The 124,782-nt window shown below is 51.3% G+C and overlaps 2 protein-coding genes and 1 pseudogene across 4 annotated transcripts in view; all 3 read right to left on the reverse strand.

The window, feature by feature from the left end:
• Positions 1-1,484: 1,484 nt before the first annotated feature.
• LOC140918016 (zona pellucida sperm-binding protein 3-like) lies at positions 1,485-10,505 on the reverse strand (annotated as a pseudogene).
• Positions 10,506-36,812: 26,307 nt separating this feature from the next.
• SEMA7A (semaphorin 7A (JohnMiltonHagen blood group)) lies at positions 36,813-109,897 on the reverse strand. 2 transcript variants are annotated; one of them, XM_073363260.1, is made up of 15 exons: positions 109,703-109,897; positions 86,116-86,262; positions 56,416-56,549; positions 55,455-55,496; positions 54,743-54,838; positions 53,956-54,037; positions 52,573-52,683; positions 50,923-51,062; positions 50,172-50,353; positions 47,794-47,902; positions 46,007-46,205; positions 42,824-42,939; positions 40,955-41,106; positions 39,515-39,588; positions 36,813-37,987 (listed from the first exon to the last, which is right to left on the reverse strand). In XM_073363260.1, the coding sequence occupies exons 2-15, from the start codon at positions 86,225-86,227 to the stop codon at positions 37,626-37,628; spliced, it is 1,911 nt and encodes a 636-aa protein (XP_073219361.1). In that variant the 5' UTR covers positions 86,228-86,262; positions 109,703-109,897; the 3' UTR covers positions 36,813-37,625. The 2 variants fall into 2 exon arrangements, with proteins under 2 accessions (XP_073219361.1, XP_073219362.1); XM_073363261.1 differs by lacking the exon at positions 109,703-109,897 and adding an exon at positions 86,567-86,590.
• Positions 109,898-124,111: 14,214 nt separating this feature from the next.
• The window catches only part of UBL7 (ubiquitin like 7), an 8,822-nt gene continuing 8,151 nt past the window's right edge, over positions 124,112-124,782 (reverse strand). For both annotated transcript variants that reach the window (XM_073363262.1, XM_073363263.1), the window contains exon 11: positions 124,112-124,723. In XM_073363262.1, the coding sequence (XP_073219363.1) occupies positions 124,586-124,723 (138 nt within the window). In that variant the 3' untranslated portion in view covers positions 124,112-124,585. The remainder of the gene's footprint in view (positions 124,724-124,782) is intronic.

Raw genomic sequence — 124,782 nt, forward strand, 5'->3', positions numbered from 1 at the left:
AGCAGCGCAGGATCTACGGCTGCTGGAAGAGGAAAGCCAGGGTTAGAACTGGAACCGAGAACTTCCGCCACATCCCTGTCACTTGCACATCCCACAACTGGGAGCTCAGTCTGCTTCATGCATTAGCAGACACTGCAGCTGGAGCAGTGGGAGTTGTGTTTGTGCAGCATGGCTTTTGGAGGGCCCTGGGGTGGTGCTGCCTAGTATGATGGGCAGCAATTGCTTTATAATTCCGCCTACAGAACTGTTGATCATAGACCATCAGCCTAGCCACCAAGGCTCTTCACAGCCTAGTTGTGATAGACTGGGGCAGGTATTCAGTGGAGAACCCACCCCCCATTTCAGAGTGGTAGCCGTGTTAATCCATTTCAGCAAAAAGAATGAGGAGTACTTGTGGCACCTTAGAGACTAACAAATTTATTTGGGCATAAGTTTTCGTGGGCTAAAACCCACTTCATCAGATGCATGCAGTGGAAAATACAGTAGGAAGATTATATATACACAGAGAACATGGAAAAAATGGGTGTTGCCATACCAACTATAAAGAGACTAATCAATTAAGGTGGGCTATTATCAGCAGGAGAAAAAAAACTTTTGTAGTGATAATCAGGATGGCCCATTTCCAACAGTTGACAAGAAGGTGTGAGTAACAGTAGGGGAAAAATTAGCATGGGGAAATAGTTTTTACTTTGTGTAATGACCTATCCACTCCCAGTCTTTATTCAAGCCTAATTTAATGGTGTCCAGTTTGCAAATAAATTCCAATTCTGCAGTTTCTCATTGGAGTCTGTTTTTGAAGTTTTTTTGTTGGAGTATTGCGACTTTTAGGTCTGTAATTGAGTGCCCAGGGAGGTTGAAGTGTTCTCCGACTGGTTTTTGAATGTTATCATTCTTGACATCTGATTTGTGTCCATTTATTCTTTTGCGTAGAGACTGTCCAGTTTGGCCAATGTACATGGCAGAGGGGCACTGCTGGCACGTGATGGCATATATCACATTGGTAGATGTGCAGGTGAACGAGCCTCTGATGGTGTGGCTAATGTGATTACGTCCCTTGAATAGATATGTGGACAGAGTTGGCAACAGGCTTTGTTGCAAGGATAGGTTCCTGGGTTAGTGTTTTTGTTGTGTGGTTGCTGGTGAGTATTTGCTTCAGGCAGGGGGGTTTACAGTCCTTCTGTAAGCAAGGACTGGCCTGTCTCCCAAGATCTGTGAGAGTGAGGGATCATCCTTCAGGATAGGGTGTAGATTTTTGCTACTTCCCTCTTCAATCCTCACTGTTATGAATAATTCCCCCCACCCTGCCCCAGGATGAGACTTCAGGATTTTTCCCAGGTGGGTGGAAGCTCCCAGTCCTCCACCAACAGAGAAATAGATTCATAACACAATGCAGAAATCTCTCCAAGGTGCATGCAGGTCAGTCACTAGGTACCATGTGATGCTGCCTGCATTGCTTCATGTTGGTCTTCTAGGAGATCCTTGGACCCTTGCTAGGCATCTAGGATTAATAGGGGTCCTACCACACCATGAGCCTCTGCTACCCTCACTGAGGACTCACCTGTGTGGGGATACAAGAGTGTTACCAAGAGCACATTAATATTTCATTAGATACACCCTCCCCCACTCATGTTGGGATGAGGACCCCTTAAAATAGGGGGTCATTTTGATCAAGCCAACCTCTGTTCTTCAGGTCAAAGGTGTATACCCTGCCCCCCTACACAGGTTGGGTGGGGAATCACAGAACCTACCATGCCCAGGGGCCACATCTCTCTGGAAGCATCTCCCTGGTCCTTTGTCCAGAGGGCTGCCTCTCCTGGACTGTCCTCCAAGCCAGGGCTTCTCAACCTTTTCCTTTCTGAGTCCCATCCCCCGCATGCTATAAAAACTCCACGGCCCTACCTGTGCCACAACAACTGTTTTCTGCATATAAAAGCCAGGGCCAGCATTAGGGGGTAGCAAGCAGGGCAATGGCCTGGGACCCCACACCACAGGGGACCCCGTGAAGCTAAGTTACTCAGGCTTCAGCCACAGGTGGCAGGGCTCAGGGCCCCGGGCTTCAGCCCCATGTAACCAGGCTTTGGCTTTCTGCCCTGGGCCCCAGCATATCTAATGCCAGCCCTGCTTGGTGGACCCCTGAAACCTGCTTGCAGCCCCCCAGGGGGTCCCAATCCTCTGGCTGAGAACCACTGCTCCAAGCAACCCACAGTTCCCAGTCTCACCGCAGCCGTAGATGTCTCTGGTGCCTTCCACTGGAGACCAGCTAGACCAGGAGAAGTGGCAGAGTCACTTACAGTAAGACTTGTCCTCTCCGGGCTGGCCATCCCACCAACCCCACCTGCCCACAAACCATCACCTCCATAGGGTCCTACTCCAGCTACTCACGTCACCTGCTTTGTTGAAGGGATAAGCCTTGTTCAAGGAATCTGGGGCTTGCTCAGCTGCAGTGACTTTCAGGTGGCAGGTGATCTAGATCTGAGGGGAAGTGGGAAGAGGGGTTCGGACCATCCCAGGGGACACTAACACCTGCTTAGCCTGGAGATCTGACTGGAGCAGAAATCTGGGAGCTCACCATCTCCTGCAAACCTGAACACATCCACCATGAACTGCAGTGTGTCCTGCCTGGGGGATATGAAGGCTGAGGGGATGTCATCTGATCTCCCATCCACCAGGCACCTACACACAAGAACCAAGGGTCAGTAAGAGTCCCTGATCAGTCTTGTTTTAGACTAGAAAGGGCTCCCAGCTCTTACCCACTGAAGTCAATGACAGCATAGCGAGGAGAGGAGTCCCTGTCTGGGGTCAGGTTGGCCACACAGCTGTCCACAAAGAGCCAAAGAGCCACATGGTTCCCAGTGCTGACATCAGCTTGGATATGCATGACCTCCCCTAGCTGGAATCCATTGGAGGGTCTCTCAGCACTCCAGTCATCTGCAAGGCAAGTTCACAGTGAGCAGGACAGACAGGCAGGCAATGCTGGGCTCCCCTGAAGGCTCCTCCCACCTACCATTCATCAGGTGCAGGGAGAAATCCAGCCTCTCCTCAGCAGACAGGGTGGAGCTGAAGGGAACTCACATCAGCTTGATGGCTTTACTGCTCACATTGTCCTTCCTGGGAGAGGAGCAAACCTGACACTGAGCTAGATCCCACAACAGGGACTGAATGGGAGGGAGGGATCTGAGCATCTCAGACATTCAATGGGAATAGTGACACTCAATGGGAATCACAGCTGGATTGGTTCTCAGGATCACTGGGTTGCTGGCAGGGGTGGGGTTATACTTCAGGCTTGTTCTGTAAACCAGGGTGTCTGGGGTCATCTGGGAAGAACCAGACATGGAAGCGTTAACACTAGCATACAGGTCATTTGAAAAGCCATTGAGATAAGCCTGAGAATGAGCCTCAGCCAGATAGAAACAAGATCTAAAGAAGGGGTCTCAAACTCAATTTACCGTAGGGCCAGTGCCAGTCCTCAAATCCTCCCCGCGGGCCAATAATGTCACTGAAGATGGTGTTCAGAAAAGAAAATGTTTATATTGTATTTTTTATTTCGAATTTCTTAGAAATAATAAAACTGTCATACAACGTTCTGCAATTCTTCGCCTGCCAGAGGGTGTTTAGTGTTTGCCAGGCATCTGGCAACGTTTCAATTCTGTCAGTTTTTTGATTTTTGGCCTCAGAGACTGAGCAGTTGAAATCTTCACGATTGCAGCAAGGTGTGCGTCAGAGAGTTGTGTTCGGTCGTTATGTTTGACTTGTTTATATTCATTGTGGAAAAAAGGGATGCTGCCCCCATGGCTGACTCTGCCCGGCAACTAATGATGCTGCCTCCATGGCTGACTCTGCCCCGCAACTAATGATGGTATCTCTGTCCCTCTCCCCCAGCCAATTGGAGCTGCGGGGCACAGTGCCCGCAGCAGACATCGGGCAGCGTGTCTGCACATGTCTCTCCCTCGCAGGCCGCAGTGGGAAGGTTCTCGGGCCGCAGATGGCCAGCGGGCCGGGACTTTGAGACCCCTAATCTCAAGTTTTCCAACAAGTGCCCGGTCAACTGGGAACTGCCTTTGAAGGACTGGACACTAGAAGCAGGGGATTTCAGAGTTCAGTCTGCTAGAACATCCATAGGAAGACTAGCACCACAGTAGTGCCATTTTACACAACTCTACTCACCAGTTTCCTCTGTGCACATTGTGAAGGAATATCAGACAGTAACCCCCCCACCCTCCCACCCAGTATAACCTGTTGGCTGCTTGTAACATACTGGGGTGCTATCCACAGCAGTGGGAAGCTGTGTCACCCATTGCCCTGTAACCAGCCACTAGCATGCAGGTCACCACCGGATGTTTTTGTGTAACTGCAACCTGCCAGTCACACCTTGGCTCTCACCAGCCTGGTTCTACTGCAGGGGGACCCCAACACACTCCCAGTCCTAGACTTCCCCCAGAAATGTATGTACACACACCCTGCTGGAGGTTGGAAGAATTCCACTTTTCAGATGTGGTTTTCCATCCTCTCTGGTAAGTATTTTTTTAAAACTGTATCTGTGTCTTTATTTGGCCTTTTATTTTACTTCAGTTTAAAAAAAATCACCCATTTACGTTGCTTATGTCATATTCCACTGGTTCTTTATTCCATCGCTTCAATATTGGCTGAAGCCCACAGACAGGCTTCAGGCAAAGTTTGCTTCATTTTATACCGTAATACCTTGTTTATTTGAACTACATAAAAAAGGGGAGCGGGGAAGTGTTGAAAAAAACACTTATTTTTGCTTCACAGTGTTTCGTATGTTTTTTTGTTTCATTAATTGCACACGCATTCACTGCATCATTGAAAGGCACTTCAGTGCTGCCTCTGAAAAATATTTAATACAAATATAGTAATCAAATCAAATCTACACTATTGTTATATTATGTTTTTATGCTTAAAAGCTTTTTGATTTTTTTCCCCGTGTACAATGGCACCTGTACCACTGCAGCAGAGGAATACTTTTTAAAAAGAATGGCCCCTGACAATGAAAATTGTGACAGTGAAGAACCATCCTTGAAAATGAACTGTGTAAATGCTTCCCCAAGTAACATTGTCCCTGCAGTCAACACAACAAAACAGACTGGATAATGATCATGGGTGGCGCGTAATGGAGGCTTGGGGAGGCAGGGCTCAGAGCTCCTCCAGGTGGCCAAGGCTCGAGACAGGCCGGGGCTCTTCTGGCCACAGTGGGGGGCTCGGGACTCCTCCAGTCCCAGCAAGCAAGAGCTGGGGGACAGAGCCTCAGGCAGAAGAGGCGGGGTAGGGAGCTAGCCTACCTGAATGTGGGGTTCATGCACCACTCATGATAATGATCCTTGTGCCAGTACATCAGTGGCCACCAACTACACCTCTAAGAATGTCCTGTGTGCGCTGACCTCACCAGCAAGGGTAGAAGGTTGTGTTAAACAGAGTTTTACCTGTTCATGACAGGAAAAACAACATCTCCACAGCCATAGATATATCACTGCACAAAGAGGAACAACCAGTACAGCCCAAGATGGATTCATATCCCTCTGCAAATGGTCGGCGTTTCAAGTGTGGTTGAATTTCTTTATACCCCTTTGCTGAAAGCTCAGTTGTAGAGGATTCTGTTTTTAGCTTTCCACGCCATCACTTTGCTAGTCAAAGTACAATCGGAACAGAAGAACAATTCAACAACAGAACATTCACTGAGCAAGATGGCTGCTTGTGCATTTGATGGAGCTGCAAACTTCTTTGGAAGACATGGTGGAGTACAAGCTTTGCTCAGACAAAAGTGTAATCCTAATCTCTCCTATAAACACTGCAGAGGCCATCTACTCCAACTAGTGCTAGTACGAGCTGCAGACTCTTCATTTTAAAAAGCTATACATTTAATGTCTTCATTATATTCTTTTTTCAGCAAGAGTCCAAAAAGACTGAATATCTTGGAAAATAAAGAAGATACACTGGGACTGAAGTTAAATTAGTCCAACCTGGGAAAACCCTCTGGCTTTCTCATGAGTGATCTTTGGCTGTTGTCTTAATTCCAGCCGTTATTACTGGCTTTGAAAAATATCTACCAAGATGGAATAGATCTAAGTAGTGAGGCTGGTAGATTACTTTTGCTACTACATTCAGAGAAGACTATTGCCATTCTCTCTCTTGTAAGTCTACTGTTGAAACCACTTGGGTCATTAAACGATGCCATCCAGGCATCTGCTACAACAGTAGTAGATCTTTGTCCAGAAGCTACATTTGGATCAATCAGAGAGCTATCCATTGAAAAAGTACTGGAAGAAGCAAAGACTTCAGTCCAGAAGTTGACTAATGAAGGCATTTATATTGAACCCTTAAGTGAAGAGGACAAGAAGTGTTTGTTTAGACAACTGAAAAATTACACAGACTCGATTCTTAAAAATTTACAACAGCGACTTCTAGATTCTACTCAACCTCTACGTAACTTTCACAGATCCCTGTTGTATAAAACACCGACAGTTGAGTGGAGTGAGGCACTACCAGCAATGGGGCTGCCATGTGCTCAGGACAGAATAGAAAATTTGAACACAGAGTGGAATATCATACGACAAATGAATGAAGATTTAACTTCAATTTCTTTTTTATCATCACTAGTGGCTCGACCTGATCTTTATGCTAGGTTTCCTGGGCTAAAAGAAGTAGGAATTCATCTCTTGCTACTCCCAGTCACAACAGCTACAGTTGAGCGTTCTCTTTCATCACTGAATAGAATTTTGTGTTTGAAAGAAGTCGCCTTCTGCCTGATCATGTGAATGAACTAATGAGCATATCAGTTGAAGGAATGGAAGTACTGGACACATGAGAAGCCACCAAAGATGAACGCATTGCATTCAAGAAGTTCATTAACAGAGTTGTGCAAAATTATAACAAGAAACAAAGAAGGATGTAGACGTAGTGCTTCATAGAAGGCTTGAGTAGCCAACTTTAATTTGTGTGATGTTTTTAAAACATGAGTTAAATCTAATAAAATGGTCATGAAAATTTTTTTCAGTTTTTACTATGGTGACATACTGCCCATCTTCACCCTCAAGGTCTTACCCTTCATCGGCCCTGACCTCCACCCCCTGTAAATTCGAACATCCCCCCTAATTTCAGTTCCTGGGGAAAACACTGTAAGGGTGGGCTCCACCACAAAAGGACCCAGGCCCCCCAATCCCAGATTTAGGCCTGTAAATCCTGGGTTTGGCTCCACTGTGATCCACAAACTATACAGCAAACTCTGTAGGTGCCTAAATTCACTTAGTACCTACGTTTTTACAGTATAAAGCTCCCTAAGTGCCCGTGTTTCAGCCTCTGGGCATGTGCCCAGACACCTGGAGGAAGGCACTATCTCCCCGCTAAGCCCCAGAGCGAATCGTGAACTGGGGAAAATTAGGTGTTCCACTGCCTAAGTTGCATGTGGGGCCCCATCCAATAGGTGTGCTTAGAGGCTGCTTACTGGATCAGGCCCCATTCACAATTCCAGTGTGACCCTGGCAGACCAGGGGCCAACTCATACCAAGGCGCAAGCCTCACTGCACACTGACAAATGCAGAGCTGGAAACCAGTCTGGCTCCCCTGTGGGTTACAATAGTTAAAACAGACACTAGAGTTTTAAAAGTGTGTTTAGATTTTTATGAAATGCTTGTAGGATGCTGCCTGTATTAATCTTACCTACAATATCTGTACCCCATGTTATAAGGTAGTGTTCAATGCTTACATTGTAACTATAAAAATGTTTGTTAAGATTGTAAATCCCCCACAGCCAGGGAAGAAGCACAACCACGTGTGAAATACTTGTTCACCATAAGAGGCGTTACCTCCTCCCCAGCAAAATAAAGACTTGCTCCCCCCGAGCCCTGAAGAGGGTGCAGTGCACAAGCCTTCGTCCCATCACAACTTGAATGTTGGGTGAAAGAAATAAAAATGCCTGTTAAGGAGAACTTATTGTTCCTTTGCTGATTGATCTCTGAGGGGCGAGGATTCCTAAGCATAAGCAAGGAGTCCCCAGGTGTTTTGCCTGGGTTACCCTAAAGGCCATACAGAGTCTGCTTATTATAGAAGTTGCCACTACCTTGTGTGACTTGACTGTAACTCATTTGTGTATGTGTGTGTTTACCTGCTTTAAACTTGTAAATAACACATAACAAATGACCCAAAGGGTTGGGGGTTAGTTAGCCCCTTCCCTGTCCCTAGTTACAGGCAACACATAACAGGACACAAATCCAGGGCCAGGCAACGGAGGAGCAGGGCAGGAAAGATCCATCTCCATTTTGAGCTGCCCCCTTGCCCAGTGAAGTTGGGGGAGCAGTAGGAGCTTAGCCTCTCTGGGCGTCAGGCCCCAAGCAGCTGAAGTGGGGCCCCTTGGAAAGTTTTGCCCCTCCCCTTGGTGACACCACTCCAACAGCCTCCCTTCCCCCACTGGGGCAGGATTCCTTCTCATTTGGGGAGAGGTGGATGGGGGGAGACTGCCCAGCGTTCACTAGCAGTTGGGTCAGATTCTGCCCCCACTGTCAATTAGGAGAGACCCCACTGAAGTCAGTGAGTGACCCTAGGCGAGTGGAGCGCAGAACCAGCCCGAATAGACTGACCACGGGGAGATACTGGGGTGACTGGGATGAGGCCCCTTGGTTGTATGAAGCAGCAGGCTGTGGAATCTGCAAACCCCCAACCCCAAATTCCTTTCATTTGTGTTTTCCCGGGGTCAGAGCCAACCCACCCCCACCACCGCACTTGGCCAGTGTGACCCCCTCCTCCTCAATGCTATGGGACCTCCACCATTCCTGCCCCCAGCCGCTGGAAAAGCAGAGCACGATACCTGAGGCGTGAGTGGCTCCTACCTCTGCTACTGGCCTGAGAGCTGGGGGTTTGGCCGCTCCCCTGGAGCTTCTGCAGGGAACAAGACATAAGGGGTGCCTGGGCTAGGCCAAGCCAAGCCATTGTGGTGCAAAACTCCCCTCCCCCAGACAGCCTGGGCAGTGGGGTGGGATTGCAGGTGAAGGGGCGCCTTGGTTCCAAGGAGAGGGAAGATGCTCCCCCATCTACAGCCTTTTGGGGGGCATCAGATCCAGCCTGCTCATGCTGAACTGAAGCACCAGGCGCCTCCCTCTGGGCAGGGGAGAGAGGAGGCCCCAAAGGGGTGGGGGAAAGAAGGGACACACCGCATCCCCCATCCCCTGAGGACCAGGTGGAATATTTGTCCCTCCCCTCGGAACCTGCCCAAACTTTCCCCAGGGTTCAACCCTAAACCAGAATATTTTCTGGGCTTCCAAGACAGTGGATGGGAAACACCCCCCTTCCAAGTCTACACCTGCTGAGTCAACTCCCCCCACAAACCATCCATTGCCCACACAGCCCCAGAGACACAGCGGCGGTCAAGCCAAGCTCCTACCTGAGACTTTCAGGCCCCGGAAACAGCTTCCATCCTTGGCTGAAGAGTTCTCAGACCTGGCCCCTGGCTGGAGAGAACAGACCCAGACCTGACACCTGGGGGATGGGCCCCCAGACCGATCTCTGCTGAGAGGTCCCTATGGCGCATGCTAATGGGGCCTGGGTACAGGCACTAGGAGGGAAAACCCAGAGCTCAGTTCTGGCATGTCCCAGCCAGGGCCCCCCATGCCCACTGAGACACACATCATGGGGCCCCCACTCCCTGCTGATGGGTTCACCAGCCCCCACCCAGCCCCCACCCCTGCTACAGAGACTGCCCCATTCTCACCCCACCCCACCCCGCCATGCCCAGCCCCCGAAGTTCCAGCCCAAACGTCGTAATCAAGGGCTAAAGCCAGAAGCAGCTCCTATATTGGCCCCTGAGGCACCAAATCACCGGATCCCTCTGCTCCTTCTGGTGGGCAAGGCGGGCACTTCCAGCTGGGGACAACACCAGGGATGGGCCAAGCCACACGGCTAGAAGAGGGCAGACCCTGCACTCACTCCCCCCATCACAGATCCCACACACCCCCCATCCTGATTGTGTGGGGCTCCAGTGGGGCTATAGGGATGCACAGGCATGAAGGTGGTCGAGTTCATGACATGTAAAGTGCCAGACACCTGGCCACCCTTACAGCGTAGTCATGCTAAGGCCCTCCTCAGCGATTCTTGCTTAGCCCAGCACAGTTCTTCAGTAGCAACAGGGCCGTCCCTCCATGTAGGTTCTTGGTCAATATGGTGCATTAATGGACAAATCCTCAGCCCAGGGCCCAGCCTGAGTAGCTGGCCCACGCAGTGGGAAGCTGGGAAGGGGGACAAATCCCCTCTCCATCCCCCACAGGGGATGGGGGGGTGCGGGAGGGGAAGAAAAGAGGGTGCCACGCAGCAAGAAATGGGTCCTCCAACTCACCCCATCTCGTCTCCTACCCCGTCCTCACCCACTTTGTGCCCCGGCACGCCCGGAGCTGATCCACAACTGAGCTCTGCGCAGTGCCAGGACGCTCAGGCCTCCTGCAGAACTCGGCCTTCCCTCCCTTCATGCAGCAGAACCCCACCGCTTCCCCGATGGCCCTGCCCATTGCTGGGGCGGTGAGGGCACCATTCTGCCCTAGATGCCTGCAGTACTGTGCTTCCCTCCCCCACACGGCCTGTTGTGGAGAGAGCTCCCTTTGCAACGCTTCATTGCTGCCGTGACCCTTTCGAGAGCTGCTCCTGTGACTGAAGCAGCCCCGAGCGGCTTTGAGATACTTCACCTCTCTTCCCCCATCCACCTGTCTGGCCAGGAACAATGGGCGGAAGGGAGAGCAACAGCTGCAGACTGGAAACTTGCACCAGAACAACAACATCCCAAAGGGAAGCGAGAACGCCACCATCCAGGCAGAAAAGAGAAACGCCTCCCCGTGCCTGCCAGCGAGCTAAAGCCAGACTCCTCTCTGGGTCAGTGAGGGCTCAGCTTCGGGAGACAATGTGATCCGCAAAAAGAACAGGAGGACTTGGGGCACCTTAGAGACTAACCAATTTATTTGAGCATAGCTTTCGTGAGCTACAGCTCACTTCATCTGAATGCATCCGATGAAGTGAGCTGTAGCTCACAAAAGCTTATGCTCAAATAAATTGGTTAGTCTCTAAGGTGCCCCAAGTCCTCCTGTTCTTTTTGCGGATACAGACTAACACGGCTGCTACTCTGAAACCTGATCCAGTTGCTCCCTCCTATGCTGGACAGATTATCGGATGTACTCAGTGGTGAGCTGGAGCCGGTTTGCACCGGTTCGCTAGAACCGGTTGTTAAATTTAGAAGCCATTTTAGAACCGGTTGTTCCGCGAGGGACAACCGGTTCTAAAAGGGCTTCTAAATTTAACCCTCCAAAAGTGGCGCCTTTGGCCCTGGAGCACCCAAGGGGAAAATTTGGTGGGTGCAGAGCACCCACCGGCAGCTCCCTGCCGCCCCCACCCCCGGCCCCAGCTCACCTCACCTCCGCTCCGCCTCCTCCCTGAATGCGCTGCCCCGCTCTGCTTCTCCGCCCCCCACCCCGCGAATCAGCTGTTTGCACGGGAAGCCGGGGCAGGCTGAGAAGCAAGTGGCGGCTTCCCGCTCAGGCCCAGGGAGGCGGAGGTGAGCTTGGGCGGGGGCGCAACGAGGGCTGCCTGCGCCGCAGCAGATAACCCCAGGGGGGGAGGGGGGGCGCAGGGGAACCACTTTCTGCCCCAGCCCACCTCCGCCATCCTTGGCCTGAGTGGGAAGCCGCGGCCTGCTTCTCAGTCCTCCCCGGCTTCCCGCCAAACAGCTGATTTGCGGGAAGCTGGGGGGGCGGGGGGGGGCGGAGAAGCAGAGCGGGGCGGTGCATTCAGGGAAGGAGGCAGAGGCGGAGTGAAGGTGAGCTGGGGCCGGGCGCGGGGTGGGGAGCTGCCGGTGGATGCTCTGCACCCACCAATTTTCCCCATGGGTGCTCCAGCCCCGGGGAACTTTTGATGTGATCAGTGGGGGAGCGGCCGCTCCCCATGCTCCCGCCCAGCTATGCTCCCGCGCCCCTAGGAGCCAGAGGGACCTGCCGGACGCTTCCTGGGAGCTGCCCCAGGTAAGCACCTCCGGGACTCCCCACCTCGCCCCCTGGCAGGTGTCTCTGGCTCTTATGGGTGGGGTGGGCACCCACTACAGTGGCCCATGAGACCCTCCTGCCTGGTTCTGGGGGCAGTTAGGGGACAGGGGTGGATGGGGCAGGGGTCCTGGGGGGGGCGTCAAGGAACGCGGGGGGGTTGGATGGGACAGGAGTCCTGGGGGGAAGGGGTGGGCAACGACCCCCTCGTGGGGTGAGGAGGGAACCCGTTGTTAAGATTTTGGCAGCTCATCACTGGATGTAGCCCTTGCCCGGGTGAGCACAGACCCTGCCCTGGGGCCCCAGGAACTATCAACAGTCCCCGCTGTGCTGAGGGCTTTGATGCTACACGGTGCCCAGATTCCAGGAGGAAAAACCCAGAGCTCCCCGCCTGCATCCCACCCTACTCCTAAGCCAGGTCAAGACCGAGGTGCCTGGGCAGGGCTGGGATCATGGGATGGGGTTGGAGGAGGCTGCGGGTCAGGACTGATGGGCATCAGGCCTGCATTCCTTCTGGCTTAAGTACCAGGAAGCACTCCAGCTCAGTGTTAAAGTGCATTAGCCCCAGGCAAGTTCACCCAGCCCCTGCCCATGCCATGCCTAGCCCTCCATTATCCCCTCTCCTTGGGGAGAAGAAAACCCAGGTAGCAACACATGGGGGAGAAGGGGGAGGGGGAGTGCACAGCTGCAGGGCCCCCTCGTCCCCCTCCACCAGCTGCTGATTCACTGCCTGGCACCTCTGCCCAGCTTCCGGTTCTGAGCTGGGGGAGGATGCGCCATGAAAAACAGTCCAAAGAGAGCAGAAGAGGAAGCTCCTCTTTGCAACTTGCACTCCTCCTGGCAAAAACACCTGGCAGATGGACGTCCTAGAGGAGGAGTGCACGGGAGGGAGGCCGGGGGGGGGGGGCATGCCGTGGGAAGGAAGGCCGCAGACTGGAAAAACCCCTCCCTTGTTCCTCTCTCACCCTGGGAACACTGTCATTCCCAGCTTCCCACCGCAAGGAATGGGGCTGATCACTGAGGACACGTCCCACCCCTAGAGACAACGTTAGCATCATCATCCTTTCAACGCGCCTCCATAGCGATTCAGGGCCAGTGGAAGCATTTTGCTCAGAGAGGAGAAAGGCTCATGATCCACGTTATTGCTTTCTGTTTTGTTTCATCATGAAGCTGGAAGAGTTTCGTTTGCAAGACCAGCAGACAGAGCGATTGCTGAGAAAGGCAAGGCCCGTGGGGAAGAGACACAATCTGTGGGTAACGTTCCTTTCTGTAGCATCCATCTAATGATCATTCTCTTGCGGGGCCTTGTCAGAAAACGTCCTACTCACAGTCAGCCTCGACATGCACGTCAGCAGAGTCCAGACCTGCCACCCTGGGCTGTAGTCATGGACGAATCAGGGGAAGGGCTTGTTAGTTCCTGCCTGGGAGATGGCCACAGAACCCCTGCGTGACACAGTGGAGCGTGCTTTTCCCTCGGAGCCAATGCCCCGCAGCTGAGTTAGCAGGCGCTGTGCTGCTGGAGTCGCTGTATTTCAGATTAAATGAAAAAACGAGGTCCTGTCTGCTCGTGCCCGTCAGCAATCCCCCCAATCTGAAAGCACCAGGGGGTCAGTCTCATGTTATTGCTTGTATTGCTGGAGGGCCTGGGAGTCCTAGCTCTGAAAGGGCCCCATTGTGCTAGGCGCTGTACAAACACAGACCAAAGATGCTCCCGCCTCTAAAGAGCTAACCACCTCCAACTTGGGTAGCTAGGTTCCGCCTCCCTAATTTCCCTCTGCAGTGGCACCTGGAGACAATTGTTTTCTCCCCTTCCTGTCCTAAACTGCCACGCAACATTGCTGTGTTTTAGTACAGACTTGAGTGGAATCCTCCGATAGGCATGGCCAGCTCTGTATCACTCCCTCCCAGGCCGCCGCAGAGGGGGCACAGGAAAGGAGGTTGTAGCCACTGTATCCTTGCGCTTCAGCCATCTGGCTCCTAAAGTGGTCTCATAGGGGCTATTTCAGCCAGGCCTGAGAATCAGCCATCCTAGGGCCCTTCCACCCCCTTTGCAAGCTGCACCACTAAGAGGGGGGTCAGTTCGGAGGATCTGGCCCAAGCTGCAAATCAACAGAGACTCAGGTCCACCGTCTCCATATTTGTTGCCTCTTTGGCTTCCTCCCACTGCTCCACCAACAGTCCCTTGACCATCACAATATCTTTGCACACTGACAGTGTACGCACTGCTCCTCACTGGGGAGTCCCTAAATCTCTCTGGTTCTAGGGCCCCATACAACCCTAATCAAATGCTGGCTCCAATCCAGACTGAGGGGGGTGAAATACAAAAAGGAAATTGAGCTGCCCCTGCTTTCTGTTCTGCAAATATCGCCCCTGCAAGGAGCTCGGAGGGGAAGCTGGTGGTTACACCGACTGTGCACTATGCTCGGATGCACAGCTCGCAGGAACTTGTGTCGGGGTCCCTTGCTGAAGTGAGTTTAGTGGCGTGGGGTGAGGTTTTGTCTCCTTGCAGAGTCACCCGTCCACACCTGCCTGTTGGACTTGCCTGTATTAGATCTGTTTGCTCCATCTGACTAGCTGTGGTAGTAACTCTGACGGAAACACTAGTGTAGACACGGCTCTGGCATCTTTGCCAGCCTCGCTCAGCTCAGAGCAGGTCTGCCCAATGCAGTGCCTAGTGCCGCACTCTGCACCAGAGATCATGCAATTGCTGTCACTGGTGGAGGTGAACCTTGGGCGGTACTGGGAGAAAGGGCCTTCAGAGGCCAAATCCCGCTCAGTTACCCTGGTGTAATAATAGTACTCCTCTACACAGATAGCACTTAATGGGCCAGATCCTGCGCTGGCGTACAGTGGCATAGTTCCAATACCTTAAATGGAGCAATGCTGATTTACAGCAGCCAAGGGTTTGGCCCTATGCCTCAAAGCACTTATTCCCAGACAGTTCCTCCTAATACCCCCGTGAGGTAGGTGCCAATCACATCAACAGAGTCGCTCCAGATCTGCACAGACGTAGCTCAGAGTAGCAGCTGGCTCGGCCGCTGCAAAGCTCAGAAGCTTTGCCCAGCTGTACAAAACAAAACCCTTCTGCTTTTCTAACCACTTCATCTTCCATGCTGCTGTTTTAGCTCTGTCTGGTTCATGGTCTCGCCACCCTGTGCTCTGGGGCTTGGTTGGTTTTCTGGTGCTGGCTCTGAGCCAGCCACTTGGTTTGAGAAGTGAGTGGGCCTGACCCAAATACCATCAAACTTTGCAGTGGCTTGAAATTCAGATCTCAAATTACTGCCACAGGCCCATCCCTTCTCAATCATAGAAGCGGATGACTGGAAGGGTCCTTGAGAGGCCAGCTAGTCCAGTTCCCTGCAGTCAAGGTGGTCCTCACGATTTGCTATCCATCTGTCTGTCCAGATGCCCCAACCTACATTCAGTAACCACCTGAGGCCCCTGCTCCCCAGATCAGAACAGCTGCATTTCAGCACCCCACAGGTATAAATAACAGCCCAAGAAGGCGTGAAGAATCAAGCGTCTTCCACAGACACAAGCTAGCGCTTAGCCCAGGTTTGCCCCGTTTCTCAGCTGCGCTAACAACATATATTAACCTGCAGCCAATGAGCCAAATTCAGCTCCTGCTTCTTCGGCCTGCTAGTGATGATAATGTAGCAGTCAGGCCTGTAGATTGGCCTGAGATAGAATTTTGGGTTTTGTTTGCCCATTTGACTTTACATATTTGTATATTCTTACTCGTACATGTGAATAACGACACTGTGTATTACATGTGCCCACAAGCAGATGGGATAAAAAGAGAGAGAGCTTGTGTGTTACGTGGTATAGTGGGAGTGTAATATATAAGTGTACACTTGAAGACTACCTCGACTCCTATCTCAAGACAAGGTCAAGCAACCAGTCAAGAGGGGGCAAGGAGGGGGCAGGGGAGAAGGCATAAGAAACAACAACAAGCCAGAGAAAAGGTATCCCTGCCCGGTACATACCCTCACTCCCTACCCCTCCCATGGGATACAAAAGAGATGGTACCGAAGGCCCCAGACTCAAGACCCTCCAGAACAGAATATGACCATGAATAGTAAGGGGCATGCACTGCAGGTATATTTGGGCCTGCTAAGGAGGAGGAAAGGGAAAAAGGCTCTGCAGCATACAGAGCTGTGGATATGCTCGCTGGGATTAATCCCAATAAACATCACATTGCCTACACTTCGGACATCTGGTCTTCTGCTTTCTGGCTGCATGACAAGAAGCAAGGGAAGGGCGAAGGGAAAGCCCTTGACACCGCTTACACCTGTGTCACCCGGCTGACATCTGTAGGAGCTGCACTTGTGTTTCTGCCAGCATGCGTGAAAACATCCAGTCCCATTTTTAGGCAAAGCCTTGATGCTCTTTCCACATTGATACTTGGTGACAAGCTCCAGGCAAGATGGGAAATTGCTTCTCGCAGGCTTGTAGCGAGACACTGGGGCAGGCAACCCCTCGTCCAAGTCTTAACCCACGTGCGTGACCTACGGCAGCTGAAGCTGGAATCGGGGCTCTGCAGGGTGAACCAAAACGAGGCCTCCTCCTGCTTGAGCCAAACTCATCTCAGCTGGAAGCGACTCTAAGCTGCATGGAGCATGGGAGAATAAGCACAGGAGTGCTTGTAAAGCCAGTGTGGGTGACTGCGGTTGGTAGCCAACTGGTGGAGCAGCATTGAAAAACCAAACAACATGGGGAATGAATTCCCCTCTGCTAAGCAGGGAAGAGGGATCTGTCCAGGCTAGACGATAGATACGTTGGCAGAATCCCAGCTCATTGCAGAGGAGTGTCTTGAAATTCATACCAGGAATTTAACAAGCAGCTTGTGTTTAGCTGCAAGCTCTGGGGCTTGACCTCATTACCACCCATACCAAGAGCAGCCCTGGGATCCCCATGTGATAGGAACTCAGGCTAAATGAAACCAGGCCCCTCGTGCCCTGGCAGCTCAATCCCAGCACAGAGCACGTTGCACAAGGAGTTGTGTGGTTAGCAATCAATTGCATCTGCAAGCTCCCACAAATCTGCAGCTGTATCAGCATCGCTCTGCAACGAGCCAGGCAGGGGAGAATGAAGGTCACGGCTTCCTCAAATAGAACAGTCTGATCAGATCAAACCAAGGAGCTACTGGGCCAGATTCACCAGCATGCTCCAGCTGTTTGCACCACTCCAGTAACAGCAGGTCTTAAATTCTCCCCGAGTATTTCCTGGAGCCCCAAGGCTTCAGCCCTGAGTGGGGAGGGGAGAGCACCAGGGCTCCCACAGGTTTGAAAATATTTACTGGAGCTCTGCTCCAGACTGCTCCAGCAGAATTTAAGCCTTGAGTGACAGAAAGCAGCTGGAAATCCATCTTACCCAGCCAGTTAAATGGATTTTGCAGCTGTTTTGCATCAGAGGAGTCAATGCAAGGGAGCCATGCTGTGAACCTGGCCTATTTATTTTCAGGCACAGCAGAGACAACTATAGAAGTCATTTCATATTGCTATCTTGGGCCTGAATGCAAGGGCTCAGGTTCTGACCTATGCTATGCTATGGCCTCTTAGTGCCACTCGCTCACCTCAGCAAGGTCATAATCCTGCCCTAATCAACCCACTGGCAATTCCCTCAGCATAGCGGGCAATCTGCAGCTGGCAGAGGGCCAGCTCTGCAGTACCCTACCCTGCCACTCTAAAGCCAGCAGACCTTAGAGCAGCCCTCAGGCTGCTCTAAGTTATGCCCAGGGTAGAATCAGCCTCTAGCTGCCCTGAAAATTGGGAGAGCATAAAAATAGTTTAAATCCACCTATGCCTCCTCTGGTGGGTCAAGCAGAGCTCTGGTACTGTGGACAAGCTATTCCATGCTATTATACCCAGCCCCTATGCAGGGGCATAGCGGGTAGAGGACAAATCCTTGTGCCTGCTTCTCTACCTTGCATCCACTGCAAGGCAAAGCGCAGCCTGACCCCAAAGGTGTAAGGCACTGAAAGGATTAATGAGCCACACTCAGCTACTATGGGACAACCAGCACAAGGGTTTTAAGGGAAAGATTATCTGCTGGAGACAGCCCTGCCAGGCGCTGGCTGTGAAACAGGGGGAGCGATGCTCAAAAACAGTCATGGTTCTGGGGCTGCAGTTCAGACCCCCTTTCCCGCTTTGAATCATGTGTATTCCAGTGGTGCAGAAACACCCACCAACTTCTCCATTCAAGCTGAACAGGTCCAGCTCCCAGTCCTAGCTCCAAGCCAAGTGGGCACCTCAGAAGGGGGCTGGGGGTATTTCCTGAGCTATTCTGGTCTCCGAGGGTGGATATGGTGATTTCACTTCCTCCCCAAATGCACTCAGCTCCCCTCCTTAGTCAGCCTGGGGATTCACACCTTCACATGTCACCTCCCAAGCAAAATGATTCTGCTGTTTCGACAGCTAATAACCCATAGGGAGGAGAGATCATGCAGGGTTCACACTGAGATCAGGGCGGCAGCTGTTGATTACAAACTATTCAGGAAATGAATCTTTCAGGAGAAATCCTGTTCTAATGGGAGCAGGAATAAAAAGAAAATTATCCTGAAAGAGAACCTGGTAATAATAAATATAAAGCACATTCCCCCAGCCAGCCACCTCTTGCCTTATGTTTTCCCTCCCCATAAAGTTACTAGTTGGATTGTTACAATACTACAGTCCTTTATTATTTATTAGTGAGGTAATCAAGAGGGCTCAATTATGCTAGGTGCCGTATAAACACCAAGTAGCATAGTCCATGCCCCAAAGAGCTTACAGTGTAAACTGACAAGCTGGGGAAAGGGCTGGGGAAAGTGATAGAGAACTGGTTGATTCCCTCCCCCGCCGTCACTGCCCCCATCAAAAAACAGCATATATTCAAATCTGAAAACTTTGACTATTCGGTTCCAACACGATGATTTGGTTGCATGATAAGTTTAGTTGAATTTGGGGGCTTTGGGGTGGCTTTATTTTTTTTTCTAAAACTTTTTGGGGTTTTCTAAATTCTTCTCATTTTTGGTTTGCCATGTCATTGCATGGGGTTTTCCACACTCCATGTTTGCATGGGCACACACACAAAATACTTGAGAGGCTTACTGCTGCTAGGTCTCATGCCTGGGGGCAGTGGGGAGGGGTCTCTTTGCAGTTTGGAAAGTTTTCAGAAGTCACAAAACAAAACAAAAAAATTGGTAAAAAACAAAAGATATTTCCATTTCCAAAACGTTGAAATGGAAACACTACATTTTGAAAAAAATAAAATAAAATAAATCAAAAATAAAGAGTAGGGGGAAACTCAACCAGCTCTAGATTTTGCAAAAATAACCAATAACATTACCATAGTGTCACGAGCCCTAGTCATGGTCCCCGACCCTATTGAGCTAGGGGCTGTACAAACTAAACAACAAAAATGACAGAGTAATGGCTTGCCAACGTCCTGTTCTTACTTATGCAAGCAGCCCCATTGGCTCCAGGGGGACTACTCACATGATTAAGAGCTGCAGGATTGTTGTATGCGGCATGTACATACACACATCTGCCTGGGTATCCTTCCTCAATGCAGTGGAATCATATTATAAAAAATTCTTCAGACCATCTCCATTTGGATCTGCCTAAGCAATCGCTGGATCCTGTACACCACAGCAGGCGCCAACCTGGCCTGGGAGGGGAACAAGAACAAAACTGCAATCTTGCAAGTGCCAGCAGACATTTTAATTAGGAACCAACCCTTCCTGCCCTCCCCACCCCCCGGGCAACTCTTAGCACCCCTCAACTCTGGGGAAATGGGAAGAAAATTGAACTTTGGGGGTCTGGCCCGTAGGTTGTGTTTATGCCAAGGCAGGTCAGACAGGCAGTAATCGGTTCTAACCCATCTTCCCTCAAGAAGCTGCATCGTGGGGGTAGTGTACAGCCAGGGGGTAGTGGACCCTTTAAGAAGGTGGGCAGCATGTAATTTCCTCTATGGCTGCCCAGTGCTACTGGCTGGCAGAGACTTGGCAGCGGGATCATGGATCTGCCCTTCTCCACTTTTCCAACCCCTTTGGGATGGCTAATGATGACAGAAGCATTGGTCCTGCAGAGTCCTCACACTGCCTGAACACAGGGACCCCCACTGCCCCAGTCCTATTCCTGGCAGGACAGACCCTCTCTCTCTTTGGAGCAGGTGCACAAAAGCCTGGCCCCACCTGTATTGACACCTCAGCAGAAATCAGGATTTCCTACATCGGCAAGACTCCAAGAAGTTATGTCCATCTGATCCTTCCAAATTCTCCCTGCTCATCACAAGCAGGAGCTATCGGAGGCACCAAGGAGGAGCGGCTGTGAGTATGGACTATGCGATCAACAGAGTCAAACGCACATTACCAGTGATGAGCCCTAAAGCAGAATATGCACCTGTGCACATCACCCATCTTCCTGACAGGGCAGGTCTCTTAGGCCTTGTCTACACCAAAAACGTAGGTCAACCTAGTACATCACTCAAGGGAGTGAAAAATTCACACCCCCGAGAGAGGTAGTCCAGCCAACCTAAGCCCCAGCATGCACACCAGCAGGCTAACGGAAGAATTCTTCTGTCACCCTACTACCATCCCTCAAGGAGAGGGGTTACTGCAGCATTGGAAAAACCTCTGGCATCACAGTAGTGAATGTCTACATGACGGGGGTGCAGCGGCGCAGCTGTGTCCCTGTAGCACTTACCGCAGACGTACCCTTTGTGGGACAGGGCGGAGTGCTTTGAGAACAGCCAACAAGGTTTGACTACGGAAGGGGACTGAGAAGCCAGCCAGTTTTGTTCTCTGACTCACTGGCAGGTGAGCCTCCTGTTACACACCAGCTCGGGAACCTGAGCTTCACGGTCACTGAGAGAACAAAATGCAATTTGCTCGGACGTCATGAGCAGATGTGAAATAGGGCTCACACGCTGGCCAGCTGTGCATGCCTGCCAAAGCTCACACACTCCTGAGGAGACTCCCTCCTGTAACTGAAGGATAATTAAGTCTCTCCCCATTGCAGGGAAGGATTTTTGCAACGATGCTTCAGTGAGACATTTAGGGTACGTCTACACTGCAACAAAAGACCCACGGCCCGGCTGGGGCTGGCCTGGCTCAGCTGACTCAGGCTGCAGGGCGTTCAGCCTGGTCTCTGAAACCCCATGACAGGGGTTGGTCTCAGAGCTCCTGCTCTAGCCGGAGCATCTACAATGCAATTTGTAGCCCCTCAGCCCAAACCCTGTGAGCTCAAGTCACCTGAGCCGGGCTCTGAGACTGGCTGCCGTGGGTTTATCATCTCAGTGTACACGTACCTTTAAAATCTCTGTCAGGATTTTAGGAAACCTCCTTCATCCTGACAGTCACCATTTTACCACCTTGGATCACGTAGGCAGGAAACCCTTGCGTGGCGAGCCAACAAGAGGCCTTGACATCCCATTAAATCCCACTTAAACCAGAGTTTAAATGACGCATGGGCCACATCCAATCCCTCTGCACAGGGGTGAATTTCACCCCCTGTGCTTGATTATGGAAGACATGATCATAATCAACGTGCAGTATGCTAAGGGTCTAGGAACATCCATGGGCCCCAGGCAACTTCCTGCACGGAGATAATTATGGCTATGAGAATGAAAAGAGATCAGGGACAGTGTCTGACTGATGGGCAGAGTGAGTTCACTTAGTCCATACAGGGTGTGAATGCCTTCTGCATTAGCTAATCCCTTTCCGCATCTTTTCCAAAACCCCACACCACCTCGGCTGTATTGTAAACAGAGATAGGCCATGTCTATCTCCCCTGCAGAGATCTTAAGTAGAGGTTCAGAACTGGTGTTGCAGCCTGAGCCATTCCCATACTGTGAATAAGGAAGGATGATTCACAGGGTAACTTGAGCTCCTACACTCAGTGGGAAGTTGCTCTGTAGAGGAAGGTTTTAACCATGGAATTAGCGAAACACACAGCAGAAGGTGGGATCCTAGGGACAACTCCAAACCACATCTGCCCTAGAGGAATCACTTCCCATCACATCAGTGTCCCTCCCCCCATCAGTTTTGCTATGATTTCTATCAGACACGTGCAATTTTGTCTAATTCATCCATGTAATTATCATGGCTGCACATGCAACCCGGGTACCTGCATGCACGATTGCACGGACATGGCCCAGGCCAGCTGGGAGAATGACAGCCGTCGTGGGGATAGGAGATTTGCCACGCAAACTATTAACTGCACTGGTGCAGCATCAGGCCCTACACATCAGTGTATGGTTAGACTTGTAAACATTTTCACACATCCAACTGCACACAAGCACACTCTTCTGAAATCCCACTGTCGGTTACTGGACTACCTGCTCCTCTGGTCTCAGAGCACCCAGCTCAGGTGCTCAGCCTCTGGCCCTTACCTGTCCGGCAATTCTTCCCCTCTTAGACCAGAGTGGGCTCCCCCCCATACCAGTCTCTTTTCACTCTGCAGGCTTGACGGGGTTTCAGGCAGGAGCGTTTCCTCCCGGTGACCAGTGATCTAGCCCATGATCCTCAAAGATATTCAGTCTCCCAACTTACGTTGATTTCAGGGGACATTAAGAACCTAAATACCTCTGAGAAGTTGAGCCATAGTGGACGGCCTTCTTGGGGGGAAAAGAAAGTCTCTTATTTAGCAGTTGGAACAAAGCAACAGAGGAAAGGGATTTTAAAAATAAACAGCCTGCTTGTACATTTACCCTCATCTAATCTTATGCTTCACAGCTAGTGAGACAGGCTTTGCCCTTACGTTACAGGACCAGAACCAGCTCACAAATCTCATGTCCTAGCAAGCCTGAGCCGTCCGTGACCCCTCCCCCCGTCACCACTCCCAGCGTTCCCTGCTACTCTTCCCCCATTGCTTGTCTGAGAGTCTCACTCTGGTTCTCCTAGACCCACCCTATTCAACCCCCCCCAATATATCCCACCCATATTCAGCGGGAGCAGCCATGAGGGCCTACCCAGGAGAATGCCCCTCTGAGACACCCATTCAGTTGCAGTGGGTTATAACCACCAGCTTGACAGCTGTGTCTCCCCCCAGCTTGTTGATAGTGTCTGATCCTATTAGGAGCCAAGCACACACATCACATTTTGGGATGCAGATCAACAGATGCAATTAATAAAAAGAGCTAGGACCACATTTCATCACACCTGCCTTCAAGGCTTATATAGTTAAAATATGAATGGAGTAAAAGGGGAAAGTAAGTTATGCCACTTCGAACAGCCTCACTAACCTGGATAGTAAAAAGGGAGAACTAGAAGGGAAAAGAGGGGACACGCAAACAGGGACGAGAGAACAATAGTAAAGGAAAAGAAGGAAGTTGATTTCTTAAAAGAAAATATTTATATACGCTATGTAGGAAGAGACTTCCAGCCAACTCAGAGCTCATCTCATTTATAGCAAGTGATTCCCATTCCCAGGAACAAGCATCTGTCTCCTCTCTGACCCAGCAGGCCTCTGACTCCTACACTCAGAAGGGGACATGGGAACAAGCACTTTGTACTGGGTGGGGAATTCTGGCCACCATGAGCTAAGGGTAGAGGTGTATCAAAGGGAATCTAAGCTATTGTCATTTCCACCTCCTTCATGCCCCCCTGCAAGCCATTAGGAGGTAGGCTTTTTTGGTGGGGGGTGGCACCATCTTTCTGCTGGTGTTTGTACACCAAAAAGCACAATAATAATAATTAGTAGTAGCCCACAAACCTCTTCTTGAAAATCACCCCTATAGCTGATTATCAGGTTTCAGAGTAGCAGCCATGTGGGACTGTATCCGCAAAAAGAAAAGGAGGACTTGGGGCACCTTAGAGACTAACCAATTTATTTTATGTCACTCCCCAAAGCAGCATAGGCTATATCACTGTAATCCAGCAGGCCCAGTCTCCAGCCACAACCCCAGCACAGCACAGAGAAAGAAACATGGAACAACCAACAAACACTAGTTCTGGTCCCAGACTGGGCTGCTACCCTTAGTTAGCCTTTCAGGCAGCCACTGCTTCAGCCCCAGACAAATCCAATCTCATTCCTCTCCTAGTCTACTACCAGGGCCCTCATTCATATTCCCTAGCTGGGACTCATCACATCAGACCCACTCATTGATGCAGGCCAGCTGGGTCACACAATTCCCAACACCTGTCTGCTGGGCCCTTCACCAGACCAGGGCCGGCTGCTCCCCAGCCCCAATGGCTCCTAAAGGGGTGGACAGCCCTTTTACAACTGCCAATAGCACTTCCATGCTGGTATAACTGCATCCGCCCTAGGAGGGCTTGGATTGTACAGCAATCCCAGCAAAACTTCCCTAGTGTGAAACTATCTCCAAAGCAACTTACTCAGATCCCCTCCCAGTCAAAGACAATGATCCTAATGCTGAGAGTTTGTCTACATGGGGAAATTGATCAGAATAGCTGCTGCAGAATAAGTGCATACACCCAAGGAGCTATTCCACAATAGCTATTGTGCTTTAAATCCTCACCCCACCTCATTGCAGAATAACTTCCCCAATTGGACAAGCCTAATGATGCACTTCTCATGTTCAAAGCCCTTTTCAGACAATACCTAACCGAAGTTTACAATGGCTCTTTGTCATAAGGAAGCATGGGTTTTTCTCATTTACAAATGGGGAAACTGAGGCACAAAGCAGTGCATTGAATTGCCCAAAGGCCACAGAAGAAGTTCGTGTCAGAGCTGCAGTTAGACATCGGGACTCAGCGACCACACCTGCTCTGTGACATAGGAATCAAACCGGATGTGCGAAGTCTGTTTGCTGTTCCACACCCTCTAGCCCTCACTCACCCTGCGACATGCAGGAAGCAGTGAAACCTTCGCTCTCCCGCCTTGCCTTGATTCCCAGAGAGAGGCTTTGACTCGGACTGCGTCATCCAGCATTCCTGGCTGTGCCACTGACAGTATCCGCCACAGAGACCATATTAGAGTAGCCTACATACTCGATATCTGCAGTCACAAGGAAATAGTCAGTCACTAGTCATAGATGCGGTAATCCAGGGAGCCTTACTAAGAGCAGGATGGGGATGAAGTCATGCTGGCTCACAGCTCTGGTCAGCCCCATATTTAGCTGTATCCCAGGATCACCTGTGTTGTCAGCCTCCCTCCTGCCCATCACTGATGTCTGCAATGCTGAACCTGGAAAGGGAGGTCACAGGAAACATTGTGCAAGTTATAAGCGAGACCTCGTGCATTTCCCAGCTCCTACCTCCGATGCCATGTGCTGCTCTGTCCCCAGGGGCTGGAGCTTACCCCTTCTTACATGGTTTGTAGTATCCATAGCAACAGCTGAGTTCAAAGCTGGGCTCTTTGTCAGGGCTCTGCGGAGCTTCTTATCTGGTCCCCATCACCTGAGGACAGAGGCACCGACTCCCTGGGGGCTCTGGGTCTGGAGCACCCATGGGAAAAAATAGTACGTGCTCAGAACCCACCAGCCACAGCAGTTTGGCAGCGCCCCCCATTAGATGATGGGCTGCACCGCCAAACAGCTGTTTGGTGGCTGGGGGAAGAGCTTGAGGGAGGGTGGAGAGAGCAATGAGCCGGCGCGAACCTTGGGAGGGGGCGGAGCAGGGTGGGAGGAACCGGAGCTAGGGTGGGGCCTGGGGAGGAGGGCAGAGTGAGGGCATGGCCTTGGGGAAGGGGGTGGAGCGAGGGTGGGATGAGGCTGAGCAAGGGCTGGACCTCAGGGGAGGGGTGGAGTGGGGGCAGGGCCTCGGGGCAGAGCAGGTGTGGAGCACCCCCAGGGAAAAGCAAAACTCAGCACCTATGCCTGAGCACCTCATCTTCATTAATGAATATATCTTTACAACAGCCTGGGAGGTAGGGAAGGATAAGCCCCATTTACAGATGGGGAAACTGAGGCACGATGAGGCAACGTGACTTGTCCCCGGCCACACAGGGAGTTTTTAGGAGAACTGAACCCAGGTCTCTGGAGTCTTAGGCCCAGAGCCTTAAGGGTAGTGAGGATCCCAACTTCTACTGATTTCAGTGGACATTAGGAGCTTCCCTGCCTATGAGGAACTGGGCACCACAAGAACTTTCAGCCCCTTGCACCAGCCAGGAGCTGGTGTAACTTCCACTCTCATCTGGAGTGAGGCACACAGGGCTGAGGTGTTTCCCTGGGTGCTGTGAGGGCTGATTGCAACCTTGGCAGGAGGTGGAGGGAGCGACACAGGACCCTTGGACTGGCTGTGGCCCTGCAGGAGGGGAAAGGAAAGGCAAGACCCTGCTGCAGGGCAGGGGCAGGGGCAGGAGGACTTTGCCGGCAGGCTAAGCCCGAGGTCTCGGTGCTGTGCTCAGCCCTACAAGTAGCCAGGTCATTAGCCCTCACAAAACCTCTGTGGCTGTAGTTACACCACACATTTCCTGTGCCCTCCAGGCAAGGAACTCCAAGCACTTGGCAAATATTGCCGAACAGCTCTTGCCACACCCAGGCTGAGCTTGAACAGCATGTTCGCGCCCATTTGACCAGCAGGGATCTGGGGCACAGAGAGGGGAAGTGACATGACCGAGGTCACAGAGCAGTTCAGTGGCAGAGCAGCGAATAGACCCTAAAACTCCTGATTCCAACCATAGGCTAAACCACAAGCCCACCTGCCTTATGACACGAGGGTTAATTAGTGGGTTCCTCTGCTCTCTCACAGTTTCCAATGTAACAAGGTGACAAAGAAAGCCCCGGGGAGGAAGGGGGTGGGTGGGTTGGCCCTGCACAAATCGCCTCTTTCCTGACCTGACCAAGACCCCACTGTCTCCCCGCAAGGAAGAGGAAGCCAGAGACCACAGGGTGGGAGTGTTGACTTTCACACAGGAACTGTTGTACCTGGCCTTGCACTGTGAACAAATTTGTCATGTAAAAATAGCCTCAAAATAGCTGCCATGGAACAATTGAGTCATTGTCTGCATGAAGGGTTGATGTACAGGTTTTTCCTCTTCCATGATCTGCCTTTTTCTTCGCTTCCAGAGACAAAAATAACCCTGGCATGCCCCAGAGAATGGGCTTTGTTCTTCTTTTAACAATGCCACTGCTCTTTGGGGTATTGTCTGCATAGGAAATACATGTGGTGCCATGGAAGATACTGCTAGGAACCAAGCAGTAGCTTGAGTCATAGACCCCCTATTTCATGCCATGAAGGGCAGCGGTTCTCAAACAAATTCACAGTGCCTACAGTTAAAACCACGTACTAACAACACTTACACATACTTATTTGGAAGTAAATAAAATAAGCTTTTCCAGGTCAAGAATAATATGTACTATTAATAATACCACAAATGTTACACAGTTATGACTAATTATATCAATTTTTTTAAAAGGTTTATTGTAACAAAATTTCTCACATGAGGACCCTGATGACCATACTTGTGAACCCCCGAGCTAGGGTTTCTTTCTCTTATTAAATGGAGAGGACAGCACTGCTTCCTATTCTGGCAGCAGATGGGGCCTTAAATGCGACACAAGGAGCCGGGAGGCAGCCCCACGCTGAGCCCCTAGCTGAGGGGATGTGCCAGGGCAGGTGGGTGGAGCATGTTGGGGGCAAAAGGGGAATAGCTGTAATGCTCGCTAGTGAAGTGGATTCTGGCCTGCTGCACGGCCCTTAGGTAACCCTAGGGAAGCTTCCTGGAGTGGTCCCAAGGCTGCTGTAACTTCCATCAAGGGCTGTTTTGGCCCACGCAGAAACTGGCTCTCTATTTTCTGTCCATCTCCATTGCAAAGATAGCGCTCAGCCTGTGAATCAGTGGGTTGCTGTCCCATTAGCCCAGCCTTGCTGAAAATTATCTCTAGCTAAAAGAGAAAGGGGAGCATAGGAGCCAGCCAGTCTGGCGCCTGGGACAGTATGTGGGCCCCCACACATAATTGGCAGCAGAACCCCACCCCATACTGTAGAAATGGACTGGGCTTCTTACCCTGAACAGATGAACCGAGTGTAAACAGGGGCAACATTATCTTCTGCAGGCAGCCTGAAAAACCAGCTGCGAGCGGCGTCCCTGTCAGCTCATAGCAATGCATTGTTAACTCTGAGACCTCTCAACCGCCCTTTCAGCTAAACTATAAGATAATAATTGTAGTGATTTCATGGCTAATGATTTTTACCAGGGTGTGCTCACATTTAGCTAATGTACTCACCCCCACAACCCTAAACTGCTTCCCATACCTCCCCAGGTGACCAAACCCCCAAATAGCGCCCAACCAGATGCCCAGACCTCCTGCTTCCCCTTGACAGCTTCTAAGATGCCGTGAGTCATTGGCATAGTCGAAAACATATGTGGACACAGTGTAAAATACATTGCCTTTAATAGCAACGGTGATAACGCTGGGGTTGCTGCATCGATTGAATTATTTACATTCCCTTTTACTTTATTAAAACCCCACCCGTTTGTAACGTAAATGACAATGATGACGATGCAGAATGTCCATGCTGCTGCAGCAGCGTGTTCCCTGGGGTTAAGCTCACCACATGGCACCTCGGTTTGATCCGGAGAGCGGCAGCACGTCATCGCACGTTGAGGGCTGTCAGCACCTCTCCGGTTTGCACTGCCTGGTAGCCGCCAACACCTGCTGCTACGAATGCAGAATCTAGTGTGTATAGAGACGTGCAGAGCTGCATCCCCAGCCATGGGGGCTTCCTCCCTGCTTCAGCAAAGGTGTGTGACAGCATCGACCTAGCCGTGTCTACACTGGGGTTTAGACTGACCTACCTAAGGTGACGTGGCACGACATTTTTCACTCCCCTGAATGATGTAGCTAGGTGGGTCTAATTTTTAAGTGTAGACCAGGCCTTAGAGCCAATTATTTGGTGTTCACCAGCTCCAGCCAGTAAGACGTGGACACTAACAGACTTCTGGGCCTGACTACACAGGGGTTCCTGGATCTCAGCACACAGCCCAAGTACATGGGGATCTCTATGGGGGGAGGGGTTTAGACATGGCTAGGTCGATGAGCAAATTCTCCTGTCAACCTAGCTACTGCCTTGCGGAGAGATGGATTAACTACGGTGCCGGAAAAGACCCATCCCAATTCCTGCAATGTAGGAAGCGTCTGCATTACAGCAATGGCTGTGACGCTGTAGCGACTGGAGTGTAGCCGTGGCTTAATACGCCTGTTCCTAAGAACTGTTCGAAGGCATTGGGCTGGCTCCTCTGCCCGGGTAAAATGGCACAGCTCTGCGGGGAGCTGAGAGCACAGCTGGGTGTCTGGTCTGAAATGTTCATAACAATGAGCTTCCAGTTACAGTTCCATGGTGCCTTTCAGCTGGATGGGATCTAAACAGGCTCCTGGAATGGGCTAAAACTTTGTGCTTGCCAGTGTTTTAACAGTCACAAGAACACCGTTCGGTCCCACCTATACCCTGGCTTTCCACTGGGTAACAAGGAAGTGCCCTTATTTGGCTAGAGCCCAGGGGGCCTTCAGACTGTCCATTCTTAGAAATGTTTCCATGTGGCTAGTTGTAACTAAGCTCTGCGGTTCACACCTCCTGGAGCTGCACTGCATCGTGTGGGGAAGGATTCACACCTTGGCGGTAGGCTCAGTGGAGGCTGGAAATTGCACCTTGTGGAGGGCTGAATGCTGTGAGAAGAAGGGGAGCTCACACCTTTGCTGAAGCAGGGAGGAAGCCCTTGCGGCTGGGGGTGCAGCTCTGCACATGTCTCTATGCACACTAGATTCTGCATGGGGCTAGAGGAGAGCAGCCCGGAGGTGACTCGCACTGGTATGCTGGCAGGAGGCCCACAGGAAGGACATGCCAGCTGGGCACACCTGGTACGTCGTGAGTGACTCTCTGCAGCACCCTCAGTGCAGGTTCCTGCAGGGTGACATTTTCCTGCACACACAGTATCCATCCGGCTCAAAAGTCAGCCCAGGGGTTTCAGCGTGAGTACCCCTCTGAGACACCAGGTGCATCCGTGGGTAGCTAGCCCCACCCACTGCGTGCAGCGCCAAAGCAATGCTGCTATTTATAGCGTGCTCAGCACTCGCTCAATCAAAGCTAGCACAGGCATGGCTCCTTGAATGGGGATTCAGGCCCCCAGCTGCAAGGGCCACAGCCACACAGGGCAGGGTCCGTCCCCTCCACCAGCTCTGGCCCCCACCCCCTGCACCCAAAGTTGCTGTGGGTGCCGTGCTTTATTGCTGCCCTGGGACCCAGCCTGGCACACAGGGGCCGTGTGGTAACAATGTTGTGGGCCCCCCCACCACCCCATCTCCTAGTCCCACCTCAGAACCCCGGGCCGTGGCTGTTTCAGCCTCTTGCCAGAGGGAAGAAGGCTCAGGGCTAAATCCTGGCATCGATCTCCTGCACAAGTCACAGATCAAACACTCACACAGGCTTTTCCCAGGACGTGCCCTCACACACATTCGCAGGGTGAAAGGATGCTGGCACTTAGCACAGAGCGAGTGCTTTTCTGCCTTGCACTCCCAGTGCTTTGGAAAGACGGGCACTTTTCATTGTTGGGGAAACCGAGGCACCTAGAGGTGAAGTGAATTGCCCAGAACTGAAGCCTATGGGAGAGATCATATAACCTACCTAGAAGAGGAAGAACCATATCCCAGGCTGTGGGAGGTCTCTTGGGAGAGGCAGAGGGCTTTAGTGGATAGTGCACTGGACCGGCTCTTGGGTGAGTCATGTTGCCGCTCTGTGCCTCGGTTTCTCCTCTAACCCTTTTTCTGTCTTGTCTGTCCAGATTGTAAACTCTTCAGGGCTTACACGATGTCTCTCACTGTCTGTTTGTTCAGCACCTAGCGCAGTGGAGCCCTGATTTCAGTTGGGGGCCTCTCCGTGCTACCATAATAACTAAGCCTTGTGTTGCGTTTGGTTTCAGAAGCCCCTCCTGCACATCAAGGAACCCGGGGAACACATCTCTGACAATGCTAGATGGAAAACCACCTGTAAATGCACTGACAGGCCAGATTGTAGCCTCAGCCATGTGGACCCATTGAGAGCGGCGGAGGGCTCAGTGCGAGTTGATCACTAAGGTCATGCCCAGGAGCAGAATGTTGACCACCAGCAAACTTGTTTTGCCAGCTGTGCCCCCTCCAATTCCTGCCTTTGTTTAAAGAGACGGGGCCAAGATTTCAGGCTGCGATTTGGCTGTTTTTGGTCCATTGTCTGACTCCTGCGGAAGCTTGACTCACATTCCACTCCCCGCCTGCCCCATTGCCCTGCTCGTTTTCATTTGACTAACAACTTCTTTTCCCCATTTTTCATTTAGCACACATTTTTTGTTTCATTTAAAGAGATGTTGTCCCAATTACTGCAGGTCAGCCAGGATATAGGAGTTTAGTTTTGCTTAAAAACTACAGCTCTTTACTGAAATGAATACACATGGAGTATCAGAGTGATTACTGCTACAGCCAATACACAGCAGCCCCCAGCCCGCAATCGAATCCATGTAAGGCCTCATAGGTGGCTGGCGAACCCTGCCTTCAAGGAGGTTAGCCCCCAGCTCCACGCCTTCCACCTGAGGTCCTCCCCCTTGCCCGCCAGAGCCCCGAAGGCCTGCCTCCTGCCACCGCAGGAGCCCCGGCTAGCCTGCCCCAGCCTGAGCACAGGCACTAGCCACCCCTGGCCCCCTAAGACTCTGACCGCCAACCTGAGCCCCAAGCTCCGGGGCTGGAGCTGAGCCCCCACTGGCTTCAGGGGAGAGGGTGAGCATGGGCGGGGCCTTGGGGCGGAGCATGGGCGGGGCCCTGACCTCAGTTACAGGTGACTTAGCCTCCCCTGGCCTTCGATACCCGCTGCCCATGCAAGGCCCCACACCCCATACTCCCACGCTGAGCTCCTTGAGCTTCACATAGGTTTTCATAGATTCTAAGGCCAGAAGAACCATTGTGATAATCTAGTCCAGTGGTTCTCAAACTTTTGTACTGGTGACCCCTTTCACATAGCAAGCTTCTGAGTGCGACCCCCCTTATACATTAAAAATACTTTTTAATACATTTAACACCATTATAAACGCTGGAGGCAAAGCAGGGTTTGGGGTGGAGGTTGACAGCTCACAACCCCCCATGTAATAACCTTGTGACCCCCTGAGGGGTCCTGACCCTCAGTTTGAGAACTAGTCTGATCTCCTGCACAACACAGGCCAGAGAACTTCCCTACGACAATCCCTGCCTAGAGTGTATCTTTCAGGAAAATATCCAATTTTGATTTTAAAAATTGAAGTGATGGAGAATCCAGCAGGACTCCTATTAAGCTGTCCCAATGGGTATTGACTCTCACTGTTAAAAACGTACACCTTATATCTAGCCTGCATTTGTCTAGCTTCAACTGCCAGCCATTAGATCACATTAGACCTTTCTCGGCTAGATAGGGTGACCAGACATCCCATTTTTAAAGGGACAGTCCCGTATTTAAACCCTCCTGCAGGTGTCCCGACTTCTTAAAAATAGGCAAATTGTCCCATATTTTCTGTCTCCCCCCCACTATCAGTACTGGCAGGTCCTGCTGCTGGCTGGGTCCCTGCTCACCAGCCACCCGCCCACCAGTGGTGAGTGGGGGGCGGTCCAGTGGCCGACGATGGGGGTGGGGGTGCAAGAGTAGTGGCGGGGTGAAGCTGCAGCAGGGGGGGCTGGCCGCTCCCGCTGCTGGTCTGTCAGCACAGCCCCCGCTGCTTGCCAGCTCTCGGCCAGCAGGGCCCGCCCCCCATCCCGTTCCCAGGAGAGAGCCCCTCCCAACATACCCCGTACCTATAGCCGACGTTCTTTGTTCCTAGATGCGCTGGCTGCACGCTGCGCTGGCTGGCGAGCGCGGGCAGGCGCTAGGCGACAGCCAGTTAGGTGTCACCTCTGCTGGCCACCCATCGGCCCTTTACATGCGTCCCCCTCGCTGTCCTCTCCCTGCTTTGCCCTGTCACCCCCTGCATATCTTCATATCTCCTCCATGTCCCCCCCCAGCGGGGTGTGTCCTGCTCCCAGCTCTGTGCGGAGAACCAGCCCCTGGTCAGAGCGCTCAGCTCACTGGCAGCCTGGCCGGCAGGCTCCTTCCTTCCCTCACGGCCTCTGGCTGGGCCGGTGCCCCGGGAAAGCCCAAAATCCTCCAGCCCGGGGTGCTGGCTAGGAGGAGCCAAGCCCTGCATGTGCCAAAGCCCCGCACAGCGTTGGCACGGGGAAGCCTCCCCACCCCTCAGCTAAGCTCTGAAGTGGTGTGTGTGTGGGGGGGAAGCGATTTCCAGCCTATTTGCGCCTCGAACCTGCAGGCTCCACAGCAGCCCCCAGACAGGGGCTTAGCACCCTCTTCACCCACCCCCTAGGGCACAGAGCCGCTCCATCCTCTAAGCCAGTGCGACTCAAAGTGGTGGTCTGTGGACTGGTGCCGGTCCGTGAGCCATCAGCTGCCGGTCTGCAAAAGCCTTTCCCCCACATCAGATATCTTGAGAAGCACTGGTCTAGGCAACCTCCCCTGCTGAGCCACCTCTCTGGCCTGGTTTGCTGAAGCCCCTGGTGCACAGTGCATCCTTAAAGCTTCACCCCTTCTTGCCCATGCTGGAGCTGGAGGACAGGTGGCAGCTGGGTTATATTGGTGGCTAGCAGCAGCCTGGAGGTGGGCAGGAAGGGACAAGCTGCTTCCAGTCACGGGGGGAGAGAGATGAGCTCTAGCAAACCCCCGGGCCAGGTCATCCCTTCCCCCATGCAGCTGGAAGTAGCTCCCGTCCCTTCCCTCCCCTCCCCTCCTCTCCCCTCCCACCCAGTGCAAAAAGGCGGCTGCTGGCCACATTCTGGGTATGAACCCTGGCAGAAATCTGGAGAGGGAGCCTGTGACCCTGCATTCCCCCCCCCCCCCCGCCCCACACACACACGTGTTGCCTCGGGAAGACACGGCACCAGGTACCAGGAGAGGTGGGTCCATCCCAGGCATGGAGGATTGAGAGTGCCAGGCAGGGACAGTTGGTCACAGTCCCCCCCACATCTGAGACGTGCTGTATGGATAAGCAGAACACTTCTCTCTGCGGGGCCAGCACCTTGCTCCAGCTCGGAATTCACTTTTGAACAGACGCTTCCCCTTTTCCATCACTGCCCCTGAATTCCAGCAGTGGATCTGCAGTGAGATTAAAATCTCCCCCAGCTCCCAACCCCACTTTGTCCCTAGCTGCCCCCCTTGCAACGTGGTGCGATGCAGCAACTTCCTTAGTGTTCCTGTGACTTTGCGGCTGTGCTTCGACTCAGGCAGGGCAGTTTTGAACGACAAGAGAGGCTGGCATTCCATTTCCTTGGCTTCCCAGCAAAGTCATCTTAGCCACACTAACCAACAGACAGGAAGAAATGGTGTATTGCTGAGAATTAGGACTTACCCAGCATATCCATCATCTCCACCCCGTTCCCCAATGCCCCTCCCCATCTGTTTCTGCTCAGTCTGAGTGTTGATTAAGACTTCCCACAAGTGGAATTACAATCCAAGGACACCTGAATACACACAGTCAGCAAATCATCTAGGCATGCGGCTAACTGCTTTGCTGAATCGGGGCCTGTTTCCCGCAGAGCAGCTCTCTTTCCACATGGCAGGACCCCTGCAGCTAAGAGATGGGGCCCTAATCACGACCACACTCATGCTTTAGTTAATGAAAAGTCACAGCTTTATTGAGAGGTTTTTTGGGGGGGAGGGGAACTTTAAAAAATCCCCCTCTACAACAGTGCGATGCAAAATTAACATGGAAACAGATAATAAATAAGCCTTTTAATAGTCACATCATTATGATACTAAAGTGCTTTGAGAAAGGCTGTAACAGAACCAGTGTATAACACACAAGAAAGGGTTTGCGAATATCAGAAAACGTAGTGCAGCAAAATATGCTCCATGGCTGGGTGGCCAATGCCCAGGAAACTGACAAAACACGTGATGCCCACAGCCTAAGGAGAATTCTGCTTATTTCACAGTTTATCCTAATCTCACTAGTTGAGCTGAAATGGTCAGAAACAATCAACTCCTTCTAGTATCACTGAGAAGGCAAGACTCTTTTGAACAATTTTGATGAGACTCAGACTTGGGTATCAAAGTCTACATTTTGTCCTCCGATACATGCCAGCAGCTCCCAGAAACTTTAGAGGGACATGTGTGCAGGTCAACAAAGCCAGAATTTGACACCAGAACAGGATTATTTCCAGGAAAGTCTCCTCATCCATCCATCACCACACTCATCCCCATGGTATCTGAGTACCTCTTGCACATCTTTCTCCTTTGCACACAGCCCTGCTTACAGCCAGCTCAGGCTCATGAATGCTACGTGTGGGTATTGCTTTCTAATCTGTCTACAGGCAGGGCCACTAGTGCCGGTTCTGGATTCCTTTTCTCTAGTGTATAAACTCAATATAAAAAGGTTAAGCAAGTAGAAGTCAATTTAAGGTATAAAAAAATTAAGTATTATTTTTGGACCCAAATCTCTGAATAGAGATGGGTACAAAACAACCCCCGAATCTGAGGCTATTTCCTACTCTGGGGCTGTTCAGAGACAGCTTGCTACTTTGTGGCTAGCTCCTGTCACTGTGCTGGCTCAACGAGACGCCAGAGCGACCTGCCCCCTGACCTTGAGAGACGTGCAGATCCAGAACTTCACAGGACTCAGGCCTAGCTCCAGTTCTATTGCAGGCACACCCATTCACGCACGGATCGATCACAAATGATTGTAATATCCAGGTGACTAGCTCCTTATATACCCTGATGATCCACTAACAAACCCACACAGAGGTGCTCAGCTATTGGATTTACACACACACACACAATGATCTGCTCTCACTCTCAAAGGTATTTACACACACACAAAACTGAAATGCATTTCTACCAGGCCTCTCTGACCCCTCCCAAGAGCATCTCCTTTTCTGGTGAGCAATACTCCAGGGCCCTGGAGTTGCACAGTGCTTTAGGGTAATGGTGGTGTAGATATTTGGGCTCGGGCTGGAGCCTGGGCTCTAGGATCCTGTGAAGGGGAACAGCCCAAGATCTCAAGGTCTACACAATTAAACAGCCCCTTAGCCCGAGCCCTGCAAGCCGGAGTCAGCTGGCACGGGTCAACGGCAGGTATCTACTGTCAGGTGTCTGTAGCCATATGCTTAGAGAGGAATCTCTCGGAGGCAAGCCGGGAGACTTGCCTGGACTCTGACTGGGCAGGCTGGGAGTGGAATAGATAATGGTTTCCAAAAACGTAGCAACAAGAACATTAGACAAGACCAACAAGCCGTCAAGATGGGCAGTTCCAGCGGATCCCCCCCAGCCTTGATCCTCAACACATGCCCAGAGTCTGCAGGAACCCAGGACAACTGCATGAATTAATGCAGCTCATCCTCTGTATCCATGTGCCTCTCCTGACTCATCTCCTCCGGCTCAGCCGGACTGACTCTTGTCCCTGCTTAGCTGGGCTCTCCCTGCCCCACAGGCTGCTGCTGTCTACAGCAATTGCTCTGCCTTTCCCTTTCAGCGGAGAAACACCAAGGCAGGATCCTTCCCCGACCCCCTGCTTACCAATCTGCAGCCCCCTCCTCTTCTAGTGCAGAACACTTATTAAAATGATCTTTCCATCTCTTCCACTCCTGTTGCCTGACAGCCCCCTCCATTCCCTGCCAACGTCACCTCCTACACATCTTCTGTCCCAAACCACGACTCCACTTTCCTTTGTTTTGCCCCCTTCCTCTCCCCTGAGCCTAGGTTCCCTTGTGTGCACATCCCTCCCTCGCTAGACCATAGGCACCAGCTTCCTCTCTTCCCTGTGGGTGCTCGACCCCAACTCTGCCCCTGGCCTCACCCCCACTCCACCCCTTCCATAAGTCCCCACCCCTGCCCACCCCTTCCCCAAAGTCCCCACCCCAACTCCACCCCCTCCCTGCCAATATTCCAACTCCTTCCCCAAATCCCCGCCCCGGCCCTGCCTCTCCCCTGGAGGAGGAGGAGGGGCGGAGGGTGGGGGGAGCTTGGCTGTGGGTGCATGCAGTTCCAGCGGATCCCCCCCAGCCTTGATCCTCACCACATGCCCAGAGTCTGCAGGAACCCAGGACAACTGCATGAATTAATGCAGCTCATCCTCTGTATCCATGTGCCTCTCCTGACTCATCTCCTCCGGCGCAGCCGGACTGACTCTTGTCCCTGCTTAGCTGGGCTCTCCCTGCCCCACAGGCTGCTGCTGTCTACAGCAATTGCTCTGCCTTTCCCTTTCAGCGGAGAAACACCAAGGCAGAATCCTTCCCCGGAGCACTGGAGCACCCACAGAGTCGGCGCCTATGCCCTAGACACAGTCAGATCAGCCCCCTGCGTTACTCTCTTTGGTGGCATTAGCTTCAGTCCAATCCTGCCCCCTCTCTTTGGTAGCCTCAGCTCCTGTGCTGCATGGAATCAGGAGAGGGATCTGGGCTGGTTTCATCCCCTCCATTCAGTGTCCCTAAAACACCTTCCGGCACGAAGCTGCCATGATGGAATCGATGGGTATGGACATGTGGGGGATGGAATCCATCTGCTTGGTGTGGAAGGGATGCCACTTACGAAGCTAAGAGGGGGCCGAGATGCACAAAGATGAATGTCCAGAGAGCAGCCATTGGGATGGGGCTATCCCTTCCTTTCTAAGGTGCTGGTAAGAAGGTGAAGAGTATCAACAGTAGCCCAGATGGTGAGTCCTGGCCCATGGGCGTGGACACCACCCCACCCCTTCACTGGAACAGCAGGGCAAGAGCCATCATCTGCAGGAAGCCCAGCCAGAAGGAAGGGGAGGTGGCCGCAGCCTGGCTCCTCCACCTCAAAGTCTGGGAGGGCTTAGGTTGCTTCAGCAGCCATTCCCTCACGAGGGTTTGGGAGAAACCGTTCTCCTCTGAGATGCAGGTGTAGCGCCCGTAGCGGTCGTGGGTCACGTTCTCGATGAAGTGGAAGCAGGGCCAGTGGGTGGAGCAGTTCTGGATGCAGCTGCCATTGTGATGCCACTTGTAGGTGGCGGCATGGGATTCGGTGGGGCAGTACAGGAAATAGCGGGAGAAGAGCGCCACAGTGACATTCCGGTAGCTCTCCAGGCTATCCGCTGGCAAGAGAGAGGAAACGAGATGGTTGTCCCCAAAACATGGTAAAGCATGAAATGGACCTGCTTCCCCCTTACTCACCGGAGGCGGGGAGGAGAAGGCCTCAACCCACCTATTCTGCATGTCCACCCAACGTGAATACACAAGCCTGATCGAAGGGGAACATTTCCATTGACTTCAATGGGCTTTACAAGGCCAGTGTTTGGAGGTTCCCTCCTGCCTCTTTAAAAGGCCTCAGACCACACCCGGGCAGATTTTAAAGGAGAAAATCTTTGTTCAACCCCAGCAGCTCCCTGAAATAAGTCAGGGCCAGCTGGGTGCCTGCAGAGTTCCCATTGCTATCAGCGGAGCAAGAGGCATGCATACAGGAAAGGAATGCGGAACCTGGGTTTACAGCAGTTGTGAGGAACCGTTGCTGAGAACGGCAGGGTGAAGGGTTACTACAGATCGTGGGGGCTGCACACAGGGTAGTCTGACTCCTGCTTCCTTTGACTTCAGGTATTTTACAGAGGTTAGTTTGGCTGTGTCCCATTGTCCTGGGCTGGAGTGGATCAGAACTGCGCCACTGCGTGTCATAGACTCTATACTGCTAATAGCAATTCTCTAGTTCAAGTGGCAGGGGCCCATGCTTTCAGAACAGGAGGAGCTGAGCTCTAGTCCTGAGGAAGTTGAGTGACCTCAGTTGGCACTGTGCTACGTGCCATGAAATGCTAGGGGCTTTGAATCCATCACCTTATTTAACTACAAACAGGTATTAACACAAGCCTGCACATAACAGGGGTGAGAGATTCAGTCCTTCTCACCTGACTGCAGGTACTAGCTGCTTAGTAGCTTCAGTCCCCCTTCCCACAGAGGGGAGAGCTGTTTATGCAGAACAGTGCTTACTCTTGGCCACTAAGGGTCTGTCTTCTCTCCAGTGTTAGCCGGGAAATCAGTACTCCTGGGTTAAGCTAATGCCAGGAGCGAGCAGCCACTGCAAAGCCTTGTTAATGTGTCCTCACTGGTGCTGTGCTCCCCCATGGGTTGCTAGGACTTCTGGGGGCCCATTCCATGATTCCTAGCATTGCCGTGAGCTAAGCCACTCTATGATTCTTCCCAGGGAGTTGTGGGAGTCTGTCCTGCTGGGCACAAGGTGGATTTGGGGAAAGCAATGAAGGACCACCAAATCGCAGGTGCATCCTTGCTGCAAAGTGGGCAGGTTACCAGTGCCAGCGAAAGCAGCACCCAAGCGCTAGCCTGCACCCCCTGCTGAGCCGGCTAGCCTGGCTGCAAAGCACTGCTAAATCCGGAGAGAGGGTTTTGCATGTGGATGGAAGGGGGGTTGGGGCAACACCCAGGAAACAGCCCGAGTCAACTCTGCAGTGAAGGCAGATCCTACAAGGTACAATCTTCCCAAGGAAGGTAAAAGGGTGTATTAGAAAACCTCTTCCTAAGACATTAATTACCTACCTTACCCATGCCCTACCCGCCCAACTTTTCCCAAGAACAAGTGGCTCTAGAAATCAAAGAGCAGTGCTGATTATAAATACCTTCCTGCTGTTTGAAGCTGGAATGGGGACATATTTCCGGTGAGGACTCCAAGGTCAAGTTCTGTAGCATTGTCCTGAATAGAAGGGAAGTGGGAACAACTATTAACAGAGAAACAAAAGTCACCTAGTTGTTTATATTGGATTTCTTTCCTGGCCTTTGAAGATTTATCTCCTAGGGATCAGAGTTGGCCCTCCTCCTTTCTGTGACTGGGTGAAGGGAGAGAGAGACGTTGTACCATGCCCAATGATCTCCTCCACACACATTCACTCTACACTAGTCTTTTAGGGCCTGTCTACATTACAAAAACAACACTAATCCCTGGCTCTTATCTAGCACATTTGATCAGTAGAACTCAAAATGCTTTATCAGCAGAGATCAGGACCATTATCCTCATTTTGCAGATGGGGAAACTGAGGTAGAGGGGGGAAGGGACTTGCTCTAGGTCACCCCGCAGGCCAGAGGCATAGCCAGGACTAGAACCCTTGTTTCCAGAGTCCCAGTCCAGTGCTGTGGCTGCTAGGCCACGCTGACCCCTCTGTGTACCCAGGACTGTGATCAAATCACCTTCTTGTCTGGGAGGACAGGTAAAGCAAGTTATAACCATGTTGGAGAGCCAGGTGCCTGCCTGGGTAAAGCCATTAGTAATACTTAGTGCTGTTTGCATGGGTAGATCTCAACAGCTCAGGCTATGATACTTCTCCCCTCCCCTCGCACTCTTCCATGGGAGAAACTATACCCAGTAACATCTAGGCAGGTAAGTGTTCTCCATGTACACAAGGACCTCAACTGCTTGTGGAGCAATGGGCCAGAGCATGAGCTGGGGTCAATTGGTGCAGCTCCATTAACTCGGATATCGCTATATTGTTTCATGCCCGCGGACAATCTGGCCACATGTGAATAAGGGTCTCACAGGCTATGCAGGTATCATCCCCTTCTCATTGCTGGGCACTGCCACGTTCCACCCCAGAAGTGGGTGCATTTAAAGCAGGGCGTGAAAGCTCCATCTAGGCTCAGGATGAGCCAGGATAGTGGCCAATGGATACAGAGCTTTCCAGAGGAAAGCTAGCATAGTTAGGTCAGCTTCCATGCTGCAGTCACATGGTAACCCGAGCTAGCGTTAATCCTGGAGCAGTGAAGCTGCAGCAGGGTGAGCTTCCCCTGTCCAAACCCACCCAGTACCCTGGGGAGCTCCTCGTGGGGCAAGCCAGTGCTCAAGCTTGCACTGCTGCAGCTTTGCTGTTCTGGGACCCAAGCTAGCTAGATTGTAACTCGAGGTCGGCAGCTTGAGCGGCAGTCCCACCAGGCGACTGCCATTTGGATAGGCTTTACGCCTGTGACGGGGAAAGCAAGTGGGTGTTAAGGGTTGGGGGGTGTTTATTGTCGCCCGCACTGACACCAGGAACAAGCAATAAAACAGGGAGCATCAAAGGGAGACGTACAGGTTAGCTTTAACGGAGACGCATTTCCCATCTGCCCAGCCGCAGTAGGGATCCTTTGCCATGACGCAGCTCTCGCAGCTCCTGTGATATACCTCGCACATGTCCATGGGCAACTGGACCACCTCGCTCGGCGAGCTCACATAGAGCTTTGCCTGCACGGAGAAAACAAAGCAGAGCTATCACTCCGGCAGCAGTTCCTCACACCAGGCGCCTTCCCGAACCCCCTCTATTTACAGAGTGCTCTTCATTCCAAGGGCTCCCAACGCTCTCGGTGGGCTAATACGTACATAACCAAGGATCGCTACCATTGCAATGCAGCCATCTCTGGGGTGGAACGCCGCAGCTGTGTAACAGCAGACAGTACGGCGATGCTACACAACAACCAGGAAAGTGAAGAAGAATGTAGCATCCCACCAGAACTGCAAGAGGAAGCTGAAATTGAAGTTACCCAGGTTGGGATTTGGAAACTGGGCCCTGGGATTAACATCCCTGTTCTTCCAGAAAGTGGCTTGGGATCCCCAGTGCTCAGGGGCTTGATCTGGTGTCTGGGTGTGACGAAGCAGGACTGTTCTTAATGTTTCCTCTGAATATTGTGGGGGTGCCTCAGTTTCCCCTATATAGTTCTTAAGTATCTAGGTGGTGGGATAAGGGTGTATGATCATTGCAGAGCCCTAGAGGGCAGGTGTGTGCAGGGGTCTGGACACAGAGAATGGCCGACACCCTGTTCCTGGCAACTGATGGCCTGGCCCTTCCCCCCTGAAAGGTGAGAGCTAAAGGGTTGGAGAACAAAGGAATCAGGTGACCTCCTGGCCCGGGAAAGGGACAAAGCCCAGAGGAGGAGGGGCTGGAGAGAGTTTCAGTTTGGGGCTGGCTGGGGACATGGAGTGAAGTGCAGACGTGGTTGTCTGGCTCACTGTCCCCCCAAAAATGGACACAGCTGAGGGGTCCTGTTCTCTGCACCTACAAGCTCTGTTTTAGACCATGTTCCTGTCGTCTAATAAATCTTCTGTTTTACTGGCTGGCTGAGAGTCACATCTGACTGCGAAGTTGGGGTGCATGCAGGACCCTCTAGCTTCCCCAAGACCCCGCCTGGGCAGATTGGCTGTGAGAAGCACACGGAGGGGCACAGGATGCTGAATGCTCAGAGGTCAGGAAGGGGGAAGCCGTGTGAGCTTTTTGCCCTGCAGACAGTCTGCTCACAGAAAGGAGACTTCCCCAGAGTCCTGACGGACTTCGTAGGGAGCAGTTCCAGAGCATCACCCAGGGACTCCGTGACACTGGGAGGCAGTCTTTGCCCAACGAGGAGCAATTCCAGGGAACGTTACATCTGGAGATCAGGTATTTTAAAGAGTCTCTCTCCCTTCCTTTACGGCTAGCACCTGACCCTTGGTAGTGTGAGTGATTTGCCCACAATTAGCAGGTGGCATCAGGACTCTAGGTAGGACTTGGGGCAGTGTTTCTCAAATGGGGGTCTCGACCCAAAAGGGGGTCACAGTAGTGCCACTCTTACTTCTGCACTGCCTTTGGAGCTGGGCGGCCAGAGAGCGGTGGCTGCTGGCCAAGCACCCAGCTCTGAAGGCAGAGCCCCCACCAGCAGCAGCATAGAAGGAATGGTGGCATGGTATGGGAGTGCCTTGTCACTTTTTTTTGGAGGGGGGAGGGGGTGTCCCAGCAAAAAAAAGTTTGAGAACCCCTGACTTAGAGAAATGTCCTTCAATCCTATGGGAAGCTGGAGGCAGCTCCAACATACAGACATCCTGAGCCCTGATAGGAAAAGCAGACTGTTTCTAAGTCTGGTGCCCAGATTCTGCTGCTTGTGTCACTGCAGGTGGGATGAGGCCACGCAGAGCGACGGAGGAAGGAACTCACCCTTCTATGATCCAGGGTCATGGCCAGGATGGGAGCTGGCTGTTGAAAGGGCTGGATCTCCAGGATGTTCAGGACGCCGTGTGGCATCTCCACTATTTTGTGGATATACCCTTTGTCTGCAAGAGACAGGAGAGCAAAGGTCAGCCCACAAAGCAGGGAGACTTGGAAGCACAGGAGGATGGTGCCAGGGCTATGCAGAGAACAGGGGAGAGAAAAAGCAGGGTCAAGATCAATGGCCCTGGGTCTAAAAGCAGAACCTGCCTTTTCTGCAGTGTCTCAAGCTGCATGGGAAGACAATGCCCTCTTTGCGAACCTTGGCATGAATTAGTCACAGGAACCAGCAGCCCATTGAAGCTTCCAGCAAGGGGCTGATTCCAGGGCCCTGACCGCTGCTGCTACGGATGGCAAAACAATGGGGGCCTTTTTGGAAACGGCTCGGCAGAGCAATAAGCACCATGGGAAACAGCCAACAAAGGCTCGGCCTGTCACCGAGTGCTCTCAGCTCCATACCCTGCAGCCCCCAAGAGCTGGTTCCCTATTGCCACCTCTCACAGACTGGGAGAGGAGGCCCTGCTGCGAAGAGCAGGAAGGTGTGACTGTCCCTTTAACACCACAGAAGGGAAAATAAACTCAACCCAGATCTTTCCCCATCTTGGGGCATTTGACTAGACCACAAGTCTGGCCTCTCTTCCTCCTGCTCATGAATCACATCAGGTTGGGGGAAAAGGAGGAGTACATATTCTCCTGTCCTGTTCTGTTTGGATGCAGACCTCCTTGTCCTATGTCACAGGTGGCCAGAGGGTTGCACGCCCTCTGATCCTGCCCCTACAGCACCTGGTTGACCCTGGAGAGTACAGCCCACTGAAACTGACAGTGGTGCACTGGGCCATCCCAGGGCACAGTGGGGCCGGGCAGCGCTCCCAAACGTTGCCAGCAACCAGCCCGCCTGGGAAGGCTCTGTTGCTAGAGGGAGGAATCCCAGGATCTATGGGGTCGCTGTGCCACTGGGGGGGGGGGCAGGGGGGGTTCTGGGAAGGGAGCACCACCTCCAAAGCTAATGATCTTCCGGCCCTGGTTCTGTCTCTTGTCCTCATCCCCAAGCCCATGGATGCGCCTAGGCAGGGACAGAGGGGTTGGGGGTGGGAAGGAGAGCACAAGACCATTGCCAACACCGCCATTTAAAAAAATAAAATAAAATAAAATTAGGCATCAGGGGAGCCCTGAAAATAAACAGACAAAACTGTGGGTTCTTCAATGGGCCTCCTACTGCTGGGTCCCACTTTCGAGCTCTTCTCTGCAACCAGGAGGGCTAGAAACTTTACATGCAAATTTCAGCTTTTCTTTTTAAAACAACGATCACCTGACTCCAGGAGCTGGGGCTTTAAAGAAAACCTTGAGCATTGAGACTAGAAAGAGCGTGTGTTGCTGCAGAGGGCTCAGGAGAGGCCATGATGCTAGAAGCATGGGGAGGGGACAGCTCAGTCCTGAGCGCGCGATGAGGCGGAATCACACGGCCATTCTATCTATTCACCTAGCTTAGGTACTGTGATATTGGGGGCTGCACAAGTATCTGAACGCCTCACAATCCTTTAGGTATTTATCCTCACTGCACCCCACGAGGAAGGGCTCTGCTATTATCCCCATTGTACAGTTGTGGAACCAAGGCACAGAGAGACTAAGGCCCAGATTTCCAAAGTAGCTAGGCACCATCCTTCCTCCCATGCTGGGCGCTGATCTATCAAGTACAACAGTTTGCAGCAAACCCCTCTAATAGGGAATTGGGAGTCTGACATTGTTCTCTGCATTCAGCTCAGGGCGTCGGCCAGGTCAGAAAGTCAGGTCTGTGGCGGGCAAAGATCCAGCCATGTCTGACAACGTGGATCTGATCAGGGCACCTTCCCTGCTCCATGCTGGGAACCTCTGCTGGCTTCTGAGAAGGGCCCACCTCTCCCCTCTGCCATGCCCTGCCCAGGGAGGAAGCAGACCAGATTGTGACACACACACACACACACACACACACACACACACAAAATGGGTATTCTGAGCTGCTGCACCTCAGCAGAAAGTTTGCATTGTTGGCTGAACCTGGTGGATTTGCAGCAGACCTCTTGAGAGGTCTCCAGTCCTTCCTGCACAGGAGTACGAGCCTCCAACAAAGGATTTTGGCCCCGCTGCTTCCAAACCCATTGAAAAGGCTCAGGGCATGTGCTGAGTTTGGTTTTGCACAGCCCCAGTGTGCAAAGCGGGGGGGATGGGAGGGTGTTTGGATCTGGGCCTTTGCTTGGGGAAAAGGTTCTTATGTCACCCTCAGCCTGTCTGCCTAACCCTAGCTCTGTATTGAAAGCCCCAGACAAGCAGGAAGGTTATATGCCTGCTAGCCAATACCAGCTTCCCCAGAACCGAACATGGGGATTTGCAGTGCTTCATTTGTAATGAAAGAGGTGCCGGGGCTATGAACTGCCAAGTCGAGGGGCACCGGGGCTCAGCCCTGGCTGCCCTTTGACAAATCAGCACCTACCACAAAGCAATGTCACAGCTACCAGAGCCGCAGAGCAGTGGGTATTAAATATATGGCACAGCTCTCAAAGGTCACTCACTCTCACGCACACCCCACTTTTCCAGCCTGCACTAAGCGAGCCTCCACTGGGGCCAGAGCTTCAGGTCATATAAAGTGAGTCTAGTTCCACTGAAGCCAAATGGTGCTACATCCATTTACACACGCTGAACATGTGGCACGTGATTGCTATTTAGTAAAGGGCCCCATTTCAACAAGTAAAACCCAAGGCACTGCACTTAGTCACGACAGACTAAAAAATACAGATGCTTCCAGCACAGGGCCTTCTATCTCAGGGTGTGCAGTAATGAACTGGCTAGAGGTAGGGATATGTGTGTGTGTACTCCCATACCACTTCCATCTACAGGATGGAATTGGAACTGTTTACCTGTGTGTCATAAGCCCTACACTGCTAACAGCTCATAGAGATTCTCCTTTAACGCTTTAGGAGCAGACTGCTATGCGTTCTATCCCTGCAGTCATTGGAAATTTCCCAGTGGCCATGGGGTGTAGTATAGGGACAAACACAGAGTCCCTAGGTGGCCATGGATTAGTTCCAGTCCAGTGCTCCGGAAGGGGCTGCCCTGCCTGGGTTCTGAGGGTAAAAGGTGGAGAAAAACAGTCCGTACCTGTCACCAAATAGAGGACGTTGTAGGTGTGTCCGTCCCTCGCCTGGATGCGATGCACCCCGATTTTCTGGTAGCGATTCTTGTTGTGGAATAGGGGACTATTCCTTGGGGCAACAGGCTGCACCTTTTCCTCCACTGCCGGGTGGAGGTCAGCTATTTTGAAAGTCTCAGGAGGGGTATGATTTCTGCCCCAAGGGCACTGAGCCAAGAGAAAAAACCACCACCACATTATCAGGGCCATCCAGATCCACAGGGAGACAAAGACATGGGTGAGCCATCTCCCCTGCTAATTCCCCAAGGGAACCCTGGGACAAGGAAGCTAGCTACCAGGGGTGTGCTCAGGCACCTTTGCTCTGCTGTGTCAGCAGAAAAGCCCCAGGGAGAATTCCCCCAGCACAGCTGTGGTGTAAAGCAGCCACAGGCCACCCTCGATGCCTGGTCCTGGGGGCATGCCTGGGAGGCAGGCTCTGGAGGAAGTGGGGCCATAGCACAAAGCGCTAAGGCAATTCTAGGCAGCACCGCAGCCCGCTCAGGGTGGGCTACCTAACTTGTGCCATTTTGGCCCCTGGCACAGCCCAGACACAGGAGGGTGCAGAAGGGGCTTAAACCACCATGCCACCCCCTGGGCTGGAAGCTTGGTCTCCAAGAGGCACAAGCAGCCCATATTTCAGAGGCCGTCCCTGGTTCCTACCAGGGAGGCATTAGCTAGTTGGGGAGAGGGAATGTGGTTTCTGCAGCAGCTGCAATCCCAAATGCTCCAGAGATGTGTCACACACACCCAATGTCCCCCCTGACCCACATGGGGACGCGCTCACAGCCTGAGGCACAAGAGAGCCCATCACCCCTGTCTTATCCAGCCCTGTTATAGATCTGGCCCCAATGCACAAGGAACCTCTGCAGCCGTGACAGGTGCAGCTTCCCTGTGCGCTGGGCAGCAGACTGGTGCTTCTCAGCCAACGGCCCAGTTATCACCCAGCCTGTGCCCTTGGCCCCACATGGGTAATTCATCTGAGTCACTAAGGCAGAGTGACGCTTTGCCCTCAGAAAATAGGTTTAAAGCCCAGATCCTCAACGGTAAATGGGAGTTGGGTCCTTAAGTGCCTCTGAGGATCTGGGCCACAGAAACCCTTCTCCCTCTCATCAATCACTTGCCTTGTGTCTTCAAGGTCCCCACTGTCTAACAGCATTGACATCAAGGGATCAGCCCCCAATAAGTTCCCCCTTCTCTAGCTCATCCCATCTGAGGAGCTCAGAGCCCCATTATATACATTAAGGACTGAAATGTGCCACTGTCACCTGGCCAGGAACTTAGATTGTAAACTCATTGGGGCAGGGACCATCTTGGTGGAAGCGCCCTAAAAGTGTGTGAGGGGCCCCACAGGTACCCAAGTGCCCCCCTGAGGCCCTGCCCCTTCACTGTCCATCCCCCCCACGAGGTCCCAACTCCCGCTCACTCCTCTCTGCCCCCTCCTCCTGTTGCTCGCCCTTACGTCAGAAGTGGGAGTGCATAGCCCTCCTACTTTTAAAAGTGGGGGGGCATGGCCCCCTGGCCCTCCCTGTTCCCAGCACCCCTGGTACAGCACCTAGCATCATGGACTCCTGGTCCCTAGAACTAATCAGTATCCCCCATTTTACAGGGGGAGAAGCAGAAGCAGTACAGAGAGATGAGGGGACTTGCCCAAGGTCACTCAGGAGGTTAGAGGAAGAGCTGGGAATAAAATCAGATCTTCCGCCTCCCGGTGCTTTAAGCATCAGACCACCCACTCAGAAGGCCAGCTGTCACTCACCTGTCCAGGACGGATGTGGGGCATGTCCTTAGTGTAGCCTTTGAGTTTCGATGTCCGGAACACAGTGTCAATGTCACCGATGGTGTAGACACAAACGGCAGAGTACCCCCTACAAGCAACAAAACAAACAGAGGATCAGGCCTGGCCGCCATTCTGCTACTGCTCAAATTCTTAGCCATTGTTTCTCCCAAGCTGGTGGGGGCGGGGGGAGGGAAGGTTTATTACATAACCATGGATAGGGACAATTCTAACTATATCCCAGACACGTCTCAGCCAATGAGAATGGAGGGATGAAGCAGCAGGTCCAAGCCATGTGACAGTGGAATAGTAGCCATATGGGTGAGGCCATATTAGCCAGGACACCAGAGTCATTTTGAAATAGATGCCAGCATCCTAAACCTGAAACCGTGACCCACTGAAATTAACAGCAAGGGCACCAGGGCTGTGCTTAGTAGAGAGATGCTGAAGGCTCTCTATTCCCCAAGGAAAGATTGTCTATCTTAGGTACTTCTATGGCACTATTCCTGGAGCCTCACAGTGTTTTATGGATTTATCCTCAACCACCCTGGGAGGCAAGGCAGTGCTGTTATCCCCATTGTACAGATGGGAAACTGAGGCATAGAGAAACTAAGCAACTTGCCCAAGATCACATGGGAAGTCAGCAGCAAAGCAAGTGAGTTTGCATCGAGGAGGAGGAGGAAGGTCGGGGCTCCTATAGGGGGAGAGCTGCAGAGTGAAGCTGCAGGGAAAGGTGGTCTCCTGCAATGGTCCCCCCAGGACAGGACATGTCCTCAGGAAGGAGGGGCTGAGCCCAGCTTAAGCCTGGGTGGACGATTGTGTTTGAGAACTCTGTTAATTTAATAAAAACCCAGACCCTTGGAAGGGCTGTGACTGAAAGACACTGTGGAGTTTGTTGAAGGAGCCCTGGTGAAGGGGGAAAAAAGGGCAGGGCCCTTAGCCCGAAGGGGCACTTGGGTGGCAGCTGGCCCTGTTACACAATAGGATCACATTGTGATGTGGCAGCAAATGCCACACCACTGGCATCTTCTCAGCATGCCGCTATCTCAGCGTCCAATGACACTGCTGTCAATACAACAGCATCTCCTGACAGACCAGCGGGCGGGGAAAATAAAGGCTTTAATTGCCTTGCGTGCTCATAAAAACTGGGAGAGTGGCGCCAATTTCAGAAGATGCAAACGTGAGCATCGCCAGGGAGAGACCTCACAGAGAAACTAGCTTTTTAAGAAGTGTTTGCTCAGCACCTAGCCCAGTGGGACCCTGATCTCTGAGAAGAGCCTGTGGCCACCCCCATAATACTTCAATCAATCACTCTCTCTCTCTCTCTCTCTCTCTCTCAGTTCAGTGTCCTGGGCATTTCTCAGTGGTGTCTCAAATCAGCAGCATTAAGCACCATAATGAGAAACAGCAAGGGGAGAGTGCAAAGCAAGTTTCCCTGAGCAGGGATGGCTGCAGGAAGCGCCATATGGGAGCATGTTGTCCCTGGAGCTAATAGTTTGTCACAGAGCTGACACTTGGCCTCCCCATCTCTGCAACCCTGGGAAGATGGGCCCCTGAAAGTCTTGACTCACACTGGGAGAAAGCAAGAGAAACAGACAGCGAAGACTGGTGGGAAACAGACAGGATGGAAGGGAGCAGCAGACACCCAAGGGCTAGACATCCCACGGAGAGGGCTCACCCCAGGATTACAGAAAACAAAATAGCCTGTAACATAAATACTACAGGGAGCGAAGGGGAAGACCTGGAGTCGGCCAAGTTATTTGGGTTAGGTTAAGACATGGAGACCGTCCTGGCTTCCCCCAGAACTGGCCCTAGTAGGGGAAAGCCAGCCCGCCCTTTTTATCTGGCTTGCTGGGCCCTGATTGGCCTTTGCCTGCTCCCACCCCTTCTAGGCACCAGTGGACCAGCTCTCACTGGTTCTGCCTGCAGCTGATCACGGGAGGCCTCTCTAGGCAGCCCCTAGCTGTCCGAACTTGCTGCTCTTCCCTCCCAGCAGGGCACCTGCTGAAGGTGGAGTGCACCAAGGTGTTGGGGTCACCAACAGGGGGCAGTGAATGCCTGGTATACCCCATCACAGGGCCCCAGTCCTGCAAGGGACTGGGGCCTTGATGGGGATGAAGGTGCTCAGCACCTCCCAGGGTTGGGCCCACAAGCGGTCTTCTCTGATGGCATGAGCAACAAAGCCACGGGTGGCAAACAGTAGCAGAGGAGCACTTGCTTTCAGTTTCATGCCTTTCCCTCTCAGCTATGAGGGAGCTGGGGTGAGTGGACCAGCTATCTAGCGGCCAGCTCCTGAGGTGCCTTTGAACACCCCTACCCTCGGCTCTGAGGCTGTGGCCTGCGTGGGCCAAGATACTCACCAGGAGTTGGAGAAGAGTCCATACACTCTGGTTTCCCTCCAGTTCTTGTCTGACGGGACAATGAAGACATCCTGCAGCAAGTCGAAGTTGCCCTTGGTGGCCGGGTTGACACAGACCAGTGTGGCCTTCAGGAAGGTTGTCCACTTGGAAGCAGAGAGGGAGCTGGTGCCCCCTTTGTCACCCTGGGGGACACAGCAGAGCCTCAGAGCCCATCCCAGAGGAGGGGGATGCAGGAGGGAATCTCTGGCACACTCCCAGCCCCTTGAATGGCTCTCCATTATCTATCTATCGTACTTACATGGCCTCCCATCACCGCAGCATGTGAGCATTTCACTATCTTTAACGTGTTTATCCTCACAATACCCCCATGGGGTAGGGCAGAGCTGGTATCCCCATTGTGCAGAGGGGGAAAACGAAGGCACTGAGAGACTGAGGGACCTGCCCAAGGTCACGCAGGAAGTCTGTGGCAGAGCCACATCCTGATCCCTGGTTTGCACCTTGGACCACTAAACCATCCTTTCAGCTTGCTCCCTTCCAGCACTTCACTTCTAGGCAGGTCAGAAATCAGGGGGTGCAAAAAATGACCTACAGCAGCTGGGTTCTCTCTCCACCTCCAGCACTGCTTTGTAATGCCCAGAGCAACCTCCTCACCATGCGGCCGCACCAGCTCCCAGAAGCAGGGGAAACTCATGGAGGCAATGCCATTGGCTTTCTAACCCGCCCTGCCTGTCCCACTCTGCCTGCTCTGTACCTTGCACAGCTGGGCCACTCTGGAGACATTTAACGGGGCCTCGGGACTCTTGTCCGGATTGTCTTCTTGAAAGAAATAGTAGATCTTGTCATCATGGCGCTCATCTTGCTTGATGACAGTGGCTTTCACAAACTTCGGGTCTGGAATGGAGGAGGAAGAGCCATGAGAATGGGACAGACAAGCAGACATGTCCTAAAAATCTCTCCTAATAGAAGGGCACCTGTGACAACAATCGCCAGGGATTGAACCAGGAACCTCTAGGACTTAAACAAGTGAACTTCTGCATCTGAAGAGCCATGCTACAAAGCCAGGAACTGAAACCGACTCAGATCCTCTATAGATCAGACACAAAGAGAGACCACCCCGACACACTCATCCGTGGCTTACCCCTGTTCCTACACCCTGGTTTAAGGCTCTGGATCTTGCCTTTTGCAGCTTCTTTGAAATGTCAAGGCTTTGGAGTCCAGCTCAGTCGAGTTCCCAGGCTGGTGTGCATGGAAGGAAACCCGTTTCATGGAGACAACTGAGTGCGTAGGGGAAATGCCATGGCATGGAAAGGAGGCCCTGCGGGCTTTGCAGTTGTTTGTGTTTAACCAGGGAAGTCCGGTAACGATGCAAGAGCCCTATTAATACACCTCCCTGGCTCCATGAAGTCAGTTGGAGGGGAGCGTGGAGGCTCATTACTTCGTGTCCCCCGGCACGGAACAGCCTGATTACGTGATGCCCTGGGAGCATCTGCTTTGTTTGCTTCTGCAGGCTCCGTGTTTGCGCTTGACCTGCTGCCATTTTTGGCCCTCATCTGTGAGGGGGATAAAATCCCCTCGCCAGGTGGAAACCCCTGACTCTTCCCTCTGCCAATCCACCAGGGGGCGGGCGGAGGGAGGAACGATGCTTTCCAGATTTGGATTCATTACCAGGCCCCGGCGATAAGAGGAGCAGCCTTTGGGCTCCACCAGGTGTCCATTTGTGGCCAGATGGGCAACTGAAGCGCTCTGCTCGGTTGCCACCAACAGGCAGTGATTGCAGCTGGCGGGCCAATTAAACAGCTGCATTTCCTTCTGGCTTCAAACACGGGACGCTACGTCCGTTTTTCCAGTTCTTTTTACACAGCTACTTCGGTTTCCCCCAACCTCACGCTGGAGGAACGGTTCCTCTGCAGCCACTACCCAGAGCATTTTGCACAGCACTGGCATTTAGTCCCCATCATTACCGGGACAACTTCCCCAGTGCAGCTAAAGCAGAGGTCCTGGGAGTTGCTAGCAATGGCTGGGGCCAAATAACAGGTGGAAGTTGTTTATCACTCCAGGGACGCCTTATTGTTCAGTGCTGCAGAGAGCAGGCCAGTAAATGCTTTGATTTCCTCTGCTCCAGTGTACGGCAGCCTCCCCACGGCTACCTAAGGAGACTGCCTTGCCTGCCATACTCCCACCCCCGGCATGCTGCTGCTGCGCTGGAGGACTTGTCCCCAAGCCACGTACTGACTCTGTGCAATCCCAGAGCAGCAGATAGGACTACAGCAGGGGGCTGAGGATGCAGGACAGCTTGTGGAAAGAGAACAAGGTGGAAACACCCTTACGTCCCAAGATCATCCTCCTGCTGGGATTAGCCTGGCAGGCAGCCCCAGCCCCAGGGGCGCTCTGCCATACTCACTCTGCATCACTGTGTCGCTGGTGTAGAGCTCCCCAGTCCCTCGGACCTGGCGGAAGCGGGGTATTTTCCCATTGTGCTGGTGCAAGCCGATGGTGGAATAGATGTCTTTGCCTGCAAGATGGGAAGGATCGTTTGCAGCCGACTGGTTTTTACTTCTGCCAGGACTTGCCTAGGGAGTATTTTTCCCCTCAAGGGATCTAGCACAGGTGAAAGGAGCTGGGCTGATGACCCTGGAGGGCGGAGCCCCCTCAGACCCGCTGAGCGGGCCTGGCCTGGGTCATGGTGATGCCAGCTCAGCCTGTGTCAGCCCTGGTCTAGCAAAGAGCTCATTCTCCAAGGCCCACTCACGCCGTGGCTTCTAGGCTGGGCCAAGCCCTGCCAGTTGGGGTGGGAGTGGGGGGCTGGCTTTGGATACAGGCACTCGTCCCCTGGGGGCCAGAATCAGCAGCATCACCCCTTAGCTATTCAACAGAGCCATGGAAGCAGCTCTGGTTTCCCAGGGGCAGAAGAAGAGCGGAGGGTTTCAGGGGAGAACGGCATTCACAGTAGCCTTGGACGGGGCATGGGGATGAACTCCCCACTCCACTGCCTTCTCCCCTGGGCATAGGGCTCGGTGGTAAGGGGTAGTGTTGGGGATGGGAGAAAACCAAGGGCCCCCAAGATAGGCAGAACGAAATGTGGCGCCTGGAAGCCCATCACAAGGGCTGAGCCTCTGTGTGCCTGCCTGGGTGAGGAGGATGGGGCCAGGTCCCCTGCGAGAGGGCAAGAGAACCCACCAGCCTCCCTTCTTTGGGCAAGTGGATGAGGTGTTGGCAATGCCAGACTGCCCAGCAGCTTGGGCACTGGGCAAGAGTGATAGGGGAGGGTTTGCAGGGTTACTACCCATCACCATGAACTCTGGCCAGCTTTGGCAGGACAGTCCCAGGCTCCTTCCTCACACTGCTCCAGAGATAGGCTCTAGCCCAGCCCGGAGGTGGCTCACCCTCTCCTGAGGCTTCCTCAGCAGCTCTGATGCTAGAATTAATGGGACTGACCCTGCACTGGGGGCCCACGACATCACCCTGTTCCTGGCTGGAGAGCAGTGCCCACTTCATGCTCATTCCACCTTGAGCTTCTCCCCAGCACGGAGATCTAAGGCCTGTCCTCTGACCAGCACCAGGCCGATTTACAGACCAGCGATGGCATGGCATGGAGACGGCACCATTCCCCCAAAGCCCCTCCCCAACGAGCACGAGCACATAAACAAGGCAAAGCTAAAGACTCTGGGCCAGCCGCCCAACTGGTGGAAATCAGCGTGGCTCTACTGACTTCAGTGTTACACCGGCTGGGGCCTGGCCCTGCGGTGCTACGGGCCGAAGAACAGACACAAGCATTCGGACTTACCATCAACAAGGACCAGGGAGTTCTGGTTAGGCACAAAAGGGGCCAAGCCCTGGGCGGCCTCTCCAACTTTATTCCGATCGGCCTGGGGAGGGCAGAGGGAACAATTAAGAGTCACTGTTGGTAGGAGGGGTTCTGGCACCTTGTTGTATTCTCCCAGCAGGGTAATGCAATCAACATTGGCTCCAAGTCCCTTCTGGAGCAAGAGGAGATTACCTGCCCCCCAGTATTTGGGCCTGGCATGTGCTCTGGCTGCAGGGGGTCCCATGCAGAGCTAGATTGGGTTGGTGCACCAGGAAGCTCAGGAAAGGTGTTTCCTCTGAGTTAAGGCTGTGGGAGGAGGGGTCAGGTCAAGTGTTCCAAGAAGAACTCTGGCATCAAAGCTAACCTGGAGGAACATTTACAGACAAGTGCATTGGCTTGGCTGGTGTTTTCCTGCATTCCCCTTTGCTGTTACTCACTAGAGATAAGTGATCCTTCCTGTCCTCTGCCACGGATCAGATTTCCCAGGCGGGAGCAGAGAGTGGGTTCGGTCATGGACTATTAAACACATAGGCTTTCCCCACATAGGCTTCAAAGCACTTTGCAAAGGAAGGGGAGTGTGATCATCATCATCTGCATTTGACAGATGGGGAAACTGAGGTACAGACAGGCAGAGCAATTTACTCTGGTCATAGTGCAGGTAAGTGGGGACAGAACCACAGGTCCGATGGAGAAGACACTGGACTAAGCATCAGGTGATCCAGGTTCTAGACCTGCTCACCTGCAGGTGACAAACTCCCTGGCTTACCAAGTTCCAGCAGGTGGGCTTGCAGGCATTTGTCCCACATAACAACAGCATGTCGTTGTACTTGCCAATGAAAGTCAGGTAGTTCTTCTTCTCCTCCTGGAAAAGAAAAAGGGGTGCATGAGCCACGGTAGACAGTTTAGTGAATCCCAGTTGCTCCAGGCCCAACCTTAGGAGCCCTGGTAGTACCACTAAGCTGGAGGAGACACCAGGATTTTTCTGGGTATTAAAGCCAGGAGGGACCGTTCCCCATTGTGATCATCTAGGCTGTCCTCCTGGCACAACACAGGCCAGAGAATTTTACTTGGGGAGGGGACTGCAGGATCGGAACACCCTCCAGAGCTCCAGTGTGGGACTCTCAGCCACCCCCACCCCGTAGCATAGAACTGACTCAATCTCCTAATTATACATTCCCCATATTAATGGAATTTGGTGACTCCATATCTCCTGTTCGCCCCCGTCCCGCCAGAACTTCCCACCCCACCCCTGACCCTCAATTCTTCTGACTCATGTTCCCCCTGACTTAAGCCTACATCCTCCACCCCTCTAAGTGCTCATCAAGGTTCCTTTTATGCTGGGTGGCTTAGGAGTCCTACCGCTGAATGGAAAAGGTGCGCTAACAAAGCAGAGGGCTCCTCTGGACTATCTGGAAAACTCCTGATATTTCTCAGAGAGCTAAATCCACCTGGTGAGATCTCCAGACTTATAGACTTACTGGTTTTTGGCAGGCTTCTGTATCATGTGCAGGGAAATCCTCCTAGAGAAAAGGAATAAGCGTGGGTTAGTTCCTGCCCTTGCTGAACAACTGTCTGGAAGTGAATGACGAATGCCGGCAAAGTTCGGTGAACCCATGCGCCACCCACGGGCTGAACTGGCCAGGAAGATGTGGTGGCTGCATGGCTGGGTCAACACAGATAGTCGGCACTTTCCAGATGGTTCCCATGTGGAAGCTACGGGTTGGGAGCACTTGGGAGGCTGGGCCGGTTCAGGGCCATGTCTGGGAGTTTGGGATAAATGGAGGTGGAAGAGGGGCCGCAGGTGGGCAGAGGGCACAGCTGGGGGAACTAGTAGTGGGTTCAGGTCAGGATGCTGTCAGAGGGCTGTCAGGAAGGGCTCAGGTCTCTTGCTGGGGGAAGTGAGTAGGCATCAGTGGCTGGGTGGAGGAGGGAGTGTTAAGAGGGACTGGGGTTTTCAGAGGGTTAACCAGACTGTCCATTTGTATGACAGCAAGAGGGGTGGTGTCTGTGCCTTATCCCTAAGGGGTTAACTTGCCTGGGGGGAGTGGAAGGGCACGGAGACATCATCACCCATGCTTCCACTGCCCAGTCCATGGTATAATTCAGAGCCCAAACCACACTGGCCTCCATCATCAGTGATGTCACTGGCTAGTCTATGTGACATCAGAATCACTAATGCTGAGGTCCAACTCTGGCTGGTCAGCTCCCTGGATAGATTGTGCAGGGTCGTTATCCAGAGGGATTAAAACACAGGGCTGGTTGTTGAGACACTGGCCTTCTCTTCCCAGCTTTGCCCCTGACTTGCTTGAGGAGGCTGGGCAAGTCACTAAGCTGCCCTGTGCCTCTGTTTCCCTAACTGTTCAATGGGGAGAATGCGGCTGAATGACTTCACAGTGAGCTTGGGAGGCTAAGCCATGCACATCTATAAAGCCTCCTTACCGTGTGGTTACTGGAGCTCTCAAAGTCGAAGTAGTAGAGCTTTCCCTCTGCTCCCACCAAGAGAGAGGAATTCCCCTCCTCATGGTAGAGAGTTGTGAGAGTCTCATGCTTGTCCAGCAGAAAGTGTCTCTCCCCTAGAAAACACAGCAAAGAAGAGACTCAGCAGGAGTGTCCATGAATCCAGCAGGGTCGTTGTCTGATTACCAGCCACCCTGCCCCACTGAGGAACAGGAAGTACACACACTGATCTACGCCTCTCAGCTATCAGAGTAACAGCCGTGTTAGTCTGTATTCGCAAAAAGAAAAGGAGTACTTGTGGCACCTTAGAGACTAACCAATTTATTAGAGCATAAGCTTTCGTGAGCTACAGCTCACTTCCTCAGATGCATATCGTGGAAACTGCAGCAGGCTTTATATATACACAGAGAATTGGCACCCTGACAGCAGGATTGTCTGGCTATGTAGACTCCCTCCTCAGGCCCTACGCTACCAGCACTCCCAGCTACCTTCGAGACACCACTGACTTCCTGAGGAAACTTCAATCCATTGGTGATCTTCCTGATAACACCATCCTGGCCACTATGGATGTAGAAGCCCTCTACACCAACATTCCACACAAAGATGGACTACAAGCCGTCAAGAACACTATCCCCGATAATGTCACGGCTAACCTGGTAGCTGAACTTTGTGACTTTGTCCTTACCCATAACTACTTCACATTTGGGGACAATGTATACCTTCAGATCAGCGGCACTGCTATGGGTACCCGCATGGCCCCACAGTATGCCAACATTTTTATGGCTGATTTAGAACAACGCTTCCTCAGCTCTCGTCCCCTAAAGCCCCTACTCTACTTGCGTTATATTGATGACATCTTCATCATCTGGACCCATGGAAAAGAAGCCCTTGAGGAATTCCACCATGATTTCAACAATTTCCATCCCACCACCAACCTCAGCCTGGTCCAGTCCACACAAGAGATCCACTTCCTGGACACTACAGTGCTAATAAACAATGGTCACATAAACACCACCCTATACCGGAAACCTACTGACCGCTATTCCTACCTGCATGCCTCCAGCTTTCACCCTGACCACACCACACGATCCATCGTCTACAGCCAAGCTCTGCGATACAACCGCATTTGCTCCAACCCCTCAGACAGAGACAAACACCTACAAGATCTCTGTCAAGCTTTCTTACAACTACAATACCCACCTGCAGAAGTAAAGAAACAGATTGATAGAGCCAGAAGAGTTCCCAGAAGTTACCTACTACAGGACAGGCCTAACAAAGAAAATAACAGAACGCCACTAGCCGTCACCTTCAGCCCCCAACTAAAACCCCTCCAACGCATTATTAAGGATCTACAACCTATCCTAAAGGATGACCCAACACTCTCACAAATCTTGGGAGACAGGCCAGTCCTTGCCTACAGACAGCCCCGCAACCTGAAGCAAATACTCACCAACAACCACATACCACACAACAGAACCACTAACCCAGGAACTTATCCTTGCAACAAAGCCCGTTGCCAATTGTGCCCACATATCTATTCAGGGGACACCATCACAGGGCCTAATAACATCAGCCACACTATCAGAGGCTCGTTCACCTGCACATCCACCAATGTGATATATGCCATCATGTGCCAGCAATGCCCCTCTGCCATGTACATTGGTCAAACTGGACAGTCTCTACGTAAAAGAATAAATGGACACAAATCAGATGTCAAGAATTATAACATTCATAAACCAGTCGGAGAACACTTCAATCTCTCTGGTCACGCAATCACAGACATGAAGGTCGCTATCTTAAAACAAAACAACTTCAAATCCAGACTCCAGCGAGAAACTGCTGAATTGGAATTCATTTGCAAATTGGATACTATTAATTTAGGCTTAAATAGAGACTGGGAGTGGCTAAGTCATTATGCAAGGTAGCCTGTTTCCTCTTGTTTTTTCCTACCCCCCCCCCAGATGTTCTGGTTTAACTTGGATTTAAACTTGAAGAATGGTCAGTTTGGATGAGCTATTACCAGCAGGAGAGTGAGTTTGTGTGTGTATGGGGGTGGGGGGGATGTGAGAAAACCTGGATTTGTGCAGGAAATAGCCCAACTTGATTGTCATGCACATTGTGTAAAGAGTTGTCACTTTGGATGGGCTATCACCAGCAGGAGAGTGAATTTGTGTGGGGGGGTGGAGGGTGAGAAAACCTGGATTTGTGCTGGAAATGGCCCACCTGATGATCACTTTAGATAAGCTATTACCAGCAGGACAGTGGGGTGGGAGGAGGTATTGGTTCATATTCTCTGTGTATATATAAAGCCTGCTGCAGTTTCCACGATAGGCATCTGAGGAAGTGAGCTGTAGCTCACGAAAGCTTATGCTCTAATAAATTGGTTAGTCTCTAAGGTGCCACAAGTACTCCTTTTCTTTTTGCCTCTCAGCTAGTTACTTTTGCCACACGGTAAACCCAACTGCGGAGACACCCCCCAGATCAAAGAGACCGTCACCATGTGCAGTAATCAGTAACACCACACGTGACGGATGGACCATCAAGTCTGGTACTCAGTGCCTTTCAGAAGGAGGCCCAAATGCCCGATGCACATCCACTTGTGCCATGCTGCACTGGGGGGGTGGACCCACTTCTTACCCTCACTCATCCACCAGCACAAGGCTGGAAAGCTCTCGTCAGCTTCCTCGTAGCAAGTGAAACTGCAGACACTGTGCACATTGGAGCAGCTTCTCACAACTGTCCTGAGCATTTACCAGCCCCTACTCATGTGACATGATAAGACAAGTATCTGGCCCACAAGAAGAAAAATAAATGGCTTTCCCCAAGTCAAGGAGAGCCTGGCCAGGTGGGGGCAGAGCAGGGGTCCGGAAATTGGGGCCCCTGGCTTCTAGTCCTGCCTTTCTGTGCCCCTGCTGCATTGTACCAGAGCCCCAAAGGACATTGAAACAGAGTCTCTGCTACAGAGGGGAGCTAATACAGCCATGAGCAGGGGCCCTGTGTGGGGTGTGCAGCATGTAAAGACACTGTACCATGGAGCAATTCATGTTAGGGGTGGGGCAGGGGTTAATTCGGGTCAGATAAAAGCATTTGAGCTGCTGGGGGCTTAACTCAGCTGTGTCCGCTGGGAGCTAGAGGCCTGAGGAGAACCAGCCACGTCTCCACTTCTGCGTAGCGCGGGTGGGCCGTGCCCGTCTCCTGGCACTGATCATGCTGGCGTGGCTCAGCCTCCAGCACAGAGGGGCCTGAGCCAGACCCCTGCAGTTGGCTGCCCTGGGCGTTGAGGGCTCTCAGAATCCAGCCCCCCTCCAGATCCACAACATTTTGCAGGCAGCTGGTGTCTAGCACAGGCCAAACCCCCAGATGGGGGTGGGGGGAATCCAGATCCAAATGCAGGGGCTCAAATCTCTCTCTACCTACCACACCAATAGCCACTCTCACTACCACCCACACACTGGTGTCTGCCAGCTGATGCCTCCCACTCCTGGCTCAGCCATAAACAAGAAGAGAGCTAGAGAAACAAGGCAGAGAGACACAGGAAGGGCAGGGAGGATCCTGATGCCCTTACAGGACGTGGTAGAAGGGAGGGGTTGGGAATATTTGATGCAGGAGGGCAGCAGATGAGAGTGGTTTGTCACTGACTGCAAAGCAGCCAGGTTATTGCTCTTCTTCCCAGACACCGCTAATTGCTAATTGCGCTGTGCATCTGACCCTTCTGTGTGCAGAACAGGGAAGAGGATTACACAGCTGCCGAGAAACTGGGGGAGGAACAGATGAGATTACAAGGCTGCAGCCCTCCCAGGCAGACAGGAACAACATGCCCGACAGCCAGCATCCAGCCTTGAAGCTGCCTGCCAGTGTTGCAGAATCATACACTGCTCCCCCTACAGCAGCTCACAGCTGAGGACCTCAGAGTGCCAGGTAAACAAATTAACCAAGACTCACAAACCTGGGAACTAGGTCGCCCCGTTTTGCAGATAGACTCAGGCAGATCAAGCAGCAACAGGACCTTCCGCGCAGCAAGTCAGTGGAAGAGGGAGGAACAGCCCCTGCTGTCCTTACAGGCTGCATGCACGAGCCCACACGGTTCCATTTTGCTGCGCTCCCACGGCTCTTCCCCACCCAAGATCTAGCAGGTCAGAGGCAGCATGAGCTAGGTCAGGCCTTACACTGCTGAGTTCTACTGCTGACACCACCAGTGGCCAGGCACGTGCTCTCCAGCATTGGGGAACGAACACCACCTCTGAAAAATCAGACAGCTGTTCCACGGCCTGAGGGGAGCCCCTCCTACTCCCTGTGCCTCATGAGGCTAATAAAACTCACTAGAGGGGAGGTGGTCTGGGGAATGGTGTCTACAAAGTGCAGTGAACTGATCAAGCCCCGTCCCAGTGGTGAGGAGGATTGCTATTTATTCTTCGCTTACGCAGCAGTGCACCGAGGGTCATTAGTGCAACAGCTGAGCTGCGGCGAAGATCCCTTCCCTGGGGAGGCTGTAGTGCGACTGCGTTGGTTCCAGGACGGGGAATCCTCATTGCCAAGTCGACCTGTGAGAATCACCCACCCTGGGATTCGTTAGGTTCTGCTCCAGCTGGGCTGGGCTTTGAGGGAAGCTCTGGGCTTCTTCCTCTCCCCGGGGCAAGGGCCCTCTCCGTTGATTCTCATGTCACAGCTGAGTTCTCTAGCAGAGTTCTCCTCCCACATCTCCCTTTGGTGCCTGACTCTGCAGGCCTGGAGCCACAACCGGAGCAGAGAGACCTGCGAACTCAGCCTCCAAGTGGGGGTGATGTCCCTGGGCAGTGCAGCTGCATCTGTGCCCCCTAGGGGGTATCTATAATATAGTGTAAAACAGGGGCATGCGCTAGTCGGATCCCTCCACCGTAGCCACATCACTCGGATCGCGAACTGCAGGCTGGCCACAAGACTTAGCGGGGAGCTAAACGGCAGCCTTGATGAAGAACGTAAAGCCCTGGGCTGCCATCAGAAGCGGTATTCCCCGCTGGCACACCAACGAGTGCAATGCATGACTTGTGCCCGCCCCCCGATTTGCAGCTGGTTGCTACAGGCCAGAGCCTTCCTTGGCTGGGCTGGTACACTCTCCTGCTTGCTAGTGAGACATCTCCCTGCTCTCCGCTCTTCTCCTTCCTCTATTGCAGTGTAGCTGCTCCTTTCTGCTGTAAGCTTCCTCCCAAGGGTGCCCTGCCACTAGTAGCGAACGTGAGGATCCTAGTTTTTCCCTAGACTGGGGGCAGGGGCTGTATCACCATCTTCTCTATTAAGAGCCAGGCACACTTAAGTTGCTGTGTCCAGACTATTCAGAGATCTGTCATTGTTCTGACTGTCTCTTACCCTGGCCATCTCGCTGCCCTGGTTTACACTTGGGCCTGCATCTCTTTACCTAGGTTGCGGGCTAGAATCCCAGCCTAGAAAAAGCCCGACGTGTGCAGCCGTGTGGGAAGTCTGCACTGGGGCTGCCTGTGCTTTTCCCGACAGAGGGTCTGCTGACACCACAAGAGCAAGCCCGCCTCGCTCAGTGAAGGCAGCTGAGAGAGGGTGACACCAGTCTGGCGGAGACCCTGGGTACATACTCCGATCGCTAGCCCAGACTGCGCTGTCTTCACCGCTAGCATTACCCAGGTTAGCTGGACTCAAGCTGGCTCGGGAGGCTAGCCCGGAACCAGACGTTGCTGCAGAGACAGACTAGCTGTTGGGTCTTTTACGCCAGCAGGAGGTTCACTTTCAGCCCCAGCGAGCCCATTCTTTCCTGCTGAGAAGGATCAATCAGCGGTGCGCATTGAGCCTCAAGTACAGGAGGAGGGAGCGGGGGAGAGTCTGCAGCCCACATGAGCCAAGGGGAAAAAAGCCCCTGAGCAAGGAAATAAATCTCCGTCACGTGCCTCTTGATTGACAGAGTCAATGCGCAGGGTGGGCAAAGAGCAGGCTGCACACGACCGAGCTTCCTGCCAGGCGCCTTCAGCCACGGCGCAGGCTGCCTGCCTGTCTGGCACAGCTGCTGTACTCAGCAAGTCAGAGGGTGCCTTGATTGTTCTGGTGGCTGCATTGTCTTCTCTGTGCCTCCTCCTTACAAGCAGCAGCACCTGGGATTCCAGCATGGGAGCTTCCTCCCAACAGTGTCCAGCTGGGACGCTGCATTGTGAACTTCCTCCCAGCAGTGCCCGGTCAATGCAGAGTGAGCACCTCCCTGGTCTGACCATGTTAGCGTGGACCAAGACTCCACCAGTGGCTTGTCAGTGCCAGACCCCAGCAGTGTGAGCTTCACCACATCACTGCCCATTTGACTGTAGGCCCGGCCCTATTGTAAAGCCCGTACTGGATCCCACGCATCACCTACTGAGGCAGCGTTGTACCTTCAGGTCACTACGCGCTGTGCCATGATGCTGCGACGCGACATGGCCAGGTTACCCCTCCTCCCTGCAAACAGAGGGCTCACCTCACCTCACCCTGCAGGCTAAGCTTGCAGGAGGCAGGACAGAACCATGAGAATGGGTGCACGATCCTTGTATATCCACAGCGGCCTGTATCGTCGTACCCCAGCCCCCTCACTCTACATCTTCACCAGAGGGGTTAAATTCCTTCCACTCAGCGCAACTCTCTGTGGCTGCGCTTATCACCGCTTACTGTCAGCCGGTTTGGTCAACTGCAAGTCACTTCCAGGAAGCTCACTGCCCACCACATCCAGATGGAAAATACAGCAAACCTCAAGCATGTAGTGTTGTGCAAGTCAGTTACAATCACAAAAGGCTTTTGGGGAAGAGATCAGGGCAGCCCTGATATAGTGCTAGAAAGTACCATCCCTTTACGGCTTGGGAGAGAACGGTACATGGGGTTGCCTGCACACAATGCTCTTACAAATGTAGCCTGCTTGCTGACATGACCTGATTGGGTCTCCTCCAGGATCTGTCCTCTGCAATCCCACAGTGCTCTTTGCCAGAGCACTGTCTGTCTCGTGTCCTGGGTGGCTTGCAGGCCAAGCTGTTACTTGGTTGATCCCTTTCTTGCAGATCCAACAACTTGGGCATGTTCAAAGTGTTGGGCCCATGTTCACTGCTGAATCTTCACCAGATTGAAGACAGATAGAGACACTGAAGCACAGGGAGGTGAAGTGACTTGCCCAAGGTCAACCAGTGACTCAGTGGCAGAGCCTGGATTAGAACCAGAAGTCCTGACTCCTGGCCAGTGCTGGGCAAATACTGCACAAAAGTGTGTCCATGTCTTTCTTAAAGTGTGGTGCCCATAACAGCAACCTCAACTGGCTATATCAAGGCAATAACCTTGGCTCCCCTAGGGTTTTACATCACAGTAGTTATGGCCATGTAAAATCCACATGCCTTTTTGCAGGGAAGACATAGCCTAGTGCCTGGATAACTAAAGAGCAACCCACTGATCTTATGCTACCAGCATACTCTAGCTCTTACTTGGGGGTCCAGTGACCTTTTTCCCTCTTGTGTAACATTGGTCTTCGTCCTACGTTCAACAGCTGACCTAGGGAAACACATGCTGCCTTCAGACTTCCATTTCCCTTATGCAGCACCAGGCTGCTCACTTTATTCCTGCGGATTTCAGTTTGGCTTTTTGCAGTGTGGGCGTTTCGGGAGACTGGGTTTAGTTGAGCTCAGCCATGCTCCAGAGCTCTGCTCAGACCCAAGCTTACACAGAAGCTAATGACTTGTTTCTCTTTGAGCGGCTACAACAAAAACAATCATTTTGCTGGTGCCAGAGCAGTAGTTGTTTTTCTTTCTGTCAGATGCTTCAAAAGGGAGGGATGAATGGTGGAACTCAAAATACACAGGCTTGCCAAATGCCATAAGTGCTTGACTTGCTGCTTTGTTTGGACTCATCTGCTAACCAGGGTTGAACCTGTCTGGTGCTTGGATGGGAGAACTCCAAGAAGAGCCCAGGTCCCGGTACTCTTCTCTCTGAATTGGCACGACCCCCAGTGCTCCCAGAAGTGCGGTGCTGGAAGTGCTGCCCTTTGACGGATTCCCCGTGTGACCTTGGGCATTGATTTCAATGCCTCAATACATTTAAGGATTTGGGTGTGCCTCAGTTTCCCCCTCTGCACAATGGGGCTAGTAGTTCTGCCCTGCCACACAGAGGTATTGTGAGGATAAATATATTAAAGACTGTGAGGTGATCACATGCCACAGTAACTGAGGCCATATAAATAGACTAGATTTAAAGCCCAAGGCTTGCCCACTGGTGGGGATTTAAAGATCTCATGGCACTTTGGTGCAAAAAGGGGTGCTACCCACAATATCCTGGCCAAATTCTAACTTGATAAGCTGCATTCTGTATTCCTGTTGGGGTTCCATTTTAACTCTAGCTGTGAGAATTTACTAGGATGCTATGGCAACCATGATCCACTCCCAGAGGTGGGTTTCAGAGTAGCAGCCCTGTTAGTCTGCATCCGCAAAAAGAAAAGGAGGATTTTTGGCACCTTAGAGACTAACAAATTTATTTGAGCATAAGCTTTCGTGAGCTACAGCTCACTTCATCGGATGCATGCCAGAGGGGCTGCATGTCAGAGGTAGGCGAGTTGATCCCCACTCATGCAGTCTGTAAACGCGCTGGGATCCTTCTGGGTGAAAGGTGTCAGGTTGTTCTTCGATTAAGAAACCCAAACCCTCTCCAAGCCATGCTCTGCTTTTCCATGCACAGCCCCAGACTGGCATTTTCAGTGTCTGGTAGGAGAATCACCCCATGTGCATTCTTGATCTCCATTTCAGTGGAGGGGGAAAAAAAAAGTCGCAGTTCCCAGAAGAAGACTGACCCCTCCAATGAGACAATGCCATGAGGAAGGAGGCTTCCCACCCACCCTCCAAATTCCCATCAACTCGCTCTGAGCTTTTCCATGACATTTTATCTGGGTCACACAAAAGCCCCAGCCAGCTGAAGAATCAATGGAGCAATTGTCATTTCAGATGCTAAACTGAGTGGGAGAATGCATACAAGAAAGGAGAGCTTTGTGCTTTGCAGGGAAAGCAGCCGGATCAATTACTGGCAGATACCAGGACCTGGGCACAGCAGAAGAATACGGGGCAGAGAGAGAGATAACAATATGTCCCACAGGAAAGTCGGGCAGGTGGGGGTAACGGAGAAGCAGATAAGGAGAAAGAAGGTGCTCTCATAGGAAAATGCCTCCCGTAATTAACTAACAAGAAGCGACCCATCCAAAGAGCAAATGCTACTTCTCCCAACTACTAAGGGAGCTTGCAAACATGGTCAGTTGCACAGCAAGGGAACCAAGAAACAGACTAGCTTCCATCACCTGGGGCTGTTCATGTTATTCAGCTAAGCTGAAGGGCACCACAACTGATCTTCAGTCTCAGTCAGCTGTCCTTGCACACCACATAGTAGGAATAAGCACATTTGTTCTTTTACTTATGGGGAAGTGAGGAGGTGAATGGCCTCCTGGTACAAATGGCCCAAGTTCAGTGGGGAGTTGCCTTGATCTGCCCCTTCCAGGCACTGCAGTGTCTGGCACGCAGGAATGTAGGACTGGTCCATCCAGTCTGGTATCCTGCCTCCAGCACTGACCAGAACCTGCTCCTTCACAGGAAGATAAGCCCCTCTTTCACCATGCCCCCACACTGCACCTGGCCAATTGTTCAATGCTCCAGCCAGATTTGGGGATGGGGAGGGAGATTTCTTTCCGGACTCCCCACCCCCCGCCTCCCCCCTCCCCAAATGTAACCAGTTTATGCTTCGAAGCCAGAGCCAGTGTGGTCTAGTGCAGTGGTTCTCGAAGCCGGTCCGCTGATTCTTCAGGGAAAGCCCCTGACAGGGCGGGCCGGCTTGTTTACCTGCAGTGTCCGCAGGGTCGGCCGATCGTGGCTCCCACTAGCCGTGGTTCGCCGCTCCAGGCCAATGGGGGCTGCAGGACGGACGGCCAGCACATCCCTCGGCCCGCGTCGCTTCCTGCAGCCCGTATTGTCCCGGAGCGGCGAACCGCAGCCAGTGGGAGCCGTGATCGGCCGAACCTGTGGACGTGGCAGGTAAACAAACCGGTCCGGCTGGCCAGGGGCTTTCCCTGAACAGGCAGCGGACAGAGAACCACTGGTCTAGTGGATTCGGTCTGCTGGTCTCATGAGCTTAGGAGTTCAGAGTAATCAAGTTCTACTGCTGGCTCACCGGTGGTTTGAGCAAATCACTCCTCACTTCTGTACATCAGGGGCTGTAAAAGAGGGATATTAGCTACCTGCCCCCTGGATTTCAGGAGAATATAGTGGCTAATGTGTGTAGAGGCTGTCAATGCTCCTATATGCGAAGGCTTTAGTATTAGTGCCCGACTACAAATATCACCAGGCATTAGTACAAGTATTAGTGAGTCGTTAATTCATTAGTGCTTAAGAGCCTCGGTTGGAAGTTCCTATTATGGCTCAGATACGGTCGGTTAGCAGGACTCCCCAGTCCTCTATTTCTGTTCTTCTCTTTTTAAAAATAAAAAAGAATCATTAACATCCTGGAAACCCCTTCAAAGGGGAAAAGTACAGAGGGGCCAATTCAGGGAAATAGACCTCAGTAGGGGGAATCCCTTCTCATTTCCATGTAAAAAGCACACAACCCCCTGAAAACTAAAAGAGGTCAGCTGCTCTATTTATGGTACTTATCCAGCTACCATTGCAGTAGTATCGGATACGTCACAACACAGGCTGTGCTATTATCCCCATTGCCTCAATTCTCCATCAATGCAGAGTGAGACTCAAGGATGGGCCCAGGGTCACACAGCAAGGGTGTTGCACTAACCATAGATGCATCCTTCCTCCCCAGCATGCCCATGGGTCTATGGCAACGACAGCAGGGTATTTGCTCTGGCACGAGGCCGTGTTCTGCTTGCATTACACTGCAGACAAGTTACCAAGGGAGAGGTCAACTCACTGCTGTCATCAGCGGTGTAGCTACTGGCAGGCAGGGTGAGCGAGGGCGGCAAGTGAGGAGTAGCCGCCCGTGATCAAAGGAGAAGGGAAACACATGATGTTTTCATGTGCTCAGTCACAGGCTTCCTGGCAGTTTCCTGATGAGTGGGAGCCTGTCCCAAGGACTGATCAGACGTGGCTCGCTGTTCAAAGCAGCTCACTTAGTCACTGGCCAGGGGGACTAGAGATCTCTGCTCAGCTGGACCTGGTCCTGCTGCTGTATCCACCCAATTGTGTGCTAAGTTCCAGTCAGACCCAACTGACAGCACAAGCCGCACTGAGGACATGATCCAAAGGCAATGGGCCTGCACAGGTGGCACGGATGGCAGGTATAATCCGGCCTGCAGACCCCATATTGTCCAACTTGGCTCTCAGATTCCAGGAGTCTGTAGAGCGGGCAGGTTAAAAAAAAAAAAAAAAGTCTCCTCTTTACTTGTGATCTGGTTTGATGTGATCGGGGTCACAGAGAGGCAACAGGGACAAGCCCCCTCCCGCCCCACTTCCTCTACAATGCTGTTCTTACAGAGTCACTGGTTGGCATAAACCCGACCTTCCTGTGGAGCCGGCCTGGTGACAACAGAATGGATTCACCCCTCCCCAGAGACAAGAACAGGCCAGGATCTGGTTGTTGGGGGGCAGGGAGGGAAGTCTCCCAACACAGGTACTGGGTCTCAAGGCCCAAGAAGAGGGGATGTGGCAGGGGGAAACTGGGAATGGGAGGGGGCAGGCTGGTGTCACAGCCCAGCGGCAGCTGGGGATCGGCTGCTGTAATTTTGGCCCTTGGAACAGACCAGGAAAGGGAGGGGTCAGGATGGTTTAAAGTCACCATGGTCCCACCCTGCTGGGCTGGGTCTGTGTGCACAGTGATGCAGCGCACCATCAGCCCTCCCACATTTCCTTGTAGCCCAGGGTAGCAGGAAGGGTTAATGTCAGTCTCCCCCATAGACTTTAAGGGACCATCATGATCATCTAGTCTGAGCTCCTGAATATCACAGCCACAGACTTTCACACCCCCACTCCTGTAATAGACCCCTAACCTCTGACTGAAGGCCTCAAATCATGATTTAAAGACTTCAAGTTAGAGAATCCACCACTGACAAGTTTAAACGTGCAAGTGGCCCGTGGCCCATGCTGCAGAGGAAAGTGAAAAACCCCCATGGTCTCTGGGGAGAAATTCCTTCCTGACCCCAAATATTGCGATCAGTTAGACTCTCATGAGACTAGACTCTCACAATGACCTAGCCCCCAGGCCGGATTGAGCAAACTGGTTTTTTTGGTTGCTGGCTTCTTCACTTCAGAAAGCACCCAAGGCTGGTCTGTCTCATGGCTCCTCCCCAGTCCCATCACTTCTATGGGGGAAGGCCACTGGGACCTGTCTTCCTCTTGATTCTCTTCTCAGCATCTTGGGCCTTCCCACGCTCCCCCAACCCCTAGTAGAAATGGGTCATGGAGCTGGTTTGAAGTCCAAAGGGTCCCAGAGGGATTTCAGTTGGCTTCCATCTCTCTGGTCAGGGATTGACCTGGGGTCCTCTTGAGCTAAAGAGCCAAACTCTCAGTGGGCTGGACACAGGAGACCTGTCACACTCTGGCCTGTGGCTGCACCTCCCTGCCAACACCAGTTCATATGCCTGGTGAGAGCCAGTAACCCTTCACCCTGGGGTGCTACACAGCCACACAGCCAAGCAGAGGCAGGGAGAAGGCACCGGGACCACTGGAGCTATGGGTTTGTTTGCCCTGGAGTCTGGGAGTTCCTTGCCTTCAACCTTGTGATAAAGTGCTGTGAATGGAGTGAGGCTGAGGAGAGTTTGTGGAGTTCTTGGTCCTCTGGTCCCCGAGTGGACATTGCAGGGGGAACCTAAGCATGGAAGGGACCTCGGGGTAGGAGCATCCTCTAGTTCTCTGCGAAAGGGCATCAAAATTATCCCCATTTTACATATGGGGAAGCTGAGGAACAGAGGGCTCTATTCCTTGGGCAAGTCGCTTCTCTCCTCTGTTCCTCAGCGTCCCCGCCCATCACATCCTAGTGCTCCATCCAATAGACTGCACTGTCTCTGCCCTTCCATACGGTGAGCCTGGTGTCTTTGCTCACAGTGTCACGTCTCTGCCCAGGCTACAAAAGAGGTGGGATTTGTCAACACCCCATGTGCAGAGGCTGTAGGCACTGAACTAAGGGGTTCATTTGCTCTCCCTTCCCACTGAACAAGGAGGGATTGTGGTCTCCCACATCACCCGCTGCTGCCCGGGTGGTGACGCTGGTATGTCAAGGCCATTGTGTATCAGGACCCCTTTGTCCTGCACTGTGTGTCATTACTCCAGCTAAGGGCAGCACCATGATGGCGCTTGTATCATTTCAAGGCTATGCTCCCTGCTGAATGATAAACTGTAACGCCCAGAAAGACGGTGTGTGCCAGGTAGGATGTGCAGAGAAGATAGACTCTAATGGCCAACATTTCACACAGCAAGATCCTGCTCTGCCTAAGACTGGAAAGAGGGGAGAAAGAACTCAGCTAGAGAGGAGAAATAGCTGCTCTCTGACACTTCCATAGGGGGCTGTACAAAAATCCCAATTATTGTTACTCAGCAGTGCCCAGAGGTGGTAGGTGCTGCCGGCCTTGATCCGGCTATTGAGGGCAGACCCCAGGGTCTGTGGGAAACCCCACTGAAATCAAAAAGTTCTGCGTGGATGCGCCTGTATGGATGCTATTGCAGGATCAGGGCCCTAGAACAGGGGTGGGCAAACTTTTTGGCCCGAGGGCCACATTCTGGGTGGGGAAATTGCTTGCAGGGCCGGGGGTTGGGCTGTTGGGGCGGAGTGCAGGGTATGGGAGGGGGTACGGTATGCAGGAAGGAGCTCAGGGCAAGGGGCTCAGGGCAGGGAGTTGGGGTGCAGGAGGGGTTCAGGCTCCAGCCTGGCGCTGCTTACCTAGAATGGCTCCAGGATGGTAGAAGCGCACACCGAGGCCAGGGTAGGCTCCCTGCCTGCCTGCCCTGGCCCCTCGCCACTCTGGGAAGTGGCCACACTACATCCCTGCGGCCCCTGGGGGAGGTGGGGGGCAAGAGGGCTCCCACATTTCCCTCCCCTGTACCTCGTTCCTGGCCAATGGGAGCTTTGGGGGAGGTACCCTCAGGCAAGAGCAGCGTGCGGAGCTCTCTGCCCCGCCACCCTGGGGGCTGCAGGGACGTGGTGTGTCTGCTTCCCGGAGCGGAGCCCACAGCAGTGGCAATCCCGCAGGCTGGATCCAAAGCCCCGAGGGGCCGGAGTTTGCCCACCCCGCCCTAGAGGGAGACACGGTACCTGCCCTCCAAAGCTTATCTCAGACAAACAGGATACGTACGGAGAAGACAGTACTCAAGTACTGACATCTGGGGATGGGGTTGTCTTATGACGACATAAATCCTGACTTTCCATAAGTGTTCTTTATCTGCCTGACCCAATTGCCCTTCAGGCTAGCCATGCAGAAGGGCTGATTTCTTGTGTGTGCTGCTAATGATCAGATGAGCTCTTACACATCTAGCCCTACATCAGCGAGGCTGTGCGGCCACAAAACCCATTGGTTCTGAACAATTTGCTTCATGGGCTGTATCTTTATCGCCCCAGGACATAAGGGAGGCAAATGTCTGAATCCTGCCAAGCTACGGCCTAGGCACAGAGAACAATGAGGAAAAAAGAAAAAAAAAAATCACATGCAATTAGACAAGCTAGGATAACATAAGAACGGCCATACTGGGTCAGATCAATGGTCCAGCTAGCCCAGTATCCGGTCTTCAGACAGTGGCCAATACCAGGTGCTTCAGAAGGAATGAACAGAACAGGTAACATCAAGTGATCCATCCCCCGTCATCCACTTCCAGCTTCTGGCAGTCAGAGGGTTAGGGACACTCAGAGCATGGGGTTGCATCCCTGTCCTTCCTGGCTAATAGCCATTGATGGACCTGTTCTCCATGAACTTCTTTTTGGAACCCTGTTATAGTTTTGGCCTTCACAACATCCGCTAGCAATGAGTTCCACAGGCTGACTGCGTGTTGTGTGAAGAAATACTTCCTTTTGTTTGTTTTAAACTTGCTGCCTATTAAATTCATTCAGTGACCCCTAGTTCTTGTGTTATGCAAAGGAATAAATGAATAAAGGAAATGTTACTTTCTGCACACCAGTCAACATCTATCATATCCCCATTTAATAGTCTCTTTTCCAAGTTGAAAAGTCCCAGTCTTTCTAATCTCTCCCTGTATGGAAGCGGTTCCATACCCCTCATCATTCAGGTATAAAAAGCAATCAGCCTTCATAATTCTGCTTCAGGATGCTAGCTAAGGAGTGACTGCCTGGGGCTGGGAGGACTCTTCCATCAAAGGCATGTTGTTGCAAAATTCTCCCTAGTGGGGACTGATATACACCATCCTCTGAAACTGGCTAGTGGGCTAGATGGACCATCAGTCATGGCAAATCTCATGCCCCTCCTGTGTAACCACAAAGCTGAGCAGAGAGGCAATTTCATTTTGGGGAGGATTTCAGTATTTTGAAATCTGGTTTATTCTGACTCTACATTACAACCAAACATTTCGAAACCCTCTGCAAAAGGGAAGGAGCTGCGCAACCTGCAAGTCCTCGACCCCATGGCAAGCTGCTGGATGGGCTGCCCCCAAGCCACGGGCCCTGGAAGACTGGGGAGCCTGGGAACTTCTGGAAACCTGCCTGGCAGGTGGCGAGCATGCTGGGGTTCTGTCAGAACTGTATCAAAATCAGACCATCGCTGTGGAATTTGCCAAATCAGAACAAAATAAGTTTCAGTGGGATTTTTGTGACCAGCTCTGTAGAATTGTTCTGATTGGAGAGAATTAGGTTTAGAATTAAGCCATATACAGAGCAGCATCATTTATAAGAACACAGGAAATGACTCACCAGGACAAGCCAATGGGCCCTGAGCTCTGGTATCCTGTCAGATAGGGGCTAATACTGGATATTTCAGAATATACAACAATGACCCAGTGCCCTAATGATGCCCCTAATTGTGACAGACTATACTATCCTTCTTGACTCCAGCTGGGAAATCAGCTTAGAAGCATGAGCATCAATAACCCTGGTAATACTCGATCTTCCATGCTCAAGGGATGCACAGCAACATGTCTCTATAGTGTGCAGTGAGTATATTGCAAAGGCAGCAGCCATTACTGGCCTGATATTCAAAGCTGCCGAGCAAACCTGAGTGGGGGTTGCGAGCATCTGTCCCCTTTGATAATCAAGCCACGTGCACTCTGCTTGTTTTTAATTAGTCCATATTTCTATTCCAGTAGTTCCCAGAGGCCCCCCAATCAAGATCAGGGTCCTGTTATGCTAGAGGCTGGATAGCAGAATTCACATACAGCCCTGGATCTGCACGAATCAGTTTCAATGGAAGAGGAGACCAGTGGCGTGGGATGCCAGTTTAAGTAATATAGCCCCAGCTCTGATAGAAAAGGCACCAGGACCTTTAGCTTCCATCTAGACAGCCATTGCCAGAGGCAGGGAGATGAAACCTCCTGGCAGTTTTACCATGGTGTGACCCACCTAGCATCATGAGTGGGTGGGTGCAGTGGGTGCCACTTTAAGTCCTATTGCGGGACATCAGGCCCTGCAGGGAGAGCGCTCCCACCTGAGTCTCAATCCCTTTCTGCTCTGCTCCCTCACAAGCACATTTACTGTGTCCTGTAGCTCCTGGTTTTATTCTTTCCTGGACTCAATGCAAGGGAAGGAAGGAAGGAAGGAAACACTTCAGGAAAAATCAGAGGCATCTTGGCTTCACGCTTCTGGATAAGAATCCTGTGGAAAGGGCTGTGCTGGGGCTTGAAAGCCCACAGAAACCAGAGGGTGAATCTATGGCGGGCTTCTGAGCTCTGACAACTCATCTAGTGCTGGGGAATTTTTAAAAATAAAAAAAAACAAACAACCTAGGAACTATTTTTACAATAATAATAAAAATAATCCCAAGGAAAAAAAGAGATCACGACAGAGCAGGGATTTGGGAATTCTGTGGGTGTCCCCACTGTGGCAGGAACCCTCATAAGTTTCCCACAACACAGACGGATCAGAGTCTTACATCCCTTCTGTGGTGCCAGGTTACATACAGCTAAGCCCCTGCACCGGGAATGAGGTCAGAGGTACCAAGTACATCCTGTATTCCATGGTTTGAGCCAACATTTTAGTAAGACTATTGCTGATCTATAAACAGAGTGGAGCCGTGAAGAGGGCAGACTCAACCCACTTCAACTGGAAATGGCTCAGTACAGCCGAGATATGGGCTGGGGGAAAGCAGCCTCGGGATTCTGGCCAGCACCAACACAGTGCTTTGCCAGCACAGTCCATCTGCGGACCTATCCCTTGAACTTTAACAGGAAACTAAGTACGAAGCCATTTTAGACATCCTCAAACCTCAAATAAGGAAACACAGCGGTTCAGCTGGTGCCCGTCGATGACATGCAGAGCAGGTTCTTTCCTGCTGCTGTTTCCCTATTTTCCCCCCTACAAAGTAAATCTGAGAGATCGTTACAATTTACAGATGCACACCCTCTCATTGGAAATTTACAAGGGTTCCTGCCACAGTGGGGACCCCCACAGAATTCCCAAATCCCTGCTCAGTCATAATCTGTCTCATTTTAAAAATAATTTTGAGGAAATAATTCCTAGGGTTATTTTTAAAAATTCCCCAACTCTGGAGTGGTCAGAGCTCAGAAGCCCACCCTAGGTTGGTCCTCCATCCCCTTCAGTTTATGAGGGCTTTAGAGCCGCAGGACAGTACTTTCCCAAGGATTCTTATTCAGAAGCATGAAGACAAGGTGTGAAGTCCTGGGACGCCCCAATCTTGCCAGTGAAGGTGGGTGGGGGTCTTCCCCTCCACAGCCATCTCATCTGGAAATTCAGTTCATCATTGCTTTTGCTCTTTACTTCCATAGTTACCCGAGTACTTCCTAATCTGTAATGTATTGTCACAAACACCCCTGGGACCGGGAGGCTGGGCTCGGCTATTATCCCCACTGTATAGATGGGGAAACAGTCACGGATCAGCTCAGTGACTCGCTGAAGGTCACACAGGGTGGCTGTGGCAGAGCAGGGAGTTGAACACAAGCAAGTGCTCCCTCTCCTTGGCACCTCTCTGCTGTTCTTATTTCTCTCTAACTGAATCGGAGCAAATTAAGGCTGGGGTTTGCAAAGGAGCAGGGAGCAGCCCAGCCCCCCCAGCAAATGGCAATGGGACTGGAACGTTGAACTCCCAGCAGTATAGCCACGAGAAGATCTCAAAGCACCTTCCAGCAATGAGTAGGGATTCTTAACCCTTCTTTTCCAGATGGGGAAACAGAGGCACAAGGTGGTGAAGGCGACTTGTCCAAGGTCCATCACTGATTCAGTGCCACAGCTGAGACCTGACCCCAGCTGGCCTGAACCCCAGCTACATGCTCCGAGCACCAGGGCGAACTTACTCTCTGCTGAGGCCAAGCATGTGGGGACTATAGATCAGTAAAGCCCCAAACACAAAATGACCAATTATCAAATGCTGGGCATGGCTGTCACCTTGTCTCTCGTTTATTGCTGAAGGGGGTTAGTAGATAGTCGAGCAGGAGTTCTGCACCTCCGAGACTCAGCATGTGTCCAGTAGTTGCTCGTTGAATAAGAAAAAAGGCCGGGGTCAATAAGGTAGGAGGGAGGGGACATCTCTCCCTGTCTCTCAGACACACAAACTCTCCCTGTCCCAGAGCTGCAGCTCAAGCAGTTTCCTGCTCCCAGCCATGGCACGGTCCCGACAGGGCCAGAGACACTCTAGGGCACTCGGATTTATCCTTCCTGCTCTCCACTGCTCAGATTCTTTGCCGCTGCCAGTTGGTTATCATGAGGCCCTTCCCAGAAATCATAACAGTGGCATCTGTGTTTATCCTCCCTGTCTGGGAGTCTAAATATAAAGAGCTGGTGACTGGATGTAGGGATGTTTATTTCTGTCAACTTCTGTCTGCAGTTTTTAAAAGCTGTGCGTCAGCCCCCCCACGTCCTCCCAGGAAGGGAGAGAGGATGAAACCCGACGGCTGCGCCTTTGCCCGAGGGAGTCAGGGAAGCTTGTGACACATGAAGAGCATTGGCTAATCAGTGTCTGAGACATAACAATGTGCTGCCAATATTGTAACTGGAGGCTCCCAAAGGAGCATTTCTCAGAAGCGTCCCAGGGCGGGTGTGCGGCAGGGATGAGGGTACAGCTCTGAGCCCTGAGGAGAAGCCCTCCTTAGCGGGGCTGGTTAGTGATACCTAGAGAGGGTGGGACCCCAGCAGAGGTGGAGGGGATCCAGCTCAGCCCCTTCTTCAGCCTGGTAATGGCAAATTTAACTCAGGGCCTCTCCATGGAATCAGGGACCTTGCCATGGCAAATCAGTCATTTAAATTTAGAAAAGAGGTGGACACATTGGAGAGAGTGCAGAGGAGAGCCACAGAAAGGATCAAGGGTTTAGAAAACCTGACCTAGGAGGGAAAAGTTTAAAAAGCAGAGCATGTTTAATCTTGGGAAAGAGACTGGGGGGAGACCTGATAATCTTCAGAAACGTTACAGGCTGCTATAAAGAGGACAGCGCTCGATTGTTCTCCATGTCCACTGAAGGTAGGACAAGGAGTAATGGGTTGAATCTGTAGCAAGGTTTAGGTTAGATATTAGGAAACATTTTCTAACTCTAAGGGTTGTTAAGCTCTGGAACAGGTTTCCAAGGGAGGTTGTGAAATCCCCCTCATTGGAGGTTTTTAAGAACATGTCGGACAATCACCTATCAGGGCTGGTCTAGGTTTACTTGGCCCTGCCTCAGTGCAGGGAGCTAGACTTGGTGACCTCTCTCAGCCCTACCTTTCAATCATGCTAGGATTTACATAGTGCTTTTCATCCCCAAAGCGCTTCATGGACTATGGCTGAAAGGTTCAAAGGTGCCCAAATCTCATGGGGTTTCAGGGAGATTTGGGGGTGTGGCAAGCCCAGCCTCCATACGCAACTGCTCTGAAACACAGACACTTCTAGGACAAAGGGCAGCAGCCAGAGACAGACCGTGAGAAAACCACTGCTCTAAACAGACACGCCAGGCACAAGGGAGATAAAAGGGGCTTCTCATAAGTATGCAGCATTTTACTGTCTGATCTACCCAATGATCCTTGCTCCTCCAAAAAGGGCTGGGGGAATTGTACCCATGCAGACCAGACAGGACCTCAGCTTTGAAGGTCTCATGCCAGACTCCAGTAAACTACCTGGAATGGAAGAGCCGAGAGGACCTTGGCCTCACCCAGATTTGAAGAGTTGGTGCTAAGGAGACTTATTTTTATCCTAGACCATCAATTTTTGAACCTCTCTGCAGTATGGACAGGGGAGCCAAAGGTCAGCCAGAGGTTGCGAGCAGGCTGCTGTGCACATTGCGGAGTAATAGCTCCCTGCGCCGGGGCAGGGCCAAGTAAACCTAGACCAGCCCTGGCAGGAGATTGTCCGACCTGTTCTTAAAAACCTCCAATGAGGGGGATTTCACAACCTCCCCTTGGAAGCCTGTTCCAGAGCTTAACCATCCTTTGAGTTAGAAAGGAGGAATGTGGGGTCACATGCCCCCCCCCCAGATTGATTGGTCATGTGGTGAGGCCGGGCCTCCTCCCTGCCAAGCGAGCTCTGTGGGGGCAGGGAGAGGCAGGAGGGGAGGAACAGCTGGGAGCTGCTCGGAGGTGCTGCTGCTTTGCCGGAATGGGGGGCCGGGAGTGACTCAAGCTGTTCTGGGATAGTGGCCCCCCCACTGTCAGCAGGCACTGGTCATCTATGGTTTAATCACTAGGACACTGGGTTACAAGCTAAACAGACAAGCCAGACACCAGGGAGGTGACAGAGGTAAAAGGTGTTCCTCGTTAGGGTGCAGCATTTTACAGTCTCATCTACCCGCCCACACACCACCAACATCCCCTGAAAGCTCCCAAAGCGAGCCTCTCTTTGCCTAACAGCTGCTCTCTTACACTTGGAACAAATGCCAGAGGGGATGCAGCTGGTCTCATTCAATGTCACTGCCTCTTTGCTGGAGGTAGAGGGTGAGGAGACAAGAGCAGAACATTGTTATTCCCACCTGTATCCCCACGGCACTGGCAGCACCTGGCATGGGCTGGGTGCAGTGATGAGCTGCCAAAATCTTAACAACCGGTTCCCTATAAAAAGTTCTGATATAAGGGATGTGCCCCAGTATGTATTTTTTGTATCAACTGAGTTACCATACGTCCGTATTTTCCCGGGAGGAATTTTTAAAATTTAAAAATTCCTCCCAGACGGCGATTTAAGAACTAAAAAGCCTAACCTGTCCAGTTTAAAAAGATGGGCCTGAACTAGAAATGAGCTCTGTTTCACATGTGTGGGTCCCTGCCATTCCCTGGGGGTGTGCTAGGGTGACCAGATGTCCCTATTTTATAGGGACAGTCCCGATTTTGGGGTCTTTTTCTTATATAGGCTCCTATTACCCCCCACCCCCTGTCCTGATTTTTCACACTTGCTGTCTGGTCACCCTAGGGTGTGCACATGTGTGGGTCCCAGCTGCTCCCTGCCCCCCTCATTGAAGCAGGTGTGCAGGGTTACTGACCTGGGAACTGCAGGGTACTAGTGGACGTGGGGCCAGCTGCAGACAGGGGTGTGGGGCAGGGCTAGCTGGAGGCAAGGGGGTGCGGGGCTGGCTGTGGGCAGGGCAGGGGGTGCGGCAGGGGCTGGCTGGAGGCAGGGTGGTGGGTGCTCACGGGAAGAGTGGCTTGGAGCAGCCCGAGCAGCAGGACGCAGCCCAGGCCCAGCAGAGCAGCTGGGGACCCACCAGGCAGCAGCGGGAGCCCCACCGCCAGGGGAGCAGCAACACGGCTCATGTCCAGGGCCAGGTGGCAGCCCACATGGCTCCCGCAGCACAGTGCCCCCAGCAGCCAGAGGAGGAATTACATCACTTCCTGGCCAGAGCCCATCAAAGCCTCAGCGCCCCCTGCAGGGAAGAGGGTTAACAACTGGTTCTAAAACTGCTTCAAAATTTAACAACCAGCTCATGCAAACCAGTGCGAACCGGCTCCAGCTCACCACTGGCCGGGTGCTCTGTGCTATTGGAGACCATAGCATCATCCCAGCCTGAATTCCAGTGTCAGCCCCAGAGACCTAGTGGCAGCAGGGTAAGCCTCGATCCCTATCGGTGTAGATTTTTAAGGGAGTTGTACGGTGGGGAGGATGGAATCTGTCTTGACAAGCAGAGGACAAATGAGCTCTAAACAGCCCAGACTCCTGGGGTGCAATTCTGCAATGCACCTCCAGGGGGTGCAGCACAGATACCCTAACCCAGCAGATGGGGCAGAGGAAAGGTTGCTTAAAGCAGGCTGCATTAATTTAGAGCCTGCCCCAGCCGCTTCATGTGTCCAGGTGTGGTCACAGGAAGGAGAACGCTTCCCCTAGGTCCATTTCCAGCTCAGACACGGACTCACAGTGTGACCTTGGACAAGTCACTTCGCCTCAGTTTCCCATCCGCATCATGGTAAAGATGAAAGGCCTAGAGTCCTCTGAAGGGCTGAGCACAAATAAATGCCTATCAAGCACTTGGACAGCCTCAGACAAGACAGACCATCAAGGGTACCAGCTGCATGAAGAATTACACTAAGGCGGAATATGTACATTTCAAGAGCTCAGCCCTTCTTTTCTGAAGGACTCAAAGGCCATGGAGCCTTCCATCTCCAAGGTGAATGCTCCTCTCCCAACCAGGTCTGTAGGGTCTGAAGGACGCTGCCAACTGACTGCACTTAGATCAGTGAGCGTCTCAGTCTCCACCGCTGGTGGGACACAGGTCAACATCACAGAACCATCCCTCCCCCACCACTTGTCCCCATTGTGGACCTGGGTCTGAAGGGGCTCTGAGATCCTGTGCTCCCTTCTCACTCCTGGTCAGCACCCAGGCACATGGGTGGTGCAGAGGGAGATAAATATGAGCTACTTTCTCCCCTGCACCTGATCTGGGGATAAAGAGAGCTCTTTGCACCCTCCACCCCCACTGCTTTCCACCCAGCCTCTTGCACTTTACAAGATAAAAAAGCAACAGGGAAATTTGGCATGAGGAAGCAGCTCAATTAGGGGAAGAGACTTTCTATTCTCCAAAAAGCCTGCAGATGACAAGGAACAGTTTGGAGAAGTTCATACCTCATGTAGAGGGACCCTCTGCTTGATTAGCAGCAGGCACCACTCATGTCTTTATGGGCTCCCTGCATACCATTCTAGGTACTTCCCTGGCTCCCCATCACCGCAACAGTGAGTTATGTCAGTACCTAACTCCCATTGAAATCAATGGGAGTTAAATACATAACTACCCTTGGGGATCTGGACCTGACTGCTTGGTGGGCCCCATCCCTTCACTAGGGCTAGAGAAGTGAATTCCCTGGAGTCTGAATTGCGTCTTTCATCCAAATTGCTCCACCAATGACACACCCTCACTGCTGAGGCACAGGTAGTCACTGATTATCTATTTATATTCTTTCCTTCCCCACCCCTGCCAAGTCATAGTGCCAACAGTGCTGGATATAGCATTAGCTGAAATTTAATCAAGAGATGCATCACTGAAATCAAATCATCATCATCATCCAAGCTGGCAAACGTTCATGACTTCCTATTCTCACACTGAGTCACTCAGTATTCCCTTTGGCTAAGGAAATGCTTACTGGGGATAACGATACAGATGTCCTCTGTAAAGCGCTTTGAGATCCACAGATGAAGAGTGCTAGATGAGAGCTAGGGATCATCATCCTTTTTATTCCCACAATGCATAATTAGACTGTGGAACTCAATGCCACAGGAAGTCAGTGAGACCAAGAACTTAACATTCCAAAAGGGACTGGAGTGATTTATATGGATAGCAAGAAAACCCAGAGCCATCGTAATTATGGATGACAATTTTGGAAGGAGTATTAAACTTCAGGGATTCAATCATTCCCTACACATTAGAGATCAAAATGAGCCCTAATGTGGGGGCAGATTATCCACATCTGCTAATATGCGACTCTTGCACCTTCCTCTGAAGTGTCTGGTGCTGCCACTATCAGCAGGGGGATACTGAGCTCATGAACCATGGGTCTGATCCAGTCAGGAAATCTTTATGTGCCTACTGTTATTGGAGATTCTTCTGTCACACAGGTGAGTGGGGGCTTTTGGAGCAGGAAGATCTGTATTCTAGTCCTGCTGAGCCATGAAGTGCCAAGGCCATAATACTGAGCAAGGGGCAGTCACAGAGGTCAAGCTACTAACAGGACTGACCTTGGGCTAGGTAGCATATGGAGTTGGAGCTAGTTGAATGTACGGGATGCATTTTGAAACGGACACTGATTTAGAAGTCCCGTATGCCAAGTAAAGCAGCATGAACTTTACATTGTTATTCCAAACCTATTTGTTTTCTTCACATTCCTATAACAGGAGGGGACGAAAACCACTTGCTCTGTTTGGTTAAAAAATGTTTTGCACTGAGTCCTAATTACGCCAATGTCACCCCCAGAGAAGATGACCACAGAGCAAATCTGAATCACTGGGAAAGGGGCTTTCTACTGGAAATGCTTATGCTGGTGACTTCATCCCAGGTGCCCTTTTTGCCTGGGGGAAACAGGGCTTCAGTCATGGGGAAACAAAGCTGTCTTTAGCGGTGGAAACACCATGTGGCTTCCTTGCTTTGATTCTTCCTCTGCTGTCTCACTTTCCATTCTCACTGGGGCTGATTCACAGAAAAGAAAGGTTCCCCACATTGCCCCTCCCCCACAAACTGCGAGCCTTGGGCAGGCATGGAGCAGGACCGGAACGGGGCAGGCTTCTCAGCAGGGGAGCTGATCTCAGTGCTGCTCCACGCCTGCCCAAGGCTTGCGATTGGGGGGGACGGGGAGGGCAAATGCCCCCAAACTATGCCCAGGTTAAAAAAGGGGGGGACATAGGGGTCATAAACAGGCGTCAGAGGGCACACCCACCCTGCGCTGATTGCTAACTTGGAGTCGGGGGGTCCTGGCTAGATGGGGGTAGGGTCCCAGCGCATTTAGTTCTAACTGTGCAAGCAAAGAAAGAACACAAGTTACCAGCCTGAAGACACTTCCTTCTGCATTGGCAAAGGGAGGAGTGCCTGAGTTCTCTGCAACTCTGAGTACTGAGGGGCTATTTTGCAAAGCTACAGAACTCCACAGCTTCCTTTCTTCTTTCCTCTGCACTAGAGGAAGTTCAATGCATCAGAATAGACCCATGGGCCACCCTGTCTAGCTTCTGTTCCTACAATGGCTAATGCCAGATGCTTTGAGGAGGGTGTGAAATCCTTGCAATTAGAAAGGAGTCCAAGCTTTGACATTTGGAACAGGTTCTGGACTCGGTCCCCCTTGAGACCACAACTGAGAATGACGAAACATGCAATTGGGTCCCCAATACCCATGTTTGCAAACAGACATGACCTAGCTACATATACACTGCTCCTATGTCAGGATCTGGTGGCTAATCTGCACTAGAGACACAGCCAAGCCCACTAGATGGTTCCTATGCTATTTAAAGGGATACCACCCAATTTCTGCACCATAGATCCCATCTCTCTTTACAACAGGTCTTATTGGGTAAGACTATCCCATGGTAGAGGGAATTGCTTCCCCACCTCAGCTGGTGAGCAGCTCATGCCCTGAAACTGTTGTGTGGTGAGGACTGTGTTGGAATTGCAAGCTATTGCTCTAAGACTGGTGGAGGAAATGGGGGGTAGGAGGTCTGGCCAGTCTTGCAGGCTAAGGGACTCTGTCTGAAAGTACATGATCAGAGTCAGTATTGGAAAGGGCCATCTTAAAGAAAGGCAAGATAAAAGCTTCCAAGCCACCCAGAGCTTTGCTTCAGGTCTGGCAAAGGCGCTCCCAGCATCACAGCAAAATGCAAGGGGTCAGTAATAGATCTGCCCCCAGCCACGAGCCAGGAAACGAGGCATGAAAGCTTTCGCTCTGATCTCAGCTCTCCCTGCCTTGCTGAGACACTATTGGACTCGGAGGCCAGCACAGAGCTGAGGAGACCCAGGATGCTACTCCAGCCTCAACTCTGACCTCAGCAGAGAACATGTGGGGGGATACCCCAGCACCATTCTAGAATGGCTTCTTGTGGATGCTTCAAAGAGAAGCCGTCACAATGACCAGACTCCCAAAGCCACTAGGGCCCCCAATCAAACAGCATTATATTCGCTGCACAAGAGCTCTGATTCCTTCCTTACCCAGGGGATAAGCTCAGAGGTTTCACCAGCCTATGCTACAGGGGTGAATGTGAGCTGAGCATATATAGCTCCTGTGCACTGCACTCCTCCCCGCCCCACTCCCTGGAGCAGGCGCGTGGCAAGAGCAGAGATCCCAGGCACTTTGCATTGGATTAATAGGCCTTTGCACCTACCTCGTGGTGCCATCAGAGCCTGGCAGCTCTGCCAGCGAGAACAGCTGGGATCGTAGGGCTCTCACACAAGCCCTGGTTAGAGGGCTGGAAGGGGCTTCATCATACTAACCGGGAATTAATTTTAATGGGCTTGAGGGAGCCGAAGAGTCAGATTTGTGGGGCGGGGAGGTCCATATTAAGACTGACAGAGTCCCTTTAATAAGGTGGGAAATCACCTACATGGTATTAGGGACTTGCTAAATGATCCCTCCAGAGGATGTGTTACCAGCCCTGATAGCCAGCAGCGTCACTTTAGAAGCCCAGATCCTCAGGCGGTGGAGTTCACAGAGAGTGACTGATTTGCAACAGCGGAAGCGTTTCTCTCATCCAAGAGCTGTCCCCATTGCCATGCCGGCCCCAGCTGGAGGAGGTTAGAGCCAACAATGATGTGATATACATCGAGAATCGCAGGACGCCGGAGCACTTCATCATTAAGCAAGGACAGCTGCAATGGAAGTGCTGGCTTCCCGGCAATGTGCCTCCATCCCTACCCGGAGGGGCCAAGCTCTCGGAGCCAATGCAGCCAGGATCCCAGTTCTCTGCTGGTGTTATCAGTGCAGCTCCAGCCAGTTACAGCAGCAGTGAACGTGTTCCTGGCTCTCCGGCCCCTCCAGGTGAAGGAAAAAAAAAAAAAGTGCGTGGACACTGCGGCTCCTGCAGACACATGCATGAGCCACCCAAGCTCAAGCCTTGAGTGTCAGGTGGGCTTGAGTGGCTAGCACAAGTCTACTCAGGCTGGGAACCTCACCCGCACCTGCAGCGTAGAGACACCCATAAAATCCTTGGTCATTTTTGTTGCGTCCGGGAATGCTGATCTGAGCTAGGTCTGAAGTAGGCCAGGCACTTCCTGGACACAAGATAAGACAGATCCTGCCCCAAACAGCTTATCATTGAAGTGTCTGGAATGCAAGTGGGGTGGATCAACACAAAAATAATTTCCCAGCCTCCTTTCCCACAGGCCAGACAGCCAAGAGAAGTAACGGCTTTGGGTCACTACCCATCTGGGCTGGATTTGGACTCCCTAGCCAATCCTCTCTCTGCTATCCAATCTGCATCCCAGCATGACTTGGGTAAGAAAGATGTGGGTGACAGGGAGCCAGACTTACACAGCTAACAGCGGATTTCTTAAATTAGACATGGTCACTGGATCCCCAGCTGTTCAGAGAAATCCTGGTCAGGATCCAATAAAGCAGTGGTGGGTAAACTCCATGAATGCTCACTCCACTCTGCCCCACTGGGAATGCTCCATGGGAGCTCTCTGGGAATGCTCCATGAATGCTCACAAAATTGGGGTTGGGGTGCAGGAGGGGTGCAGGCTGGGGATTACTCACTCACCAATCAGAGTGGGGGGGGGGGCTGGGGATGAGGAGTTTGGGATGTAGGTGGGTGCTCTGGGCTGGGACAGGGGTGCAGGTTCTGGCTGGGGGTATGGGCTCGGGGGTGGGGCTGAGGATGAGACGTTTGGGGTACAGGAGGGTGCTCCTGGCTGGGATTGAGGGGTTTGGAGAGCGGGAGGGGGAATAGGGCATGAGGAGGGGCTCAGGGGTGCAGGCTCCAAGTGGCGCTTACTTCAAGCGGCTCCCAGAAACAGTGGCATGTCCCTTCTCCAGCTCCTATGCCGGGAGAGGCCCCAGACCCTGCTAGCACTGGAGTAGGGCCATGTGGACTGCTTCCTGGAGCTGCGTGGTGCAGCCGTGACCCAGAGCCCCACCCAGAGCAGGGCCGAGCCACGCAGGCCAGCTTAAAACAGCCCGTCGGCCGTAGTTTGCCCACCCCCGCAATAAAGCAATAGGGACGCGCCCTGTCTAAGCCCTGCATCAGAAGCCATCCCAAAGCATATATTTGCCATCAAGTTTCCCACCACTAATTATCAAACGTGCTCCTTGGTGACAGCGTCTCCCTGCATCACGTGCCGGGAAGCCCAGCTTGGGGCACATGTACACTACAAAGGCTCCGAGAGGATGAATAACTGCGTAACAAGCAGCTGGGGAAGACGGCCAAAGAGAAACAGGTGCCATAGAAACCTGGTTGCTTCGGCCTGCTCTTTCCACTGGGACACGCTCCCTTGGAAAGGGGTGTTTCCCCCTCATGCTTAGCCAAGAGGCTGGTGATATGACATTTTTTCCTAAGGGGAAGATTCAATGGAAATTATCCTCCCCCTCCCCAAACTCACTCATTTCCCAGCCAGGGATTCTATGTCCCCATCTCCTCCTCGTACCATTTGTCTGCATTATTTGCCAGACAGAGGTAATAGTGGCATCTTTCCCCTGGATCGCCTTAGTCTGACTCCCTCCCCCCACATGCTGTGAATATTATTCAGAGGCCTTAATATTGCCCATGCTCTCCAAACGCCCCTGAACAGCTGCTTCTGAGCTGCACTAATCAGAAACTGCACGTGGTTGAAGAACAGAGGGTTCATAATAAGCTAGGCCATAGCTGGGTGCAAACCTGCCCTCAACAAAGAGGCTCCAGGAGACTATACAGAGAAGCTATTGGTCACAGACTGACAAGAAATTTCCAGTACAGCTGTCTGCTCGGTTCAGACAAATAGCGTATAAATCAGGGACACTGTAGTGCCTTCTGTTAATGCCTTTGTACATGGCGTTAATCAAGGAGTTTGCGGGGGAGGAGAGAAACCATCAGTAAAAGCTATTCTGTTCTATACATTTACGTGTGCTCCACAAACATACTGTATACGCTTCCTCGTCTGTAACCTCACCTCACTTCTAATAGCTGTGCCCCCTCAGTTTCTGCTCAAGGAGCATGCAGTACTACAGGTTTAGCGTAGAGCCAAACTGGCACAGAGACAACAGGTTAAGTAACTCTAATGAATAGGAAGATAACTGTTTTACAAGACAAGCGTCCAGCATTTCAGCTTCTCAGTATCTGTGTAATTCCAGAGAGAGCTGCTACAGTCTCTCTCCAGGAACTAGGCATATCAGCAGCCTTAATTTGTGCAGTTTGGAAAGGGGATGAAATAAAAAAAAAATATAAAGGTCTCCTCAAGAAAGAGAGGGCTCAGCTGTAAAAATTAAAAACTGATCAAGGAGGAAAAAGATCTTAACACATGAGAAAAAGTTGCCAGCTAATATCTTTTCATGTACAACAGCATCAATCTTCCTTGAAGAGGCAAATACGAAACAAGACTAATCCCAAAGTGACTTTATACAGAGAGAAGATACAGATTGTTACACCAACAGGGCTATTCTCCGCATGTCTCTTGTAAATGGCTCATATTGTTTATACATTTCAAGGTTGCCAGATCTGCCTGTCAGGGAGTGCAAGGATCTGTCAGGCAGTTGCTCTCTGGGACTTACCTTTTGGAGCTGTAATAATTCTAGGATTCACCCTTGAGTGCCCAGCTGTCAGGAGAAACAGGTGGCTGGTCCATAGGGCAACGAGATAGGTAGCACGTGAGTTCAGACCCATTTCCACAGCTCTCCAACGAGCTCAGCACCCTACTTCTGCAAGAAGAGTAGAGAATAACACTTAACATGCAAACCTTTGAAAGTGGGTGTGACTAAGTGATTACTCACTAACCAATCAGAGTGCAAGCAGGAAACACTATGGGGAGGCAAGGGCAGAAACAGTTACCCCAGCTAGGTATAAGGGTTTATCAAAGCTTGGAAATTTACCAAATCAGCTACTCTGGAATAAGAGTCCACATGAGGAGTTATGGCAGGGTTTCTGGTCTGGAATTATTGTAGAATAAGAATTCCAGACTAGCTATTTCACTTCATTTCCAAAGGAAGATAAGCCCTGACTCACCAGCCAAACCCTTTATGAAGGGAGGCTGGGGGGAGTATGACATCACTGCCTGAATCCAGAACACCTGCTCCTTGTAGATGAAACAGGGAGCAGCGATTGCCCCACAGATCCAAAGGCCAATCCCTGCCAGCTCCATACAGCTGTTCTTGGGGAACTTGGCACTCTGCAAGCTGGCAGTGCCAGGGAGGGGTCACTTTGTGCCTGTGGAGACAGATGGGATAAATCCTCAGGGTTAGAGAGATACTGCAGCCCCCTGCTTACTTCTGTAGCATTGCAACCCCAAGCATTCAAGAATCATGACTGCAGGCCCCTGAAATCATGAGATTGCTTAAAAATCGTGAGCTTCTAAATAGAATACATTGGGGGTGATTTATTTTTCTTGGCTTTCTAGCCTTTGAGGGCCATCTTTACAAGTTTTCTTCTGCCACCATAAGGGACAGAAACTTACTTTAAAAAAAATAAAGAAAGCTGAGATTCTGGTGTATTCCCCTAACTTTGGTGTTTAGGGCTTTTAACTCCAGCTATCGCCAGGCTCACGGTAAGAATCACAAAAGTTGGCAGTGGTCTGCCGGATGAGAGACAGCATAGCCTAGGGGGTAGGGCACTAGTCTAGTACTCAGAACTGGACTGTATTCCTGGCTCTGCCACTGGCTGCTGGGTGACCTTGGGCAAGTCACTTTGCCTCTCTGTGGCTCAGTTTCCCTTTCTGTAAAACAGGCCTAGACTTGAGACAACTGGCAGTCTAGGTACTTACCTAATCCATGAAGCCAATGGAATATAGCTCTACTTAACCTTGACACTGGAAAAAAGATGACATCATGAAAATCCCTCCTGTATTTCAATTTGATACATCTTTCTTCCCCTCCAATCCTATAATGTTGTGCCGTGTTGCTGTTCACTTATAAACAGCTGTTATGTTCCACCCCAGAAGTGGTGGCATTTTTGTACTGGGTTCATTGATCCCTCTGCATACTGGGCCCAAATTTAATTTACCGCTCTGGCAGTATGAGCCTTAATGCGAGTGTAAATGTAATTCATGCCCACTTTAAGGCCCCCCTTTACATTATCAAGGTGGGTGAAAGTACATGAAAGTCAGGTCCATCATTTATAAAACAGCAGCGTAGTATATATAAATGTCACTCCCTTTCTAGGCCCAGCAGCTGTTGTTGATAATGTGAGACTAAAATTTTTTTGCACCTAAAATTTGGTCTGTACACACAAAAGATACATACTGCTTTCAAGGGTATAATGTATTATTATTTCCTTTATAGTTTATGTCCTGAAGTATCTTAGCTCTGGTTTTGTGCTGTGTTTATACAATTAGTATATTATTTTTACAACATTGCAAAGTCAGGACTATCTGAAAGTGATTAGCTTTGTATAAATTCTATTAATAAAAATAGGAAGACATTGGTCAGAATGGTGATTTATTGGTGCAATGGGTAAATCATGGTAAATTCAATTAACAGAGCAAAACAATTTCTAAGAAAAATGGCATTTCATTTAAACTAATATTCTAAAAGGGAGATTGAGATAGCAGTCCAGAAGATACCATTATGGTCCCCTAAACTACCAGTTAAGGTATTTATTTACATAAAGCTATCTAATTGGTTAACTTTGCACCAATCCTCAGCATTCTGGATACATTGAACTCCAGCCACGACAATTTTTAGACAATGATGAGCTAGGATTCTCTCTCAGTTGTAATAAAAATAAACAATCTATTCTTTGCATTAGCTGCATCCATGCATGTGATATTCAAGTGTTTTTATCCTGGCATTAAGAACGTGGCTCTGGACCACAAAATTTAGCTCCAAACTCTCCCAAGGGGTCTTGTTTCAGGGCCTATTCAAGCCAGTTGCACTTGGTATAACAGGAAAAAACACACTTCATTAAATCCATTTTAATCTCTGAGTTTATTCTGGAGCTTAGGGAAGAAACACAATCGTTTTTATAAATAGCTTGAACTTCAGCCCAGCCCTCCAACCAATCACTGTCAAAATGCTTCCTCCAGAGGGTTCCTCTTATTTCTAAATGGCTGTTTTCATACATTTCCCTGTGTGATGGTTCTTGCGTGCAGGAGGTGGGCGTTAGCTCCCTAACATTAGCAACCTTTCAAGCACTCTCCACCAGCCCTGTCTTTGCCTTACAGGTAACAAGAGGTGCACACCAGTCCCTGAGGCCCTCTGAATATTCCCCTCTGATAGCCAGCCCGACATGGACTACTCACAGAAATCCCAGATTCTCTGCCCCCAAAAGAGCAATGTACCCTGGTTTACCAGTTTTACCTTAAATCACTGCTCCTGTACACACACAGCACTTGTAAGAAACAAAAGATGGCTGATTTAAATAGGAAATAGAAATGAGAAAGTGGTGGAAACAAATGGTTACTATACAAAACAATCAAAAATCACAAATTAGGGCCTAGACTTATTACTAGTTACCTTTCCCATCTAATAAAGAAGGTTTTCCCCTAGGGAGACCAGATAGCAAGTGTGAATATCAGGACAGGTTTTTCTGTGGGTGGGCGGGGAGAGATTTAGGTAATAGTTGTGTATATAAGACAAAGCCCCTAATATCAGGCGGGTCCTGATAATATCGGGGCATCTGGTCACCCTATTTCCCCCCCCACTCCCAAAGGTCAGTCCATTGCAGAGCTGACAATCAAAGGATGGCAAAGAAAATGCAATTCACGCAGCCAAAGGAAAATAACTTGTAAACACAAAGCAGAAGGGAAACAGACCAACCCTCGCGAGAAAAATGATCTTCACATGTTTTATAATTATATTTTATATCGGGGGGTAAAATCCAAGCTTTATTGTTCAGATTTTAGGATTCATTTGAGCAGTGAGGCAGGGCAATTTGGTTGTGCTAGGGTTCCCTTTAACTTACGGCAATAAAACATGCCGGGGGGGGGGGGGGGGGCAGATTTTCAGACACAAATGGACTCGTTCCCCTCTGTGTCTCTGAAAATCTGATTTGCACTATGATTTCTGAGAGGAGATGCTTATTCTGGGTAATAAATCCCTGATCAGTAATCTGGATCTCTGTACGCAGTAGAGGTGCCTTACCTTTGTTTTATATGCCTCACCCCTGTGAGCAGTTTAAGCTCCGGCTGTAGGAGTGGAGGGCCCTGCTGAGTGATTGTGTTCCTGAACTGCATGCATATAGTCTAAGCAGAGAGTTAGGATGTTATCCTATACTCCTCACTCAGGCAAAATCCCCATTTGGTTAACAGGAGCTTTAGATGATCGGGTCTTTAATTGACTGTTTGTGACCACAGCCTGGGCTAGCGCAGCATTCTGTCTTGCGGCTCAGAAAGCATGTGAGAATTATTAAAGGAATGGGGTCAGAGGCCCAGATACAGCAAGCAGGGAGTTCATTCCACACTCTCCTTTATGGTGTGCAAGGCAGAGTAGCAAGGCCCCCATACAGCAAAGCTCGTAAGCATGTGCTTCCATGGGTTAGGGTTAGAGTTAAGCATGTGCTTAAGCGCTTTGTTGAATCAGGGCCAGAAACAGCACTCGAGATGGGAGAGCGGCGGATCCCAAACCCCTTGATGTTAATAGGAGTCTTTCCCATGACTTCAGTGAGTTTTGGAACAGGCCTGAAATGAGAGGGATGTGAATAGCAGCTGAAAAAGGGCTGCACAGCATAAGGAGGGAACAATGGGATTCTGGGTTCTTTCACTCCTCCAGCAGCTCACAAGGACAGAATACAGGCACCAGCCAGGATGATGTTGTGTTGAGTGCGGAAGAACCCAACAAGTTCAGCCTTATGGGGTCTCGCTGCCAGTGAGCTGCCAGCCGCGGAGCTGGGAGTTGAATTCTGTTTTGGGTTTAATGCCAATAGCTTCCCTGCCTGAGGCGGCATTTTAAAACACAACCTGCCATTCACAGCACTGGCCTTTGAAGACTAAAGACATGTTGGTGCTCAGATCCTACCGTACAATCAGGGAAAGAAGGACAGGGTTATTTGTACAGTGCCTGGGTTAGAATGGACTTGCGCTTTGCCCCAAAGAACTAACTAAGATCCATTTATACAGGAATTGCCGTTAAAGTTTAGCTACCACCGATATTTTTTGTGACACACTTTTGTGCCTTGCTGCTGTGCTAGAGCGCCTCCTAGTGTTACCACAGGTGCCGTGCATAATTTCCCAGCACAAGGTCCTGCATTATGACTGTTTGTAAGAGCAAATATTTATACGTGGTTCCTTTCATTCAGAAATCCCAAAATGCTTTACAAAACTGTAAAGCCAGTTTCCAGGCAAAGCCAAAGTTTGCCTGCACCTCTAGAGTTTTCTTTAAAATGTTGTTAGCCTCAGAACTGGCAGGTTAGATCTGGGGACAAGGTAGAATTTTTCTACCAAGCTTGAAGTGAGTTGGAGAAGGGGATCCTGAATTATGACACCCTGGGCTCCAGCAATCCCCGACTGGCAGAATGGCCACTGGAGCTATAGGTAGCCGGGTATAGTATTGCGCATTTTTGGACACCATGGACCAGACCAACTTTAAGAGTTAGCCCGGACCAGGGAATTTAAAGATGGTTTAGATTACCTTTACTCAGACTCCCTCCCATGCTGTGCCTAGCACAGCTCGGGCAGACCAGAGAACTTTGAATGGAATCTGGATCCTGATCTGAATGTCAGAGCTCTGCTGTTCTGAAAACACAAAAATCAATTAAATGCAGGATGCAGAGCAATGCAATCTTTCTGAAGTGTTTTCATTCCTCATCAGATGCCTGAACCATAACTAGCTGAGCCAGATGCCTGGTTTACCACTTTATTGAGCAAGGACTGAGGTAAAATAGAAATTAGGAAGATTTCAAATTGTTCTTCATGGGTCAGCCCTTCCCCTAAAAAGCCCTGCCAGCCCTTCCCTTAAAAATTCCTGCAGCTTTGCAAGTCAATTTCATGCAAGTATCAGACACCTCAGTGATGGATTCTATGCAGTTTTGCCTGAATTGCAACATTCAGATGCAAAATCAGACCTAGATCAGAACCTCCCTGATGTACATTAAAGAATCACAAATCATGGAGTTTCCTAAATAAAAATTTGTATTTAATCACAGAAGGATGATTCCAAGGAACTAGCAATCATCAATTAAACAGCCACCTTACCATTAACAGTCTCCATCTGGCCTTTTTCCAGACTAAAAAAAGAAAAACTTGTGCAAGCTAGAACGTTAGTTGCAACAGTGATTCATCATTTGTCCCCAGAAAGTCTATCCAACAGAAACAGAGCAGGCCATGCACCTGATGTTTTAATTGACCTTTGTGCAAGAGATAGAGCAAATTAATCCTTTAGTTGCTGAATTGACCACAAAAAGCAGAGATCTAACAGACCACTTGCTGTGTCTTGCTACTCCAGAATCTGTATCTGAAGTGATGAAGTCCTCAAAGCTGTCCTTTTTCAGCCAATGCTGCTAAACTAAAGCTAGGGATGAAGCTTCAAGGGAAACTAACTGTGTGTGATTGAAATATTGGACAAATCTTCACCATCACGGGCAGAAACAACACTGCAGTTCCATGCAATGTAGCCTTATTCATGAGTTCCCACAAAACACACAAGGGGAGCATCACCCAGCCACCCTGTCCCTCCCTCAAGCCTCCCAAGTGAGGTGAGTCTCAAATGATGCCCTACCTTTGGGCCATGGCTGCCTGAGAGGAATGCCAGGGAGGAACTTTCCCCATGGTACTTGGAGGGAGGTGGGTAGATGTTGCCTTCTTCTGATGCACTGAGCAGAGGACATCTGTGAGGAGGAGGCTGGCATGTCCCACAAGATCGATGTCTTTTGTTGGCAGGTGGCAGACACTGGTGGCTCTTGGTCCTTCTCATGTGCTAGCTGGATTGTACTGAAGCGGAGGGTGTGCAAGCACGAGCATGTATTTCACTGGTCTCTACTACACAGAGTCAGCACCGCTCAACTGTGTGTCAAAGCTCAGTACCACTAACGGAGATGCTCCTTCAGATAAACAGATTTTAGGAGCCCGTGCTTTGGAAGCAGGAGGATCTGAATTCTATCCGTGCTGACACAGACGTCCAAAGAGGCTGTGACACGAGCATAAGTGACAACCATGAAGTCCTGGAGAACCATGGGTTTGTACACTAAAATCCTATTACAAGAGACTGGGATATACACCAGGAAGTCCTAGGGTTTTGTCCTCTTGATATTTCTGCTTGGCCGTGTGATCCCTTTGGGAAGGAGCAGCACATGGTAGCAGAGGAGAAGGGACCTCTCCCAGCAGAAAGGCTGCCACAGTTATCAGACAGCTTTCCTTCCACCTGGGCTTTGTCATGTACATGAAGGGGCAGTGATATGAAATAAAGTGAAAGAAGAATGGAAGAGAATTAAACTCTTATCACAGCTGAGGAGGGATATTGTTTGTTCCGGGGCTGGCAGAAATTTGAATTCTTAGGAGGCTAAAGCAATCAGAAGGAAATGGAGCTTCGTAGCCTTTACCCCTTGCCATGGCAAAGGGGAGACAAATTAATGGTCAGTAAAAATGAAAGGTACTATGACTCCCTGAGAACAGGGGATCCTGCTTGGTGCCCCGTGAGAATGCATCCCTGGAATGAGTTCATCAGCCACTGCTCTGGCCCGGTCACTACAGTAGCTGAGCACCTCACAAGCTAAAACCCAGATCTTCAAAGGTTCTTAGGCGCCTAACTCTGATTTCAAGGGGAGTTAGGTGCCTAAATACCTTTGAGATCAGGGCCTAAGGGTACATCCATACAGCAGCTGGAGGTGTAATTTCCAGATCAGGCAGATGTATAAGCATGAATCTTGATTAAGGCAGTGCACAAAAAATAGCAGCATAGCCATGGCACAGGCTAGTCACTCAAGTATACACCTAGGATCTTAGGCAGGATTGTACGAGGGAAAGTTGCAGGTACTACCACCTGGGTCACTCTTTTTAAGTGCACTAGCTTGATCAGAGCCAGTGTGGCTATGCCTACCCAACCTGGAAATTGCACCTCCCAGCTCTAGTGTAGATACATCCTAAGTGACTTGTCCACAGTCAGACTGGGGTGCAGGAGGGACTTGACCCCATATCTCCCAAATTGTAGGCACATACCCAAACCATCAGACAATGCTCCCCTTTTCAACCAGATACTCTAGTTCTCAGCAGAGCCAGACTGCTGGTAAAAGTAATAGACGCCAGCATCTCAGAAAGCCCTGTGGGATGCTCGAGTATTATAGCGGTTTATTATTTGCATTCCGCTAGCACCTAGGGCCCCAAGGAGGGATCAGGACCCCACCAAGCTAAGTGCTGTCTACACATATCATGAAACAATGGCCGCAAAGTGCTTAGGCCCAGATCCTGAAAGTTATTTAGGTTACAGTCTTCCACTGAAGTGAAATACATTGAGCAGCTGGGCCTTACAGTCTAACTAATGTTTCCTTTTTCCAGTGTTTCTGATCGGGGAGGTGGGGGGACACGGCGCAGGTGTAGCGGTTTTGGACTCACCCCTGCAGCGCCTCCCACTGGTCATCCAGGGAATTAGCGTTCCAGCCTCCAGAGCGCCCTCTGCAGGCCGGCATCCCGCTTGCTCCCGAGTCCCTCCTGGATCCCGGTGCCCCCTTCCACACCAGGGTGCTGCCACCTGCAGTACCGCACAAAGATCTGGGTCTCCCCTCCCCAGGGAACCCCCAACCCTCTACCCCACCTCGCCTCAGTCTATGGACACTGCCAATCATCACCTAGCCCCCATTCCCTGGGGCCAACTGCTCTGTAAGCCCCACTCATCATAGGCAAGGGGGGTTTGGACCTGCTGCCTCTGCCTACCCCTTGGGCTGCCCTCTGCAACTCCAGTACCTATCTGGCCTTCCACTAGGCCTGCAGCCTGGGGGGTTTCCAGGCCGGAGCTCCCCAGCTCCTCTGGCCTTCCCCCAGCCCTGCTCCACCTCAGGTACCTTGGTATCCTCCCAGCAGCCAGATCCATCCCTCTCCACAGGCTAGAGAGATTCTCTCTGCGCCTGGCTTCCCTGGCTTTTATAGGGAAGCCTATAAAAGGATCTGTTTGGGGCATGGCCACAGCTGAGGCTGCCTCCCAATCAGCCCAGCTTTTCCCCTGCCCCAGCTCTCTCCCAGGGCTGTTTTAAGCCCTTCCAGGAGGAGCAGAGCAGGTGACCACCCCACTACAGGGGGGTACATCAGGGATATATAAAAGATAACTCTTGTTTCTGATGACGTGTGTGTGCATGAGCATAGCTGGGATATATAAATGATCACCCATGTTTCTGATGATGTGTGGTGTGCATGTGTACATGGAATGCCTTGCAGCATTCTGGCGACATGTTTGAAAAGCGTAAGACGCCATCTGTGGACAACGGCCCCAGTACTGTGTAGACCAGAGCGACTGTAAATGCCTGTGTTACGAATGAAGTCATTCCACTTTATGCCCAATATACAATGTCGGCTTTTTGTGTGGAAAGCCTCTGGCTTTGCCCGGCCTGAGCGGCATAGTGTCTATGTTTCACAGCCGTACAGCAGTACGGGGAGGATATAGCTCAAATAGATCCTGAACACGGTTGTTGTACTGAGATGATGCTAGTTCCATATTTCTTCTAAACAACCCATGGCAGACACTGCGATGCCAATCCGGTGAAGAACCTCCGGGTGAGAGTTTGAGGAACTGCTGAGTATAGGACCCAAATAGCAAAAGCTGGAAACTTCTTTGACAGTTTCCTTATTCAAAGATTGAAGTCACTGGTGGACCTGATCCTAGGTTTTGCAGCTTTGTCTGTTACCATGACTGACCTTGGCCGACTCCTCCTCCATTTGCTGGAGTGCTTCGCAAAACCTGTCTGGGCTCTGTACTAGGGGAACAATGTCATCAGCATAGACTAGGTCTGAGAGCGAGAGATCACTGATCTGAATGCCTATTGACCTGACAGAATGCTGCATTACGAAATCCACTGCCTGACAAAAGAGCACAGGGGCCAAGACACAGCCCTGCCTGATCCTAGATACTGATTTTAAAGGTGTCAACCTCCCATTCCCAAGATGTCCATGGGCAGTGGTTCTGTGTAGCTCACTAATCAAGTCCAGAAGACTGATTGGGACATGTATGCCCTTAAGGCCTTCCATAAAGTGACTCAGTCAACTGAATCAAATGCAGCCTTAAGATCAACTTACACCATGTGAACTTGCAGTGTATCTCCAACAACAAGCAGAGGACCAAAATGGCATCTAACGTGGTTGTGTTCCTCATAAAATCTGACTGATGGGGGTGACATTTCCGATGTAGCAGGGACTCCAAACACACCAGCAGAACATGCTCAAACACATTCCCTGCCACGGACAACAAGGTGATTGGCCTGTAGCTCTTACATTCACTGCGCGTTCCCTTGCCCTTATAAAGTGAGATCACAATACCGTCCTTCCAGGCAGCTGGCAAGGTTCCAGTTCTCCACATCAGGTGAAAGTTGGCCAGACGTGTATCTCGGATATATAAATGGCTGGTCACCCATGCAGCATGTCTTCTTTATATCTGGTGCTGTGAAATATGAGGTGCAAAAGGCCTGTTCTCATGGAGGCTGGATCTAGCTCCACAGTCTGAGACCTTATCTGCAAATTTTGCCAAACCACTGGAAAATAAGCCAAGGTTTCAATGAGCAATGAGATCCTGAGCCATGACCTGGCTCCCCTGTGGCAAATGATGTGCAGGCTCCTAGTGGAACAAGTCACTTCCATGTCTCCCCCACAGAGGAAATAACAGCCTCTGTGGTCCCAGGAATTTATGTCACGGGTCAGGGTCACAGAGTTTATACCCAAGAACAGCCCAGCTCAGCAATCCCTCTCCACAGCAAATGCTCACCTTATGGGAGGTCAGCTAGTGTGTGTTGAGACAGGAAGGAAGGAAGGAAGGCCATTCCTGTAAGCGACACAGATACTGACACAAGGGGAACGTTCAGCACCAAGGGGCCTGGGATGGGGCTTAGGGGAGTGGGATAGCTCAGTGGTTTGAGCATTGGCCTGCTAAACCCACCATTGTGAGTTCAATCCTTGAGAGGGCCATTTAGGGATCTGGGGCAAAAATTGGGGATTGGTCCTGCTTTGTTAGACGAGATGACCTCCTGAGGTTCCTTTCAACCCTGATATTCTGTGATTCTATGAACACCTGCAAGGTAAGGGATAAAACCCCAATTAGTCACATGCCGTACCTGGGGGGTGGCTGATTAACTAATTGCCTCCTGGCCTTGTAAGTAGACTGAGGGAACTCAGGGATGGAGAGAAGACCCTAGAGAGAGAAGGTAGAGAGTTCCTGGCCTTGCTTGGGCCTGGGGAAGGCAGACTAAGGAAGGCCACAGGGTCAGGACTGGTCCCCATGGTGGGCCCTGGAAAAAAGGGGGAAAGATCTAGGGAGAGATTGAAAAGAAAGTGGGAATCTCCCACAGAGGGAGACTCCCAGTGAGCAGAGCAGGCTCCTGTGGGAGAGAGCCCAGAGGTAGGGTTTGTAAGCAGAGAAGACTTCAGTCGCCCAAGGGGGCAGAAGAATTATGCAGTTTCTTTGCACTTGTTCATGATACCCAGGAAGGGGTCTGAAATTAGGTGACTTGGCTGGAGGGCTGAGCCACAGAAGACCTGGGGCCAGAGGCAGTTGGCCTGCAGGTGGCGCTAGAGCAGAACATAGCAGCAACACAGCCAGCACTGACAAAAGGAGGTGAGCGAGCACGGTCAAAAGGCCACCTTAGTTATTCCAGCCTCCATTCAGCCTCCTTGTCTAGCCAGCTAGGGACAGATTCTGCTGTCACTTACACTAGCATCAAGGACTCTACTGAAATCAATATGAGTTACTGTGGATTTACACCAGCGTAATTGAGATCAGAAGCTGGCCCTAGCTGTTTGGATAAATAGGGCTGTATTTAAACTGGGACTTTAATCCAGATTTACAACAGTGGAGGGGAGATCAGAATCTGGCTGTTAATTCTCAATTTTTATATTCCCAGATGGGCCTGGATACACCCATAGCATTTAGGCCCATTGATTCACACAGGAGTTAGGTGCCTTAATACCTTTGAGGATCTGAGTCATGCAGCTTATATTAGGATCAGTCTTGAGATACGGATGATCTGTGCTTGGTGCAGGACCTGACTTCTGTGTGGGGGCAAGCAGTGCAAGTGGTTGTTGGCCACCTTTCCATCACTGCTTGTAATTCTGGGACCAGTTCAGCCCCTAGCACAACTTAGAGCAGCCTCCATATACATAACAGATGAGTGCTAATGTTGAGGAATCACTTTGCCCACCACTGAAACGCAGGCACCTCTGGAGTGAGATATGGCAGCTGACTAGTAGCACAAAAGTTTAGGCCAGGCCATGAACAGTACTGTAGACAACTGAAACCGCAGGAATTTTAGGTAGGCAAAATCTAATCACACACACTGGTGTTTAGCCAAGATGGCAGAACTAACATGTTCTGCAGGGTTATTAACATAAATTCCTCCCTGAAATAAACAAAACTCACAAACAACCTAGGCAGGGAGAAAAAGATTGTGTAAGCAATCTGGTTAAAGCAATCTGGTTAAAGCAACCTGGGTTTTGTTCCTTTTCTTAGGTCAGGAGCGAGCTGGTTTTTCTAGTCAAATTGTTTTACATTTTGTCTAGGATCTTCTTAGAAACATTCCTTTTGTCTGTGGATCAAGAAGTTAATAAAGGGGGTTTGTGGATAATTGCGGATGCTGCTTCTCTCTCTTTTCAGGTCTTTCTCTTCCTCTCATGCACTGTCATGTCAATGATTGTTTATGGTCTCTTTGACTCCATGGGCGGAGAGTGATTTTTTGAATGGCTTAGTATTATTCATGTAGTTGGTATTGATCCTTCAGACACAGCCTGCCATCCGGATGAATGATCAAAAGTACTCTAGCTCAGACTGATTGATGGACAGATGACACCAGAAAACCAGACCAAGGACAGACAGATGGATGACAACAGAGAGATGATGTATTGCAGATGGATGGATTAATGACAGACAGATAAAGGTTTGATAGACAGGCGATGACAGGTACGATAGACAACAGGAGACAGACGGATGAATGAGGAGTGGCAAACGAAGACACGCACATGCTAGACCAGCATTTCTCAAATGCGGCCTCCGTGGCCACATGAGGCCACAGGGGCTTTTCTTGCAGCCACAGGCTCCTGGGCTGTGATGGGGTGGGGGTGGGCAAAATAGCGCCCCGTCCCCCTCACTGTTGCTCCTAGATGCACTGCCTTGGTGTTGGTTGCTGGGGCCAGCAGCAGGGATTGGGACCTGCCCCCCTCTGGAGTCACCTGGGACACAACGCTGTATGTAAGCGGGGGAATGGTCCCACGATTGTGGGGAATTTTCCTGGCTTATACACTACCCCGATTAAATGGGCTAGCGAAAGGATCTGAGTCCTCGCTCCCACTCCCTTTACCCAGGGGCCTGCCTGACCTCGAGGGCTCCCCTTCCACGCTTCTGTGTGACAGAGGCCTTGTAACCCCAACAAGGCTGGGCCCAGGATTCCTGGGGGGCTCAACCTCCAACCTTGTCGTGGTCACTTAGGACAGGGGCTAGAGTGTCCCCACTCTGGGGTACTCTCTCTGCACTGGATGCTTCCCTGACCCACTGATCATTACATACAGTTCAAAGCAAATACAATTTATTAAACAGCAATCAATTAAAAAAATAAGGAAAGAATGGGAAAGGTTAAAGGAAAACCCGTCACCCCGCTCTGTGGCATGGGGACATCACAACTAGCCCTGGCTGGAATGTCAGAGCAGTTCACAGCCTGTTCCTCACAAGACCCAGCCTCCTTCTCAGGCCCTGGCTGTGCTGCAGGGATGCTGCGAGTCGGACACTTGCTCTGGTGGTGGCCACACGCTCTCAGGCTCTAGGTGACATGACCCTTCTTCCCAGCATCGCCCCTGCCCTGTCGGGGTTACAATCCCCCTTCAAGTCTGGCCAGCAGGGCCTCTTGGCTGGAGGCATCTCCCTGCACTGGGCCCGCTGCCCAGGGTCCCCCTCGCACTCTCCAGCTGCTCACCGCACCCAGCTCCGGACTGCTCCAGCCCCAGCTCCAGCTTTACTCTGCCTCAGCACTGCTGCTGCTCTGCCTCCAGCTCCCTGGGCTGCTTCTCTGGCCCCTCTGGTGCTGGTTGCTGCAGCTCTCCTCCCAGCACAGGTTTCTGCTTCCTGGGCTGCTGTTCTGGCCCCTCTGGATCTGGCACGGCTCTGCCCCCCAGCTCAGCTCGGCCCCACTCTGTCTGACACAGGCAATTCCAGCTTACACCAAGGACGGGACTCCCCCATGGCCTGCTGACTCCCTGATTAGCCTGTCCACCCTGTCAGTCAGACTGACCTGGAGCACTGACCTCTCCCCATTGTTCCTGGGGACTGTCAGTCTCAGGGTCCTGATTTCCCATCGACCCTTCCCCTTTCTTTTCGTACTGGGAGCTAGCCAACCAAAAATCCGAACTGAGTTTTAGTAAGGGGACAACAGTGGGTGGTGGGGCTTAGGCTTTGGGCTTCAGCTCAGGGGTGGCAGGGCAGCAGGCTCTGGACATGGGCCTTTGGGCTCCACCCCCAGGCTCTGGCTGCACGATGGCAGGCTCCGTCCGTGGGTCCCATCCTGCAGCTGCAAACCTACAGGCTCTGGCAACAAGGCTTCAGGCTCCAGCCCCCTCTACCTCCTCCAGCCCCTAACCCCCATCTCCCCTGGCCCTCACTGCCTCCCCCCGACTTTCCATCCAGGGCTTAATTTATCCCCAGGCTTGCTAGTACTGAGTAAGTCTGCTGTGAAAAGGGATACTTGTATATTTGTTAATATCACTTTTCACAACAGACTTACTAGCTGGCAATAAATAAATTACAATGATTTGGATGTGTATATGTGCATATTTATTTGGTTTTTCTAAAGCTAATTAAGTATTTTAGGAAAAAGTGTGAGAGCAGCCACCAGCAAGAGTTGGTGGCCACATTCTGAGACCACCAAAAATTTTGTCCAGAGAACCCCTGTGATAGACTCCGAGGCATTAATACACCTCTTGAGGCTCCTAGATCATTAAAAGACATGTAGCCAGAACATTGCATAAAAAGACAATATCCTGGAGTAAATCTCAAGGAAGCCACAATCACAAACACACACTTCCCTCCTTGATTCAGACCCTAATTAGACACCACACAATTAAAATGGAAGCAAACAAACAAACAGCTTGGGTTAGTCTGCCATCATGCTGGGCAATCTTCCTCTGACTAATGCCAAGGGCATGCCAGAGGTGGAAACGGCCTTGTCTGCTGAAGGAGGAATTGCAGCCTAGCAACTAGAGCATGGGACTGTGAAGATGTCCGCTCTGTCTCCTACTCTGACCCCTGCCATGGGCCCAAGGGACCTTTATCTCCCTCTGCCTCCGTTTCCCAAACTACACATAAGAACAGCCATACTGGGTCAGACCAACGGTTCATCTAGTCCAGGATCCTGTCTTCCAACAGTGGCCAATGCCAGATGCTTCAAAGGGATAAGCAGCAGACAACAGAACTTGCTTCTCTCTCTAGTCTCTTATATGGCCCTTACTATTGTAACATCTGAGCACCCCATAATTGTTAATGGATTTTATCCTCCCAACACCCCCATAAGATAGGGAAGCACAATTCACAGATGGGGAGGCCCACAGAGATTAAAGGGTCTGAACTAGGAACTGAACCCAGGACTCCTGAGTCCTAATCTAAACATTCTAGCCACTAGACCATCCTTCTATCCACCTAACAGGGGCTGGGTGAAGCTTAATATTTATAAAGTGCTCGGCGCTGCTCAGCTGGGCAAGTAAAGTATCATTTGTTATGCTGTGGGACAATGAACTGGACCATGCCTAGACACCACAGTGGTAGGCACAGCATAAGACCCTAGAATTTCAGTGGCAGTGGTGGGAAACAGGGCAGGTGACCCATTGATGGAACCTTGCAGTGCCCTTGCTGAGATGATTGTTAGCCAGGTTTAATAGAATAATCAATGTTTAAGGCCAGAAGGGGCCATTAGATCGTTTTGTCTGCATGCCTGTATAACACAGGCCAGAGAACTTCCCCCAGCTACGCCTGCAGTGACCCCTCTGCCCCCATCATTTTTGTTTGACGAAAGCATCTCTTCCAGAAAGGCTTCCAGTCTTGATCCAAAGACCTCAAGAGATGGAGAATCGATCGTTCTTTGGTAGTTTGTTCCAATGGTCTGTGACTAGGTCTCCTAGGTGCTCCAGAAATACTACCAATAATAATCACCACCGCTATTAAATATGTATGTCTTACTAGTAATTTGAATGTGTCTGGCTTGAACGTCAAGCCCTGGGTTCTGTTTTGCCTTTCTCCATAAATTAAAGAGCCCTTTAGGACCTGTTTCAGAGTAGCAGTTGTCTTAGTCTGTATCTGCAAATAGAACAGGAGTACTTGTGGCACCTTAGGGACTAACACATTTATTTGAGCATAAGCTAGATGTATCCGATGAAGTGAGCTGTAGCTCATGAAAGCTTAAGCTCAAATAAATGTGTTAGTCTCTAAGGTGCCACAAGTCCTCCTTTTCTTTAGGACCTGGTATTTTCTCCTGCTGAAAAGGACCTTGTACATCATGATCAAGTCACCTCTTGATCTTTATTTTGAAAAGCTAAACAGATTGAGCTCCATGAGTCTCTCCTTGTAAGACATTTTCTCCAGCCCTCATATCATGTCTGTGGCTCTCTGCTGCACCCTGACCTGTATTTTAACATCCTTTTAAAAACATGGACACCAGAACAGCACGCAGTGTCGGTCTCACCAGAGGTCTCTACTCTCATGTATACATCCCAGGATCACCTTAGCCTTTTGTGCCACAGCATTGCACTGGAGGCTCATGTTGAGCTATTTGTCCATGCTGACCCCTCAATCCTTCTCAGAATGTCTGCTTTCCAGGATACCGTCCTCTCTACAGTACGTATGACGTTATTTGTTCCTAGACATACAACCTTGCCTTTGGCTGTATTAAAATGCATCTTATTTGAATATGCCCAGTTTACCAAGCAAACCAGTGACTGACTTGTCCTCATCACTACTTACCATTCCATCCGTCTTTGGGTCATCTGCACATTTTACCAGCAGTGATTTTATATTTACTTCCAGATCATGGATAAAAATATTGGCTAGTGTCAGGCCTAAAATCAATCCCTGCACAACCCCGCTAGAAACACTCCTATTTGAGGATGATTTCCCATTGAGATCCATCAGTTAGCCAATTCTTAGTCTATTTAAAGTGTAATTTACTGATGTTCAGAGATTTCAAGAACAGAAGGGACCACTGTGATCATCTAGTCTGACCTCCTGTATAACACAGGCCAGAGAACTGCCCCAAAATAATCCCTAGAGCAGAGTGGGTATTTTTATAAACAATCTTGATATTAAAAATTTTCAGTGATAGAGAATCCACCACACCCTTAACCAAATTGTTTCAATGGTTAATGACTCTCACTGTTAAAAAATTACGCCTTATTTCCAGTCTCAATTTGTCTAGCTTCAACTTCCGGCTGGATTTTATTAGACCTTTCTGTGCTAGACTGAAAAGCCCATTATTAAATAACCTCGTTATCCCTAGCCTGATTCTTGCTTGCATATTTATACCTGCCTCTGGAAATTTCCACTACATGCATCTGACAAACCACGAAAGAGGTTTCCCCAGCTCAAGGGAAGGGGCAGAGTCCAACACCTAGGTGGTCCCATTTATTGGGCCTAGAGCATTTGGGCAGCTATGCCATATTACTGACCTTGCTGTAGGATCACACTCCAATCTTTAGACTACCCCATGAAAAACTCCCTTCACTCCTGAGTGAGACTCCTTGGCCTCATTCAGCCAAACCCTCTTCTAAAGAAATCCCTGTGGCCCAGAATTGCTTCACTCCCGGGACAAAGCTGAGGCCACAATTCAGCATCAGGATCAGCCATGAGGCCACTGAGTGCTTTCAAAGGAAAGTGAGTCAGAGACCAACCTGGTAGTCAGGGCTCCTGATTCTACAGCCTCTTTCCCCAGGCCCTGCAGCTCTCACTGCCTTATTCACACACCTGGGCAAGGGGGTTTGCACGAATACACTGTGTTTGAGGCTTTTCCAGCTGTAAATCATCAAGCAGCATACAAAATTGGCCACTATTAGCCCAATGCTACTGGCCACTTCTCAGAACCCACTGGACAGACTCAGACCTGGCCTACACTTACAGCAGCATGTAAGGCAGTGGCTCTCAAAGCTGGTCCACCGCTTGTGCAGGGAAAGCCCCTGGCGGGCCAGACTGATTTGTTTACTTGCCACGTCCGCAGGTTCGGCCGATTGTGGCTCCCACTGGCCTGGAGTGTCTCTTGGCCCGCGCCGCTTCCCGCAGCCCCCATTGGCCTGGAGCAGCGAACCGCGGCCAGTGGGAGCCGCAATTGGCTGAACCTGCGGATGCAGCAGATAAACAAACCGGCCCAGCCTGCCAGGGGCTTTCCCTGAACAAGCGGCGGACCGGCTTTGAGAACCACTGACGTAAGGTACGCGTAGCTCTACGCCCCAGTGAAAGGCAGGCTTTTTCCACACCCACAGTGGCATGTAGCTACATGTGGCAGTGAAAGGCTCCGGCATGGGGGAAGCAGAAGGGAAAGGCTCTGGCAATTCCCCACTACCAGAGCCTTTCCCTGATGGAGTCTTTCACTGTGTCGGGGAAAGGCTCTGACAGGGGGAAGGCAGGGGGACACTACACTTCTAAAAACAGCAGTGCAGACATCAGAGGCATGGCTTGGGCATTGCTGTGACAATTGGGTGTACAGATTTACCCTAATTGTGAGTTTAACTGTAAAAAGTGAGTGTAAATTCATAAAACGTCACCATAATCCACACTAAGCCCTGGTCTACACTAGGAGTTGAGGTCGAATTTAGCAGCGTTAAATCGATTTAACCCTGCACCCGTCCACACGACGAAGCCCTTTTTTTCGACTTAAAGGGCTCTTAAAATCGATTTCCTTACTCCACCCCCGACAAGGGGATTAGCGCTGAAATCGGCCTTGCTGGGTCGAATTTGGGATACTGTGGACGCAATTAGACGGTATTGGCCTCCGGGAGCTATCCCAGAGTGCTCCATTGTGACCGCTCTGGACAGCACTCTCAACTCAGATGCACTGGCCAGGTAGACAAGAAAAGGCCCACGAACTTTTGAATTTCAATTTCCTGTTTGGCCAGCGTGGCAAGCTGCAGATGACCATGCAGAGCTCATCAGCAGAGGTGACCATGAAAGTGCCCTTACGCATGTGAAAGTTTCGCAGCCACTGGGAATCGTCCCAGACCTGCAACAGTATGCGGTCCCACCAGTTGGTGCTTGTTTCCCGGGCCCAGAATTGGCGTTCCACCGCATGAGCCTGCCCCATTAGCACCATGATGCCCACGTTGCTAGGGCCCATGCTTTGAGAGAAGTCTGTATCCATGTCCTCATCACTCCCGTCACCGCGCTGATGTCGCCTACTCGCCCGGTATCGCCTTGCCAGGTTCTGGTGCTGCATATACTGCTGGATAATGCGTGTGGTGTTTAATGTGCTCCTAATTGCCAAAGTGATCTGAGAGGGCTCCATGCTTGCCGTGGTATGGCGTCTGCATAGAAAAAAGGTGCAGAACAATTGTCTGCCATTGCCCTGAGGGAGGGGCGACTGATGACATGGCTTACAGGGTTGGCTTACAGGGAATTAAAATCAACAAAGGGGGTGGCTTTGCGAGAAACTGAATGGCCCCCTCAAGGTTAGAACTCAAAACTGGGTTTAGCAGGCCATTGATTTCACAGAGGGAGGGAGGGAGAGAGGGAGGAGAAAATGAATACAAAACAAATCTGGTCTATTTCTTGTTTTGAGCCACTTCATCTATCTTTATACAGCTTGCTGGCAGCAGACTGTGCAGTACGACCGCTAGCCATCGTCATCTCCTGGGTGCTCGGCAGAAGACGGTGCAGTATGACTACTGGCCATCGTCTTCTGCTAGCTGCAGATTAAAAGACAGTGCACTACCGGTACGACTCAATCGCCATGAGATGAAACAAGGGAAATGACCTGGCTGAGTCACTCCCATGTTTGCCCAGGCGCCCGATTAAAAGAGCACCCAGGACGGTCTACGTTGACAACGGCTACCAGTCATACTGCACTGTCTGCTGCCAAAAGGCAATTAACTGCTGCTGTGTAGAAATGCAGTACCACGTCTGCCAGCACCCAGGAGACATACGGTGATGGTTAGCTGAGCGGGCTCCATGCTTGCCGTGCTATGGCGTCTGCACTGGTAACTCAAGAAAAAAGGCGCAAAACGATTGTCTGCCCTTGCTTTCACGGAGGGACGGAGGGAACGGGGGCCTGACAATATGTACCCAGAACAACCCGCAACAATGTCTTAACCCCACCAGGCACTGGGATTTCTACCCAGAATTCAAATGGGCGGCGGAGACTGCGGGAACTGTGGGATAGCCACCCACAGTGCAACACTCCGGAAGTCGACGGTTGCCTCAGTACTGTAAACACACTCCGCCAACTACGTGCACTTACAGCATGTGTGTGGGGACACACACAATCGACTGTATAAAAACGTTTTCTACAAAACCGACTTCTATAAATTCGACCTAACCTAACCTAGTGCAGCCATACCCTAACAAATGTGGATGGAAACAGACGCAAGAAAACCAGACAGAGAAACTGGATTAGTCTAAGCCAAAGAGGCCATGTTGATATAATCCAAGGACTGTTCAAGTTATGCTTATTAAAAACAGATGATGTGGAGCTAGAATTAACTAAAATTGGCGTGTCAGATATTAGGCCTAATTGGTAGACAAAACAATGAGAGGCTGGGCTCTTCCACCAATTGCTCTCTTTTTAGGACCCTTAAAAGGAAGATTGTGTGGGGCGCCTACAAAAGAACAAGACGAAGAGAGGGGAAGAACAGAAGGAGGCTACTGGAGTGAGCTCCACCATCATGGCTGCTACCCTCACCATCTCCGGGGGCCCCAGGCAGGGGCACTGGAATGGGGAGGCCAGAGGGTCACATGCCCCACTTTTTTACCAGCCATAAGGGCAAGCAACAGGGGGCGAAGGGGGCAGAGAGGAGTGAGGGGGGCAAGGCCTCAAGGGGAAGCGGCAGTGTGCCCCCACACACACACTTTTAGGGACCTTCTGCTGCTCCTGACCCCAGGCCTTCATCATCCTGATCCTGAGAGATGTCCTGACCAGAACGGGCCAGAGAGAAGAAGCCAGATGACATTACTACCCCTACCATTTCCACCTGAATCCCAACCACCAGCTGGGATGAAATGGGATCGGACCTTAACAACAGCGCCAGTTCATTTCACCTAACTTCTTGTCTTTTCCCCAGAAATTATTACCATCTTTGATACCATCTAAGAGACTGTCACACAAGCGTTTTCTCCTTTTAAACCCCTCTCCAGCCAACGGGAAAGGATACAAGGGATGATGTTGAAATGAAAGCCTCATTTAATACTTTACATTGGAAAGGCTGTAACAGTTTCCCCATCTTTACTGTACCTTTAGTAAGAGGTTAAAAGATGTTTAAGGGTGTGCTTGCCATGGCACTAAGCAGGCGTGGTCTCTGAATACCAAACCACAGACCTTGTTTAATGTTGCTCAGTGACTGGGTTGTGTGAACACCTTTAGCCCCTATATTCCATCTAAATTAATACAACAGCGTGAAGAGAGCCAGGTAGAGTATATACCCTAGGGTTCAGGCATGTAGGGCACTCTACTCACGTAAACCATGCCTCACCATCTACACTGCTATTCATACCACCGCTAGCTGGACATCCAGTGTCTCTACTGTACACACCCCCATAAGCATAGACCTACTCTCAGGCTCAGCCTCCCCAGTGGTCCCAGGTGTAAGACAGACACGGCCAGCTCCCTGCTGCCTCTTCTTCACTGCATCAGGCACTATCCTATTATGTGTTTGAGCAGCACCCAACACATCACTGGGACACGAACCTGACTAGTGTCTGGGGGTTCTGCTACTGAGATCTGGCAAACACTCCATAGGGCTCATCTACACGGGGAAATTGGCCGGAATAGCTTTTGTGGAATAAGCTATTTCACAATAACTAATCCAGAATAAAAGTGACTTTATTCTGGAATAATTCATACTGTTCCAAAGTGGAGTAATTATTCTGGAATCAAAGTGCTTGAGTGTTCACATGGGAAGCTATTCCATACTACCTATGCTGATCACATTCCCTGTATTGACAAGCCCATATCTACCAAGTTCCACACAGCTTGACAAGTGATGTTTTACGCAAATTACTTAGTGGTCTATTTTGCATATAGTCATGAACTTCCGCTTTTAGAAACTTGGGTAGATTCAGTACGTGCAGGAACACCAGAACTAAGGTTACCCATCTGTGCTAAATTTAGCCCCATTGTCCATATGCATAAAGTCCAAGTTCCTCTCAGATAATGAGAGATCTAACTCTCATTGAAATCCAGGGGAGTTGGGATCCTAAATATCTTTGAGGATCTGGGCCTAAGAAACCAGGATGACACCTGTGGCGGAGGGGGGGTAGATTATCCACACTAGCCGACTGGAGGATTCTTAGCCATTCAGAGACAGAATGCTGGATTAGAATGGAGCAGGGGTGTCCTCCAGCATGGCCTGGTGATTCCTACTTTCCTAGGATAGTCTTTAATGTATTTCCCCCCCTCCCCCGGGTCATCAACAGGATATGAACCCATGATCTTTAGATACACTGGAGGAACTCAAATGACAGTGGTCTGAAGAGGAACTAGTATTAGAGCTGTTTGTCTTAGCGTGGCTGAGTCTGTAACTGGGCCCACCACACACTCTTTGCCAGTGGGTCACACAATTCTTGGTGAGACAGCAGTGGCATATTGAGAATCAGGATATGTGGGTTCTATTGCTGGTTCTGGGAGGAAAGTACGGTCGAGGGCAGAGGTTGCAAACTATGGCCCGCAGGCCATATCCGGCCCGCGGGACCCTCCTGCCTGGTCCCTGAGCTCCTGGCCTGGGAGGCTCGCCCTGGCCCCTCCCCCGCTGTTCCCCCTCCCCCACAACCTCAGCTCACTGTGCCGATGGCGCAATGCTCTGGGCGGCAGCACAGCCGCGGCCTGACCCGGTGCTCTGTGCTGTGCAGGTGGCGTGGCTGGTTCCATCGGCTGCCTGTCCTGGTGCTCTGGGTGGTACGGCTATAGCACCGCCAGTCACCGGAGCTCCAGGCAGTGCGGTAAGGGGGAAGGGAGAAGGTGGGGGTTGGATAGATGGCAGGGGAGTTCGGGGTGATGGTCAGGGAGCGGGGGTGTGGACAGGGGTCGGGGCAGTCAGAAGGCGGGGAATGGGAGTTGAATGGGGACGGGGTCCTGCGGGCGGTCAGGGGACAGGGAAAAGGAGTGGTTGGATGGGGCAAGGGTCCCAGGGAGGCAGTCAGGAATGAGAGGAAGGGTTGGATGGGGTGGGGGGTTCAGGGGCGGTGAGGGGACCAGGGGGTTGGATGAGGCAGGAGTCCCGGGGGGGCTGCCAGTGGGTGAGAAGCAGGGGGGATTGGATACGGGGTGGGGGCCGGGCCAAGCCTGGCTGTTTGGGGAGGCACAGAAACCCGATGTGGCCCTCAGTCCAAAAAGTTTGCCTGCCCCTGGTTTAGGAGTTACTGACAGCATATCAAGTACATAATTTGGCATATTCATTCAGCAAGGCAGAGTGGCAAAGCAGCTAAGCCATGCATCTGGTCTGCCAATTTAGAGATTCAGTTCTTCTGCCGGAAGTGACCGTGAGCAGTCTCTCTGTTAGATCAGCTGTCAGATGGGCGAATGACAGCTCTCTGTGCCCAAAGTTGCAGGATTGCTTTGTGGTTAATAAAAAAAAGTGGTGGAGAGCCCAGACATATTCACACCAGTGAGTGGAAAAGCTGGAATTAGAAGTCACGTGCTGCTGGCTGGTAGCTCTGCCCACACGACCCCACACATTGCTCCTGGAAGTGTTGTCATGCTCTCAGCCATGTGGACAGGCACAACAGAGTTGTCAAAGGCACGACACTTGGCACAACTGATAACACACCCATTTCCTCCGCAGGGACCATTAAAGTGCTGATGATAATAATGAAAGGCTCTGCACGCACACACCCAAACCCACAGTGAATTAGCACATACCTGAGGCCCATCAGCAATCCCACACCACGGGTCACTGTGTCATTGCTGGACACTCTCTGTGCAGCCAGCCCTGCACGCTTGCTCCCCTCTCATACTGGCAGAGACGCAGAGAGACAGGTACAGTACTCCTTAGCTTCAGCCCCTAGGGGGCTGTTCTTCCACGCTGGTTGAGACACCCATGGACTCTGCAATGAGGCCAGGCAGCAAACAGAGCATTAAAACCATCACTACCCTAATTCAAGCCCTCCCCATTCCTGCCCTGTTAGATCATTAATAAATAGTAAGTGCTAACGATAGACTTCATAGCTTATTATAACAAATAAATTGCTAATAATAGTCAATAGAAACCAGCCAAATAAAATAAGTTAACTGGCAAAAACAATAAAAAGTTAATAATAATAAGTAGTCTTCCCTGCCAGCTTGGGACTCCAGAATTCTACCTTGTTGAGCCAGACACGCTAACCTGCTGCAACAAAGAGTTGGGGTCTGGGCCACACCCCCAAAGCTGCAGACTTTAACTAAAAAACAGCTCAGCAGGTCACCTCTCCAGCACCCAGATACGCAGTTCCCAATAGGATCCATACCCCAAATAAATCCATTTTACTCTGTATAAAGCTTATACAGGATAAACTCATAAATTGTCCACCCTCTATAACACTGATAGAGAGATATTCACAGGTGTTTCTCCCCCAGGTATTAATCACTTACTCTGAGTTTATTAATAAACAGAAGTGATTTTATTAAGAATAAAAAAGGATTTAAGTGATTTGAAGTAATAACAGACAGAACAAAGTAAGTCACCAAGCAAAATAAAGCAAAAACACGCAAGTCTAAGCCTAATACATTAAGAAACTGATTACAGGTAATATCTCACCCTCAGAGATGTTCCAATAAGCTTCTTTCACAGACTAGAGTCCTTCCTAGTCTGGGCCCAATCCTTTCCCCTGGTACAGTCCTTGTTAGTTCAAGCAGACATCTCAGGTGGTAAACAAGGAATTTCTCATGACTGGCAGCCCCCTTTGTTCTGTTCCACCCCCTTTTATGGCTTTGGCACAAGGTGGGAATCTTTTGTCTCTCTGGGTCCCCACCCCTTCTGCTAAATAGAAAAGTACCAGATTTAAGATGGATTCCAGGATCATGTGACATGATCATATGTCCTGTGAGACCCCAGCCGCCATTCTTCCTGGGCTGGCCCACAGGTACACAGGAAAGTTTGCAAGTTAACAGAGCCATTTACAGTTCATTGATTCTGAAGCACCCTTAATGACTTCCACTTAATATGTTTACATCAGTGATACAAATTTATATCTTATTCTCTTAACTCCAGACATAGAAATAATACATGCAAACAAACAGGATGAACACACTCAGTAGATTATCAGCTTTGTAATGATACCTTACAAGAGACCTTTTGCATAAAGCGTATTCCAGTTACATCATATTCACATTCATAAGCATATTTTCATAAAGCATAGAGTGCAACGTCACACCCTCCTCCTGAACTTAATGCCAGAGACTTGGACACTGTCCATGCGGGAGGTAGTACATATAAAATCCCTGTTTGTCTTTGGTCACACCCCTTCCTGCCTTGAGCCCTGGGGCTACTGGAACTGGCCTCGACCATCCCTGCCCCTGTTGGCCTATTTTCCACTGCTAGAGAGGAATTAAAGAGAGACTCTCCTATTTCCCCAGAAGCACATGTAACTTCATCCTCCCTCTGGGGCTTTCAGCACAAGATTCCTTCCTGCTGCTAACAAACCCTGGGACAGATTCTGCCACATCAAAAAAATCATTCCCAAGTAGAAATGGTGCAAAATGGTGTGCCACCGCTGCAACAGTTAGTTCATGCTTCTGGGTCTCAATTTGTGATCGTCTCTGGGCCCCAATTTCTTTGCCTTTTAAGTCCAGGGTTTGCTGGTGGGCAGCCTTTTCTTTTTCCAGGGCAGCTTTTTGTGCTTCCATTTGAGCCTGTTTCTAGGCCTCAAGTTCTTTGTCTTTTAACTCCATGGCTCTTTCGTGAGCAGCTTTCTCCCTAGCAATTTGCACATCAATTTCCATTTGTCTTAATTGCATCTATCTTTTATGTTCATTTTCCTTCTCAGCAAGCTGCAGCCTGTGCAGTTCTAGCTTCTTCAGAGCTTCACTCTTACTCATTTTGCTAAGTTTTGGCCTCTATTTCCCTTACCCGAAATAAGCAAACAGAAAATAACAAACCCATAACTCCTTTGTCTGTTCTCCAGGCACTACACTTAAAACACACTTAAAATCACTACCAGTATCTCCAAACAATCAGCTGTGAATATATCCTGTTCAACTACGCCACTGTGATGGGTTCAATCACAGAGCCCCACTTGGGACTGTCATCTGATGCTCTGAAATTACCCCGAGCCGGTATTCCATGCCAGCTTGGAACTCCAGTACCCTGCTTTGTTGAGACGGATACGCTAACCTGCTGCAACACAGACTCGGGGTCTGAGCCACGCCCCCAAAGCTGCAGACTTTAACCAAAAACAGCTCAGCAGGTTACCTCTTCAGCACCCAGACACCCAGTAGGATCCAAACCCCAAATAAATCCATTTTACTCTGTATAAAGCTTATACAGGATAAACTCATAAATTGTCCGCCCTCTATAACACTGTTAGAGAGATATTCAGAGCTGTTTGCTCCCACAGGTATTAATCACTTACTCTGGGTTTATTAATAAACAGAAGTGATTTTATTAAGTAGGATTTAAGTCAGTGGTTCTCAAACTTTTGTACTGGTGACCCCTTTCACATAGCAAGCCTCTGAGTGAGATCCCCCTTATAAATTAAAAACACATTTTTATATATTTACCACCATTATAAATGCTGGCAGAAAAGCAGGGTTTGGGGTGGAGACTGACAGCTTGCGACCCCCCATGTAATAACCTCATGAACCCCTAAGGGGTCCTGACCCCTAGTTTGAGAACCCCGATTTAAGTGGTTTCAAGTAATAACAGACAGAACAAAATAAGTCACCAAGCAAAATAAAGCAAAAACACGCAAGTCTAAGCCTAATACATTAAGAAACTGATTACAGGTAATAGCTCACCCTCAGAGATGTTCCAATAAAAAAGTACATCATATTCACATTCATAAGCATATTTTCATAAAGCATATGGAGCGCACTGTCACACAGTCAACAACCAACAACGTATAGCACTAAACCCAGGCAGCCACTCTGCCCCCTGTACTAATCCTGCAGGGAGCTGACTCTGTGGCTGATGCTGGCTCCTACCTGCAGCCCAATCTCTGGCAGGGCTAGGGAGGGAAAAAGGCAGATCCTGACTCAGACACTCTGGGGCCACTGTGTCCCCCATCGCTGTGGCTTCAGGGGCTCAGACACTGATACACTGGGTTTAAAGGGGCAGGAGAACCTCTCCGTGCAGTAACGGGCCCCTCTGTAGTTGCACGGTGGCCAAGCGGATCAGGCATCAGTTGACTCCCACAGGGATCTCCAGCTGCATCATGAGTTCCCCTCACTCCAGCATAGGGGGCTCGTCTAGGGGCAGGATCCCAGCCCAAAGGGCCCTTGATCCAGCTGGCGATGGCTGATCCTGTGCCCCTGCCCCAGGCTGGAAACCCATCACCCAGAGCACCACTTGCCTCTGCCCGCTCTCTCCACCCCAAGTGGTTTTCAGCCAGACCCATTGCTCGCCTCATGGTCCCCTGATACACAGCCCCACTCAGCCCAGAGGAGCTGGGAGATGCAGACATGGGTTGGTCCCCCTTCTTCGCTCCCCTCTGCAGTGAGGAAGAGAGGTCCCTTGCTTTATTCCTCCTCTCCTGACATTTTCAGGGGGGAGACACCTTAAATGGCCCCTTCCCATCCTGGCTCTTTGGCTTGCTACCAGACTGCCTGCCCTACCCCTGATCTGGGCATCACAGGGTCACAGCTGGCTCTTGGGAGGCAGCCAGTCTCTGGTCCCATCCCCCATCCTGCTTTTCTAGTGGGGTTCAGTGTGGCAGGCCAGCCACCCCAACCCCTCAGCACCCTTGGGCATGGATTCCCTGCCCCCATCCCATTGTGCAGCAGTGGGACCAGGACCAGCCCCCGCTCAACCTGCCCTGGGGCTCCTAGAAAGTGTTATGCTTACAGAAACTTATGGAATCTTTTTTAGGGGACAAAGCAATACGCCGCTTTTATTTAAAATGTCAATAGATATTAAAATCAGCATATGCTCACATTCTTACACACACACACACACACACACCCCCCGCAGAAGGTTCTGCAGCTGGTGTTCTAGTTACCAGCCTTATCGTTGCTCGAGTCAGTCTAGAGGCCAGCTAGAGAGAACACAAGTGGGAGCTGGGCCTCTGTCGGACACACATACCCATGCTCCGTTGTTTTTGCAGAACCAGCCCAAAGCCTCCTGGCTCTCACCCCTCTTTTATAGGAGTTGATTCTTATGTTAGTCTATGGATCCTGCGGTGTCATGCTGTAATCATTTATCATCAAAACTGGTCTTCTTCAGTTCATTCTCCATCTCCTTATCTTATGCTTTGTTCTTGATTTAGGGCAGATGCCTTTGTACTTTCGGGCTGTTAATCTGCATTTCTTCGGCCATCAGGACAAGCCGATACTGGCGACTTCTTCTCTTTACTCCCTCTTTTGCAATTAGGCCCATCTGGCAATTAGGCCCATCTATTGCTGGCATCTTTTCTCTTATTTGCTTACATACCACACCAATCTCATTCCCACAAGGCACAGCACGTTCACAAAGAATAGCAAAACAATATTAAAAGCAGGCCTCTACTCTAGAAAAATAAGGCTAAATAAAATAATCCTACTGTTACTAATCTAGCTTCCACAACATTCTAACAAAACAAATCCAAAGAACAATTTAGTATTTCAGATTTATAGTAAAACAATTCCATCAGTTGAACTTTAGCTCACAAAAGCACCAGCCCAGCCCAGCCCTGTCCTGCCTCAGGGAGTTGCAAACAGGCCCCGGGTCCCACTGCCAGGGGGGTCTCAGACTGAGCCAGGAGGGACAAGGGCAGCAGGCAGAGCCCAGCTGGGGAGGCTGCATTAGCTCAGCTCACTGCTTTGCCATCCAGCACCAGCCCCCAGGACCCTGCCTCCTCCCCCCAAGTGTCTTGTCCTGCCCCTTGGGGAGCCCAACATAGCCCAAGCCCTGAGATGGTCCCTCAGCAGCAGGGCCCAGTGGGGAGGCTTCCAGTATGTGGCAGTATGGGTAACCCCCCACTTGTCCCCTGGAGTGACATGGCCTCTAGCTCAGGAGCACAGACCCAGCCCTGACGCCTGGGGGATGGGCCCCCGCACCAGTTCTGCTGAGGGCTTCCCATGGCGTGTGCTCTTGGGGCCTGGGCAAGACACCAGGAGGGAAAACCCAGAGCTCAGCCCTGGAACGTCCCAGCCAGGACCCCCCAGTCCCACTGAGACACACATTATGGGGCCTCCACTCCCTGCTGATGCCCAGCTCCCGAAGCTCCACCCCAAACATCTCAATCAAGGGCTAAAGCCAGAAGCAGCTCCTACCTGGGCCCCTGAGGCACCAAATCACCGGATCCCTCTGCTCCTTCTGGTGGGCAAGGCAGGCACCTTCGGCTGGGGACAACACCAGGGATGGGCCAAGCCACATGGCTAGAAGGGGGCAGACCCCACACTCACCCTCTCATCCCAGACCCAACTCACCCCCAGGCAGGGTTACCCACCTCCCCACGGAGTGAGAGCTAACCCACTGCCAGCCCTCGTGCGACCCCGCCCCCAGCCCCTCTGCCCCCTGGGGTGTCACACCCCATTCCAACTCCACCCTCCACATGAAGCCCCAAAATAAACCACCGGGCTCCCCTCCACCACACAGAATGAGCTTGAAGCGGCTCCCATCTCCAGTGTGCAGCCTCAGGGTCCGAATGATTGTGGGGAAGCCCCTCCCCTGTCCCCACATACAGGCCTTTCTGCAGGAACACACAAACCCAGTGCGATCAGAACCAGGCCCAATGGGGCCACAAGGGGGTAACACCCAGGTAAGTGGGATCAGAACCAGGCCCACTGTTTTTATGAACTGGCAGCATGTGGAATCCATTCCCATCCCAGTGCCAAAGCCAGGGCATCCCTCACCCAACCAGGACACTTGTCCAGTGTGCCCCATGGAACCTCCCCAATTCCCTCCCCTGGCCCAGACCACCCAGCCTGATAGAAAAGCAGCAAGTGACGGCTCCTACCTGTCGCTGGCCCGAGAGCCAGGAGGCTCTGCAGGACAGATGAGAGAAGGGTCACCCAGGAGAAAAGGGGGTGGGGTGTGGAGAAATAGGCTGAGCCACTGATATAATCTGAGGACTGAATGAACCCCACCCTCCAACACCCTGGGGCTCCATGGGGGTGGGGCACTGCAGTCCCCATGTGCAGCCAAGATCCCTCTTTGTGGAGAGGGCACTCAGCCTCCCTCCCACAGTTCATGAGCCCTGTTACCCCCTCCCCCAGGCCTACCCCATGTGCACCCCCCCTGCCTCACACACATGTAGGACAGCATCAGCCTCTGAGGCCACTTCCTCGCGACTCTCACCCCGTCCCACCTCAGCAGTCAGTTCAGGTACTTTCAATGGGAAAATCCCCTCTCAATGCAGCAGATAGTTTGTTGGGGGATTTCCCCTAATCCGCCTCATTATTCAGGATTCCCCCCACATACACACCCACAAAATACCCCCAGCACAGGACTCCAGGGTCTGGGACAGCTGGTGCCCTCACCCAGTTCATGGCTGTTGGGAATGTGGGGTAGGTGCCTCCTGGGCTAGAACCAGCAAACCCAGGGCTGCTGAGAGCTCCCTTGGGCCTCTGCCTTCTCCCTACCGCTGAGCAGGGTCCGTTAGTGTGGCCTCCAGCCAGCGGGGGAGAAGCACCTTGGAGGAGCCAGCCCAGCTGCAGGGAGCCAATGGGAGGTGGGGGTGGGAAATGGGGGACCTGACCCCCCTCCATAATAGAAGTAGACACCACCCCAGGGTGCAGAAGGAGAGAAGGGAAGGATCCAGCCTGTTCCATTGATGAACAGAGGTAGTCTCAGCCCGTCCCTCCTGCTCCAGGCAGGGGTGAGCGAGGAAGCCCCATGGGGTGAGTAAGAGACCCGAAATCCCCCCTGAGACCAACTGGAATATTTGTGTGTCCCCCGCCCCAGAACCAGCCCAAACTCCCCATCACCTTAGAGACGCTAGGGAGCTAAAGCCAGAAGTGGCTCCTACTTGGCCCACTAGGGGATGACCTAGTCCCAGTGCTGCCTCCTTCAGGCAGGGCTTGGGGCGCAAAGTGGGGGGTAGATACTTCTCATGAAGAGAGAAAGACCCCAAACCTTCCTGGGAACACCTGCCAACATCCATTCATCCCCAGGGCCAGCCTGATAATCCCCTGGAAGATCCTGCCGTCCACGAGCAGAGAACGACCCTGCGATGCCCAGATCAGGGTGGAGCTGGCAGCAGGGTAACACAGCTGGAAGGAGCCAGGGAACCCTAGGGGAGGGGGCCCAGATGGTGACCATGTGTCCTGATTCTGGGCAAGAGACCTGCTATTTGACTGTACGCTCCTCTCTCCGCCAGGCTGTTTGTTGAGGGGACTGATTCCATCCATGCGCTGCATAGACCCCAAATGGAAAAATTCCCATCCCAGTGTTAGATCCAGTGTCCCCCACCCAGCCAGGTGGCTCCTACCTCTAATGCTGGCCTGCGTATCTGGGGCTGGAGTCTCCCCCTTCCAGGGTATCTACAGGAGATGGATGGGAGACCCTGGGATGATTTGACAACTCACAAGCCTGCCCTGCCCACAGCCTGAACCCACAAGGGCTGCTTCCCCCCACCACCTGGGTACCTCCTAGGGGGGGGATTACCCCACCCATACTCAGGTTGGGTTTCTGAGGGGTGCTCCCACCACAGCCCCTCCTGGTAGGTGCTACCCACCCCCATCCAAGGTCTCTCCTTGGGGATTGCCCCAACCCTCACCCATATTCTTATTAGATTTGGGGACAATGGCCATCCCAAAGAGGGAAGTCTCCCACCCCGAGACCCAAATGCATTTCTCCCCATTCCCCTCCCCTCCCCATCCCTGCTGGTTGATGCTGACCTTCAGAAATGGTCCCTGCTGCAGATCTGGAGAGAAGGTCCTGGAGGGACTCCATCCCACTGCTGCTCCTGCTGCTGACCAGAGCGGCTGGTCCAAACAATGCACTTCCAGCCCATGGCAGCGGAGAGGATTCTGGGATGGGACAGCCAGGTGCCATCAAAGATTACAAGGGGACAAGAGACATCATGACCTGGGGCCCAGCTGGAGGGACCGGGAAGTCCCTGGGCCCTGTTGCATGTGACATTTATGGAGTATTTGATGCTAGAGACCAGCACTGATTAAAGCACTCATTTCCCCAGACAGAAGGGGATCCAGCCTCTGCCATGGCCTCCTAGAGCTGCTCAGGGCAGCTTTGTAGACCCTCAAGGCCAGTTCTGTTGGAGTGCTGTGACTGCAACAAGGCCTTGGATTTCCCAGCTGGAGAAGGGCCCCATGTCCAGCCCCTCACCAATAGGGTGTTGAGGGTGTGTGGGTGTAGGAAGAGGATCCTGCTGTTCCCCTTGGGAAGCAGCCAGGGCCTGATCCTGGTGCCCTGTTGTTCCCTCCCAGAATCACCAACCCCAAGTATTCAAAACTGCCAAGTCAGGCCCAGAATGTCACAAGATTGACAAACTGCCCTCATGGCCTTGGTGACTGGTCTGTGCCCGGATTCCTTCCGCTGCAGGAGTAGCTCCCCACTGCCAGCCTTGCCTGTCCTGTGAGCAGCGCCACCTTGAGGGGGAGCCTTGCAGGGGCTCTGTTCTTAGCTAGCCTCCAGAGAACACAAGAAAGCGCCTTTGCAGGTACATATGCACCAGTGGGGACATTTACTTAACCTCCACTTAAGCATCTCTCAGCAGCACTGCAGCCTGTCCAGCTCACATACAGCCTCGGACTCTGTACGACAGGGGTAGTCAATAGGCAGACCGTGGGCCAAATCCAGACCACCAGACACTTTTGAATAGACCCCAAAATCTTTATTTACTTATTATCCTTATCGTTGTTGTTTTATTATGTTCTCTGAAGTATGGACCTTGACCAAGAAATTTGGACTGTGACAAAAAAAAAAAATTGACTACCCCTGCTGAAGGACCTGGCCAAGATCAAGAAACTGGGGCTGGGAACCACCATCACAGTCTATGTGGGATAGACAGAAGCTCAGCTAAATCCCTTTGCTTCCCCCAACTCCTGGCAGAACACCTGCATGGAGACCCCTCTGTGAGAGGCCCACTGCTGCTGGCCCACATCTGCCTTTGCCAGCTGACCCATCCAATCCCACTGCAGGCAGAAGGGAGCATGAGTCCTGACTAGTGCTCAAGGCATGTCATGATAAAGTGATCCACATGTTTGCACTCAAGTCCTGATGCCAGTAGGGAAATGCAGACCCAGCTGGGACTTCAAATGGCCCCAGTGCCTCAGCAGTGAAGCCAAACCCCTTCTATGGCAGGCTGCAGTAGAAGGGGAGGAACCAGGGATCTCTCAGGAGACAGTGGGAGGAAAACATCTCAGCCTCTTACTAATAGGGGACCTTCCTGTTTTACATCAGAAATCAGGTCTCGGGACTGAAATGTTGGATTTCAGATTCACTCCAATAAGCCACAAAAAGCAGAAGCAACATGGTTTCTGCATGCTGCCGGAAACATGACTTTTTCTTGTGATCGATCAGGAGAATACAGGAGTGGCCACACTGCATCAGATTGATTGTCCATCTAGCCCAGTATCTGGTCTTCTGATGGTGGCCAGTGCTAAGTGCTTCAGAGGGATTGAACAGACCACGCAATTTTTCAAGTGATCCATCACATTATCCAGTCCCTGTTTCTAGCACTAAAAGGTTTAGGGACACCCAGAGCATGGGGTGTGATGGGGGGGGGGGAGGGGCACTCTACTCAGCACCGGGATGGCATCTCCACTTTGCTGCTTTGGGAAATGGCTCACAAGGTCGATGCCTCTTCCTGCAGTTGCATCCTGTCCCTTTGCCTCTCTCTCTGTTTGCAGCCTCTGTCTCACTCCAGGAGCTGCTGAGGGCCCTCTGTGAAGTAGCCCTCCAGCCAGGTCACTAAGAAGTTCCCCTTCTGGGGTAGGCTTTCAAAGTCTCTTCCGTCCACGTGGCATCAGGCAGTCCTCATGGCCCCGGACCCTGGCACTCCAACAGGGGCCCAGACAGTCTTCCTGTTCATGGCCCCCAAACAGTGCCACTCTGCAGTGGTTTGAGTTGGAACCCAGACCTGCCCTGTACTCTGGGTTCCACTCCAGGGCCCTCTAGTGAACAGTTAGGGTCTGCATCTCCATCACCTTACTGCTCTCACCCCAGCCCAAACACCTTCCAACCAGGCTTCTTCTCCCTTACCCCAGGAGGAGGACTGCAGGCTTTTTTCCTGCTGCTTGCCAGCCTCCTGGCTTTGCAGAAGCCCCACCTGTCCCATCACAGGTGATCCTTCATCTAATTAGCTTCCTCCAGCTTTAATCTCCCCCCATTTGCAGCCTAATTGGCTAATTGGGCCCACATGGCCTAAATCAGCTGTCTCGGGGCTAGTGAGGGGAGTATGCCCCATCACATGAGGTTGCATCCCTGCCCATCTTGGCTACGAGCCATTGATGGACCTATTCTCCAGGAACTGATCTAATTCTTTTTTGAGCCCAGCTGTACTTTTGGCCTTCACAACATCCCCTGGCAATGAGTTCTGCAGGTTGACTGTGCATTGTGTGAAGAAGTACTTCCTTCTGTTTGTTTTAAAGCTGCCGCCTATTAATTTCATAAGGTGACCCCTGATTCTTGTGTTACGTGAAGGGGTAAATAATACTTCCTTGTTCACTTTCTCCACACCACTCATGAGTCCATAGAGCTCTATCACATCCCCCCTTAGCTGTCTCCTTTCCGAGCTGAACAGTCCCTTTTTAATCTCCTCTCCTCTGGAAGCTGTTCCATCCCCCTCATCATTTTTGATGCCCTTCTCTGCACTTTTTCTAATTCCAATCTCTCTTTTTTTGAGATGGGGCAGCCAGGACTGCAGGTAGCATTCATGCTGTGGGCATCAAGGTGAGGCTGGTTGCTCCTGCACTGCCTCTGGCAGGTCCCAGCGTCATGCAGGAAGCGGATGAGACCAGGGACAGTTGGAGTCATAAATTGATGGGGGCGGGTGGTGGAAGGAAGCTACTGTGACAGCGAAGCAAGGATGTTCACATCTCCATTCTGCTCTGTTTGCAACATCACCCTCTCCAAATCCCCTTCTTGTCACTGAGTGATGTGTCCTTGGCGGGGGAGGCCAGCCATGCCGTGGGATGTTCCTAACCAGCAAGATGAAATGGAGGGGGGTGGATAACAGCCAGACAACATCGCAGGGAAGCTGCCCAAGAATAGGCACTCAGCCCTGCCCTTCCAAGAAAGACAAGGTCAGTGAGGGGCAGCCCTAGTATGCAGTGGTGATGGAAAGGATAGCCAGAGATAATGAGGGTGCCAGGGCAGCTTTGGAGACCAGAATGGAAACAGCTGCTACCAACTGATAACACACCCAAGGGCCACTTCCCTCTCCCTGCCCCCATCAGCATCACTCTGTGGGAGGGCAGTCAGAAACTTAACCAGTCAGATTCACTTTGATGTCAAAAATGGGAAGTCGCTGGTGAAACATGCTTACAGCGAGACACCCTGAGGTAACCCCATACCACAGAATTAACTGAAGAGCTGTGAGCACCAACTGAAATTGTATGATCAAATGAACACGTTTCAAAAATCCTATGAGCAAGCCAGCCCATGCTAGGGCAGGTAAGTCTATGAACATTTGACTAGCACGTAACTCAGCCCATTGGAGATCATGTGCCAAACCTCAACGTAGGAGGAAGTGTAGGGAGCAGCACATGTAAAAATATACTGTTCAGCACCCTTTAACACAGAAGTATGTAACAGGAAGTAAAGCAGGTGACTGCATCATCCAGGAAGAGCAAGAAGTGATAGGATCCTGGAGATTAGTACACTGGAAAGACCTGACTTGGGCACATGCACCTTTAATAAGAGCAAAAAAAATTCAACCAAAACTAGCATGAACAGGGAGAGAGCTAGCTGGAAAGTAGCTATGGTCAATGACTGAGGAGGTTTGGTAGACAGCAAATTAGAGACACGCTTGGGATTTTTCAGCCACTGGGATTCTGTGCGGTTCACGTGCAGCCACAACACTGTAGAGCAATGGTTCTCAGACTTTTGTACTGCTGACCCCTTTCACACAGCAAGCCTCTGAGTGCGATCCCCCTTATACATTAACAACACTTTTTTATATATTTAACACCATTATAGATGCTGGAGGCAAAGTGGGGTTTGGGGTGGAGGCTGACAGCTCGTGACCCCCGCTGTAATAACCTCATGACCCCCTGAGGGGTCCCGACCCCCTTTTGTAGAGAAAGGAAGGTGGCGCCAAGTCCCTCTTGGTGTCACTGGCGATACCGTATCTGGAACAATCATATGCAGTTCTCAGAACCAAGATGATGTCAACAAACCAGAGGCAGTTCAGAGAAAAGTAACACAAACCAGTGATGAGAAACTGACTCGGGAACACTGATCGCTTGATGATTGCCTGTTCTGTTCATTTCCTCTGAAGCACCTGGCATTGGCCACTGTTGGAAGACAGGCTACTGGGCTAGATGGACCTTTGGTCTGACCCAGTATGGCCGTCCTTGTATTCTAACATTCTTTCAAAACAAAATTGAGATTACCTCCATGGTGACTAAGGGAGATAGCATTCTATCTACACCTATATGAGGGGTTAAAAGCCACAGAGAGGAATTAGATTAATAGATTTAAAGGCTAGAAAGGATGATTATGATCATCCACTCTGACTTCCTGTCTGACAGAGGCCAGAAGAATTTCACCCAGTTAGGGCAGTAACCAGACAGGATAAATCAAGTATTTGTACATCCCCATCCCATGGCCAATGCTGAGATCACCTAGGTTGCATTTCAAGGGAAGTAATGCAACCCCTACCCCCTGAGACATCTAATAAACTAGAATGGATTAAAAGCAGTGGGCAACAGATTGCCCTGTGCCAAGTAATCCAGGATTTGCCTTCGTGTGATGGACAAAACCATGTTAATATTTGCAGAGAACTTTAAAAAAGTGAAGTAGGCACACATTAAGGTCTCAGCAGGGGCCTAGAAAGCAGGAGATTTGAGCTCTACCAGGGACTCCCCATGGGTACACATCAGTGAAGGCCATATGTTCAAGTGTCTACTTATTTTGGGGGCCCATCTTGAGATACCTAGGACCCGATTTTCAGGGGTCCTAAGGCCAGAACCACGAAGTTATTTAGGCTGCTAACTTCCATTGAAATCAGTGGACATTAGGAGCCTAAAGACCCTTGGGGATCTGGGCCAAAGCATCCACAATGGCCATTGACTTCACTTACTAAGAAATTCAATGAATTGACTATGAAAGTCAGCTCCAAATTGTTCTCCAGTTGGGCAACCAAAACCAGGTGCCACTCCTGAAAACACTAGCCTGGGCTTTTTTCCCTCCTATGAGAACAGGGATATTTTCCTTCCTCCAGGAGCTCTGTCAAAGGCTTTGAGGTCCTCGGATTAACTCCGATGTGATGTGCCTTTACTGCCACCCTGTGGTGGCTGCGTGCTCCTGTGAATTTCTCAAATTCCAAACTGGTTCCCCACAGCTGATGGGGGCAGGTCTCAGCTGAAGAGGGAGTCTCATGCTGTAGAGTACGGAGTCTCTCCTTAATACAGATGCCTGTACAACCTCACCTGCTAAGGAGGCCTAAAACTCATCTTCACGCAAGACAAAGACCCACATTTCCAGAAATGACCTGTCATGCAAGGTGCTCAGCAGCTGCGCTTGCATGTCCCTTGCATGTTTTGGTGGGGTGGAATATGGCAGCCACTACAATGACACTAGCACCAAGGTAAGAGGAGGAAGAGCGTATCCCCGGAAAGCAAAGCAAGAACTTTTGGTGGGCAGAAGGGAATTATTCCTCCTGCATTTTAGCCAGTTCCTGTCCTTCCCTACTTTCACCTACTTCCTGGGGCTTATGTGAGGATCAATGAGTGGTTGCAAAGGGTGTTGCAGATGAGAAGTGGGATGTAAATGCTACATGTTATGAGGAATCCCCTCCCCCCCTTTAATGCACACAAATGATCATCTGGGCACTGTCTCTTGACTGAAATGTTCCACTGACATTGCCCGGGGACATTGGTTCAGCATGGGCTCCGGGGGAAGAGCACCCCCAGCTGCATTATCGGCAGTACCTCCTCCAGCAGCTAAGGTTATTCTTGGAGGCCTCACACCCAACAACCACTCAGGCTAGCTCTGAAATCTACCGGGTCACAACTCCAATGACAGACAAGTGGAGAGGTTCAGCTTTATTAGACTCAAACACTGACGAACTAAAACAGACTGAGGCGTTCTAGGGTGGCAGGAATTGAAGTGCAAGCAGGAGAGGGAGCTGGCAGATGCCTCGTGGTAGCAGCTGTGGCTTTGCAGCATCTCCTGGTTCAGGGGGCTGTTGCTCTTTCCCTGTGGCTATACAGAAATCCAGTGGTCTTGCCTATGGTGGTTATAGCCCAGAGGACTGCAGTAGAAAGACCCTCTTTGAGTGCTGACACAGAGTTCCCATCCCAGCATAGTGCATCATCTCCTCTGCCATCAACTGTGTCCCGACAAGATAGGGGAGAGACCCCTACACTGCCCAGAGCAAGAGAGATGCTCAGTTCTGTTCAAGTGTTTCAGGGCTGAGGTGGGGATTGGAGACAGGAACTTCACAATTGTCCTAACCTAGCAGCATCTCTGAAACATGCTACTCTGCCCTCACTCAGAGGGGGTTAGGGTGCCCCGCCTGCAAATATCAACTCCAGGGCAGCCTGAATGTCCCCTCCGGTGGCCTGGAGGGCTCGGAGGCTCAGGTCATCGTCATGTATGCCCATGTCCCGCAGCTGCTGCAGCTGCGGCTGCCACTGGCTCTGTAGAGAGAGAACAGACAGCTAAGGGGATCTGTCAGTACCCAAGTAAATAATACCAA

The sequence above is a fragment of the Lepidochelys kempii genome, chromosome 10 (genome assembly GCF_965140265.1).
Source record: "Lepidochelys kempii isolate rLepKem1 chromosome 10, rLepKem1.hap2, whole genome shotgun sequence".
Classification (NCBI taxonomy): Eukaryota; Metazoa; Chordata; order Testudines; family Cheloniidae; genus Lepidochelys; species Lepidochelys kempii.

What these genes read in the sequence shown, in the direction of transcription:
- SEMA7A (XM_073363260.1), bottom strand. Translation starts at nt 86,227, where the DNA reads ATGGGTCTGAACTCACGTGCTACCTATCTCGTTGCCCTATGGACCAGC. An exon ending in AATTATTACAGCTCCAAAAG is followed by an intron (nt 56,550 to 86,115) that starts GTAAGTCCCAGA and finishes TGTGTTTTCTAG; the next exon opens with GGGAGAGACACTTTCTGCTG. An exon ending in TGACCCTGGATCATAGAAGG is followed by an intron (nt 41,107 to 42,823) that starts GTGAGTTCCTTC and finishes TTCTCCGTGCAG; the next exon opens with GCAAAGCTCTATGTGAGCTC.